General features: G+C 42.2%; 3 protein-coding genes and 1 long non-coding RNA gene across 4 annotated transcripts; 3 read left to right on the top strand and 1 right to left on the bottom strand.

The window, feature by feature from the left end:
• Positions 1 to 9,830: 9,830 nt before the first annotated feature.
• LOC308292436 lies at positions 9,831 to 13,822 on the top strand. Its single transcript, XR_013962398.1, has 6 exons — positions 9,831 to 10,024; positions 10,394 to 10,468; positions 11,187 to 11,254; positions 12,178 to 12,231; positions 12,766 to 12,840; positions 13,777 to 13,822. It is a non-coding gene; the product is annotated as an uncharacterized lncRNA (long non-coding RNA).
• Positions 13,823 to 17,016: 3,194 nt separating this feature from the next.
• rbm43 (RNA binding motif protein 43) lies at positions 17,017 to 19,840 on the top strand (the record flags this gene model as incomplete). The annotated part of the gene is made up of 5 exons (XM_080735374.1): positions 17,017 to 17,277; positions 17,385 to 17,476; positions 17,607 to 18,293; positions 18,576 to 18,747; positions 19,806 to 19,840. The coding sequence occupies exons 1-5, from the start codon at positions 17,094 to 17,096 to the stop codon at positions 19,838 to 19,840; spliced, it is 1,170 nt and encodes a 389-aa protein (XP_080591500.1). The 5' UTR covers positions 17,017 to 17,093.
• A 10,791-nt stretch (positions 19,841 to 30,631) lies between these two features.
• myo1g (myosin IG) lies at positions 30,632 to 86,739 on the top strand. The gene is made up of 21 exons (XM_080735803.1): positions 30,632 to 30,702; positions 33,957 to 34,050; positions 34,458 to 34,623; positions 38,699 to 38,752; positions 41,000 to 41,089; positions 41,227 to 41,343; positions 41,854 to 42,060; positions 42,296 to 42,441; positions 43,920 to 44,034; positions 45,411 to 45,581; positions 46,235 to 46,305; positions 53,557 to 53,631; positions 54,030 to 54,162; positions 55,797 to 55,963; positions 57,372 to 57,579; positions 60,240 to 60,463; positions 61,085 to 61,229; positions 63,166 to 63,270; positions 64,051 to 64,173; positions 68,204 to 68,361; positions 86,323 to 86,739. The coding sequence occupies exons 1-21, from the start codon at positions 30,663 to 30,665 to the stop codon at positions 86,483 to 86,485; spliced, it is 2,772 nt and encodes a 923-aa protein (XP_080591929.1). The 5' UTR covers positions 30,632 to 30,662; the 3' UTR covers positions 86,486 to 86,739.
• Positions 86,740 to 102,511: 15,772 nt separating this feature from the next.
• LOC308292420 (cyclin-dependent kinase 5 activator 1) lies at positions 102,512 to 103,513 on the bottom strand (the record flags this gene model as incomplete). The annotated part of the gene is made up of 1 exon (XM_080734748.1): positions 102,512 to 103,513. One exon carries the CDS (start codon positions 103,511 to 103,513, stop codon positions 102,512 to 102,514), a length of 1,002 nt encoding a protein of 333 aa, XP_080590874.1.
• Positions 103,514 to 121,896: the final 18,383 nt, after the last annotated feature.

The raw sequence follows: 121,896 nt of genomic DNA, 5'->3' as shown, positions 1-121,896 counted from the left end.
CTTTCCTATGCAAAAGTCCCCTGTACCCAGAGATGGATAGATAGATAGATGCTTTATTTGTCCTTGCGGAAATTCTTTTTGCACCAAGCAGTCATCAGGACACAAAATCACAACACATAATACACAATACATGAATGACAAGACAAAACTCATAATTCACTGACAACATGGTACACACCACAATACATGAATAACAAGACAAACTCACAGTTCACTAACAACATGATACAAAACAGGCTACCAGTCATAACACTTTATGCACGGAACTGAGCTGGGATACAGTCCAGTGGGCAGCTAAGCAATACAAATTTAGGATAGCTCAACATTAAAGTTATACCATGTAACTTTTTTTATAAAACAAATCTTAAAATTGTCCTAACTGTTAAATCGCTAAAGTTTTAGAACCCCCACTCCGTTAATTTCAGCTTCTAAAGCCTTCTCTTTTTATGTTTTCTATGAGCAGTGAGGGGGGGAGAATTTCGTGGAAAAATTACGTCATCTGCATCATGTATACGTTGGCCAATCATATCGCCGATCATAAACACATGGTACACTACCGGCCAATCACAGGCGCATCTTGCTGACTTCTCAGGAAGTAGCTTGCCTCAACATAACAACAACATACTCGGGTGAAGGAGTCAGTTTCTCCGGAATGCACAGGAACCAGGGACCCCTCTAAAGATAGATCTCGGCGAGGTGGAGGCAGACGCGGAGGTGTGAGGCCCGGTCCGCGGCGAAAAACGGCCGAAAGACGCGGACGCGACCGCGGTTTGCCATACAGCTCTGACCACTAGTTGAGCAACTTACACAGTATAGCTTTAAATATGCAGTTTTTTCCAAAATGCAAAATAGTGTAAATGGCAATCCATCCATCCATCCACATCCATCCATCCATCCATCCACATCCATCCATCCACATCCATCCATCCACATCCATCCATCCATCCATCCATCCACATCCATCCATCCACATCCATCCACATCCATCCATCCACATCCATCCATTCATCCATCCATCCATCCATCCATCCATCCATCCATCCATCCATCCACATCCATCCAACCACATCCATCCATCCACATCCATCCATCCACATCCATCCATTCATCCATCCATCCACATCCATCCACATCCATCCATCCATCCATCCATCCATCCACATCCATCCATCCACATCCATCCACATCCATCCATCCATCCACATCCATCCATCCACATCCATCCACATCCATCCACATCCATCCATCCATCCACATCCATCCATCCACATCCATCCACATCCATCCATCCACATCCATCCATCCACATCCATCAATCCATCCACATCCATCCACATCCATCCATCCACATCCATCCACATCCATCCATCCACATCCATCAATCCATCCACATCCATCCATCCATCCACATCCATCCACATCCATCCATCCACATCCATCCATCCATCCACATCCATCCATCCATCCATCCATCCATCCATCCATCCATCCATCCACATCCATCCATCCACATCCATCCACATCCATCCATCCATCCACATCCATCCATCCATCCATCCATCCATCCACATCCATCCATCCATCCATCCATACTCTACTGTACCTTACTGTACTTTACTCTACTGTAATCTACTTTACCTTACTGTACTGTACTTTTCTGTACTCTACTGTACCTTGCTGTACTGTATCTAAAGCCCCGTTTTCACTGAGTCAAACTTCTGGAAGTTTTTTCCAAAATGACGGCAATTTTGAAATTCACGCCATGTGAAAACGGCCACTAATTTTGTCTTCCGTGAGTTTTGGTGTCCCAAACGTGACGGGAAAATACCTAGTAATTTTTGCCTAAAGTGCTGGGAGATTAGACATTTCCCCACAGTGAAAACGGCATACCGTGATTTTTACTTTTTTCGGACAAGCAGGTGCATGCAAGGAGCCAATATTAACAGTTAAAGCATTGTAATTGGGATGGGTTTTGATACAAGTCCGGTCTGAAGAACGGGACACGTGATGCGCTCGTAATGTGATGAAAGCTGGAATCTTTACCAACTCTTTTTACGGTGCTCTTTACGGTGCTATAGCCTATTTTTTGTCTGATTGGGACGCAATGCGCTCATGTGATGTGATGAAAGTTGGAAGCTACCAACTCAACGAGCTGCATCTGCATCAAATAGTTTCTCATCGTAAAGTGTTTTACTGAGCAGCGAGCGACGAGGAATACATGCAGTCTGGTCATCCATCATCCATCGGTGACGCATAAAAAGAAAAAAAGAAAAAACAACACGTTGCATAAGCGATCCTTTCTGAACCTTATGTGACACATAAGGTTCACATGTGTTGTTTCATGAAGAATATTTCTTGTAACTTGTTAAATCCATTGGTGAGAGAGAAAAAGAGACGAACAGAAGTGAGTCGCTGCTGCTTTAGCAAGCGTCCAGACAGTGTGGTGCGTGCTGCAGGTTCCGTTGCCATGTCTGCTAATTATAAGTGACTATGGTCTTGATTTCCGTAAAGTTGCTTGTATATATTGATCGTTTCTGGCTGCGTTTTATTTGTTGTGATCTTTTAGATCGGCAATTGTCAAGTAGCTGATGTGGCGATGCTTATAGTTTTAAATTGCTTGTGTGACCTAGATAATATCACTTTTTGGGGCTTATTTTCGTACACCTGGTTGCTTATTTCTCTCGCAAAGTCTGGCAACACGGACTTTCATACCGCCACGGTTTAGTAGTGAAAACGATGTATTTTATTGCTATGCCAGCATTTTTGCTCATGTGAAAACACCCAAAAAACAAAACTCCCGGCAAGTTGAAAATGATTATGCTAATTATTTTGCAGGAAAAATTACGGAACTGTAGTGAAAACATGCCTTTACTGTACTGTACTGTACTTTACTGTACCCCCCCCTCCCCCTCTCTCTCTCTCTCTCTCTCTCTCTCTCTCTCTCTCTCTCTCTCTCTCTCTCTCTGTGTGTGCATCTGACCCCCCCCCCTTCCCTCTTGTAACCTGAGACTATGGTGATGATAATGACACTCAGCTCCCAACTATGGATTGCGCAATATATGCCGCCTAGAGGCCAAAATGTGGGAAAAAATGTAAATATTTTGGGATTATGAGAAGTAGAGACACATCTGAAGGTGATAAAGTTGATGTTGGGCAAGGTACATGCGTTATTGATTTTTGTATTATGTTTTTTAGACAATTGAACAACTGCTGAACGTGGAGTTACAGATGGACAAACAAACAAACACACTATTTGTTGGTGCAATTCTGATTATGTAGTGGGATATATATATATATTGAGAGAGAGAGAGAAATAATAATGCCAGCCATTCTTTTTTTTTTACAATATACAGTACCTTACCACATGATTTAGGATAAGATAATAGAACAGATTCAACCGACTCTGCACAACAGCTTTTTAAAAGTATCTATTATTTTGCTTTTGATAAACACTACCATTGCCATGTCAGCAGTAGTATCTTAAAGTCAAACTCAGCAATGACGTGAATCATAATATCCTTATTATATTTAAGAACATGTTCCACTGAGTTGGCTAAACTCCAGTGATTATATTTGGCCAGCATGCAAAAGAACCTAATGTTCCCAATTGGATCACAACCAGATCTGCACAGTACTTTGCTAATGTCTAGCCTCCCACCCGATGTTCTTGATTAAATTTCAGTTGAAGGCTTTGAATCATAATGAGAAAGAAAACGTAATTGTGATTAACACAATAACATCACAGACCTAGATCCTCACAAACTGATGTCCAGCTGTGTCTAAAGGCCTGATAATCAAGTTGTCTATTCTTACTGGAAGGGTGTGTGTGTGTGTGTGTGTGTGCGTGCGTGCGTGCTTGCGTGCGTGCGTGCGTGTGCGCGTGCGTGCGTGTGTTGGGAAGGAGCTCTGGTGGTCACAGAATGGACATTATGTACGTTCCCATGGTTACAGCCCACTCACCTGGCCTTTGCAGTAACCCTCTGGTTGAGGACAGAGCACTAAGCAATCAGATCCCCACTTAACCTGAATCTCCTTCACTCTTTGATGGCACAGCAGGTCAAGTACAATATAACCTGGTAGGGCTATGAATGACTTCAAATCAATATCACAATTATTTCAAACGTTTGCCTTGATTACAATTCACGATTAATGAAAGATTATTAAAAGATTGAGATTTTTAAAAAAGAGAGAGAAAGATGTACATACAGTAAAGACTGAAAAAACAAACACAACAAAAAGAAAACCTATCCACAACTTTCCAACATCCCATCGTGCATTGCGCAGAAGTTGCACGGAGCTTCTGGCGCCGCAGCCGAGTGTGATCTACAAGCTCACAACGGCTGCATCTGCGACGCGACGTGAGCTTGTCTGCTGTTAACCGGAAGTGTGGTGCAAAACATTCTCCAGTAAATTCCCGCGGAATAGGATTCCAGCTGGATAGGATTCAGTTATATTTCATGGAAACATCGGCGTAGATGAAAACCCTAATCCATAAGCCTCCCTCCACCCTTCCACGCCATGTCCTTAAATTCCATCTAAAAGGATTAAAACCCACCACAGGAAAGAAACCCCTGTTCCCATTAGCCATGCTTAATTTATTTTGTGTTTGCTCCCCTATGTCCTGTAGATTAAAAAAAAAAAGTTTCATGTTCACTCATATGGGTTGTGTCTGAATGGCTTGTTTCCTCGTAGGAGGTAGAAGACCTTCCTGCCCTGCCTTCAGTTTGAACATCACCCACAGGTATACACCAATCACCTTCCAGAGCATGAGAGCAGTATGTTCTGTACTTGCCCACCTCGCACAGCCCCCCGCCTCGACGTGCCTCATCACATCTATGTCACAATTAGCGCATGTCTGGTGGAGTGTTCACGACCACAACAGTCAAATCAGACATGAGAGCTGGTCCAGCCTCCTGCGTTGCTGTGTTCCAATGTGCGGCTGGAACATGTGAGTCAATTCTTGAAAAGATCCAAAAGGAAATGGCTCTGCTCTTTCACCATGGCTGTTCTCTCTAATATACTAATGACAAATGTATACTCACCAATAAAACATGCAAGGTCACTGTCAGAGGACAAAGTATACTACTAGTAAGATGCCTCAGGGCGACAGGCGAGGTCATGCCATGTCTTGGCTATCTGGCCAGTTTTGTATATCAGACCAGTTACCCATATATGGAGACTCCTGGTACCCATATATGGACTGTATATGGAGATATGCTGTGAGACCCCAAACATGCTTACTCAGTTATTCGTTATGTGAAAATCCTATGACGTCTATCACATCTGACATCATACATACAATCCCTTTTATGCCCAATTGCCCATACATGGAGATCCCTGTCTGAACCAGCCACAAAGATATGGGCTGTCTTCCTCCATATATGTGCATTCCCATATGAAGTCCTGTTAGATATGGGCTTAATATTGATGACAATGGGATCTCCATGTATGGGCATAAAAGGGATTCTGTTAGAGTGGTTCCCATGACATCAGAGTGATGTCAAAGCGTGATGTCAGAGCGGCAAACCGGTAAAAAAGTGTACACGTCCAGACAGACAGACAGACAGACAGACAGACAGACAGACAGACAGACAGAGTCAGCATTTGCCGTTTCACATACTAAACTGCGACTTTTGGTCGCAATTAGCCTTTACTTTCTTTTTACATTATAAGGGCCGCAATGGACACTACTTGGTGGTAATACTATAACAAACAGTGTGTCCTGTTGATAAAACTCTGCATGGCTGAGTTTGTTATAGCATTGTGTGTGTATGCGTGCGTACTCGTGTGTGCAAGAGACAGAGAGAAAGAGAGAGAGACACACATTACAGATTGGCAGCTTAAGAGAGGGACAATTTAGCACAGAAGTCTTTGATTGCATCTTTGTGGCTCCCATTATGCCTATGCAAGAGGACACTGGAGGCATCAGATTAAGTGTGAATGGCATACGGATGAAACCTCACGCCCTAATCTCAAGATATACTGTGAGGATCGACTCTGGCATAATCATCACGTGCCAGAAAACAACCACATAAATCTTACTTACTGTACGGTTACTGTACAGCCTCGAAACGCTCTCCTTTATCCACAAACACGTGCTTCGCTCATAAAAAGGTAATATAAGCTATTCAGGGAAGTTGATCCATCATTGTGTTCTTTGACTTTTTTAATGGCCTGCAGTTTGTTCAGTGTTTTATGAACCGTTTATGGGACGCTATACAAATACTGTACAGTTGTACAGTAAACAAGTGCAGAGCACGAGTAGTTCTACTGTATAGTGATCGGCATATGGAAACAGGAAATGTTTTTATGGCTTGTTACCATTTCGGACAAAAGCGTCTTTTTTTATGGCGTAAGAGACCAGGAGCAATACGCTTAGATGTGGTAACACAGCTTGCAGGTCGTAAAAATAATCTTATCCTGAGTAATTTTGTTGAATCACATGTACAGTACAGTAGGTTGCAAAGAATGTTGCAATTCAGAAATTTCACGTTGTAATTTTATCAAAACAAAAACAGGACCATTCTGTTCTAACTGCATTATAAACACCGACAAAGGACATTTCATAATACGAGATTCAGCTCCAGCCTTGCAAATCAGTTATGGGACAGTACACACAATTGTGGCATGAACATCCTGGGTCAACCCTGAAGCCGAACAAGGGCAGCGACGCAACGTTATGCTGAGTAATGTTGCTGATGACAGAGGTGAACCATACAGTCATGGTTGCAGGTACCGCTTTAACTCTGTGTACTGTGTAGTGATAAGGCTATTATGGAGCTATTAGAAACGGATGTGCTCGACTGAATAAGCTCTGGCTGGTATCGTGTCACTCTCTCATGCCATTGAGAGGATGATGCCTGATGAACTGCATGGCAGGGTGAGGAGAGGATACAACTGCTCTTAAAATGGAGAGGCGATTAGAGGTTTTCTCCATTCTAGGACGGCACTGTGCTCAGAGACTGACTCATATCAACTCATATCATCGATGCAATATCTAGATTCGTAAAAACACACGCATCCACTATTGCTTAATTGCACGGCATTCTATGAAGGCTATATACTGTATCCTCTCCCTGTGATGAAATAAGGGCCCACTGACATGAGCATGACATTATGCACATTGATTAACAATGGGATTACTTTTCACATGTTAAATGTTTCTAAAGCCCACACAGACTTTGGGCATATATCATAGGTGAAAATTGTTGAAAATATACAACAGTGTTTTAAAAAATAGCAAAGACAATAGCTGATCTACAAGCTTACAACGCATCTCACCATGATGCATTGCGAGGTTTTAGTTTGGCTATTTTAGCCACTTTTGTATACTATAGAATAGGGCATGAATTGAATGAAATCTATAGATAAAAGGTTCCTGTCGGCAGACAGCAATGAGTTGCATTCTCCTGGTCAGCTGACAGGACGGTGCCCCACACACACAGGCTACATTACACAAAGACATAATTCATGCGCCGTCTCTGTCCAGTCTACTGCCTGTTGAAATTACATTCACAAAAGGCTAAAGCTTTTATTTTAGGCAGCAATTAGTCCCACAACCCCTTCTATGTATTATGGCCTTCAGGCTGGAATGGGTAGCATGGTACGGCTACAAAGTACTTCCAAGAAATGAAAGATGCTCCACGTGAAATTCTCAGCTGATGATTCTGAGAATTGACAATCACAAGTGCACGATCACATTCATTCAGCAGCATTCACTGTCATAACCCTAACCCTGAACAGTTCTCTGAGCAGATTACATATATTTTTTTTTCTTTCTTTTTTGTTGTTGATATCTTTGGGTCTTTTTCTGCATTTATTGATATGTGTACAGTATAGGCTGACAGGAAACAGGGAGAGAGATGGGAGGGGGGGGGGTGACATACAGCAAAGGTCGTCAGGATCGGAACTCGAACCTGCGACGCTGCAAGGGCTGGATTACCAGCCTAAATTCCTGGACCACTACCCTGTGGCCCAGGCCGCAGATTACATCTCTTAATCTCTTCAGGTTTGATTAACTAGCCAAACCTCCTCTCTGCCATCGTTCCAATTAGATGTCAGTGAGCCCCAATTTCCCTTTGGCATAGTCACTAATAGAGTGCTATGGGAAATAGGTATTTTTGTAGGTCAGACCAGATGTTACCGTACCTCTGCCATCCATGGGTTCCCATCACAGATTTCCAATGGAAATTATGCATAGGTTTTGGATAAATAAATAAAAGCTCTGCAACAAACAACGGCTTATATGTTTTGTTCAACAAGATAATCTTCACATATCAGTTTGAATCACACACATTTATATAACTTTTAAAAAGAACATAAGGGCTTAAAAATTCACAGTTGAGATATTAATGGGTAAATTATGAACTAAATGTGAAAGACTCTTAGGCTTGTGTTGACCACTGACATTATTTTCTGCAAAATCTAAAATCCTATGGTACAAAGCACTGGAAATGAAGCAAAGGAACACATTGCAAAACTCAACATTTCAGGACTCTATACTTGCCTTGTACTTAATTTAAAACATACTATGTCATACCAGATACCAATCATTACACACAAATGTCTGTTACACCCAAGATTCTAAAAGGTATTATTTATAGTTTGGATTATGAAAGCATAAAAACATGACTTGGTTTTCTAGCCTATGTGGACACACATTAAGCCAAGTGTCAGGGAATGGTTTTGGTTTTAAATTGAATTATTTGAAGAAGAAATAAATCCAATTATGATACGTTATGTTCACAGGGCACTGTCTGGCAGAGATACAATTCATCTGATATTGAAAACAAAGCATAATCCAATCTACAAGACACAGACAGACACATCCCAACAGATCAGTCTGAGATACACAGTGTCCCTTATTTAAGTCTGTCCCCAGCCCAGTGTTTACTAAACAAAGGAAGTTCCTTAAATCGCCAAAATCTGCAGTGACGAAGAGAGACACATAGCTAAAGCATCCACTGTTTTCTAGCAAACACAGATGCAGACTTGCAGGCTGGGTTATCAATCTGTATATGCAAAACATGGCAGCTGGTGAGACAGTCAGCATCACACAGCGGGCAAACAAAGCTAAAATTCATACAGGCTGTCTGGTGATGGTGCCGACCATCATAGATGCCAAGGAGAGCTTTTCTATGGGTTGCATTGTTGTGCCGAGATTTATTCTGAGTCAACAGCCACGAGTGTACTCCCCCTGCATGGCACAATGCCCCCCCACCTCTACTAAATTGCCCCACCCATCAGCAGTTACTGGTTTGTGACCTTCCTTCAGCAAAATAATTGAATAGGGTGTAGGCTGATATTTAAATTACTGATTTGAAATAACTTGCAGTTTCTGCACACAACAGAACATAATAGGTTTTTGAGGGAAAAGATAATTATTTTCTCGTACTTGATTTACTTATTTTGAGACATTTTGAAAAATACTGTGACAAAATGATTTCTGACATTAAACAAAAACCTCTATTGAATATTTTTTTTTAAGTTACTTGCATTCTTTACTTACAAAAGATTTGTAGACGATGCAGTCATCTGTGTTAGAGCCCTGTGCTGTGAAATGAATGTTTTCCAAAATGGATAAGCAGTAGTTTGAAATAAAATCCAAACATCATAATTAGGCCTACACAGATGCCCAACAAGTGTCCACTGACATAGTAGGTGATTGGAGAACTTGATGAGCTGTACTTTGCTGCCCCCTACTGTACCATGCAAGTGAAACATTTGATGTAATATCCGGTATAACCAACCAGCCAGGATATAGAACACGTTTGTGGCTCGAGCAGTCTGTTTCTTCGAGGACTAGGACTAGAAGCGGTAACGTCCTCTTATCTAATGCCATCTGCGTTAAATTTGTAATAAGATGAGATTGGCCTTTGACAATTAGTTAAAGTAACTTCTGATAGTTGACAAATTTGTAATATTGTCCCTTTTAGTTTGATAAAATGTTGTAGGCAGGCATCGAACTGTTAAAAGTAAAAGGTTCCCTTGACCAAACGTGTGATCCCAGGATCAAAATGGAAAGGTAAGATATTTGTTAATAATCAGTATAACATTTAGTATTTTTGTCTAATTTCAATAAGTCTCTCTAGTCAACCTTATTTTCTGCATTGGTGTATTTAGCATTTGGCTACTACATATTTGCATGCTGCAGTGCTGATGATTTGAATCACAAGTTGCCATGCAAGCCGTCCAGCAAGGCTGAGCCAGTGGTGGCTCTGTCCTCTCCTGTAGTGCTTGCTAGAGAGAACTGAGGCTGTTTGAGGCCTTGCTGTGTCTCTGTCATGGCAGGGTTATAGGTAAACCTCAGACACTTTTTGTTGTTTATGAAGTGAAACCTCTGTCAGAATTGCTTAATACAATATTTAAGAATTATGGCGAATTCCCTTTCCAGAATCCAGGTGGTGATAATGCCAGTGGCTGCCCTACTCAGGCCTCCAGACTGACACCGGCTTCTGAACACTTGCTGGTATGTACTGTAGGCATTGGTATGTACTGTAGGCATTTAAACACCAGAATAACAGAAAATTCTAGTCATTTACAATGCCAGTAGGTAGGAAAAAGTAATTGGACACTGGCTGCCACTGGCAAGCAGGCACATGAAGGCCCCTGCACACCGGAAGTTAGTCCAAACTGACTGACCTCTCTTCTGAATGCTTTATGTAGGCATTTTAAACACCTGGTAACAATAAAGTAGGATTTAACCAAATGGGGCAATTGTTCTACTTTTTGATATTAGTGTCTATTCTCTTGCATTCCATCTTATTAGTAGTGACAGTAACACTTTGATGGTATAGTGTTCTGTTTTGTAACTTATGTAAAACACTATTTTCCCCCAACAACAAAGCTTTGATATTAGAATGAAGGCATGAGGTGCTGGAGCATCACAGACCTATTGAGCGCCTTTTTAATTTAGGTACAATATCATGACAGAGGACTATGTTTCGATGCATCACAAGTTGCCATGCAAGCCGTCCAGCAAGGCTGAGCCAGTGGTGGCTCTGTCCTCTCCTGTAGTGCTTGCTAGAGAGAACTGAGGCTGTTTGAGGCCTTGCTGTGTCTCTGTCATGGCAGGGTTATAGGTAAACCTCAGACAGTTTTTGTTGTTTATGAAGTGAAACCTCTGACAGAATTGCCTTGTACAATGTCTCAGAAGAATAATGGTGAATTCCCTTTCCAAAACCCAGGTGGTGATTATTATGCCAGTGGCAGCCCCTTTCTGGCCTCCAGACTGACTTCTTCGGAACACTTACTGGTATGTAGTTGATAGTCATGCATGTTTTTTTTCCTTCTTTTTTTTATGTTTTATTGTGTTTTTTCGAGTAAACAACGACAGGAAGACAAACAGAGAAAAGGAAAGCCAAATCTGCCACTACTCATTCACACATTAGTTACTCTCCATACATACAGCACATTAATTTCAAAATACAAGGTCCACTATGGGGCAAACTCAACCCACATAAAGAAACGTCAAATAACAGAATATTTAATTCAAATAAAAGCAGGCCCTTATATTAGCAACATGAGTTAGCCATTCAAACCAGTTGTCCATGAAAATTTCCCCTTGACACCTAATGTGATTCTCTCCATAATAAATATATTATAGATTAAATCAATCCATTTATTGTTGGTATAAGACTCGTGAGCCATTCTTTTTTTTTGGTTATGGCCTTTTTGGATGCTGCTACTAATACCCTTAATAAATATTGATCCTGCTTTGTAGAGTTAAGTTCTTCTATATCAGCTTGGTACATGGTTTTGAAATCAAATTGAATTGTAACTCTGAAAATATAGGCATGCATGTTCAACGTGGACATCCTGTGAGGTTACTCTCTCACATGGCTCTGTCCTTGTGGCCTTATGGGAGCGTAGCATTATGCTGTGATGTACAGTCCCGTTCCACGACGTTGTACAACAAGCTCTGTCCCCGGCTCTCGGGCCGGTGAGGACGGGTGTCCTGTATATTCCTACATCTTCCCAGAGTCCTTTGGACCGTTACTGGGGAGCTAAACCATGCAGGACACAAATTTACATAATTAATTTCTGTATTCTTGGACTGTGAGCTGATAATCATTGTGTATTTGTGTTGATGTTGCTCTGAGGTTGTCAACTGAAAGATGTTTTAATCTTTGTGGAATCCCTTTAATTAAAATATAAATCAATATTCTGTCCTTGCAGAGGAGAATTCTGCCTAAACCCATCAGGAAAAGTCTGAAAGAAAGGGCCCTGGAGGTGAGTTAGAGTTCTGTATCACAAGACAACTTTTGGTTGCTGTTAAATATGTATTCTAATCATTGAACATTTGAACAAATGTTTACCAATAGACTACTACAGTGACTACTCTGAGTCTTTGGTGGTTCTGTCCTTCCCTGTAGTGCTTGCTAGAGAGAACGGAGGCTTTTGGAGGCCTTGGTGTGTCTGTGTCTAATGGCAGGGTTTTGCGTAAACCTGAGATAGTTTTGAAGTACATCCTCTGTCAGAAATGGCAGAGGACTAGCTATGGATATATACTGTATCACAACAAGTTGAATCACAAGTTGCCATGCAAGCCGTCCAGCAAGGCTGAGCCAGTGGTGGCTCTGTCCTCTCCTGTAGTGCTTGCTAGAGAGAACTGAGGCTGTTTGAGGCCTTGCTGTGTCTCTGTCATGGCAGGGTTATAGGTAAACCTCAGACAGTTTTTGTTGTTTATGAAGTGAAACCTGAAACCTCTGTCAGAATTGCCTTGTACAATATCTCAGATGAATAATGGTGAATTTCCCTTTCCAGAACCCAGGTGGTGATTATTATGCCAGTGGCAGCCCCTTTCAGGCCTCCAGACTGACTTCTTCGGAACACTTACTGGTATGTAGTTAATAGTCATGCATGTTTATTTTTATTTTTATGTTTTATTGTGTTTTTTCGAGTAAACGACAGGAAGACAAACAGAGAAAAAGAAAGCCAAATCTGCCACTACTCATTCACACATTAGTTACTCTCCATACATACAGCACATACATTTCAAAATACAAGGTCCACTATGGGGCAAACTCAACCCACATCTCTTAGCAATAAAGCAAACATAAAATAAATGTCAAATAACAGAATATTTAATTCAAATAAAATCAGGCCCTTATATTAGCAACATGAGTAAGCCATTTAAACCAGTTGTCCATGAAAATTTCCCCTTGACACCTAATGTGATTCTCTCCATAATAAATATATTCTAGATTAAATCAATCCATTTATTGTTGGTATAAGACTCGTGAGCCATTCTTTTTTTGTTATGACCTTTTTGGATGCTACTAGTAATACCCTTAATAAATATGGATCCTGCTTTGTACAGTGAAGTTCTTCTATATCAGCTTGGTACATGGTTTTGAAATCAAATTGAATTGTAACTCCGAAAATATAGGCATGCATGTTCAACGTGGACATCCTGTGAGGTTACTCTCTCACATGGCTCTGTCCTTGTGGCCTTATGGGAGCGTAGCATTATGCTGTGACGTACAGTCCCGTTCCACGACGTTGTACAACAAGCTCTGTCCCTGGCTCTCGGGCCGGTGAGGACGGGTGTCCTGTATATTCCTACATCTTCCCAGAGTCCTTTGGACCGTTACTGGGGAGCTAAACCATGCAGGACACAAATATATAATTAATTTCTGTATTCTTGGACTGTGAGCTGATAATCCTGGTATATTTGTGTTGATGTTGCTCTGAGGCTGTGTCAACTGAAAGATGTTTAATCTTTGTGGAATCTCTTTGTTAATTAAAATATAAATCAATATTCTGTCCTTGCAGAGGAGAATTCTGCCTAAACCCATCAGGAAAAGTCTGCAAGAAAGGGACCTGGAGGTGAGTTAGAGTTCTGTATCACAAGACAACTTTTGTTTGCTGTTAAATATGTATTCTAATCATTGAACATTTGAACAAATGTTTACCAATAGACTACTACAGTGACTACTCTGAGTCTTTGGTGGTTCTGTCCTTCCCTGTAGTGCTTGCTAGAGAGAACGGAGGCTTTTGGAGGCCTTGGTGTGTCTGTGTCTAATGGCAGGGTTTTGCGTAAACCTGAGATAGTTTTGAAGTACACCCTCTGTCAGAAATGACAGAGGACTAGCTATGGATATCACAACAAGTTGAATCACAAGTTGCCATGCAAGCCGTCCAGCAAGGCTGAGCCAGTGGTGGCTCTGTCCTCTCCTGTAGTGCTTGCTAGAGAGAACTGAGGCTGTTTGAGGCCTTGCTGTGTCTCTGTCATGGCAGGGTTATAGGTAAACCTCAGACAGTGTTTGTTTTATCAAGTAAACCTCCATCAGAATTGCCTCATACAATGTCTCAGATGAATAATGGTGAATTCCCTCTCCAGAACCCAGGTGGTGATTATGCCATTGGCAGCCCTATTCAGGCCTCCAGACTGACACCTTCTGAACAACACTGAACTGGTATGTAGGCATTTATCGATTAAATATTTTAATCGATTCTAGTCCTCTTAGATGAGGACGAACTGTGTAAAAATGTGTAGGCTATTGTACTGTTACCCCGTTGATAAATGGCCACCCTGTGCATACATAGCCAGTAATGGCTATACTGTTGCAAGCCTTCCAGCAAGGCTTTGCCCATAATGGCTCTGTCCTTTCCTGTAGTGTTTGCTAGAGAGAGATGGGGTTGTTTGAGGCCCTGCTGCGACTGATTCTTGGCAGGGTTATAGGTAAACCCCAGACAAATGATGACAATCTCTGACATTGTTTGAAACGCTTCTCAATTTCCAGAAAAACTGTTCATAATTTCCTAACACCTTGCTTTTTTCTTCCTGTCTGTAGGTATCGATTGGGCTTGGGTGATTTGCCGCACTGTGCAGAGAATGGCACTCTTGATTTGGAATAGCCAAATATTTGGGCTACAGTTTTGTACAAATTATGTATTATATTACTGTTGAAGTAGTTATTAATCAAAAGTGTAACCCAGCTGTGATTTTAGTTGGTTTCTGTCATTCATTATAGACCGATTTCCTGAGCGCTCCCCTGTAGAGCGCCGCCGCCATTAACTGTGGTGTAAATAGTTGCATAAAGTAACTTGCAGCCTACATTTACCTATTACAGTACTTAAGTACAATTTTGAGTATTTGTACTTTACTTGAATATTTCCCATTTTCAATAATTTTACTTCTACTCCACCACTGGCTGCTGTTTGCACCTCAGGGTTGAATTCTTTCCCCTGCTATGCTGCAAAAATGTGGAATGCCCTACTGACGGCCCTAAAGGGGTGTAAATCCCTAATCTCCTTCAAAACTGCTCTGAAAACGAGCAGCACCTGGCTGCAGACACTAGGGTCCTGTTGATGTCCACGGGAGACAGGAACATCAACAAGTGGCAGGAAGTGACCTCAGTGTCAAGTGACTTCATGCCGCTTGTGGAGGTCACGTGACGTCTCTGCCTTGCAGTCCAAGGCACTACAGTCCCTTTGAGCCGCATTGTCGCTATGTGTACATGTTATCTTTTATCTTTTAGACAACCCAACTCTACCCCCTAACCCTAAACAGAACCTCCATGGGGTAGAGCAAGAAAGAGGTGTGAGGTCACTTCCTGCCACTTGTTGATGTTCCTGTCTCCCGTGGACATCAACAGGACCCTAGTGTCTGCAGCCAGTCTTGCTGAAAACTCACAGGTGGCTGTAACTCGAAACTGGCAAAGCCAAAGCCTACCCATACCCCGCCCTGACCTGTTTGCTGTAAATATTTTGTATTTTTTATTTCTTACTGTTAAATGATTTTGTTATGCATAGTTATGTGTATATTTGTCTGTCATTTGTCTCTATGAATTGAGTACAAAAGGACCCTAATGTAAACAAGCCATTGCGCTTTCTTGGGTTTAAATCGTATTGGTTGACTTTTTATCTGAATTGTACTGTCCTGTGCTTTTCCTATGTGAATTATAATAAAGTATTCAATCAATCAGGATTCCCCATAAAAACAAATCTGAGCCTTTATCGGTAATAAGCGGCTACTAGAGCCCAAATAAATGAAACAGTTTGGAACATGTTCTCGTGTGTTAATTATGGTAAACTGCAGCAGTGGTTACAAAAATCAAGCTGGTGCTACTTGCCTTTAAATAATCAGAACTGATGGCAATTAAGGCAGTATTTCCAAGCCTTTTCCACACTGGCTGTACTTGTTTTTCCTTACATTAACACATTGCATATACTCAACTGTGCCATCAGAATAAATGACTAATCTGGGATTACAAGAATTTGAGACGTTCCAGGCAAAGAATGGGGTCATTCCTAATAAAGTAATCTTACAATGCAATTTTATCACAGTATTTTGTATTTTGTGTCACTACTTGTTTTGCACATTGTTTGGCACTAGATGGCGGTATTGTTTTAAATTGAGTGTTTTACAAAGCAAGAGCAGTAAATGATACAATTCTTAAGGCTCTTCTCTTGAATTCTATATAATATAAGCCTACCAGTATACTACACAAATAATATGAATCCGAAACACCTGTGTGGGTGAGGTAAGGTTGTCAGTGTCAAACATTCTGTATGTGGTATGTGGAAAACCCCGTTTAGTCAGTGCATGAACGCACTTGAGCCTTTACTTTCACTTTCCTTTCTGACCAAACTTTGCACTGACTGTCTGGGTGACGTGACGTGAGTGAATTTGATCTCTAGATCTTGGTGAAGTAGACTAACTAACAGAAGTAGTAGGCGGCCATCATTTAACTTATGAGTAATTTGTTAACGAATGCTACCAGCATGGCTCAGATGGCTGCTTTATTGATTGTTCCTGTAGATAAGTATGATCGCCTAGATCTAGATGCAAGCAGTTTTCGAAACTATAGCTTACTGTGGATACTAGGCTACTAAGTAGGCTAATACGTTTTTTTATCGATTTAATCATCCACATTGAACGGTCACAGTTATAACCCCCTATAGTCGAAATATTTTAAAAGCGTGGACTTAACTTTAGTTTCCAAACAAAGTGTATCAGGGAGAGGCTATCAGTAGCCTAACTGGTCCACCTGGTTACACAAGTTTCACTTTAGACATAAGTAGACAGCTAGTAGGCACCTGTTCAACGCACCTGCCAGACCATTACACATTAGCCTACTGTGACTATGGAGAGGCGAGGGATTGCTGTGGAGGTTCTCGGGGTCCCAAATATTCTCACGGCTGACAGAATCAACGACAAGCTCACTATCCATTTCCTGCGAGCACGTCATGGAGGAGGGGAGGTGCAGAGAGTGCTGTACCCGTCCTACTGCCCGGGGCAGGCCTTGGTCATATTTGAGGAGCCAGAAGGTAAGTACTGTTGATTAAAAGACTTAACATGATGGTGAATGATTGATGCCTCATGTCACGATGCAGACCCTAAATATTGTGTACTTCTTCTACCCCTCACCACCCAGTCGCTGCCCGTGTTTTGAAACATGGCTCTCATGTGTTGGAGGTTGATAATCGACGATTTCCATTAACAGTAAAACCTGTTGACATGCCAGAGGTAGGCTATTCATTCACTGACATACAGTATGTAGCAGATTAACTGAATGATCATTAAAGTGCTGCTCATTCGAATTATTTATGTTTGTTTATTAATTACCGTAACCTTTTTTCATTCATTCATTATGCAGGTAGATATTCCAGTAGAGGCCACCCTGGATATTAGCATCTTCCCTGATAAGACAGAAGTGATGCAACTCCTCGACTTGCATGGTTTAGAGGTAACTCGCAAGTCCAGAGAACAGGTGCGTGTCAAGGGCACATTTATGATGCTGACCGCCGTGAAGGCTCGCTTGGAGAAGCTTCTTAACTCCCAAACCCACTCCCAGAACACCGCATCCTCACCATCACCTATCCTCAATGGCCACAATCACTCCTCAGGGTCGATAAACAAAACCCGCACTGATGGTAACTCGATGTATGCTGCTGGTAGCAGAGGCACTGCAATCTCTTCAACCCTGTCCAAGTATGCTCTTCCATCTCATCCCACCAACTCTTCCCCTCTGGCACATCAAGCAGACCAGTCTTCAATACAGAATCACCAGCACTACCCCCAGGCAAGAAGTGAAGCCTTTGTCACTGATGAGGATGTGTTGCGTTATGCTCAGTCTTTCAAGACAAAAGACATTGCTTCGATACTAAACAGCCATCGCGTTAAAATGGACGTGTCTACTGGGGATCCTGGCTTAAGTAATGTCACCTTATCAGGGAGCAGTGCGAACGCTGCCAAAGGGAAACTGCAAAACCTTCTGGAGGATCTTACCAAAACACTACGCACCCAGCAGATCTGTCTGTCAGACCTTGACACCGTAACCCAGGTAAACCTCAATAAACAAGTAAAGGTTTACAAAGATATTTTTCCATCCGTGCTCATCAGTCAAACGAGGGACACAATCTACGTGGTTGGGCCATCTCGAGATAGCTATGAGGTAACCCAGAAGCTTTTGGGAAAGCCCACCACGCAGTTACCACCAGTACGACATGGGAGGACGTTAGACCGTGGGTCAAAGGGGAGGAGCAGCTCACTGTCCAGAGTGAAACTGAATGAGGACAGAGCGAGAGCTCGTGATGTGCGCTCTAATGAAACTCCCGACACACAGGGTTACTACCCATCTAAGTACCAGGATGATAGAAGAGCAGCCGTTGCCGAGCCAGACCCTCCTCTGGAAAGCAGCGCAGTCCGTAGAGCAAGAAGAAGCCACTCTGAATCCCGTGAAAAGGTCAGGGAAGAGAGGCCCACTGCTGATCACAGCCACAACAATGCAAACCAAGGTGATACTTCAAGAACCCAGAAAGTGATGAAGGCATTTTTAAAAAATATTTCTCCAAAAGACTTCAGGATAAAGAAAATGAGCTGGAAATGACTGAAAACTGCTGCCACGCCTGCCAGTGCATGAAAATCCTTATGGTCCTGTTTTTTTTTTCTTCGGGGGATTTTTTTTTCTCTAATGTGATCAGTGAATGAGCTTATTGCAATATTCTTCTCGCTTAGATTGTGCTACTACCATGTATGGAAATACAGTATAACAGATAATCTGAATTATAGCCTACCCTGCCATTAATGTTTACCATAAAAAGTTGGCAAACAAGTATTAAAGCACAGTTGAGCCACACCATGTAGAGTCTAAAAACTGTTCAAAATCACTTGCCTTTTATTCAAAAGCTCAGTGCATTTTCAACATTCAAATACATTCATATAGATTATTCATATTAAATACAACACTACACATGAAGGGGGTAATAAAGCTGATGATTATGTAAATCAGTACAGAATAAATATTGTGATAGCAAAATAGCATACTAGATATATTTGAGCATTAAACAAAATATATAAAATACTGCCTCTTGTGAAGAAAAAAAAAAGCTATCTAGACAAGTGCTTTTTCTGCTAAAAAGAAAAGAGCGTTAGTCAGGGTCACTCACACCATTGACTGAAACAAATTTCTTTATAACTTGAAAACAGTTTTAAACTAGTAGGTGTAGATGTAGAGCTAATGCAGATTGAGCAACTGTATGGCATATTTAAAACTGGAGCTGTTGCATATCCTCTGAGCCATGGATGCTCAGCTGGCTAACAGAACATAAGCGAAGAAACGTGCACCAATGTGGAAAGAAGAAAGCAGCACTCCAAATAAAAAGTTGAAGAACTTTTTCTCAGTTAAATAATTTTCTTTTAATCTCATTCAGAGATTAAAATCTTTCACTTTGTAAGTGATTTGCAAGTGTAATCACTTGTGTATGGCACATTTATCAACTAAAATGTCGGTCTTGTGCGGACCAGCTGCCAGAGATGAGCACGCGGTCTGTGTTTCTCCTCCCCCGCCTGTTAGCTCTGCTGCTGGGTTGGAACCGGAAACACACATGACACCTTCACATGTGTTTCCACTTAACAGTTCAAATCTGCTGCTGAGCCAATCAAATGAAGCTATGGTAAAATTAACAGGAACTGGTATTCTGAAAACCGGTACTACAGTGATGCACAGAGCCTGATATATTAGGTAGTAATAGATTTAATATACTTTTTTGTTAGGCAGGAGAGTAGGGCTGGTGGTAGTCTGGTGCAGGGGTCTTCAACAGGGGGTCGGGGAACCCTAGGGGGTCCTCAGAGTTACTACAGGGGGTCCTCCAAATCTTTGTGTGATAAGAACTTTCTTTTTTCGACACTAACTTGAACCCTAGTATCCCTATTCTGTGTGGAACATTTGCAAGTCTAAGCTGTCTCAGGAATCTATGAAAATGTTTAATCTGCAACACAATTTTATACAATATGTAGTGGGGGTCCCTGCTTTATCTTTCTCTCAGCTAAGGGGTCCTTGGCCCGAAAACGTTGAAGACACCTGGTCTGGTGTGTGCCGTGGGTGCCTCGTGGCTGACGAGGAACTGCTCTGCGTTTGTGTACAGTCGTGATTGGACAGCTGATTAACTTGTGTCCACACCATACCCCATCTCTGAACAAATTAAATTATTTTCAACTTTTAAAAGTGCACCAGAGATTGCGTTCTTACGTTATTTTTCTTGCCTTCTGTCAATTAGTCTGTATCTTTAAGGTGTCATGCTGCTGGCACAATTAATGTTGTTAGTGTAATTTATTACTCTTGAGTCCAGCATAGATGAAGAAGAAAAAAAAACATTCCCCTCAGAGGAAACAATGCTTTTTGGTCAGGAAGTTGCCTTTTTGCTGAGAGAAGAAATATGATCATAATGTTATTTCCAGGTAGAAAGTCTATGGACGTGTTATTTCCAGGTAGAAAGTCTATGGACGTTTTCACAATATAAAATAAAAGTGTCAAGAGCATTAGCTATGTCTAGTTTGTCAACCTGTGTATATTTAGAACACAATAATATATTTCTATTAATAGTCGATAATATCAGAAGTGTCCTGTTCTTCCAGAAATGATTGGATTGGAAATACAATGCAACACAATAGCAAACAACACAGTGAGCAGCACTGGGCACAGTGTTAATTGTTCCCTGTCGTGTGTCAAATGCCAGTTAGACCATATCGAAAAACCTATACAGTGATGAAACAACATCATGAAAAGAAGAAGAAGGAACATTACTGTAATTTTTGGGCTTAGTTGGGTTAGTTGTGACATGCCCATGGGTTACCTAAATATGTTGGGGCAATGTCCATTGAAACGTGATGTGACGTCATCTGACTCATACTACTTTCCAGTCGATACTTGCATGACATTTCTGTTGTTTGAAGACCATCTTGTTCCATTCTGATTACTTCAGCCACAAATCCGATCAAAGTTTTGGTTTCAATAGCAAAACGTGTTTAACTTCAGAGATATTTGTTCTAACAACAAATGTTACTAAATGTATATACTACATATAGAACAGATGTTACTAAATATATGATATATATAGAACAAACATGCTTGTCATGGAACAAGAACAGCATCTGGTGAGTCATATTTTGAGTTGGACTGCTCTGCCTGTTTTGGGAAAGATAAGCCCTCACTGTTGGAGGACCATGCCCCAGCATGTGGTGATAGGGCTAAAAACATATCCTCCGGGTGATTTGTCTAGCTCTTCATTTTAAAAGAAGAAATCAGATGTATGGAGATGTAGAGGCAAAAGTAACAATAGTAATGTGTTGTGGAATTGAAACCAGCACCACGTGGTGTTGTGCCATTGAATCCTTTTACTCTCAACTGTTAGTCTATTGAGCTCCAGCATACTGTTAGTTTAAACCTTGAATTGAGGTTAAATGCTAAGCAAAATTATGTATGCCCGATGCTGACTGTTAGACAGGATGGATATGCCATGATCCTTTTGGGGTAAGGGCGATTTATTGCCCACAATTACAAGATTAATCTTTCAAGGCTGTCACAAATGTCTCACAGTTATACCATTGGGAAATCAAATTCAAAATGAAGGAGGAAAGACGCAGAATGTGCACACAAAGAAAGATACTGACAGAGAGAGGGCAGGACAAATTTGATATAGTGATCGGTTTCTCAGCATGATAAGTTCAGTTCAGCAACGGTTCTGAAACACAGGCCCTCAGCTGTGTGGCAGGAAGAGAGTCAGAGAGGAGGATGCAGAAGTGGTGTATGGGTTTAATGATAGCTCTTACTGTATATATAGAAGAGCACGAGCACGGATGTATGTGCACGAAAACACACACACACACACACACACACACACACACACACACAGACTGACTGACAGGATGACGTGCTGTAGCATGTAGACCACAGCCCTCAGTGACTCGATGAAGCACACCCTACAATCCACAAAAAGAACACGGTTACGCCACACCCACACAGCCAGACATGCACACATAAACTGTGTGCCTTCAACTACCGGGCCCCAGAAGGCTACACTTCTCTTTCTTCTCTTGTCAGTTGCTTTCCTTCCTCTCTCTCTCTCTGTCTGCCTGTGGGTGTTGAGCGGACGGGTCTGTCTTCAGGGATGGCGGAGCTGGAGGACCTCGAGTTTGGGAAGTCCGACTTTGTCCTCCTGGATGAAGTGACAATGGAACAGTTTATGGAAAACCTGAAGTTGAGGTAAGGCCTCAGATACCCAGAGGGAGGGAGGGAGGGATGGATGGATTAGCAGCTGGATGGCAAAGATGAAAAGGGTAACATTCCATACTGAAGTACAAGGGAAGGAAGGTCCTGAACCGTCCCCAGCTAAAATGGAAATTTGATTAGATGTTCTGCAGTGAAGGAAGTCACATTATGCAGTTGATATACAGTATAAGTGTAAAACACGTTTTCATGGTTTTATTCTGAAGGCAGTTAGTTGGAAAGTGCTAACCATTTTCCTGAAACTGTTAAACATCATAACTTGAATCACGTCACGTGGTGAAATGTTCTTGACCATTTAAGCACTTCCTCCAAGATAGTAATTGAGGAAGTGAGGGCACTGAGTGAGGTATGGGAAACAACACAAACCTATGTACGAGTCATTTCCATGTTGACTGTCTTTACCGCTTTTTTGTGTTGCTATGATACAAAACAGTGTTTGCTTTGGCCACCATAGAATCAGAACTCATTAGTAGTCCTCTGGAAATCTGTTAGTTTGCCCCCTTTCTTCAGTTTTGTTATTACTATGTTTCGGTGTGCGTTATAACTGAATCAAGTGACCTTTGCCTCATATCCTCACTGTTGAATTAATCTGAGGGCAAAATTAAAGTTTTCATATTAGAAGCAAGGAGAAGACTAAGACACATATACCCATCCTCTCAATATTATTGAGAGGATGTCAAAATAGCATTAATAACTATTGACAGTAAATACTTACAAGTAAAAACATGTTTTATGTTATTTACAGTTGTGGTTTGATATTACCGTGGTTTATGGTTTGGAAAAGCATGTAGGAGTTCTTTTTGACTGTTCTAGTTTGTTTTCCTCCTGATCAGGCTTGTCTGATGGCAAAGTGTAAACAGGTTATATTTATAGGAGTGGCATAGAATAATGTACTTCCATACTTCCCAATGTCTCTTTGCCTCTGGTACATTTCTGGATTTGTCACTTCTACGTGTGTGTGTGTGTGTGTGTGTGTGTGTGTGTGTGTGTGTGTGTGTGTGTGTGTGTGTGTGCGTGCGTGCGTGCGTGCGTGCGTGCGTGCGTGCGTGTGTGTTTTCTTTTGTTTGTTTTTTCATTGTAAATCAATTTGAAAGCCCTTTTGCCCTTTTGGCCTCTGTGAAATAGTAGGCTACTGAATATAACTTTGAGTTTGACCAGTTCCTAAACCCTGTATCTTTCACAAGATTTACAAGGTTGAGGAAGAAGCAACCACATCAAATCTACTTCCTGCCTTCCATACTCTCTTGCATCACTTCCTGTCATGGTCTGCATGTTCTCTAAAATGTGTTACATTTACTGTAGCTCCAGGGTGTTTTGGTGGGTGTTGTCATTTTGATGGGTGTTCACTTCAGTGGGACGTTTTACACTGAGGTGTGTGTAGTGGTTAAAGTCTTTCTGTGTAGAAATTCTCTGTATAGCCTCTGACTGACAATACATCAACCACTGGGCATGCATGAAAGACATGATCTATGTACTTAATCTAACCTTAACCTCAGCAACCCCTTGCCTAATCTTATTCTTATACTGACAGTGCTTAACTTTAATTTACAATTAATTGGTCCATGTATTTCCTGATTGATGCAGTATGAAGAATCAAATCTTTGTTCAATGTCATATATATCAAATGTAATAATCAAATATAGCTGCAAGCAGCGATAAAGTGTCCAAGGCATAAAAAGCAGGAAAGCAATAAGGCATCAAGGGAAAGCAAAGAAGAATATCAAAGAAAAACAGGACCGAACAGGACTCTGGCAGGTCAGGTAGGTTTTTTTTTTGGCCTAGTGGTGACTCTAATAGGCCAAAGTGAAAAGGGTGCCACGTGTTCTTGGGCCTTTCACGGCAATCGGACGCTGCATGCAGGATTTGAAGCATTTTGTTCCAAAAATGTGTTTTGCAAAAATTGACCCGCTGGTGGCGCTATAACAGGCCAATGTGGGAAGGGTGGCATCTGTTCAGTGTAAATACTGAATAAAAGTACAAATATATTGGCATCAACTTGACATTTTTTGAAAATAGCAGATCTACAAGCTCACAATGCAATGCATGAGCATTTACTGGAGTAGCCTAGAAGTAAGACTATACAAGTGAAGTATAAAATACCTCAAAATTATACTAAGGATAGTATTTGAGTAAATGTACTCAGTTACTTTTACACCACTGGCATTGTAGACCCAGATGCTTGTGAAACATGATAAAGAAATAGTCATGCAATAGTATGAATTTCAGTTTATTTACACAAAGGATTTGCAATTGCAAAATATTATAGCAGCATTATTTTCTAGCAGGCTAGCAGAGTCAGACTTAACTAAAGTTAAATTGTTTTTATTGAAAAACGTTGAGGGGAAGGCGGCTGGGGGTCAAAACTTGGAACTTTAGGGGCTCACATGGGGCTGCCGTCCTGTGGGCAGAGCAGACTATGGATTCCAATTGGGGGGTGTTGGAACCCAGCCAGCCTAGGTGGGGGAGGGAGAGAGAAATGAGGTGAGCTTCAGAATAATTACAGTTGAGCCACAAGGTAGAGAAGAGGTGTTCAATCTGCCCGTTCCACACAGTTCAGAATAATGAACCCACTTACACTGCCTTTCTTTGGCTCCAATGAAGCAATCTGGGAGCTGGTACTGATTGTCAGATGGGCTTCAGGTGTGAGGCTGAGCTTCCCCTGCATGGTTTGAAACAATGAATAAATGAATGCACTCAAACATCATTACTTTATAAAGAAACTCAAAGTCATTACTTCAAAATCAAAATAGGAATGCGTGTCACTGCGGCTGCTTTTTCCTACCCATAGGTCAGACAGGATTGTGTCAGTCTTTCTGCAGGCTCGCCATCTTTCAGATTCAGTTCTAGGGAATAAACCTGGCCTGGATCAAAGAAAAAGGCCAAATGAATAGAAAAACAACAAATTCAAATAATCTGCTGCACTACAGGCTTGAAACAAAATAATTCCATTAATCTGCCCAACTAGGCATTGGCATTAAACTCAAAATACATCAATTCAATAATCAACATTGCATTACATTCCAAAAGAAATTGTTTAACATTTAGATCCCAAAAACAACATAACATTACAGAGCACATGGTCACTCACCAAGTCACAATGTTCCTCATTCACACAGCCAGTGTAGCGAGTGGATCAGGTAGGTATGGCATCTAAAAGTCAAATTATTGCATGGGTAAGTATAAATAATTAATGAATTAAACTGTCAGAAATTGGAATAGTTGTTGAAATAAATAAAGAGTACATACCTGCTGCCTGTAACACCTCCAGTGTTGTGGACCACACTGAGCAAGTTACTGCAGAAAGTCTGGCTTTATACTGGGTGTGGTTTGATTGCAAATTGCTGGGCAGCTGTGTTTGGGTCTATTCTGCATTAGAGGTGGGATTTATGGCTCTTTGAAGTGAGACAGTACCATCGATCTGGCTCACTAAAAAGAGCCGTTCAAAAGACTGGCTCATTTGGCTCCTTGTATATTTATATATTTTTAAGAAGAATTTGTTTAAATATGAATCCACAAGGTGGCACCACATTCCTCTGCTGACAGTTGAGATCACAATTTAGTATTTACCCTTTTCATAAAATGTGTGTGTAAATTAAGCTACCTTGACTTTTGTTATTCATAAAACACCTAAAAAAAACAAGCAGGCAACAATGAACTCGCTCCTCCACTTGTTCTCTCTCTCTCACTCACTCACTGTACTCAGTCAGTACTCAGTGGAGTAGCAAGGAGATGTTGAATTGGGGGGAGGGGGTCTCCCCCCCAAATGAACGGCTCTCTACTGCGCAAACCGGATCCCATCGTTCACTTCAAAGAGCCGTTCAAAAGATTCGATTCGTTCGCGAACGTCCCAGCTCTATTCTGCATCTAGCCTAAGGCCCAGATCATGGGAAACCCCTACTCACGTCAGGGTGGGGGGTCCCCAGTTCAAATATGATTCTTTTTGGTTTCAGTGATATTTGGACTTACCCTCTACAGTATTTCATCATGAAAATGTGACTTTGCATCTATGTTTTAGAGGCAGAAGAATAATTTGCATAAAACTTGCAATGTTGATTGAATTATTAAAAAAGCATGTTTCAATTTAAAAAAAATCCGATCTGACAGATCTTTAGATATTGGTCCAAAGTTCATGTAAAAAAAGTTCCGTGCACGTGACGCGAAAGTTCCGGAATAAAAGCGGGTTTAAGTGTTTTACAAACTGCTCAAAATGGCGGAAAATCTAAGGGCGGAGCTTACTTAACAAAGACACAGATGTCTTCCGCTTGAGTCAAGGCACGCGTGTAAGCAAGTTGCATGTCTTCAAACGAAACGAGGCATGACTTATGCCCCTTTAAAGTTTGAGTTTTCAAACGCTTCGTATAGCGCCCCCCTTTGGCCAATTGGAGTAAGATTGCTTTCAGTGATATTTGGACTAACCCTCGACATATTTGCCAAATGCCATGAACGTGTCACTTTGCATGTATGATTTAGAGGCAGAAGAATAATTTGCATAAAACTGCATTATACAGTGAATTATTAAAAAATAATGTTTCGCTTTAAAGAAAATCCGGCCGCTGTGCGATGACCGCATTGGTCCAAAGTTCATGTAAAAAAAAGTTTTGCGCACGTTACGCGAAAATCCCAGGAGGAGATAGATTTTGACTGTTTTTCATATAATTCAAAATTGTGGGAGAAGTAAAGGTCAGAGGTCAAAAGTCAGAGCGTAAAAGTTGTTCGGCATGAGGAGACGCATAAGTGTATACAGGTTTCATTGCTGTACCTGAAACAGGGCATGAGCTACACCAGTTCAAAGTTGGCATTTTTCAAAGGCTTCCTACAGCGCCACCCTTTGGCCGATTGTTGCGAGCTTCGCGTTTTAGCCGTTTGGCATAGTCCTCTGCCATACTGCCGAGTTTCGTAAAAAGCGACTGCACGGTCTAGCCGCTAGAGAAAAAGTGGCGGAATAATAATAATAATAGTGATGAAGTCCAATAACAATGAGTGGCCACACTCCGGCAGGTCAGGTAGGTTTTTTTTTGGCCTACTATAATAGGCCAAAGTGAAAAGGGTGCCACGTGTTCTTGGGCCTTTCACAGCAATCGGACGCTGCATGCGGGATTTGAAGCATTTTGCTAGTATGTCGCAGGGAGTTACTCCCAATCCAACCCTTGATGCTGAGTTTCAAGCAGGGAGGCACTGGGTCCCATTTTTTAGAATCTTTGGTATGACGCAACCCAGGTTTGAACCCGGATCTCCCAGTCTTAGGGCCGACACTCAAACCACTAGGCCACTGAGCTGGTACATGATATCATTGCAATCCTTGGAAATCACAACATAGGTGTAGACATGACAGTTTGTATTATAATGCTTGTTTCAGGATTTATGATGCATTATACATTATTTAGTAATGGCGGATATTCAAATACGCATCAAGGGGGGTTGGGGGACATTTTTAGGAAGGCTCCATATCAGACATTGTTCAAGGAACCAAACTGTAAAGCCTACCAAATGTCATGGTTTTATGCTTTTATAAACCCCAGGCGAGATTCGATCCAACGACCTTCTGCATGAAAGGCATATGCCCTGACCACTACACTAGGCAGCCACAGTATCTGTTAACCATGTTTGTTTAAAAAAGAAAGTCTATGTAGGCTGAGTGCCTTGATTTTATTGATTTCTTTTTTATATTTTGGAGGCTTGGGGTGAAATCAATCTGAGTAAATGTAATCAGAGTATTTCTGACATTTTCGAGTGATCATATTTTCTTTTACTCAGAACAGAAAAAAAACGGACGATAGAGAAGGGCTCATTTTAAACATGAACGTGATCTGGAGTTAGATCGTGATCTGGAGTTAGATCAGACGTGTCAACATTAAAGAGTTTGACATATGCACATGCCATGGGCATCCAGGATGTTAACATCAACTCAACCCGACGTGGAGTTTGAACTGACAACCATCCGTATACCAGGCACAGGCACTGACCACTACACTGACCACTACACTACGGCAGTCACACATAATGGACCTGCCATTTTTCTAAAAAAAGAAAAGAAAAAAGAAAAGGTTTCATGTAAATCTACAGTAGTTGTGGGGCTCATTTTAAACATGAACGTGATCTGGAGTTAGATGAGACGTGTCAACATTAAAGAGTTTGACATATGCACATGCCATGGGCATCCAGGATGTTAACATCAACTCAACCCGATGTGGGGTTTGAACTGACAACCATCCGTGTACCAGGCACAGGCACTGACCACTACACTACGGCAGTCACACATAATGGACCTGTCATTTTTCTAAAAAAAGAAAAGAAAAAAGAAAAAGTTTCATGTAAATCTACAGTAGTTGTGGGGCTCAATAAAAAGTTTCATGTAAATCTACAGTAGTTGTGGGGCTCATTTTAAACATGAACGTGATCTGGAGTTAGATCAGACGTGTCAACATTAAAGAGTTTGACATATGCACATGCCATGGGCATCCAGGATGTTAACATCAACTCAACCCGATGTGGGGTTTGAACCGACAACCATCCGTGTACCAGGCACAGGCACTGACCACTACACTACGGCAGTCACACTTAATGGACCTGTCATTTTTGAAAAAAAAGAAAAGGAAAAAAGAAAAAGTTTCATGTAATGTACTTGACGCCTTCTTTCAAAATGATATAGCGCCCCCCTTTGGCCAATTGGGGTAAGATTGGTTTCAGTGATATTTGGACTAACCCTCTACAGTAGTTCATCATGAAAATTTTACTTTGCATGTATGTTTTAGAGGCAGAAGAATAATTTGCATAAAACTTGCAATATTCATTGAATTATTAAAAAAGCATGTTTACATTTTTAAAAAATCCGATCTGACAGATCTTTAGATATTGGTCCAAAGTTCATGTAAAAAAAGTTCCGTGCACGTGACGCGAAAGTTCCGGAATAAAAGCGGGTTTAAGTGTTTTACAAACTGCTCCAAATGGCGGAAAATCTAAGGGCGGAGCTTACTTAACAAAGACACAGATGTCTTCAGCTTGAGTCAAGGCACGCGTGTAAGCAAGTTGCATGTCTTCAAACGAAACGAGGCATGACTTATGCCCCTTTAAAGTTTGAGTTTTCAAACGCTTCGTATAGCGCCCCCCTTTGGCCAATTGGAGTAAGATTGCTTTCAGTGATATTTGGACTAACCCTCGACATATTTGCCAAATGCCATGAACGTGTCACTTTGCATGTATGATTTAGAGGCAGAAGAATAATTTGCATAAAACTGCAACATTGAGTGAATTATTACAAAAATAATGTTTCGCTTTAAAAGAAATCCGGCCGCTGTGCGATGACCGCATTGGTCCAAAGTTCATGTAAAAAAAAGTTTCGCGCACGTTACGCGAAAATCCCAGGAGGAGATAGATTTTGACTGTTTTTCATATAATTCAAAATTGTGGGAGAAGTAAAGGTCAGAGGTCAAAAGTCAGAGCGTAAAAGTTGTTCGGCATGAGGAGACGCATAAGTGTATACAGGTTTCATTGCTGTACCTGAAACAGGGCATGAGCTACACCAGTTCAAAGTTGGCATTTTTCAAAGGCTTCCTACAGCGCCACCCTTTGGCCGATTGTTGCGAGCTTCGCGTTTTAGCCGTTTGGCATAGTCCTCTGCCATACTGCCGAGTTTCATAAAAAGCGACTGCACGGTCTAGCCGCTAGAGAAAAAGTGGCGGAATAATAATAATAATAGTGATGAAGTCCAATAACAATGAGTGGCCAAGGCATTGCCACTTCGTGGCCTTGGCCACTAATTAGTCCATATCTGAAAACACAAATTGACATGAACCAAAATACACTGATGATTGTGCTGTCAAACGATGAAACTATGGAATCTATGAAAAGGTTGTGGGGGTCCCTGCTTCTCTCAGCTAAGGGGTCCTTGGTCTAAAAACGTTGAAGGCCCCTGAATTAGTCCATTTTACATGCTTGCCTGTGTAAAATATATATATATTTTTTTAATCTTTGGTCAGGTTTGAGAAAGGCCGTATCTACACCTTCATTGGAGAAGTGGTGGTCTCGGTCAACCCATACAGAGACCTGGAAATCTATGGACGAAATGCCATCGATGCGTACCGTGGACGGGAGCTGTATGAGAACCCACCACACCTCTACGCAGTTGCTGATGCCGCTTACAAGGCCATGAAGAGACGAGCCAAAGACACCTGCATTGTAATTTCAGGTAAGTCTCAGTCATTCTCTTTTGTTTTAACCCATTAAGATCTGAAAAATACCTCAAAATGTCTTCTGAATCCGCGAACCCCCATCTGACAATATTTTGTTCCAGGGATCCCCCAGAAGCAAAGTTTGAGTTAAAAATGTTCGATTTAAAAGAATTATATATTGAAAGATTTGCACACATTTTCGCACAGAGTGCCGCGCTATGAGCTTCTATATCTGCTATTTTTTATTAGCCAAAGTACATCACTGTGATGTCAGGGGAACCAAATCCCTTTTATGCCCATACATGGAGATAAGGAGATCCCTGATATTAAGCCCATACTGTATCTGTGAATATCTATGGGTACTAGGGGTCTCCATATATGGGTAACTGGTCCAATATACTGTACATCACTGGCCAGATGACCCTTTGGCATACAGCAGTCAGACAGTCACTTCTCCACATTCAGCCCCACTCAATCTCCCTTCATTCTCATTCGCTACCGCGCTAACACACATGTCTCAATCCTAATTGTTCATTCTAGTCTATTAAAGCAGAACACTGTTCACTCTTCATACTACTGTACATACATGCTCAGAATTTGCTTACAGAACCATCCTTGCAGCCTGTCAGTGATCAAACTCCCTCCACCTCCCCGACCTCCTCCATGTGGCGTTATTTCTTCACGATGTTAAATGTTTGATTCTGTGGATTGTAGGATGTTACGTCTGTATATCTTAACTTATGCCCTTGAAGGGTTACATTTTATGTTCATGCAATAACTCAGGGGCTGATTTCAGATTCAGTGTAACGCTTGCAATAGCATTGCAATAAATGTTTAATTCTGATGAAAGCGTCTGACTGAACTCTCAAAAGAAAAAGGGAGGGGATCAAAAATCCTTGACTCTATGACTTGGGAGTGAAAATATGTTTTTTTTTATGTCATTCTTGTCAGATGTTTAGGAGCGTCTTGCCTGCAATTTAAGCATCCAACGGCATTTCAGCTTTTAATGATGGAGCCAGTCTGCATGGCGTTGTTAGTTAACCACATGAGCCCTAGCGTCCCTGTTCTGGCATGGAGATTCATAAAACAGCAGATCTTCAAGCTCACAACACATTGCAAAGCATTGTTGTTAGCTTGTAGATTGGCTATTTTTGGTGAAGAAATCTGGTGCAGAAAAAGGAGATGGCCTAGGATAGACCCCTAGGGGACTCCTCCAGTCAATAAGTGGTTAATATATAGTTATAATCAGAAGCCTAATCTAATGGTCTATAAATGTATTGAAACTTTCAAAACAGTCTAACTCTAATAACAAGCACACCTGCTACAGTACCATAATAAAACATTAAGTGTGTGTACACCCAGAGGCATGCTGGGAAGACCTTCTCAGCCACATTGGCACTCGGGTAGCTCTGGTCCATAGCGTTAGACTCGGGTAGCTCTGGTCCATAGCGTTAGACTCGGGTAGCTCTGGTCCATAGCGTTAGACTCGGGGAGCTCTGGTCCATAGAGTTAGACTCGGGTAGCTCTGGTCCATAGCGTTAGACTCGGGTAGCTCTGGTCCATAGCGTTAGACTCGGGGAGCTCTGGTCCATAGAGTTAGACTCGGGTAGCTCTGGTCCATAGCGTTAGACTCGGGTAGCTCTGGTCCATAGCGTTAGACTCGGGTAGCTCTGGTCCATAGCGTTAGACTCGGGTAGCTCTGGTCCATAGCGCTAGACTCGGGTAGCTCTGGTCCATAGCGTTAGACTCGGGTAGCTCTGGTCCATAGCGTTAGACTCGGGTAGCTCTGGTCCATAGCGTTAGACTCGGGTAGCTCTGGTCCATAACGTTATGGACCAGAGCTAGCACTCGGGATGCTACAATTCATCATGGCAACACTTTGTTGCCAAATCATACAGTAAATCAAGCTTTACTCTTGGCCTACAATGAGAACATATCAAACCAAATATGCAGGCTGGAGGTATAGTAGAGCCTACTTTAACCCCATCCTGCATATCTGGTTTAAAAAGTCCTAAGTGGTATGCGCCTGGACCAGTAGGCCAGCGGGCGCCCTAGATCTTGTATTTCTACTTATGTTGTTCCCTGGTCTAGTTTCTCTGGTCTAGTTTTCTTGGTTCTGTTTGTTTGCACCAGTTGTATCTCATTTGTAATCACCCCTCATGTGTATATAAGTCTTGTTCCCCAGTCAGTCTTTGTAGTTATGTCACAAGTTTTAGTTTGTCTGAGGTGTTCTTGTTCACCTGTCTTCCGTATTAAATGATGGGTTTTGAACTCTGTGCACTGGAATGCTACGCACACCAGGTCCTTGTGGTGGTGCAGGCTCACGACATTGTAATCTCAGAAGATGTCTTAAAAAGACAGAAAGGCACCCACCGTAGGGTTTTGAACTCTACCTTGCCTGGCTGTCCTACGTTTGGGTTCTCACGTGACACTCTGTGAATGTTTGCCTCCACCCAAATATCTACTTGAGATAGAGATATGACTCCTCATTTTCATGGCTCTTTCAGACAGTGTTTATTATACTTACTCCAATTAATTAACTCATTGCAAAGTAATTATACTGTCATACTGTAGCACTTGATTGTTGTTAAATGCAATAAAAAGAAATGCATTCAAGGAAATGAGCAAAAATGCAGTGCACAATGCATGACAAACATGAAGTAAATCTTAAGCAGATGTAAAGTATGTGCCAAGGAAAAAGGGTGTGTCTTAGATGGGATTTAAAGGTGTTGATAGAAGGGCAAGACCTAAGGGATAAACTGTTCTAAAGTCATTTGCTCTTGACTGTTATGAATTTGAGACTTTGTATCTTTGTTTCTGTACTGTTTCTTTAATAGATTTTCTGTGTCTCAGGAGGACTCCCTGGAAAATGATAACAATTGTTGCTTACACTATCTTGGAATCAACAAAAATACAATTAAGTGAATTGTAGCATCGGGAACTCATGAACTCTATTGGGCTGGAGAGGTTAACCTATATAGTTAGGGGTAGACAGAACGACTTTGTCCAACTCTGGGAAATGTATATGAATGCCATGGAAACAAGTACCTAATGTAATAATAATATAAAAAAAGTGAAATGTACAGTAGCATGAAAAAACTTGTGAAAAAGTGAATTATATACATTCCTCAAAGTTAAGTAAGTAGAGCCACCGCATTATTGTGTATTAGCAGTACGTTTTCAATGTGTTATGAATAGGAGATTGAGACTATCGTTGTGTGTTTTACCATTGCCATTATTTACCATGCCTATCTGTGTTGATTTGTTCAAGGTGAGAGTGGAGCAGGAAAGACAGAGGCCAGCAAGTACATCATGCAGTACATAGCAGCCATCACCAACCCCAACCAGAGGGCAGAGGTAGAGAGGTAAGTAATGCTGAGGATTAGGAAGCTATGATGTTTGGGTGGCGAGAGATAAGACAAGTTCAGTTTGTCTATGACTCAATGGGTGCCAGCGGCTAATGAGTTAGAACGGCCACCTGGGAATCCGAGGGTTCCCCGGTTCAATCCCGGCCCCTCCCAGCCAGCCACACCTCAAAGTGTCCTTGAGAAATTCACTGAACCTGTGCAACAACAGCCTCAAAAGATATTAAATGCTGACATTTTCTATTCTCGAGTTCAATTCACATCGCATCAATCATTGGACTGTTTGATGAGAGTTTGTTGGAGGCTTTGACATTACCATCCATCATTTCACCATGCTCTATCTTTCGCTCCCCCTGTGGACGTGGCCCACATCTTTCCATCACGGTCACCGCGCTGTCATAAATCAGTGTGAAGAACGTGCTGCTGAAGTCCAACTGTGTGCTGGAGGCGTTTGGGAATGCCAAGACGAACAGAAATGACAACTCCAGCCGCTTCGGCAAGTACATGGACATCAACTTCAACTTCAACGGTGACCCCACTGGTGGACACATCAACAACTACCTGCTGGAGAAGGTGAGGGCTCAGGGGGGTGGGTGTCACACATAGACAAAAAATATGGACGGTGGGAACCCATTGGTTTCTATGCTGCGAAAATGAAGCTTTTTTTGCCCTTGTATGGGTGACGCCACCATTGTTTTAATGAGTACCATTAAATGCTATTGGCTGCCAACGGTCACGTGCAACCACAGGGATACTTGGGTAAATGTGTTGAGCCTGCTGAAAATAAAGCACACAAAGAAGAATCATCACAAGCCTATGATCATAAGCCCCTCCTACAGCATGCCCTGCTTTAACATCAATTATAAAATAAATTTGACCATATTTTCACAAAACGCATATCATGGTGATTGAAACAAGGCTTTAAACTAGCGACAGGAACCATAAAGTATTTATGACAATGTTTATGAAGTTAAGAAAATCAAATGTAAAAGTTTGGGGGAAATTAATGGAATCCTATGGAGAATACAAAAGAAAAAAGTCCGCACACCAAATTTGCAGTTCCCAATATAGAGCTTTACTGTGGTAACGTTTCGAGCTGTATGCTCTTCCTCAGGTGGTCTGAGGAAGAGCATACAGCTCGAAACGTTACCACAGTAAAGCTCTATATTGGGAACTGCAAATTTGGTGTGCGGACTTTTTTCTTTTGTATTGTTGATTACTTTTAGTCCAGCACCCAGCCTATATGGCTTTGGATGTGCATGTTTTTTAGGCTGTTTGTCAGCTTTTTTCTCCATGGAATCCTATGGAGAACATGTTGCTTCTGGTACCAGAACAGCGCAACTAGTGGCCAATCATAGGAACTTTTAGTTATGTGTTTGCTTCATTTTAAATCCGGACAACGGGCCCACTGGTGTCACATAGATAGACCATTGTTTCCCATCCTGGCGTATATGGACCCTCCTTGGGGGGCGCCAAAGAACACAGGGTCATGTGAGGCCATGTCTGTTTAGAGGTAGTGCAACATTTTAACCCACCTGAGGCCGATTATACAAAATGCATTCTAAACCAGCTAGTTCAGTCAAGTTTTGTCAAACGTTTTCCAAAATAGCAGATGTACAAGCTCGCAGCACAGCATGAAGTGACGCTCTGTGAGCCTGCATATCTGCTGTGTTTTAATAGCCAACGCAAACATATAAAACTAGAAAGATGCAAGGAAATTGTAAGTGTGGTTGCCGTGATGCAATTTATAATTAATTTCGCCTTACCATTTGAATTTTCCCCATTCAAGTCAATGGGGAAAATGTATTCACTAATACATTAATTGCCATACAGTATATGGAGATCTCTGTGTCAGTCCTTGTCCCTTTTATGCCCATATATGGAGATCCCTGATGTCATCATTATATGATGCCCATGTCTTGGAAAGCCCATACATGGACATACTGTGTCAGTCTCATGTGGTTTATGATGTCAGACATCTATGATGTCAGCCATCTCCATATTTGGAAAAAGTTAATTTTTTAAAATTAAAGTCAATGGAGAAAATTAAATTAAACTATAATATTCAACGCATGCGTGTCCCGATGAAGCTGGTCGATTTGGCATATGGCCCGAGTGCGTGGCACAAAGGAGGGAGGAGTAGTGCCGAGTGCGGTAAAAATAAGTTTACTTAGGAGGAGATGGAAGATGGAATAAAGTCGGCACAAGTACTATAGTCTGATACATTTACATTTACATTTATTTGGTTTGGAGATGAAAGGATCTGCTAGCCATAGTACTGTACAAGCAGCGGTGGTGGATGGTGAGCAGAAATTCCTTGAAAGGCACCAGCAACAAATAAATGAAATTGAACACTCTCATAGTGAAGTGTGAATCAGATTGGTTGAGAATAGAAACATGAATCTGAGGCCAAACCATGGTTGACCGCGTGCAACTGCAAAGAGTTTCCTGACTGAACTTGTCTGTTTTTTTTAACAATATATTTATTAGATTTTCTTTTTTCACAGATATTTCAACATTTGTTACATTTGTAACAAATGTTGAAATTCTTTATACAAAAGACAAAAACAAAGGAAACAATGACATGACAAAATACAAAACCACACAAAGAAAAAACAACAACAACAACAACAGCACTTCTCCCCCCCCCCCCCCCCCCCCCACCACCCTGTTCTGACATTAAGTTAAGTTACAGTCTTTAATATATTGAATGAAACGTTCCCTTATCTCCTGAAACACCACCTCTTGTTTGTCCTTCAGAATATATGTGATCTTTTTCCAGAGGCAGACAACAGACAAAGAGACAATTCTCTGAACCATTGAGAAATACTTGGTTTGCCCAGACTTTTCCAGGATAATGCGATTATTCTTTTGTCTACCTGCTATTCTAGTTGCTTTGTAGCACTATATTTACAGTGGTCAATTGTTTGACTAGACTGTTTGATTTTGCATGTTGTAAGTTGCTATGTACCAAAATTCTCTATTTTAAGCCCACAACAATCAGGCTTCAGACCAAATCACAGCACTATTTCAGCAGTCACCTTAGTGAAAAATGATATTGCCACAGCATTAGATAATAAACAGCACTGTGCTGCTATATTTGTTGACCTTTCTAAGGCATTCGACACTGTGGATCATGGACTTCTTATGGAGAAATTGAAAAATATTGGCCTCGATATTAATGCCCATCGTTGGTTTAGTGATTACTTGACAGGGAGGCGCCAATGTGTTAGAGGAGGGGATTCCCAATCTGAATTTTTGCAAGTCACTAAAGGTGTGCCCCAAGGTTCAGTCTTGGGTCCAGTCCTTTTTACTATTTATATAAATAATATAGTATCCAAATTAAAAGATTGTAAATCCCATTTATATGCAGATGATACTGTTATTTACTGTATAGCCAATTCGGTTGAAGTAGCAATGGAAAAATTACAAAATGCTTTTAACGCCCTGCAAGATGCTCTCATTTCACTTAAACTAGTTCTAAACTCAAGCAAGACAAAATTTATGCTATTTTCAAGAGCCAAAAATATAAATACCGACTGTCTTCATATTGATACTCTAAGTAGATCCTCCATTGATAGAGTTGCAGAATATAAATATCTGGGTATTTGGCTAGATGATAAACTTACATTTAATCATCACATTTCAGAACTTTCAACCAAACTAAGACAGAAAATTGGATTTCTATATAGAAATAAAGTAAACTTCCCAATGATCTGCAGGAAAAGGGTTGTGGAAGCTGTCTTTATGTCAGTATTAGATTATGGGGATGTTATCTATAGAAATGCTGCCCCTACTACCCTTTTACCCCTTGACACAGTATACCATTCAGCACTTAGATTTATCACTGGTGAAGGCTACTATACCCATCACTGTACCCTCTATGAGAGAGTAGGCTGGCCATCCCTTGCTGAGAGAAGAACAAGGCACTGGCACCAGTTTATTTTTAAAGCTATTGATGGGAAGTTACCACCTTATATCACTTTACTACTTGACTGGAAAACAATAACTTACCGGACTCGCTCAAGTGACTGGCTTTCACTTAAGGTTCCACCTGTTCAGTCAGAACTAGGGAAAACAGCTTTTTGTGTTGATGCTCCTGTTTCATGGAACAATCTACAATGCATGCTAAAAATTAATGCTCCAATATCGTATGGTCAATTTAATAACATGCTTTTAAATCTCCCTACCTCAGTATGCAATTGTTTTTAACCTACTATTTCCTTATGATGTTTTATTTTATTTTTTGTTGTCGTTGTGTATTTGTATGTCTTAATTGTTGATTTTTGTATTGTAATCTCGTCAGCATTGCAAATGAGGGTGAACCTCAATGCTCTTTTCGAGAATAAATAAAGGTTTCAATCAATCAATCAATCAATGTATAAGACCGTCATGGGTAGTTAATATATAGGCCTGAAAAGTTGGGAAGACTGCAAGGGCCTCAACTAACAGGGGCCCTAAAATGCCATGGGTTAATGTTTTAACAACTGGGTTCTTGAGGCCCAGTTACCTGAACTTTCTTGAATTAGCTGTACAAAAGCACAGGTTCTGACAAGATTGTCTCCAAAAACAATATGCCTCACTTTCATTCCAATGGTCAATTATGGTTTATTGCTCACAATAATAATGATCTGTTTTCCCTTGCTAGTCTAGGGTGATCCACCAGCAAGATGGGGAGAGGAACTTCCATTCATTCTATCAGGTAAACACTAAGTTTAAACATGATCAAACGCTTTCTTGTGTTAATAACTGCTTGAACCTCAGTATTTCCATTCTGGGAGAACATTTGCTATCAGCTATTTTCTCACAAGCATTGTGAGAAAATAGGTTGACTTGGGCAGATCGCCCCCCACCCCGCCTCCCCGTTTCTCTCTCTGTCTCAACACTCGCTGGCAGGAGAACGATTTCGCCAATTCAAGTCTAATTTCTTCAAAGATAGATAGAAATCGACTGGCGAATATTAGAGACAATAAAACCCTAGCGCAATTTTGCTTTTTGGAGCGGTGAAAGCGCTCCCAATAGACAGGTATGTCCGTGGGTATGTGGCTGGGTGGCTGGCTGGCTGGCCGTGTCCGTAGCCTGGCAATACCTTGAGTGGCCACACACAACACACTAGTTAAAGGAGGGGCGCTGTTTTGTGCAGGCCAGGCACACTCAACACTCACTCACACGCGCACACAACACACACACACACACACACACACGCACACACGCACACACACGCACCTAGAACACAGAATCAAAAACATAGATCTAGAACACATAGAATCAAAAACATAGATCTAGAACACATAGAATCAAAAACATAGATCTAGAACAGAATCAAAAACATAGATCTAGAACACATAGAATCAAAAACATAGATCTAGAACATATAGAATCACAAACATAGATCTAGAACACAGAATGTAAAAACATAGACCTAGAACACACATTCAAAAACAGATCTAGAACATATAGAATCAAAAACATAGATCTAGAACACATAGAATCAAAAACATAGATCTAGAACACATAGAATCAAAAACATAGATCTAGAACACATAGAATCAAAAACATAGATCTAGAACACAGAATCAAAAACATAGATCTAGAACATATAGAATCAAAAACATAGATCTAGAACATATAGAATCAAAAACACCATATAGAATCAAAAACATAGATCTAGAACACATAGAATCAAAAACATAGATCTAGAACACAGAATCAAAAACATAGATATAGAACATATAGAATCAAAAACATAGATCTAGAACACATATAATCAAAAACATAGATCTAGACCATATAGAATCAAAACACCATATAGAATCAAAAACATAGATCTAGAACACAGAATCAAAAACATAGATATAGAACATATATAATCAAAAACATAGATCTAGAACACATAGAATCAAAAACATAGATCTAGAACACAGAATCAAAAACATAGATCTAGAACATATAGAATCAAAAACATAGATCTAGAACATATAGAATCAAAAACACCATATAGAATCAAAAACATAGATCTAGAACACATAGAATCAAAAACATAGATCTAGAACACATAGAATCAAAAACATAGATCTAGAACACATAGAATCAAAAACATAGAACAGAATCAAAAACATAGATATAGAACATATAGAATCAAAAACATAGATATAGAACACATAGAATCAAAAATACACACACACACACACACACACACACACACACACACACACACACACACACACACACACAGTACACACACACACACACACACACACACACACACACACACACACACACACACACACACACACACACACACACAGTACACACACACACACACACACACACACACACACACACACACACACACACACAGGGTATAGCTGCTCAGATTCACCGCTCCACTTCGAACCGAGGTTTGATTTTTTTTATGCAATTAGGCTACAGAGCGCATTTGTGCATGATGTCTATTGTGCTAGATTGTCTTAGGGCTAGGCTCTACTCTGACTGATATTCGCTACAGAGTAGGCTAGTCTATATTTCACATTATACAGAGCGCATTTGTGCATGTTGTCTATTGCGCTAGGGTTATATGGTCTCTAATATTCGCCAGTATATTTCTATCTATCTTTGACGAAAATAGACTGGCGAAATCGTTCTCCTGCCAGTGAATGTTGAGACCATCGAGGCGGGGCGGGGGGCGATCTGCCTCAAGTCAACCTGTAAACAGCTACACGCATATCTCATGTAAAGAGATATGGAGTAGAGAGAAAATGAGGAAGAAGGCTTTACTGACTATGTAAATACAAGACAATGGACCTGACAGTGCTGTCCTTCTCATTTGAAGAGAAACTGACATAAGTGGGACAACAGAAATGTTATATGCCGTAGTTACAGTTTACTAAGTCAATTTTGACCATATGAGATGTAGTTATTCTCATTGCAAACTTTTGTGTTTTGACAGTTGTTGCGTGGAGGCGAAATGCTGGAGTCCTTTCACCTACAGAATGACCCTGCTGTTTATGTTTATACCAAAGAGGGAGCTGACACCACTGTAAGTCTGTGATTTATAGCCTAAATGTACCTTTTACGTCAATAATATTCATCTTTTATCCTTTGGGATTATATATTTGCCTCTTCATCGAATGATTCCCTTCAACCCATGTGTTCAAACACCTCTCTGTCCTGTAGACATCCAGCAATGATCGCTCCAGTCACAAAGCGGTGATGAGCGCTCTGAAGGTGATCGGTTTCTCAGAAGCAGAGATTGATTCCATCTACAAGATCCTGGCCACCATTCTTCTTCTGGTAAGTTATAGCGCTGTTGATTAAAGTCTATCTCTGTGTATTTGGTTTCTGCTATTTTCAAGGAATGTTTACCTAATGTTGCATGCCCATAGGCCTAGGATTCATGTGGTTTGAAAACCATTAAAACAACAAAACAAATGCAAATTAATGTTTCAGTGATTAAATTATTACAAATGATATGACACACTGTCACAGTATGGGGCTGTCAAGTATGACATCATTTTGTAGGCAGAGGAGAATTTCTGCCCCCAGTTTCCGTGAATCTTTTTACTATTTTTACTATTTACACATTTTTCTTCTCTTTGTTGTTGAAAGGAAAGTGTTAGAATTATACTTTAGTCGTTATTTTTGTCTCGGATCTGTTGAAATAGCGAGGGACAGAAAATGCTCTGGGGGCAGAGTTCTCCTCTGCCTACAAAATGATGTCACGGCTTAAAAGCCTATAATGATTTGGTTAGTAAAAGTGTATAATTAGTGATCTTGTGTCTAATGATGCTTCTACTTTTTCAGGGTAATATTCAGTTTGAGTGTGATGGTGAGAGTGTCCAGGTGGTGGGGCTAGAGGCTTTGACCCACATCGCTGAGCTGACCACCACAGAGCCAGATACTGTCAGTAAGAGCCTGCTGTACCGCACTGTGGCCACCGGGGGTGGCGAGATTATAGAGAAGGGACACACGCAACAGGAGGCCTGCTCTGGGAGGGATGCTTTTGCCAAGGTGTTATTCTCTCATCAGATAAGATCATGTTATTTCACATCACAACCTATGGCTAATACACAGCTTGTTTACCGAACCTGTTAGCTGGTGAATTGATTGTTTTTAAATTAAGCTCCCTGCCTGAGATAAACCGTGTTAACACCACAATTCTCCCACACTTTGCTTGTATCTAATTTTCTCTCTTGTCACTTTCACTTAATATCCCCTCCCTCCCCCCTTTCTTTCGGCACTGCAGGCTCTCTACGAGAGACTTTTTGCCTGGATTGTGGGTCGTATCAACAGTGTTATTGAAGTTAAAGACTACAACCCACTGCTTGATGGGAAAAACACTGTCATCGGGGTCCTGGATATCTATGGCTTTGAGATCTTTGATAACAACAGGTTGGTCCCTCATAATTTCACCTAAATGGATGTACAGTATGTAACATCTATCAGTCGTTCTCAGTTCCAGTCCTTGGACCCAGAGTAGAGTAGGCTACTGTTGGCTTTGGTCCGTGCCATTTTAGGACACTAAGGACATGCAACTGGGTCAAGTTCAGAATAGCTAGAATTATATATTTTCAATATTTGTGACCCAGATGTCTATCTAATCATCAACATTGTTCATTGTTTGTGTTTTTTGGCCCAAGCAAGTCTTTTCCTCTCTTCCTCAAGGCTTGATACAGTATACGTGCATCTGAACAGTTGATGTTGAGACGTGTCTGTTACTTGGAATCTGAACGCATTTATTTGCGCTGTAATCTGAGGTCCAGTTATTAATTGGCAATTTCTGTAGCTAGTAACTCAAATAAACTGGCAGCAGAGGTAACTCTGGGTCTTCCTTACCTATGGTAATACTCACAAGAGACACTTTCTCCATAGTGCTTGATGGGTTTTGCGACCACACGAAGAAGAAACTTTAAAAGTTATTGAAATTTTCCAAATTGACTGACCTTCATTTGCAATGATAGACTGTCATTCCTCTTTGTTTTGTTAATTTAGTTTAGTCTTTTACCAAATAGGGCTGTGTCAACCCTAACATCAAAACAGAATGTCACAAATTTAAATTATTTAAATACTTTGCAAAGCTGTCATCAATACAAATGGTGGCCACTTAAAAGAATATCAAACATGTTGATTTGTTTAACACGTTTCTGTTTACTCTTTTATTATAATAATAATAATAATACATCAGATTTATATAGCGCTTTTCAATGTAGCCAAAGTCTCTTTACAAAACTATACTAAATAAAAATAAAATAAAAACAACTTTATTAAGAGAACAATTTAAAAGGCTAAAAGTTAAGAAGAAAATGAGCAGGGACACAGAACAGATTAAAAGTGTGGGGTTTTGAGGGAGGCTTTGAACACGGCAAGGGTGGGGGCAGCTTTTATGTGAGGTGGGAGTGGGTTCCAGAGGTTGGCCTGTCACCCCAGGTGCGTTTTTTTGCTTTATGGGTGAATTCCAGGAGGTTGGCATTGCCAGACCTGAGGGGGCGGGAGGGAACATGAGGTTTGACAAGGTCAGAGAGATAGCAAGGAGCCTGGTTGTTGAGGGCCTTGTACTGTAGGTGGTGATCAGTATTTTGAAATCAATTCTGTATTTTACTGGGAGCCAATGGAGGTCGAGGAGGGGAACTGGGGTGATTTGGTCTCCTGATCGGGTTTTGGTGAGGAGGGCGGGCTGCAGAGTTTTGCACATATTGTAGTTTTTTCACTACTTTGGAGGTGGCACCGTAAAGAATATTGCTGTAGTCAAGTCTGGATGTGACGAAGGCACGGATGAGTGTCTCTGCAGCATTTATGTATTAGTTAGTTATGTATAAAGAGAACGGGATGATGTTGCTCGCTAATGGCTTTGTTCCCGTGTTGTCTGCCAGTTTCGAACAGTTCTGCATCAACTACTGTAATGAGAAGCTCCAGCAGCTCTTCATAGAGCTGATCCTCTGTCAGGAGCAGAGTGAATACCAGAGAGAGGGCATCACCTGGCAACATGTGGGTACACACGCACGCACGCACGCACGCACACGTACACGCACACACACACACACACACACACACACACACACACACACACACACACACACACACACACACACACACATACAGACTTAAACACAGTCAGACATATTAGAGACACATAAAGTACAGTATAATCCCAATCACATGCATGCAAAACATGTATGTAAATAATCAAGCACAGTGCAACTGGTATCAATTTCCTCATTAAACAATGGGATAGAAAGCAGCCCATTCCCAAGCATACCATTTGAAACCTATCTTCCTATAATTGGTTCTCAGTAACGCTCATTATGCTCAAGATGGCACCATTTCAGTCTACTCACTCTTTGTTTCAGAAGTGCACTGTGGACAGTTCAGAAACCTGCTTACCAGTGGCATCACCGTAGCATTTTTATTAATGAAAGAACAATCAATGGCTTCTATTTCAGCACACAGTTTTCAGGAAAAGAAAGGTTGTAGTTCCTATTAGTTTGCAATCCCAATTGATGATATCATTGGTAGGCGTGTTTCTGAACTGTCACCCACAAATGAGACGAAGAGGGACTTTTTTGTGCTTTTTACTTTTTTTCTCTCCAATGTAGTCGCTGTGCCTATTATTTCTTCCCCACACACGTGTTGTCACTGCTGTTGTATCCTACTGACTCACCGGCCAGTGAGGAGCCCCCACCGAGAGGACATAGAGCTTTCGTCCTATTCCTTCCTACCCAGCCCGTAGGAATACGTACAACAGTGGTCCCCACATTATTTTGGGGGGTCACTATATGATTAACTTAATGTGCAACATTGTTTTCTCACTCAACAGTAAACAAACCAACATAAAGTTAAGTTTAAGTGTATAGAGGGTATCTGCACATTTCTAAAGTGACAATTTAAGGACTTTTTAATACCTCTAAAATGACAAATTAAACATTGGCCAAATTGTCAAATATTAGAGGCAGAAATTGTGAAAATAGCCGATTTACATGCTCACAGTTCGGCTATTTTCACAATATAACTGTGTTATACAAAATGTAATGCTTCAACTCTTAGTGCTAGTCATGCTCCCCAGTTGAAATATGATTATTTTGGGGGTCGCGGCCTGAAAAGGTTGAGAACCACTGACGTACAATGACAAATATCATCCTCACTGCCTGGCTTACATCCCACAAACACGGTCCTATTGTTTACACTGTAGATACCCGACAAAGCCAGATGCACCACGTGGATTTGAACCCACAACCTCCGTGTTAGTGGGCAGGCACTTTACCACTGCGCCACCCGAGCATCCTATTGAACAATAGTGAGGACCAATTATATAAAGATGTTGTTTAAAATAGGCTCCTTTAATGTTTTTGACTGTGTGTGTCCAGATCGACTACTTCAACAACCAGATCATTGTGGATCTTGTGGAGCAGCCACACAAAGGCATCATCTCCATCCTGGACGAGGCTTGCCTCGGCGTCGGCAACGTTACAGACACCGTCTGTCTGGAGAGCATGAACGACAAACTGGCACAGCACCCCCATTACACCTCCCGCAAGGTCAGCGCAAGAGCAGCCTCTGTCGTCTCTCTTCCGTCACATCCCCTTCTCCTTCCCCAATGAACTCCTGTAGCAGTGTTGATTTTGACAGCAACTTTTGATTTAGTTTTATTCATAGTCTTTTGAATGAAATGCCATTACGTTTAGTCATATTTTAGTCTAGTTTTAGTCAAATAAATATCTTAAGATTTTAGTCGACTAAATCTAGAATTGATTTTGTTGACAAAAAACGTATTCTGGCGGGCCTTGATGGCGTCGTAATGCCTGATTTTAAACTTGGTTGCATGCTGAAAATATCCGATCTACAAGCTCACAACGCGTCTTTTAGTTCTACTGGATCTCTTCTCCTCTAGTCCCTCTCTAACATTTTAGTCTAGTTTTTATTTGTTGATGAAATTGTCAATATATTCAGGCTTAGTTTTAGTCATCATAGCTACAGTATTTAGTTTTAATCAGTTTTCGTCGACGAACATTTTTCGTCATAGTTTTAGTTGACGAAATCAACATTACAGCAAGGTCAGACCAAGAACAGCCTCTGTCATCTCTTTTCCTTCACAATGAACTCCAACAGTAGCTCAGCCATGTAGCCTATATTCATTCTATTTTGTGCTGTTCTTTTTTCAATTATCAATTCTGCATATATTCCCATCCAGCTCAGCCCCACTGACAAAACCATGGAGTTTCAGAGGCATTTCCGTGTCCGGCACTACGCTGGAGATGTCACGTGAGTTGTTTTTTTGTACATTATGTTTTGCTGACTTGCCATCATTATGTCATCATGCCTCAGCTTGGAGGAGAGTTTATGGCAGAACACGTGACATGCTGCTTTGTTACTGTTTGCTGACAAGCAGATGTCGTATAATCCAATTTTCAAGAGGGCAGTTTATGGCATTGGCTGTGGACGTGTTTGAAATGATCATCAACGTTAGTATTGGGGGTTGAAAATGACTCCAAGTCTCTATATAAACATGTTAATTCACATGCTGTGCTCAGTTGTGATTATTCCATTTGAAGTATTCAACAACTGTGTATGGGTCTAGTAATGATCATGGAAGCCACAGCTGAAAGTCATTGTCCTCGATACACCTAATGGCCACCCAAGGAATGTATTGTGTTGGAAAGTATGGGCAGTGAATAGGCTATGAGTATAATCTAATATGGAGAAGATTGCAAGGATTGAACTGACCACTGATATGTTGTACTTTTGTGACAGAAGTTCACAAGAGTTCCACAATTGCTATCAATACACACACACGCACGCACACGCTGTGGTAGAAATATTTATAGTATTTGTGATCTCACAAGCCAAAGTACTAATTTAGATGAACCTGCTGCAGTCAATCTAACAGCTGACAACCATGACTTGTGACTTCTACTCCTACTCTGTGTCAGCATAAAACCTGTACTAAGTGAACCTATACATGGATACTGTATGGTACTTAGGGGGTCATTACATGAGGTCGATTTTTTTGTAGACGATAGTTTTTACTATTGATTCGGCCATTTTGACACACGGGGACGCGGTTTCATGACCCTAACCGATACTTTTCCGAATTCGGCTCTGAAAGTGCATTTCTGCGGTTTCGCATCAGTTTCGCAACGGTGTAATATCGGAATTCGGCCGTGAGGGAGAGTGCGATGATGTCATAGCACCCCCTCCTCTGCTCCCCTTCCCCTGCTGCATATAAGTGTCAGTCTGTCAGACTAACCGAAAATGTATTATTATTATTTGTGTTGTTGTAGGCCTAATTAAAACCCAGAAAATAGCCCAGTGATCTATTAGCACAAACCTCATTTGAAAAATGTCAGGAGTAGTCTATATGAAAGCCTTTTAAAAATGTCTAATTACGCACAAGTCGTCGCACCTGGGCTGGTACCCTAGCTGGCCTGTCGGAGTTGCAACAGCTCTCCTCTCCGCAAAGTTAAATTAAACCATTAGGCTATGGTATTCCATTCTAAGCAAAGCTATGATTAATGACTATTTTGCGTCCCCCTTTTTCAACTTCTCACCAAAAAATACTGGATTAATTCTTCATGCACCGTGCCACATCACAGACGCAGCGGACTTCAGGTAATGAGTGAGTTATTGTAATATGCTGAGACTTGCTGACAGACAGACAGACAGACAGACAGACAGACAGACAGACAGACAGACAGACAGAATAAACATAACTGTCCAGTCAGTCAGAGACCATCACAAAAACTTCCTCCATATCCTCGCTCCCTCTCCTCCAGTCAAAGAAATCATGTCGCTTTTTCTCTCCAGTGCGTCTAGCCTCCTCTTAAGGCACGCATGTTGCTTCCAAACTAGGCAATTTACTTAAAGCCATAACGGAAGGCTATGATTGTGACTTCCAGTGAAATAACAGACTGCCAGTGGCGTATGGCGTCAGTTCATTAATTTATTCCGTTAGTTTATTTTGCAACGGCGACGGCACATCATCCTCCATTGCGCCGCATCCCAGTGCAGTGCGTCAGTTCAGTAAGAGCTAAGGTATGGCAACATGACTGTTGTCTGGTCTTGCACGTGCAAGGCACGCATGCAAGACAGTCATGTTGCCAATACTTAGCAACAGGCATGATGAATTTATTTTAAGAAGTACATTTTATTATTTTCCCTTGTAATCAAGGTATGGTAGACTACCATACCCATATGTGCCTCTGTAGGCTAGCCTACTCCGTTAGTTGCCTCGCATGGTGCGTTATACTTCTGTGTTGCAGCTAGAAGACAGAACTCACTTAATATAGCCCATCCCCGTAGATAATGTCCAGAAATATGCTCCATAGGCTATAAATGTTCCGAACTTCATCTTCCAGGTGACTTTTGTTGGTGTTTCACTTCACCTCGCTAAAAACCTCCTTTTGCGGGACTCATTGAATATGCGAACAGATGATAATAATATGGATTTGGGAGCATAGCCTAATTACAAAGCATGTCTCATTAAAAACAATATAGGCCTATATTTTATAGTTGAAGGGTAAATACACAGTATAGGCCTATGTAGGCTGGGAACATGACACATTTTGCTTGAATTCATGCGTTGTCAACTTGTAGTATAAACACAGAAAAACGAACCAACAACAAGGTGTAAACGCGACGTTTTTTGGGTAATAAATCCAAAACGAGACCGGCAGCGTTTCCAATCGTCCTGGTAGAAAGACCCCCTTAGTATAGCTGTTTAGATTCTCTCTCCATCTAGGGAGAGCACCTTGGTGTATAAGAGGTGTCCCATATGACACTTCAGGAAGTCTTCTGCCCGACAGGGCAAAGCTCTGGCCGGGAGGCCAGAGCTCTCTGATGCTGTGTATGCTGTTTCTCTGATGCTGAAATCTTCAATAAATGTTTGACTTCACCCTGACTGGATATTAATATTTTTCTATTACAAATTGGCGAGCCAGCCAGGAGCAATATTTCATCTTTCACCATAGATGAATACTTGCTCAAAAGAACTCTGGGATGAAGGAACTTTTTGGAAAGAAGATTTTTGAAAGCAGACCTAAAGCAGGTCCACCACCATGGAGAACAAAGAGGAGACCACTACAGAAGAAACTTGCAAGCTATGCAAACTCAACAAGAACTGACTTTCAAGCAGATCTACAAGGTCGAGACCTCACAGATTAACAATAATCTTGTGATGACTGCAGGCTGTGATGACATCTTGGACAGAGAGAAGCTTGCTGTTCATTTACAAGGAAAGCAAGCCTGCCACCAAATCACACAGATTGACAGCGGAGGTGACGAAATCGACACCACGTCGAACACCAACAGACTTTTGCCACAGTAGGAGGGGACCAAGCCAAGGTGACACATGCTGGCACGTCAGAGAGCCACTGAACTGGACGCCACCAGCCCAGTGGAGATCGCTGAAGCAAAGACATTAACCGCCACATGCCATAAGCCAAATGAAGATGGGAGGAACGGAGAGACGCCATGAAGACTACAACAACTATGTGTTTGATATTAAGCTGAGTAATTTATATAGGAATAATATTAGCTAAAAGTTGATATCTAAAATATGAGTCAACAAGGCATTTGCCACTAATGTGAGAATATTTGGTTTTATGGTCTACATTCTGATATTCCAACATAAGAGTTGTCGCAGCTCTGCATGGTGACTAAGGGTCAAGGAATGACTGAGTCAGATGAGAGTGGACATGCGGGCTCTTGATTTTGGAAAACAGAATTTCAAAGTACAAACAAATATGGATTCACATTTACTAAATTCTAGCATGAAAAAGTTGTAAAGTGATTATTGCGTAGCCAGACGATCTTAATCCACGTAAAAGTAATGCACAAGTATGAATTAATTAATTATTTAAATTGCTATATCAACATGTAATTGTCTGAAAGGTCTATTGATTTGGCACTCTATAAATATCCTGTTGTATGTAAATGAATAGTTTATTCATTCACAAAAAAAAGGATGGAATGTGGTAGAAATATTTATAGTATTTGTGATCTCACAAGCCAAAGTACTAATTTAGATGAACCTGCTGCAGTCAATCTAACAGCTGACAACCATGACTTGTGACTTCTACTCCTACTCTGTGTCAGCATAAAACCTGTACTAAGTGAACCTATACATGGATACTGTATGGTACTTAGTATAGCTGTTTAGATTCTCTCTCCATCTAGGGAGAGCACCTTGGTGTATAAGAGGTGTCCCATATGACACTTCAGGAAGTCTTCTGCCCGACAGGGCAAAGCTCTGGCCGGGAGGCCAGAGCTCTCTGATGCTGTGTATGCTGTTTCTCTGATGCTGAAATCTTCAATAAATGTTTGACTTCACCCTGACTGGATATTAATATTTTTCTATTACAACGCACACGCACACACACACACACACACACACACACACACACACACACACACACACACACACACACACACACACACACACACACACACACACACACACACAGTGTCACTGTCTGTATTGCACTGTGAGGAATACATACATTAGCCCAGATTTCAAGGTCACAGTGGCAAGATGAGGCCCACTGTGCAACCATTTGTCCATTACTGATTGGCTTTCACAAAATTCATACTGATCATGTTGTGTACAGTCCTCAATCTAGACAGGGAAGGACATTGTAATGTCAAGGGAGCAAGATGTGCAGATAATGCGGGGGGGGGGGGGGGGGGGGGGGGGGGGTGGAGGAAGGGAGCTGATGAGACTCTTTTCTCCACTGCAAGACGTGGTCACTTAAGCCTGTAGTGGCAGCAGTAATCAGGGAGAACTGAAGTAGGCTTTGGTGAGGCTGAGGGGCAGGCCCTTGAATCTGAAAATCCATGTTAACATTATGTAGAACACAACTTAATCAAACAGAGTAGTTTTGGTTTCATTTCTGAAACCCGAGCAAGTTGTCATACACATTTCTGCACCACAAAGTCACTCAGCAGAGATTACCTTTTGTGAATAACAGAGATCAGATCACGACTATGATTTCATCATAAATCTGAATACTGAATATTATACCATCCATTTCTGTGCATATCATGTTTTTGTGAGGAGCAGTTGAAAAAATTGAAAGCCATTTTGAAGCAGTTCCTGCTCGAGAGCAGATTTATTTTGTTATTAAATGTTTGCTCGCTCAAGCTTTGGTTTGCGCTGGATTAGAACTTATACACCGGTGTGGCAAAAAAAACATTGGCTGTATGACAGATGGCCTTCCCTGTCGCAGAGCGTCTACGTCAAGCAGTCTCCCCAGTTATCCCACAGCCCAGTCTCTGCTCAGCATGTTCACTGAGCTGTCGCCCCCTGTAAGGTCCCCACACCTCAATGTTGACAGTGTACCCCACCCCACGTCCCATCAGATCTGATTCTGTTCTATTCTCTCCTTCTTAGTTAGGCTAAATATACCGTTGCCCTGACCACCCTCTCTCTCTCTCTCTCTCTCTCTCTCTCTCTCTCTCTCTCTCTCTCTCTCTCTCCTCTTCCCCTCCCTCCCTTCCTTCATCCTCGACACAGCCTCTATCACCGGCTTTGACCTACTTTGTGCACTCCTCCATTTCTCCTTTCATCCTTATTTATTGCGACTCCCTCCTGGATCTCGTTGTCATACAGTTTAAATCCCTGCAGTGCTTCAACCTGCACATATAGCACTTTGCACAGCCGTGTGCTTTGCTCCTCTGTACTAGTACAATGCATTGAATTCCCTCACTGTATCACTTCATATACTGCAGGAAAATGACCGTGTATACCTGTCGCCTTCTACTTCGGAGGCTGCCAGTGCTAGCTACCATTCACCCTGCGTAATACATCACTACCCTTGCACCACCCGTGACCTTCATACTGAAATACACAGTGCTCTAAATCATCTGCCGCCCTGTGGGGAGCCTCTGACTTTATCTTTGCGTGTCCTCTCCTGCCATGCACTGTCCTGTCCTCTCCTGTATGTCCTTCCCTCAGCTCTCCTGTCTGTTATGTCCTGTCCTATCTTGTCCCATTCTGTCCTATCCTACCTGCACTGTCCTGTCCTGCCCCTGCCCTCTCCTCTCCTGTCTGTCCTGTGCTGCCCTCTCCGGTCTTGCAAACCATACAGTGCTGTTCTCTCCTTGTGTGCCTTTCTTTCCATCTCATGGTCTGTCTCCTTGCTTTTGTCGCGATATATTGTTAGCCTCTGTCTCCTTCTTGTTTGCTCTCTCTTCCACATCCATCCATTTCTCTCTCTCTCTCTCTCTTTCCCCCGCTAGCCCCCCTCCCCAGAATCGGTTCAGGTGGTGTTGTCACTCCTGAGCTCCAGGGGCACATCTGTCCCTCGCAGCCTTGTCGTCCTGGCCTTCAGATGTGACTGCTGAGGACACTCTCAGTCACAGGGCCATGCAGATGACACGTGGCACGCAATGCGTTTCTGAGCATGGAGGGTGCTTGCTGTTTGTATGTACATGTGTGTGTATACGTATGAGTGTGCATGCATGCGTCATGCGTGCACATTTGTAAATGATTGTGTGTGTGTAAGTGTGAAAGAAGGGAGAGAAATGCTAATGCCTGCAAAACATTGGGCATGATTCTGTGCATTCTATAAAAAGAGTGCACACGTGTTGGCGTGTGTACAGTATGGCCTGTACCTTCAAAGAGAGGTGAATGTGTATATTACTGTATGTGTGAGAGAGTGAGCAAGAGTGGGAAGGAGAAGAAGACAAAGGGAGAGAGAGGGAAGGAAAGATTGGATGGAAGAGAGGTTTGAGGCACCACTCGTTCAGGAGCATCCTTTCCAAAATGTTCTTACGTCATGTACCCTCCTTCAACCCAAAGGCTTGGACGGCTTACATAACCTCACTACATGTGCCACAACTGTTCTGCTGATGCTTCTCTAAATATTCCAAATGCCCAATGCGCTGCCTGCCTTCAAGGAATGTCTCTGTGAATTTAGTCCAGCTCACTCCATCAGGCAATGCCCCCCGCACCCATTTAAAATAAATATGTACAGTAAGCTCTGGGGAATATATCCATGGGCATCATTTTGTAAATTGACTAAAGTAGTGTAACTATTATTCTAAGCCTTTGCTTACGGATTTTGTGACCTGTTCTGTGTGGAGAGGAATGAGGTAGGAGGTGTCGAAGGTCGTTATTTAGAAACCATCTGGCCAATAGTGTGTGAGATTTCCAAGCCAAGTTTGGTAACCATAAATGTTATTGTTTCTGAGACCCAGATACGGCTTTATGTCACTAGAATAACCCTGACCGTTTCCAACAGCTTTGCTGCTTGGTCCACTAAAAATGTGCACTTGTCCACTTAGCATTATGTAGCAATACTAATGGAAGAAAAAAGGGGTCAGCTGACCCGATTCATTGAATGTACCTTATGATTACTGTACATGAGCTATGGTGTTATTTTACGACCCTGTCTCTATTTTGTGGCGCACCACTTCAGTTGACTGCTCTTCAGCCTGGAATCTCCTAGCCGTAGCCAAATGTAACGCTCTCACTGTCACATGTATTGACTTTTATCTCATTTATGTCCATTTCAGGTATTCTGTCGAGGGCTTTTTGGACAAGAACAAGGACCTGCTTTTCCAAGATTTCAAGCGTCTCATGTATAACAGGTAATAATATACAATATGTATAACAGGTGCCAAATGCATCCACAACATCATTTCTGTCTCCCAACAGGCCAACAACACGAGGTTTCACGCCAGTTTCAGAAACTGGGATGAGTGAAAATGACTTTCCATCACTTTATTCAACACCTCCTCATCTCTTGCTCCCCTGCTACACAGAGGAATCCTGAGTGTTAATTGGACTCATTATAGCGTACAAATGGAACCAGATTCTTTGGGACAAATTAACGCTCAGGATTTTACTCTGTAGTCTGTACCCCCATTCATTATTCAATGATGTCCTTTCTGCACTCTTTGGCCTCCTTTTAAAATGTTCTCTATTCCATCTCTCTCTCTCTCTCTCTCTCTCCCTCTCTCTCTCGCTCTCTCTCTCTCTCTCTCAGTTCCAATCCAGCCCTGAAGGAGATGTGGCCAGATGGCCAGCTTGGCATCACAGAGGTGACCAAGCGACCCCAGACTGCAGGCACCCTCTTTAAGAACTCCATCGTGGCCCTGGTGGATAAACTGGCTTGCAAGGTCAGTGATGCTTGATGTCACATCCTGAATTCCCTGCTGCCCACATGCAGGTGTGGCATGCAGCGGATGTAATGGGTCTTGTCTGCGCACATGTCTGTGTTTCTGTGAGCAAAATAACTTGAGAACAGACGAGCTGATTTTCACGAAACTTGGTCATAATCAAAGATCAAAGGTTAAGATCATAATCAAGGTCAAGACTACATAATAGACATAATTTCAAGGAATGGAGAGACGTTGGTATGGGGGGCAGTATTTGCACCCTGAGGTGCAATTTTTACTTACCGGTATATGAAAACACCAAGAAAAACAGTACTGTAGATGCAATTTAACAAAGTGATAATTGCTTTTGCCATGATTTACACACTGTAAAACTCCAAGAAAAAAACGTACAGGCCCATTTTTACACTTTGTTAGATTAACGTTGTTCTTCCATCTTTACATTCAAGTATGATGCTTTTGCAGGACATAATGCACACACCAAAAGGTGTGTGCATTACCATAGTGCTAGGTAGTTGATTTGTTGCTTTCTCTACTACTATCACTCTGAATCCTGTTGCTTTGCAACAGTTGGCAAATCAGTGGCACCAGCCTTTTTTCTTGTTGTTGTTTGTTTTGTTGTTGATTTCAGTGTTTAACATTGACCCAGATCTGCCTTTTGGTTTACTTTACTGTTACTCGCCTGAGGCCGGTGCACGCGTAGAAAGAGTTGGGCTTTCTAGTGCTTATCTGAATCTCTTCTTGCTCTTCTTGGAACACAGCCAAGTGGAAGTACCGTATGTGATTTGTATATACTGATGTGCTCCTCTGGGTCAGAGAGCAACAGATTTGTAGGTCACTAATTCCCATCCTGTCTGGTTGTTTGTTTATGGAGAAGGAAAGGAATGCACAGCATGGCGCTCACGTCGCTCTCAGCTCCATTGACGGAGGTCTGACATTTCCTGCTGTTGTTCTGGGATGACCTACTGTCGCCGCGCGCTGCTGAAACATCTCCATGTGGCGGAGGAAAAATGAGGGGGGAGACTCCCCTGGCAACATTTTTATAGATCACGCTGAATGAGAGCATGGGTGCTTTCTCCCACAGTCTCTGTGTGGGAGTAACTGTGACCAATCTCTTCATCTGACTAGCTTTACCATTTTTGTTGAGCCTCCACTGAATCGAGCTGAGGTTAGGGGTGTGCTTACACGTGTATCATTGAAACTGCCAAGCGGCATTGACAGGGGTCATACCAGGCATATCGTTCAGATTGTGTCTTGGGTGAAAGTGAACGAAACATGGACACAGTCTCCTTTCTTTGGGTGTCCCAAGACTCCCAAAGTGATTTTTGCCAAGTGAGAAAATGTGTCCCTGTTGGAATCCAGCTGCAAAACAACACATAGACTGTGATCTTCTAAAAATGAATATGCTGTTTAATGTGCTGTTAAATGTTGTCAGGAAACATGGCTTCTTACTGTAGCTGGTGCGTAATTATTTTGTCTGATTATAAAGGTCATTGCAGTCAGTTTATGTGTAATGGTCTCTCTCTCTCTTTCTCTTTCTGTCTGAAATGTTTCAGTTCTCTCAGTGTGAAGGAGTCTGAACTACATTCTAACCACAAAGACATTACAAAGACATGTTCTTTTGTCCTGTGTTTCAGGAGCCCTACTATGTGCGCTGTGTGAAGCCTAATGAGAATAAGTCTCCGGTGCTATTTGACGACGCTCGTTGCCAGCACCAGGTGGCCTACCTGGGCCTGCTGGAGAACGTCAGGGTACGCAGGGCAGGCTTCGCCTACCGACAACTATATGCACGCTTTCTGCAGAGGTGAGGAATGAGGTCACTAGCACTAGCCATCTTCTTGGCCATTTACTATAGCAGTGGTTCTCCGTCCCCAAATTATTTTGGGGGGTCCCCAGGTGATTAACTTAATGTGCAATATTGTTTCCTCACTCAAACAGTAAACAAACCAACATAACGTTTAATTGTATAGAGCAGTGTTTCTCAAATGGGGGTACGTGTACCCCTAGGGGTACGCAGAGGTACTGCAGGGGGTACTCGGGAAAATGCCCCCAAAAAAGATATTATTCATAGTTAAAGAATTAAAAAACATTGAATTAGGAGGGGGAAAAATATGTTATGTTTAATGATGATACATGGAGACATTGGTGTGAGCCTGAGAGTTGCTACCCCATATTAAATAGTACCAGGCACCTGGGATGTGCTTGAACGTTTTATAGTTATTGATATGAAAACTGGACTGAAATGTTTTGGCCACAGTGTTGAAAATAAATCTGCTCAGTGCTCAGGAAACACTGTTTGAAACTTTTGCAATTTTGCAGTTTTATGAGCAAAATGTTGTTGGGTAAAGGGGATACTTGGATTCAGAAATCAGGGAAAGGGGGTACTCAAGCCAAAAAAGATTGAGAAACACTGGTATAGAGGGTATCTGCACATTTCTAAAGTGACAATTTAATACCTCTAAAATGACAAATTAAACATTGGCCAAATTGTCAAATATTAGAGGCAGACATTTTCACAATAGAACTGTGTTATACAAAATGTAATGCCTCAACTCTTAGTGCTCGTCAGGGTGCGGGGTCCCCAGTTCAAATATGATTATTTTGGAGGTTGCAGCCTGAAAAGGTTGAGAACCTCTGTACTATAGTACACAAGACTATGACTATGCTATAACTGTTCACATGAGCCCGACATATAGACACTGACAGTAACAATGCTGGAACTGGAAGGCTTTCATAACACTTAAAGGATCACTTCACCAATTTTCAAACTTATGCTCATATATTTGGTCATTACTAATGCTCATTATAAGATGGCATAATATTCGCCAACTCACTCTGCGTCTCCTTAGTGGGCTACGGTATATGGAGAAGATCAGAAACCTGTCTACCAATGACATCATCGATGGGGATTCCAAACTAATAGAAACTACAGCCTTTCTCTTCCTGGGAATTTAGAAAGCTGAAATAGAAGCCATGGGTCTTGCATTCATTTTTTTGAAAAAGATGGCAAAAGTAGAAAAAGTTAGAAATGTTATTTGAAATGACCAAAACATTCCTAACGATGATGTCACTGGTAGGTAGGTTTCTGAACCCACAGCCCTCCTCTTGGAAGAATTGGTACCATTTTATATGAGCATTAGTTGGACGAATGATATGAATATGAATAGACTACAATTTGATTCTTGACTCCTTCTTTCCTTTGTACCCTGTAGGTATAAAATGACATGTGAATACACATGGCCGAACCACTTGATGGCCACAGACAGGGAGGCCGTGGAAGCTATCGTCACCCAGCATGGTTTCCAAGACGATGTGGCCTACGGACACACTAAGCTGTTTGTCCGAACGCCACGGTCGCTCTTTTCGCTGGAGCAGGAGAGGACTGCTCTCATCCCAATCCTTGTGCTCTTCATACAGAAGGTGACAAAAAGTCAAAGGGCCGTAAGCTAACAATGACGGTCCTATTTTGGACGTTTAGACAATGATTTTGTAACACAATACATGTCTAAAAATGTAGGAAACACACAGAAAACAGCCACATTTCCATCTAAGGCCAAACCTCATTGAACAAAAAGATTGTCATGGAATGATCAATGAAATTATGAAGTTTCTTCTTTTGGAACAAACAAAATAGCAAAAAAAAGGTATTGTATAAAATAAGACATAAAATTGTTTCCTAGTGGTTTTGGAGAGAAACAGAAATGATTTGTGAACACTGAAAGTATACAAAATATATTTTTATTGGTATGACCATGATGGGCCGCACAGACATGCTGCGTAGGGGCCGCATGCGGCCCACGGGCCGCAGGTTGACTAGCGCTGCTCTAGTATGTTAGTTCATGATTATTTTACTTAACTTATTTCGATGCCTTTAGTAAAACAAACATATTTTTAAGCATCATTCAAATGAAGACATTAATAGCCCAAAATAAAATATTGGAAATATCAATTATTATCTATATCACATCGACAAACAAATCATTTTTGGAGCTGTGTGCAGCTCCCTATACGTGGCTGTGTGGGTCTGTCTGTGTGTCTGTCTGTCTGTGTGTCTGTCTGTGTGTGTGTATGTAGCCTGAACTTCCTAAACTTCGGCACGCCACTAGTCCCACAGTTTTGCCACCAAACACTCGCGCCATATGTCAAATCGACCGGCTTACTCGGGAATCGTGGGCTATTACTTTTATAAGAGAAAGGTTCTATAGTTTAATTGATATTAATTTATTAGTGAATTAATTTTCCCCATTGACTTAGAATGGGAATCGCAAAAACTCACATTCAATTATTTGTCTCTCGCAAACCACAGGGGCTACAGTTTCAAGACTTGGAGAGGAGGTTCATAATGATTTCAAGGATTAAATAAAAAATAATTGTGTCATTTGGCCTCATGGTGGCGCTATAACACCCCACTTTACGTTTTGGCCTGTAACTCTTGAACCGTAGGTCGGAAAATTAAAAATATTTTTTCCCTGGATTCCTTGGGTCATGACGCATCTCCCCATATAGGCCACGCCCATTTGCGCCATGATAGATTTTCCGCCATCTTGAATTTTCTCCAAAACACACTTTTTGCTCCTTTTCCTACATATTTTCTTCAAATGTCACAAAAATCGGTACACATGATCCACACACACACACACACACACACACACACACACACACACACACACACACACACACACACACACACACACACACACACACACACACACACACACACACAGCTCCACTTCACACGGGTGTGATTTTTGGAGCTGTGTGAAGCACAGGCTCCCTATACGTGGCTGTGTGGGTCTGTGTGTCTGTCTGTCTGTCTGTCTGTCTGTCTGTGTGTGTGTCTGTATGTAGCCTGAACTTCCTAAACTTCGGCACGCCACTAGTCCCACAGTTTTGCCACCACACACTCGCGCCATATGTCAAATCGACCGGCTTACTCGGGAATCGTGGGCTATTACTTTTCTAAGAGAAAGGTTCTATAGTTTCATTGATATTAATTTATTAGTGAATTAATTTTCCCCATTGACTTATAATGGGAATCGCAAAAACTCACATTCAATTATTTGTCTCTCGCAAACCATAGGGGCTAGAGTTTCAAGACTTGGAGAGGAGGTTCATAATGATTTCAAGGATTAAATAAAAAATAATTGTGTCATTTGGCTGCATGGTGGCGCCATAACACCCCACTTTACGTTTTGGCCTGTAACTCTTGAACCGTAGGTCGGAAAATTAAAAATATTTTTTCCCTGGATTCCTTGGGTCATGACGCATCTCCCCATATAGGCCATGGGATTTGCGCCACGATAGATTTTCCGCCATCTTGAATTTTCTCCAAAACACACTTTTTGCTCCTTTTCCTACATATTTTCTTCAAATGTCACAAAAATCGGTACACATGATCCACACACACACACACACACACACACACACACACACACACACACACACACACACACACACACACACACAGCTCCACTTCACACGGGTGTGATTTTTATTAGATGAAGACAAGATGAGTATCAGTTCTCACTTCATCACATCAGCATCACTGTTATCCTCATCCACATCTTAGTCAGACTGCTGGAGGAAGAAAAAAGAAAGAAATTGTACTCTGTCTGATTAATAAGGCTGTCAGTTACGTTTGACTGTAATTCGTCTGCCAAATGAAATCAGAGACAGCAAATCACAGTAACAATAATTGAGATAATTAATGCAATCAGAGGATATATATATATATATATATATATAGTTATATGTAAAATTAATTATTTCTTGTGCATCGTGAAACGCCCTACAGTAGCTGTTTTTCGACTTTCCCATGACCTACTTTGGATTAATCTAAAATTAGGTCTGCTCCTTCAATGAAGTATATGTTTGTATCCAATGCAGCAGGAGTGTCTACTGGTCTTGTGCCAGGGCATGTGAATGTTTAATGCGATGCAAGCTTCACTGAAACCTCTCTCTCCCCTCTCACGCCACTGCTTTCATTACATTTTTCACTTATCCCCTCATGTTTACTGTCTGTTTTTCCGTTGCTTCCCTTGCCTTTCCTGCCTCTCTCTCTCTCAAACCCCATCGTCTAGGTTTGGCGTGGGGCTCTGGCCCGCATGAGGTGCCGGCGCATGAGAGCCATTTACCACATCATGGGCTGCTATAAGCGCTACAAGGTCAAGGCCCACTTCTGGGAGGTGGAGAGCAGATTTGCTAACGTGCGCACGATGGCCGACTACGGAAAGAGTGTGGAGTGGCCCTCCCCTCCCGCTTCACTGGCTCAGTTCCACAGCATCACAGCTATGCTGCATCGTAGGTCAGAACTTATTCAATATTTAATGCATGTAAGGAGATTGGACATCTATATGCAAATTCTGTTTAATAATAGCAACTGCAGAAATGTCATTTAGGTTTGGGTGGAGTGTGTGTTTGTGCGTGCGTGTGTGAGTGCGTGCGTGTGTGTGTGTGTGTGTGTGTGCATGTACACGCTGTTTGTCCGTCCACTCCTGCATGAGTACATGCGTGCGTGTTTGTATTTGAGGCTGGGATTGGGTATGTTTGTCATTGCAGCTAAAGTTTATTTTGGGCCGTTAAGTTGTATCAGTAGTACACCTACGGTGTTTCCTTGATGCATCTTTGATGTTACTCCACTTCTAGCCTGATTTCAGACTCAGCTGAAGCTTGAGTCTGACATTGTGCCCTGTTTGAGCGGTTTCTGGAGGGGAGGGACTTTGACGGCACGGATTGGTTATTTGTTAAACCCACCCCCACCCCCTGCGCTAATTGGAGGAGCCGTCACTTCGGCTCCAGAAATCACTTATTATGAACACAATTCCAGACCAGAGAAACAGTCCACTCTGAGAGTGGGCGGGTCTATGGGCTGGAACCAGGCTAACTCCACTCCACTTCCCTTTTTTTTTTTTACTCCCGTTGTCAGGTGGTGGGCGAGGCAGATCGTGAAGAACATCCCTCCATCTGACATGGCAGAGGTGCGGGCCAAGGTGGCAGCCATGGGCGCTCTGGCTGGAGAGAGGAAGGACTGGGGCATTGGGCGAGCCTGGGAACGAGACTACCTTTCCAATGTAATATGTGACACAAGCACACAACTCGACACAAGACAGACCAAAGCAATCCTGTCATTAACATGCTTTGCATTTTGCTCCACAATTCAGCATGTTGATGCATAGCAAGCGTTACTTTGTTGCAATATATTTCCCATATACAACTTTTTTAGGAATTTTGTAGAGTTGCAGGGAAATCAGAGCAGTGGTTCTAAATGTGGATTTCAGGAACTCTCTAGGTTCCTTTATGGGGGTCTAAATTGACCCTTACAAGTCTGTAACTGTAACTTTGACAGTGTAGAAATGGACCGTGACAGGGTTCCATTTGTACACTGTCAACGTTAAGGGGAGAACTTCAAATTTCAAAGTTTGAGAACCACTGATCTTGAGGGCACAATAGTGATATACAGCAGATCTGTCCGTTCTGACACAGTAAACGTAGTTTCCGAATAGGATGACATCAGTCACAGTCACAGAATCCCATTCAAATGAATGCATCATTTATACATGTGATGAGCTCGAGAGTAAACAGCAGCAGTATGACTGATGATAAGGTCAGGCTGACGGCACTTATGAACACGGCCCCGCTCTAATGGGTTTCATGCTGGGCTCATTCCGGGGGTTAATGTGGGGTTGGTGGCATGAGAGATGCCTTGAGGTGCCGTGAACATGACTGCTGGAAGCCACGCGTCATTCCTTCAGTCTGCCCGTCAGGGGCGTCACAAGGGGTAGGAAAGTGGGACTGAGTTACTAGGGCCCAAGGTGGTTACTAGGGCCCAAGGGGCCTTAATTATTTTATACTTTAGCTATTGAAAAATAGCAGATATACAAGCTTACAGCGCGGCACAGAGTGCAGCGCTGCGAGCTTGTGGATCTGCTATTTTTGAAAAGTCGTGGAAAATGTGTGCAAATCTTTGAATATATGTATTTTGTAACTCAAATTTTGCTTCTGGGGAGTCCCTGGAACTCAATATTTGGAGATGGGGGTCCGTGGCGAAATACATACCATTTTGGGGGTCCTTCACATGAAAAGGTTTGAGCTCCACTGACATCGAAACATAGGTTTTTTAAAAAAAAAACCTTAGAAGGATTTGAATTATTTAAAGATTTTCATGATTTTTCAAAAATAGCAGATCTACAAGCTAGTGCCGCGCTGCGAGCTTGTATATCTGCTATTTTTCAATAGTTAAAGCACAGGGGCGCCACAGTGAATCATTGTACTCAGGGCCCAGAATGTGGTGCGACACCCCTGCTGCCCGTGACTTTGAGGCGGCTCATCTTCACTGCCTCCAGCTCACCATGCAAAGCATTAGTCAACAAAGACAAAGCCTGGTTTATTATTTACGGGCAAGTCTAAATTAATAAATAAAATGCATTTATTTATTTCCAAATGCTTTAAAAGACTTTGTTTGTGCATTTAATGCACAAACAAAGTCTTTAGTATTTGGACCTCTGTCAGGACAGATTATCTATAGTGAATTGCCCGATGAATTAACATCAAAGCATATTTATTTTAGACTTTGATACAGTGAGACAGTTCGCCATAATTGTGGGCCTACTTTTCACACTGATTAACTGTACTACCACTCAAATAATCTGACCTGAGCGACCCTTTGCTTTTACGCAGTCGTCCGTTTTATCGGAGCATCGTTTGACACAGTGTCAGGTTTCACTCTTTCATTGCTCCCACTGTACTTGTCATAAAGGGGCTCTAGTATCAGCACAACCACGTTCCTGCTTCCAAAGGCCCGTCAGAGGCGGTGTCTGGTAACGGCAGCCCCGAGGCCCGCAGCTTTGATCTGCTCCCTTATAGAATCAGAGCGTTATATGGCTTGAAAGAGTCTGTGGGAGGTTATGGAGAGTTTTATGACTAACGAGGAGATGCAATCCTATCCCATCAGAAGTTGGTGGCAGCAGTCTGCTTCATGTAATACGGCGGTCTTTGGTTTCCATGCAGGCGAGGGACTGCCCTCAGACCAGCCACAACTTCATCAGGGCGTCCAAGGATCTGAGGAACAAAGACCAGTACAGCCAGGTCCTCTTCTCTGGCTTCTGTAGGAAAGTACGTATTGAATTTGTGCACACATTGCAGTGTCTGCTTGTTGCCACGAGGAGTTTCAGTCTTTTGTGTCTTCAATTTAGCCTTTTGGGTTGTTTTTTTCACACCGACATTTAGCCCCCTGCCTCCGGCTGCTCACAACGCCCATTATAAAGCTGTTGCGCATTATGAGTCTGTCTTCCGACATTACTTGCCCAAATAAAGATCACAGCAGGGGGAGTGAGAACGGAGTTGTTAATCATCCAGGCTTAATTACAAGTCATATGATTTTAAACTAATTTCAGCCTTAGCCCAAGTTTTTAATACCCCAAGTTTTAGATTGGAAAATAACGTCATAAATCAGTTGGAGTTAAGTCATAGATTTGTACGTTATTATACCTTGTGCGGAAAGTATGCTTATCAGTTCACTGCAGCAGTGGGTAATAATGAACATATTTTTTCCTTATCCGAAAAAGGGCCTCCACCAAAATGCTAGGGACCACTTAAAACAAAGCCTATTAGACCATATGAGGACACTGATACTGTAGATGGATGAAAAAGAATAAGAACTAAAAACAAGGAAAGAAATACAGCTTTAATAGATTCAATAGAACATTCTCTCTTGGTATTCATAGTCTTTGTATGAAGTCTCTTTTTTGCTGTCAGTAAAGAAAATGTTGGCAAGCCAAAAACTTACTTGTTAGAAGTACTCTGAAAATATGGGTATTGGTAAGATGAGCCTGAATAAATGTGATTCTGTTTCATTTCATCCTCTCTCTCTCTCCCCTACTCCTCCAATCTTAGGTAATCTGTGGTCTTGTTTTCAACAAAACTACAGACCGTGTATTGCTTCTCACGGACAAGAACATCTACGAACTGGGGCCAAAGAAGCAGTACAAAGTTCTGAAAAGGATTCCCTTAGACGTCGTAAGTACGCTCATGTACGACGGACTCATAAAGACACAGACAATGACGCAGACCCACCAACACACCGGCTCAGCCACCCAGCTTCTTGTCACACTTGCTTAATGATGCAAATATCAGTTAATATTGCGGGCGGCCGTAGCTAAGGGACTGTCTCGTAATCAGAATGTTCACCGGATCGCTCAGCGATATTAACAAAGGTCTACATTTCTATATAGGCTACATGGGACTTATGGGTCACACGTAAGCATTTTGTATACGTAGGCCCATTCAATTACGCTCACTGCAGTGGCATTACATTAAAGCATTCAGGTGAATGTTGGTAACACAGCTGTTGTGGGAGGGAGAGGTCAATGGAGAGACGGTTGGTTTCGTCTGACCTACATTCCTCAGTAGCGGTTAGGGAGTGAGATGGTCCGGCGACGCTACTCTCTGTGGCCACGTACTGTGTGTATGCGTTAGTGTCTGTGGTCACACTGTGGTTGCAGCAGCATCATGCACTGATCTGAGAAATTGGATCAGGTATCTGACAGGGGCCTGGGCTTTGAAGGACAAGGGGACTCATGGGAGCAGAGGAGAAATATCTAATATCTAATATCTAAGAAGGGGTTGGGGGGTTAAGTTAAAGAGAGAGAGAGTTAGGCACAGAGAGCCTGGGCAAATGCAATCTGGCTAACCATAGTCAAATAAAAGGAAACGCCCACTTCGTTTGTTCCTCTTCATCTGCGTAGCTATCAGAGTCTGTCTCGAGAGATTAGGACAAATGTGACTGGGCGATTCTGCAGAGAGCAGAATTAGCGCAGTACAAAAAATCACACCCGTGTGAACTGAGCGGTGGTTTACCCCCCCCCCCCTTCCCCCCCCTTCCCCCCTGTGTGTGTGTGTGTGTGTGTGTGCCTGGTCTGGCCTGGCCTGAACAACAGCGCCCCTCCCTTAACATGTGTGGTCATAAAAGGTACTGCAGGCCTGCAGGCTACATACAGACACACACACACGGACGGACGGACGGACGGACGCATACACACACGGCCACGTATAGGAGACGGTGTAACCACCGCTCAAAAAGGAAACCTACAAAGAAAACGAAGAAGCCTATCTGCTTATTTAGAATAATTTCCCTGATGGAAGAGATCATGCATGTTATGACATGCATGTTCAATAAGCACAGTACAAAATCATTTGAGCTAAAAACATGAAACCTGCATAACATAACGAGACAGCATTGACTTTCCAAGAACAATTCTAGAGAGACAAAGCAACAATGCCAGAGGGTTAAAAACAGTCATTATGCACGGCAGTAGAAAGGCTAAAGATAGCCTATACCATTAAGCGCCGAAGCTCAAAATGGAGTTGATATTAGGTCAGAGTGAGACTTGAGATTTTGAAATAGTTCAGCTCTTGCCTCACATCGTCCCTCGTGACTCAATGGAGTGTGACATAACATAGGGGTGCCCGGCACTTTTTTATCTTGGTGTTGGAAAGGTAACCTTGTTGAGAAAATGCTATGGAAGAATGGGACAAATTGATAATGGCCTCTTAAGTGTGTTATTGATTTGTTGTTACTGATGTGTGTTAGTAATTAGGGATGGAGCTCGAAACAAGGGCCTGCTACAAACTCGATAACACATGTATTGAGTACCCAGTATCAATAAGCTTTGGGCTTATCACGCTTGTTATCGAGCATTGCGGCCCATGACATCATGTTTAAACAATCAAGACAAGAGGCGATCAAGAAATTATTACAGTACCATTCATAATATAAATCCATTTGCCTTACTGCACACTAATGAATGATTGTTTTAATGATATTTGATGATAATATTTGTTACGTTTGTCAATTGTCATCTTCATAGATGGTGGTCAGCCACAAACTCACAGTCACAACCAGGGCAGGAATTTCATGGAGGCCATGAAGGCCATGGCCACCGTTGCCCCTCAGTTTGGCCTTGTGCCCCTCAAAGAAATGGCATGACCTGAGGCCACAGTGGCCTTAATGCCCCTCTGTACCACATATTACATAACCCTTAAATTCAACAAATTCTTTCAATGGACTAAAATCTTGTTTTATTTGATGGCCTTCAAGCCCTGGTATTTGGCCTTTGTGCCCTCAAAAAATAGACAACTCCAAAGGCCAAGTGGCCTTGCCCCTAAAATGATGAAATTCCAGGCCTGGTCACAACAACTGGCAAATAAAAAAAGATACCAGTTCTGTTTAGAAAAAACGCTCAATAGTGGGCTCGATAAAAGCCCGGCTCAATAAGTATGATCGATAAGGTGCTCGTTATCAATAAAGATTAACAAGCTCCATCCCTATTAGTAATACACATTTTAAATGGAATGTATTATCATTCTATGGAATTTCTGGATAATCACAGGTTTTGTGGCGACTCAAAATCGGGACAGGCACAAGTTGTCCAAACCTGTTGTAGCATAACATTGTACTTAAACAGGGACGTGCTGGCTATTGGGAAAAGCGGGACAACTCCCGAACGGCCGGTTCATTCCAGGCCGGTCCAGGCCGGCCATTAGGAAAAAATTTAAAATAAAATTACGGCCTTCGTTCCATTTTGGGGGCTGGGCGGCCAACAAAGTAAATTGTCACTGTCGGGCAGAAACCTCGTAAGTTTCAAATTTGTAATTTTTTTCGCAAAGCAAAGCCCTGCTTCATCATACAAGGCCGTCGCACAAAAGTAGTGAAAACAGCAGATCTACAAGCACACAACGCCTCGCACCGCGAGGCGTTGTGTGCTTGTAGATCGGCTGTTTTCACTAGTTTAATACAAAACAAACGGTTTTGGACATACAAGGTTTCCACAACGACGAGTAGCAGCAGCGCTATAGAGAGAGATCTCTCTATAGCGCGCAATGAGGGCCTCTCCAACTCTTTTTCTCGGGCTGAATCAGGGGCCCAGCACGTCCCTGTACTTAAACCAGCGAGAGCTGATTATCCCTGCTTTGATGAGTATGACACTGTCATATCCGGTATATATTATGCTCCCACCTAACCTCAGCAGTGTTCCGTATAGCGTTGAAGGACAGGTTGTCCCAGAACCACTGTCCTGACAACACAAGGAAGGACAGCCCCGTGGGCCCCTCTGGAGTGGATTAACCTGTGTTTGTAGTGGGCTCATCCCAGCCAGCTATAAGAGGCTTAGTGCCATGCGCTTTCTTCCTTTCTCCCTTCTATCTCTTTCTACAATCTATTGTGTACCGGTAGCTTCACCTTCTTTTGTCTTTCACCCTCCCGCTCTATCTCTGGCTGTCTTTCTCTTCTCCATACTCCGACTCTCTCTTGGTCTCCCCCCTTCCCTCTCTCTTCTCCATCCTCCAACTATCTCTTGTTCTCTCTGTCTGCCACCCCCCCCTTACCTCTCTCTTTTCCATCCTCCAACTATCTCTCTCTTGGTCTCTCTGTCCGCCTCCCCCCTCCCCTCTCTCTTCGTCTTGCTCTGCTTGCCCTTCTAAGTCTGTGCATGCATAGTTCCAACTGGGCCACAACTCATGACCCCCTTTCCCTACACACGTGCGCGGTGGGAAGAATTACACCACCCCACTTAAATTAGACCAAACTAATCTGTTTGACATCATTCCTATTCCTAACCTGCTTTTGGTCCAGGATAATCCTTGTTGTATTGTGTTATGCCGAACTAATATTGACCTATGTACTGGATATTATGCAGGTTCTGTATGTAGATTATATGTAAGTAAATTACCAGCCAGACAGACACCTGTCACTGTCAAGTCAAATTTGTATTTGTACAGCACATATTTCAGCACATATTACAGTTCATATGCAGGAGAAAAAGTGTTTCGCAGGAATACAAAGATGCATACAAAAATGAACTACACACATATTAGTCCAACTGTTCACACGACAAGCTCACAACGCGGCGTGAAGCGTTTTGAGCTTGTAGATCTGCTATTTTCACTAATTTGGGTCCAAGGCAAACATCTAATTTCTCTTTCGGGTCTTGAGCTAAAAAAATATTTTGGGAACCATTGCTCTTATGTTCTTGGTTTGTCCCCTGTGTAGTTAACGGGATTGAGCGTGACCAGCGGGGCTGACCAGATGGTGGCGCTGCACACAACCTCCCAGGATGACATGGTGCTGTGCCTACAGCGAGGGGAGCTGTGCCCCAACCTGGACCGCGTGGGCGAGCTGGTGGGCACGCTGGTCGACCACTTCACACGGTGAGCGGTGCCCTGTTCTCACAATGAAACCTCTCCATAGACAAGCTGTTCTTCAGGGGTCCTTCAGGGGGTCCCAGGGCGTCCCCCCAGCAGATGGCTTCAAAATTAGTTTAACCTGTTTAACCCTATTTTATACTTCGGATAATCAAAAATAGAAGGGCTATTCAAAAATAGAGAAATCTTGAATACAAATTTAAAAGATTTTAATATTTCTGAAACATTTATGTTTGAGGGGTCCCTGGAACAGTCCCTGGAATCAATGGGGCTACATTTATTATAATCAAATTATTGTCATAGGAATGCGAAATGAAAAAAAGAAAAAGAATATATATATATATATATATATATATAATATATATTATTGAACTCAAGTCTCCATGGGATGAGTAATCGATAAGAAAAAAAAAGTCATTTTGGGGGTGATATACAGATTATACAAACACACACACACACACACACACACACTCTCTCACACACACACACACACACACACACACACACACACACACACACACACACATGGGTGGGTGCGTGCATGCACTCGGTGTGAACACTCGAGGGTTGTGCCATCCAAATTTGTCTGACTGTGATGCATGTGAAACAGATTTATAAACATTGTTGATAGATCAGATTCACACATGACCAAATGTCACCGCCGCCAATTCATTTCACGCCAGTTATTCACTGCAGGAAACAGACGCAGACAACTATGACAGTGATAAATGCCAGGAATATCATTTACTTCATTGTCATGCTAGGTTAATGGGCTTAGGCTTTGATGACACATGATGTGGTAGAAACACAACCCCCAAGTATGAATATATTGTTGCTTAACTTGCTGTCGGGCAGAAACCTCTCATCTCCATATTCTAACCACGTTTTTTCGTGAATTAACGTCCTACTTGATCATACTACGCCAGCGTCGCACAAAAGCATCAAAAGTAGCAAATCCACAAGCTCGAAATGCTGCACATATCTTTTTGTGTGTCCACCTCATTTTGCATGTGTGTGTGAATGCATGTGTGCATGTGTGCCCGCGTGGCTGTGCACACGTGTCGTCATAAGCCTACTGAAATAGTTCTCTGTCTAAATTGATTGGTTCCCTAAGTCTTTTAATCCCCCCCAAATCCATTCAGGATCATACGGACTCAATACAACACAAACACAGACACACACGTACTAGACCATATCTCCCATGCAGGTTTCATCATGGTGCCCATTCCAAAAACCTAACACAACATAAAAAGGTTGTCTGTGGAATCGTCCACATTATCAATGCAGCTGTCGTGTTTCTTTCACCCAATTAAATCCTCCGCGTTGATTTAACTCTGAGAGCTACAAATGTGGACACGTTAACACTGCAGATTTTATTGTGTGTGGGGTCTCACTTTTATGACTCTTGTCTATAAGGGGGTGTTTTTGCATGGCCGGTCCTGGGGTTTTGCGGGGAAGCTTTTGTGAGTTTTATGACAGCGTTCCCCATGTGTGAGTATATGTCTTAGACTTTTGCTCTGTGTTTGGTTTGGGGGGAGGGAATCAGTGTCATTTGGGACCCTGTGGCAGCTGCCTGGCTCTGGCAGGTTGGGAGCAGTGGCGCAAAGTAACTAAGTACTAAAGTACTGCACTTGAGTACAATTTTGAGTACCTATTTTCAAATAGTGTACTTTTACTCCACTACAATTATGTGAAAACCTTAGATACTAGTTACTTTGTAGATTCTGATTATTATTATTACAAAACATTAACCGATTCAACCCTTGTACATTTAGGCCATTTTAAATAGATTTATATACATTTTGAAAACTTGAAATGGGACATTTTGCATAATGAGTACTTTTACTTTGGGTACTTTAAGTATATTTTGATGCCAACATTTTTGTACTTTCACTCAAGGAAACTTTTTCTACATTGCGGTATTGAAACTTTTGCTCTAGTAAACATTTTTAGTTCTTTTTCCACCACTGGGGGGAGGGAATTGGTGTCATTTGGGACCCCTGTGGCAGCTGCCTGGCTCTGGCAGGGTGGGAGGCGGGCAGGCGGAGCGGGCGTCATGGAGCTGAGGCCGAGCGGCGTGCTGCTGTGTTGCCTCCGCCTGTCTTTGTGCCACCATCTGGGGGTGAATGCCGGGGTCTTGACCCCTACGGGCTCCTAGTCAAAAGGAGATATCGAGACAAAGTCAGACGTGAGCTCCGTTAAGCGTGGTGTGGGAAGCGTGTGTGTGTGTGTGTGTGTGTGTGTGTGTGTGTGTGTGTGTGTGTGTGTGTGTGTGTGTGTGTGTGTGTGTGTGTGTGTGTGTGTGTGTGTGTGTGTGTTTTTTTGAGGAGAGGGGTGTATGACAATGTGTGCAACAGACACACTTACGCACACAAACGCAAGGCAAAGTGTATGGGTATTGGGGTACACATTATTTCATCAACAAGGCAAAGTGCCTCACACAAAACATGAAACATTGAGACATCCCAAAAGGACATTTGAATGTGAGAAATTCAAATAAAACCGAAAACTACGAAAATTAAGTTACAGCGCAGAAGACAAACTAGAAGCAGTGCTCTTCCGAGCACAGGTCTCCACCAGGCCGTGCGTCCTGGTGGTGCTACTGTATAATAGGCCAATGTAAAAAGGGTGGCATATGTTCTTCACCTTAGATCTTTCATGGCAATCGGACGCTGCATGCATGATTTCAAGCATTGTGTTCCAAAAATGTGTTTTGCTAAAGTCTACCTGCTGGTGGCGCTATAACAGGACAATGTTAAAAAGGTAGCATTTGTTCCTTGACCTAGTGGGAATATGTGTGGCAAATGTCACGGTAATCGCAAGCTGCGTTGATGATTTGAGGCATTTTGTTCAAAAACGGAGCAATCCTGCAAACTTTGGAAGCTAATATTAGCCAATCAGGATGGAATATGAAATATCAGACGGATCGGACTTGATCACATGACTATAGAGATACTGTGTACCGATTTGCATGATTTTTGGATAAAATCTCAAGGAGTAATATCCAAAAATGTGTTTTACATAAGTCGGCCCAAAGGTGGCGCTATAAAAGGCTGATGTGAAAAATGCAGGGCAAAGGTTTATCCTTAGCCTCTAGGGAGTGCGCTTACAAAGTTTGAAACTGATCGGTGGAGTTATAGGTAAAACCACAAATCGGGCTGTTATAGCGCCACCATGAGGCTGATTAAAAAAAAATTAAGTGGCATTTCTTCCTCTGCCTAGTGGGAACGTGTGTGCGCGATTTCATGATAATTGCACTTTGCGTTTGTGATTTGAGGCATTTTGTTCAAAACGGCTCAATCCCACAAACTTTGGAAGCCAATCTTAGCCAATCAGGGTGGAATATGCAAAATCAGACAGATCCGTGTCGATCACATGACTGTCGAGATATTGCCTACCGATTTGTAGGATTTTTGGACAAAATCTGTAAGAGTAGTGCACCGAAATGTGTTTAGCAAACATCGGCCACTAGTTGGCGCTAGAAAAGGCCCATTTGAAAAATTTAGGGCAGAGGTTCTAGATTGGCATCCAGGGAGTGTGTGTGCTCACTTTGGCAGCGTCCGGGCCAACGGCGACTGAGATTAGGCTCTCACAAACTGCGAGGACGCACGGACGGACGGACGGACGCACGCACGCACGGACGGACGGAAGGGAAAACATACTCTCCCCCATGCCTTCGGCTGGTGGAGACAAAAAAGAAATTCTCAGAAAAAGGCAGCGGCAAACAGAAAGTTCTTTAACTTTGCTTTAAAAGAATTGAGAACACACACACACACACACACACACACACACACACACACACACACACACTCACGTGCTCCTCTACTTTCCCTCTGCCTGGAAGCTGATCATCAGGGCCGTGGGAGTCACGTACAAGTCTTTTCAGTTTACACGTGTAGGATGTTGGTCAGGGGAGGAAACAGTCAGTGGAGCAGTACTGTATTAGCCTGTGCGTGCCACATTTTGCAGCCTCTCATTCTGACCCTTTTCAGTGTGTGGGTGGCCACACACCAGTAAGACTACTTAATAAACTTGACCTTTCACTCTGTACTTAGCCTGCTGTTTTTCCCCTCTACACCAAACCTCTTCTTTAGGGTTCAAATGGTTGATATAAAAAAGGAGAAAAAACTTTTCTATCACACAAGGATTTGGAGGAGGACCCACTGTAGTAACTCTGAGGACCCCCTGTTGAAGACCCTTGAGCTAGAGACGGGGAAATCCCTCTAAGTCAAACGCTGATAAGGCAAACGCTGATAAGGCAAACGCAAATGTACTGCCCGGGTCTCCTACCGTAGTGATCTTCTGCCGTCTCGTTAAGGAAACAGAGTAGCCTCCTTATTTTTAGCAATACAATGGTTATATGTCACAGTTATTGTCCACGACATTGCAAGCGAAGGCCAGCGGACCTTGGTCCTGCTCTTCACGCCCGAGCGCCGCAGGCGCGAGTGCCCGCAACTCGCCTACGTAACTCGCGCGGCGCTCCGCCGGCCGCGCGAGTTACGTAGCCGTGGTGAATGCAATCGTTATATTTATGCCCAGGACGTAAGGCCTGGGCAAGCGCACGATAAACACATGAATGGAATGAAACGCGATGCAGGTGAGCTCACATTTCACCATAACAAAAGGAGGTTTAAAAAAAAAGGAGTTTGGCTTATCAGCGTTTGCCTTATCGGCGTTTGGCTTATCAGGACGTGCAGAGACGAGGGTTGTACAAAATTGGGTCATCGGTGAAAGCAGTATTAGCAGTTCAATTTAAAAGCAGACTTCAATACTACAGTAGCTCTCTGTTGTTTGGCACACACAGGCTCGTGGTCCCTCGGCAGACTAGACCCCTCTGTTCTCCTTTATTCATGTGTCTAGCTTTCTCCATGTTCTCCTATTTCCCTCCTCCTCTCATCCCTCTCTTTCTAGCTTTCTCTCTCCTTGTCACCAGGGTCTTAGCTGTCAACATGTCCGAGTCAGCTTTGTTTATGTGCTTGTGCACATATCTCTCTGTCTGTCGGTCTATCTCTCCCTGTCTGTGTCTGTGAGTGTGCATGTGAATGTCTTTGCATGTGTGTATGTGAATGTCTAAAGTCCAGAGAGAAAGACATGGATGGGGGGCAGGGGATGTGGGGGTTTAGTCTCTCAGGGGCCATCTGCTCGGACAGCTGGATGGATATGACTGGGCTATGACAAGATTTAGGATACGGTTCGCCATACCTTTAGAACAGGGGTTCTCAAACCTTTTTAGGCTATGACCCCCAAAATAAACATACAGTATTTGAACTGGGGACCCCCAGCCTGACAAGCACTTGGAATTGTAGGTATTACATTTAATGTGACTCTGTTCCACAGATAAATATTGTGAAAATAGCAGAGCTACATGCTCACAACGCCTCGCAACGCGAGGCACATGCTCACAACGCCTCGCAACGCGAGGCGTTGTGAGCATGTAGATCGCCTATTTTCACAATGTTCGCCTCTTGCTTACTTAATATTTGACACTTTGGCAAGTTTAAATTGTTTTGTGCAGATACCCTGTATACACTTATACTCTGTGTTGGTTTGTTTACCGTTGAGTGAGGAAAAAAATTACATTAAGCTAATCATCTGGGGACCCCTCAAAATAATTCGGGGACCCCACTTGGGGTCCTGACCCCATGTTTGAGAACCACTGCTTCAGAAGATGGGACGAATATAATACACACTGATGGTGGTTTTCGGATTTCTAGAATCTCATTGAGTGCCAACTAGGGTTTTTATTGTCCCACATTGAAGCTGCAATCCGGAACTTATTGTATGATGAATCAAAGGTTATTTTAACCAGTCTGTATGGTAGAGTATGTTTATACAATATAACTAATACATCTGCAGTGGTCTCACTCTCCCTGCTGTTCTCATAAGAAATGTCGACCCTGTGTTCAGGTAGGGACGCAGAGTGGCAAACTAGTGTTGGTACTTGTACAGTAGTAACGCAATATCTAGCGCAATATCTCCTCTGCTGAGCATTCTGTTTTAGCTCAATGGTAGAAATGTGGACTCCTGAGCTGGGTTCAAATTGCAGGAAAGATATAAATATTATGGATTGCAGCTTTAAATATATATTTTTATGCCAGTGTGTAATGCAGCCTGAATTAGCAGTAGATTCTTCTTGTTAATAATTCCGAGCACTGCCGGCATACATGCAACAGCACAATGCACTTTCTAAGTTCCTCCAATTATTTCTATTCTTACCATTACTTTGTTTATGTTGCTATTTCTTTCTTTCTTTTTATTAAAGATATTTTTGGGGCTTTTTTCCTTTATTGATAGTACAGTAGGTACTAGTAGGTAGACCGGAAACAGTGAGAAAGACAGGGAGAGACACCGTCTGACACGCAGCACAGGCCATCGGGATCGGGACCCAAACCCTCAACGCGCTGTCAGACATCAGAGCCTACAGTATGTGGTATGCGACTGGACCGCTAGGCCCCTGTTGCTATTTCTGAAATTTCCCCAAATCATTAAAAAAGGGAAACACTGGCTTGTGAAGGGAGTTTGCAAATGAATAGGCCCAATAATGACTTCTCTCAGGTGTTTTTCACCCTCTTCATAATTTGTTATTTTTTTCCCCTTTTCCTCTCCTCTCTTTTTTCCCCATAGTCTTTCTTTCTCCATGTTGTTCTTCTTCCTCATTCTTCCCCTGCTCATTATTCTGTGTTCTCTGTGCTCCCCCCCCCCCCCCCCCCCGTGATGGTGTTGCTTTAATTGCAGTCTTCTGGGTCACCCTTCGCTTTCCGGTCTCCGGAGTGGTTAAATCATATGACTGCATTAACCACAAAGCATGAATATGTGAGTGGTCTGGAGAGCCGGCTTTCGCCCTAAAATCACGCAAATCGGTACACAGTATGTCTACACTCATCCCATCAACATGAATCTGTCCCATATAGCGCCACCTCCAGCCCGATTTTTAAAAACACATTTTTGGACACTGCTCCTACAGATTTTGCCCTAAAATCACGAAAATCACTACACAGTATGTCTACACTCATGTCATCAACATGGATCAGGAAGATTTTGGCAAAACACATTTTTGCCCTATTTGTGGAGATAAGTGCCCTACGGTCGCTTATCTCCCGATTAGGGAGCCTTACTGGTTAGCTAATACAGGACATTTGTGGCCACCACAATGCTAATGTGTATTTAGCTAATTACAATACATGTTAGCACTTTATCTCTTGAGAAAAAATGCAATGAAATAAATATTTGGGACTGCTGCTTGAGAAAAGATTGTTTATCCAGAGTGAATTTATGACAGAGAAATTGGCTAACTGCCGGCATCTAATAAAAAGCCATTTTACTGCTCTTCAAGCAGTAAACCTCATCGGTGCGTCAATTTATTATTTCATTATTTAGGTGTTGACTGTTTTATTGAAGGACAAGTGATGCTGCAGCGTTCGCGGCGTATTGATTGCTGTGGTGACTAATGTGTTTGGCATGTTGGTAAATATTCATTGTTTGTCTGCTTTAAAATCTGGGCTGGCATTTTCTGTTGGAATGCAGTGTCTCTCCCTCACTGGCGATGTTTGAGTAAAATACTAGATACTGTACACAGTCATAATATCTTAATGGCATTAGTAAATCTTACTGTAATGTGTGATTGGAGGTTAAGGTTTGTACTAAATCAGCTTGCTCATTTGTACTGAAAGATACGTTTTATAAACTCATTATTGTGTCACCCACCAGTGTGTAGCACAGGGGTCTTCAACAGGGGGTCCGGGACCCCTAGAGCAGGGGTTTTCAAAGTGGGTGACGGGGCACCCTGGGGTGCCGTGATGCCAGTCCAGGGGTGCCGCGAGATAATTTGATAATATTTGGAATTCATCAATATCACTTCACAATGCTTAGTAAAATTGACCTGATTTGCTCTGTACTTGATGAGTTATTTTCCATCTACGACAAGTTGACAACTCTCTTCACCAAAAATAGCAGATCTACAAGCTCACAACGCGTCACGTTGTGACGCGTTGTGAGCTTGTAGATCGACTAGAATAGGCATGCTGGGTAATAGGCATGCTGGGGTTCAAGTGGTTAAACGTCAAGTATAACGTTATTTTCAGTCAGTTCTGATGGAAACGGATATTTCTCCAATAGGATGTAAGATTCTAAAAATGAACAGTGTAATTCAAGGGTGCCGTGGATGAAAAGGTTATTTACAGGGGTGCCCGAGTCAAAAAACTTTGAAAACCCCTGCCCTAGAGGATCCTCAGAGTTACTACAGGGGGTCCTTCAAGTCTTTGTGTGATAGAAACATTTTTTCTCCTTTTTTATATTAACCATTTGAACCCTAACGTCCATATTCTGAGAACTTTAGCCAAAAATAGCTGATCTACAAGCTCACAACGCCTCGTTCTCGGCAAAGAGGTTTGGTGTAAAGGGGGAAAAAAGAGCAGACTAAGTACAGAGTGAAAGGTCAAGTTTATTAAGTATTGACGGTTCAAGTGCATGGTTAAATATCTGAAAACACAAATTGACATGGATCCAAAACTGATGATTGTTGCTGTCAAACGATGAAACTATACGGAATCTGGGGGTCCCTGCTTCATCTCTCTCTCAGCTAAGGGGTCCTTGGCCTGAAAACGTTGAAGAGCCCTGGTGTAGCACATTCTGAGTTCCATAATTAAACATTAGACACACCAGTATAGAAAGACCTCCTTAGGTTCATACAAACACTTTTGTTTGGTAGAACCCCACCCAATCCTAGGCATCTGTTCCTCTTCCTGTCCATCGGTTCTCATATGAATGTTGTTTTTGCAAATTGAGGTCCTGGTAGAAATACAGACACACACACACACACACACACACGCACGCACGCACGCACTCGCACGCACTCGCACACACACACACACACACACACACACACACACACACACACACACACACACACACACACACACACACAGAATCTGTGACAGTTAGAGTACTGGCTGGCCCTCTGCCTGACCCTTCTTGGATGTGAGTGTCACTGATTACAGACGTGGAATCTGTCCAAATGGCTCCTGTCTTTCTGAAACTCAACTAGCTTTTTAGGTCATGAAAGGCGTCATCTTTGCCTGAAATAGTCTCAACCCCCCCCCCTCTCTCTCACTCCCTCTGTGGCTGTCCTTAATGTTCTTGTTTCTCAGATGGCAAGGTAACATGACTGAAGACTAAAACAAATGGTGTGCTCAACTCGCTAATATGGAAGTATTTTTGAGCACAAGGGTGCCATGGCCCTATGATGAGTGAGTCCGATACAAATGAAAAACATCCAGCACACCTAACCGCAATACAATGTTTTGCAAAAAACATTATTATTATAGTATTATTAACCAGTATGGTAATGCTCATTATTCGCATGGGTAAACCAACCAATCAGATTTCTTCGTTAGAACTACCTGTTGTATTGCATTTATAAGCCTACAGCTATATTTCGGTCTGACCACATTGGGTTTTTACCTCCACTGTGCAGACGGTGATTTTTCTCCAGTGTGGGTACAGTACGCTGGTGACTCTTCAGGTGATCTAACCGACTAAAAGCCTTCTCACACTGTTTACAATAGAAAGGTTTTTCTCCAGTGTGGATACGCAGGTGACTCTTCAAGCGATCTAACCGACTGAAATTCTTGTCACATTCTTTACAGTGAAAAGGTTTTTCTCCTGTGTGGATACACTGGTGAATCTTCAGTTCATGTAACCGACTAAAAGCCTTGTAACACCCTTTACAATAGAATGTTTTTTCTCCAGATAGATAGTGGGAGTCCCTACTTCATCTCTCATCTGTATAATATGTAGTGGGGGTCCCTGCTTCATCTCTCTCTCATCTATACAATATGCAGTGGGGGTCCTTGCTTCATCTCTCATCAATACAATAATATAGTGAGGGTCCCTGCTTCATATCTCTCTCATCTATACAACTACCGTTTATTATGCCTTACCCGTATATTGATTGTCTGGATGGCCAAAGTGTCATGTGAAGCTCACCAATCCACCAATCCTCAAACTATGTTGGACATATCCACATGTATGCCCTTGTAGAGGATTATTGTCAGACACACAGACAGATATAGATTTGTCTAATTTATATATTTATAGATTGTTCAATTTTCCTCTCTCCCAATCAGAGCTGTTACCTTAAAACTAGCCTTCATGTAGACACCACCAGTGTTCACAAATGTAACCAAAGCCCAGTCTGTGAAGACTCTCTGCTACTGTAGTTCTCTCTAGTGTCATTATGAAAGTAGAAAGGGTTTGCTCTGTGTGGCGTGATTAAGGGGATTAACACTTCCTGATCAATGAGCTAATGACCATTGTCCACAAAATGGATTTAATATCCTTGGTGATGTAGGGCTGTCAATAACATTGTAGGATGCTCAGATTTCAGGATGAGTGATGCAGAGTTGATCAAACATTGCAGAAGGAATAAAGGGGTCGATTTGATTGGATTGTGAGATAGTGAAACACATAAAATGTGTTGTGAAAGTGTTATGTGTTGTGCAAGTCGCTGACACGAGTTTCTAGAGAGAGAGAGAGAGAGAGAGAGAGAGAGAGAGAGAGAGAGAGAGAGAGAGAGAGAGAGAGAGGAGTTGTAAGAGGAGTTGGGCTGCCCAACTTGAATAAAATACCTTGTAGCAGTCAAATATCTTTTGGGGAAAATGTAAAAAACACAGCCCCTCACGTATTAGGGTGGCAGTATGAGTAACCAGAACCAAAAACGGTTGTTCTCGATGAATTTATCATGGAGTTTGAAGTTACAATGGGTTTGTATAGGAAGGGGGCGTGTCTGGTAAAATGAATATCAAATATCTGAATATTGACTCAAGCAACTTAAACACTGTCTGGGGAGCTCACTAAAGCCTGAGTAGGCGATAAAAAGACCCAAAACATTTATGAAAGTGGAATATCCCTTAAATGTTCGCACAAGCATTGATAATAACTTTCAAGATTTTTTAATGTGAATATATAATATGAATTGCTCAGCACTGAAACAGTGAAGATTTTCCATCACCATACCAAACTGACCTGTATTTTAAATAGGCTAATTGAAGAGCGTCTATCTATATGTCAGTGCATTGAAAGACACTTGATCACGCGTATGCAGGCTTTTTATATGATCCTACTGCGTTCTTCAATAACATCCACCAAGTGTGCTACCCTCCGATGTAGGCAATGTTCCACGCGGCAAAAACTCTTGATAGTGGTACACTGTCTTTCCCTGTCGACAATCAATTTGTTGCAACATTCCGTGCTACCTCAGCGATTGACTCGGTGTGCTGCGTTAAACCGCTTTGCTCTTATCTCAGAAATCTGTGGAGGGGCTTTAGAATAAATCAATGTCAAGGAAAGTGATTGAAGCTAATGCTGTTACATTAAACTTTATGCTCCTCAATTGTGCTTCAGTGCAAAGCATTGTTTAAGAACCACAGTATAGGTAATAGTGTGCTGTACTATAGTACTGTGGCTGTGCTCAGTGGTGTAAAAAAAAAGTATACTTGAATAAAAGTATGAAAGTGTTGGCATCAAAATGTACTTGTAGATTGGCTATTTTCAAATAGCCAAGGAATAAAATAGGGCTAAAGTGGTTTAGGTATGTTTTATAATATTATCATTTATATCTGCAAAGTAACTACAGTAGTAACTCAAGTTTTCAAATAAATGTAGTGGAGTAAAATTACAATATTTGGATCCGAGGTGTAGTGGAGTAGAAGTAAAAGTACTGGGAACTGGAAATACTCAAGTACAAATACAAATACCTTTACATAAGTAAATGTACTTACTGTAGTTACTTTACACCACTGAGAATCTCAGTAGGTAAAATATACTGTACTGTCCACTGTGTCCAGTATAGTACGGGTGGCTGTGCTGTAGTTCCAATATTTTCTCAATGTTTCCTGGGGAGGCTCAGGGGGAAGCTGGTGGCTTCTGTTTTTAATGCATGTTGATGATGATAATTATGACATATAAGTCTTGGCGTTGGTCACTGGCGCTGACGCCAGTGCTAACTCTGTGTGAAGCGACGGACAGCTTCATCGTGATGCAGAGTTGCACTTCCCACTTCCCAGCAGCAGCCTTAGCAGTTGGCACCCGATGACTCAAATAGCCTCTGCCCACGATATACCCCACCATCACCATCCCCACTCCCACCCCTCACCCAACTGTCAACCCTACACTCAGTTGGGAGGCAGATTCTGCCGTTGCCCCAGTGACGGTTGTCAGGCAGCTGAGGAAAATTGCTATATACATACATTTGATTTCAGGGGGAAAATAGAAGGTGTTTATGATGTGATGAGTGGAAGTAAGGACTACTAATGGCTGTACAGTGTTGTCCACAAGAAAAGCTATAGTCAAGATGGTTATCCGGAGTTTTTGTGGGAGGCAGAGTTCATCCATTTATACTCAAAACAATAACTTTTGTGAGCTTGTAAAAAAACTAAAGACGCAAATTGTGTTGTGATAATTGCAGCTTGTAGATCGGCATACAATGAATGAAGTTTAAAGTAGGGCCAAAGAGGCAATTACTCCATTAACGCTCCCCTGCATGTAGTCATGTTTTCTGGCCTGATGACGTTGCTGTTGATGACTGTATCCAACTTTGAACCAGAATTAACAGTTTGGTCCAAATGAAATTCACAAAACAAATAGAGTAAAATTCTTTCTCAGCAAAGGTGGCTAACAATTATTGATACAGTGTCCTGTCTTGGCTATAACGTGCTGCATTAAACCCTGATATATCACTCATTCGTAATTTATGTCACACAACGCTGTCTGTCGCAGCACAACAAGCATCTACAGTACAAACTCACAACATGCACCATGTCCAAGTATAAATCAGGCTTAGGTTGACTGCTGTAATGTATAACACAACTCAACTACCACTGACAGTATATCCTATATTAATACTGACACACTCTTGTTCAACAACCATTTATGGAGTTCCTCCTCATCTCTCTTGTCCATCACTCTTTCTCCTGGGACTTTGGTCTGTGCAGAGATACCCATCTTTCTCTGTTTTGGCTCTGCTCTGTCAATCTTCTGGCCCCTCTCCTGTTTGAGCTCCTCTTGAGGACCAATCATAACCCAACCTGAAACCAGTGATGGAAGAGAGAGTCCAGACAGCAATGGGGATGGATGAGAGAGAGCAGGAATTGAAGTGAGATGCTGGGATTCGGTTTATGAATTCATATGAATGATGGGAGGGGAATAACGAAGATGACACAGTGATTTAGTGAACAACTGAGCCTTCACAGGGATTTGGAAGTCGTTTGACAGAAATACAATTTGGCTTTTGAAGTCGATTGACTTTCTTTCACTTCTCTGACCTTTTTTTTACATGGCGGTGAGCTCTAAGCCAAGCTATGATAACATTTACAGCAGACTTTACTCTACTTTTCTCTCATTAATGCAGTTTCTCAAAGTGCTAATACTGTGTTTTTTTTATTGGTTTTTTCGTTTTACATTCAATACATAAAGACATAGACACTCACATTCACACACATTCACACACATACCACCTGCACATGCCTATTTAAAGTAGTAATATTAATAATACATAGTTCCCATACATTATTTACAAAGATTTTCTTTAACCATATATTGTTATTACATTAGGTAGTTATTTCCATGAATTCATATACATACATCTCCCACAACTGTTCAAAATCACACTTTCTACCCCAAACTTTATATGTCAACCTCTCCAGCCCGATAGAGTTCATGAGCTCCCTATGCCACATCCTCAATGTTGGGGCTTCAACACTTTTCCAGCATAATGCCACAGCTCTTCTAGCTTGGAGAAGTCCAAAGTCAAAGATTTTAGTTTGCTTTGCTGAATGTATAAAGTTCCTTGGGTGAATTCCAAGTATACAGAGCTTAGCACTTAGTGGAACGGTAATTTTAAAGATTCCTGGCTTACACTTTATGACTTTTATGACCAAAATATTTGCATCTTAGGACACTCCCACATACAGTGAAATAAGGTGCCTTTCTCAATTGAACACTTGGTACAGATATCTGGAATACTAATACTGTTAGTTGCAAAGCTGTTTCTTTGTCCAGTTGTCTCTGCTCATAGCCATGTGGAGAGAGAGAGAGAGAGAGAGAGAGAGAGAGAGAGAGAGAGAGAGAGAGAGGGAAAGCGAAGCTTTGGTTGTGTACAACACACATGGTCATAATGTACAGTACACATGCTGCATGTGTACATTATGTCCATGTGTGTGGAAAGAATGGAAAAAAATCCCCAGACATCCCTTGATCCCCCAATGTGATGATCTGGGAGTGTGATCCTTCCAACGCCAGTCTGGGGGTCTTCTGTGGTATTATTAGAAGCATCATCATCACACCTGAGGCCCTGTGTCTGTCAGATGATCTGACACCCAGCTATTTACAGCTCGGAATTAATAGTTACCACAAAACATTGATTGTTTTCGCCCTTCATGCTCTCTTACTGAAACAAGAATTACTTTGCTTGCGGGTGAGTGGGTTTTATTGAAGTTCATCGAGAAGAGGTTTTCCCCCCATTGGCAGAGTTCTGGTAAACAGCTATTGGCAGTGTGCATAAGGGGCACTCTATTCGGTACACATTATCATGGGTTAGAAAATGCCTCATGGTCTTTGTGATGTATGCTAATAATAGGTCACCTCGTAATTTAAGAAGCATTAGGTTACTAAACTGCCTGGCAGAGTGACCCTTGTTGATCCTGATGATTGGACTTTAAACCTTCCGCCAGATGAAATGATGTGGCATTGACTGTTGAGCAAAAGGCCTTGGTTGATAATTTCCTAAAATAGACAGAGGGATGTGGGTAGCCATTGTGTGCAAACACACAAACGCATGTGCATTCACGCACGCACGCACGCACGCACACGCACGCACACACACGTGTCATGCACATGCACACAAACAAAAGGCACTGTATCAGGGCAATGGTACATTATTCCCTGGGACCAGTGCTGCACAGGGTCGCTGTTGATTTGATTCCCCATGCAGTGGTGGAATCCATTTTTGCGTAAGTAAGAAATAGCAAAACCACAATGTGGTTGTAATACTGTGTAATACAGTGCAACTAAGCAACATTCCTGCATTCATACACTTAAGTACAAAAGTACTCATTATGCAGAATAGCCTCTTTTACAATAATATTGGACTGGAAATTAAAGCTATACTGTGTAAGTTGCTCAACTTGTGGTCAGTAGCTCTATAGCAAACCTCGGTCGCGTCCGCGTCTTTCGGCCGTTTTTCGGTTCTCACACCCCCGCGTCTGCCTCCACCTCGCCGAGATCTATCTTTTGAGGGGTCCCTGGTTCCTGTGCGTTCAGCCATTCCGGAGATACACTCCTTCACCCATGCATATCACCGTGCACCCGAGTATAGACACACGGGAGACTACAAATATGGCCGCCCTAGCGACCCCACTCCAAGATGCGCTGTGATTGGCCGGCAGTGTATAACCCTCGCTGTGATTGGCCGGTAGTATGATGACGTCATTTTGCCGGGAAATTCTCCCCCCCTCACGGCTCATAGAAAACATATAAAGAGAAGGCTTTTGAAGCTGAAAATAACGGAGTGGGGGTTCTAAAACTTTAGCGATTTAACAGTTAGGACCATTTTAAGATTTGTTTTATAAAAAAAGTTACATGGTATAACTTTAATGTGAACGTTAATGTTGCAGCTGGTAAAAGAGGTAGGCTACATCATCAATTATCAGTTAATCGAGCAAGCATAAAACGAGGAGTAAAGTAAAAGTGCCTTACTTGAGTAAATGTACTTGGTTAGTTTCCACCACTGCACAATCCACCACTGCACAAAGGGACTGTGCACAGAGGGCCAAGCAGCATCAGTAACTAACAACACATCTTGCCACGCATTCAGCTCACACATGAAATGGCCCATAATTCTCCACAACGGAGACACCAGAGGCATATGTTCACATTGGATTAGCACAATCCAGCAATGCAGAGGAAATGATGGGGGGAAACAGGAGAGAGAGAGAGAAAGAGAAAGAGAGAGAGAGGGGGGGGGGTCTTCAGCATGAACTGCTGTTGGTTGTGCCCCAATTCTGTCTGTGATGTTGTCTCTCCACACGCGGCAGTGAATTATTTGACTGTGGCTTGAGGCCCCCCATTGACAAACAGCAGACTGCTGGGTTTATCATGTTTATATTCAACATCTCCCCCCCCCCCACCCCCGCCCCCTCTCTGCACAGAAGATGATGGAAAGATGGGAAGAAAGTAAGAGCACAAGTCGTTAAACAGCAAGTCTGTGCGTTAGTAATAGTCAGGCATTGTGGACCGCCTCCGTCCTCATTTAGCATGTAGCTTTACATACACAGCTCTGTTGGAACACAGCTCTGCTCTCAGACTATCATCCACAGGCAGCCCTCACGCTGGTCCAATTGGTTCCATTTGTGCACTCGCAGATGTACAGTAGATGAACGCAGGACTTTACTATGCACACACAGGCATAGCTTGTGGCTTTTAGTCTGAAGTTCAGGGCGTCTTAGCCCGGTGTCAACTTTCACCGGACCCTTCCTATTTATTATCCGCTCGAATCTCAGATGACAGCAGGGTCACACGCGAATCAAAACCCGGGCAAGGTCAGTGGGTTTCTGGGCCGGATGTTTCAACAGCCCCGGAGGGGGGGGGACAGCTGGTTGTTGGGGGTTTTTGAGCAAGGAGATGGATGGATGGGGGGAGGGGTGTACTCGCGACCAAGGCTACACCTGTTGGGAGTAGCTTAGCACAGATGCCGACATTCGCTTTGTGCATTTAGGGGTGGTTGTTTAAAAGTCCAGCTGTTGGGCTCTCTTTACTGAGTGCACATTGTTTTAATTTGCTGGATACAGTAACATTAAAATGTATTTATTTATCCCAGTGTTTTTAAAAACATCGCTATGGTTCCAAAATAAAGTTCTGTTGCAGCGCTGACAGAAGAAAATAGTGAAATTAGCAGATCTATAAGCTTGTAGATCGCTATTTTCACTAAAGTAGTGGTGGGTATGTTGGTGCTGAGTGAACGTCAGTGCAGAGCATGGAGCATGGCCTTCATCACAGGCCATCATCTTCAGCTGACAGTGCAGCCGGGAGGCAGAAAAAGTCCTCTTCCCAGCTGTCTGCCACCAAAGAGATTTGATATGCCACAGCACCCTCACCTCCACCCTCTATGAAAATAGAGGATCCATTTTGTTGTCATGGACTGCTCAGCTTCAAAACAGTAATAATTAGCCTAGTACAGTCGTCTTCAACCCTTTTCATATCAAGGTCCATTATTTATTCAGCATTTGAGCCACGGACCACCATTTGACGATGTAGCCTCTCAGACCCAAGACTTGGAGTATAATATACTTAGAATATTTTGTTGTTGTTGGATACGATTTTTTCCTCCCCACAATTACATGTGTTGGTATCATAGGAGAGATACAGGCCAACGTTGATCAAAATAACAATTCTTGGGGCGCCCGCTGGCCTGGTGGTCTAGGCGCATACCACATACTAGGCTATGATGCCTGCTGGCGTCGCCGGTTCGATTCCCGATCTGGACGACCTTTGCCACATGTCATTCCCCATCTCTCTCCCCATTTCCTGCCAGTCTACTGTATCCTATCAAATAAAGGCATAAAAGCCAAAAATAAATAAATCTAAAAAAAAAGAAAATCTTCTCTACATTCTCTAATTGTGTAGACTTCTTTTAAATTAAGCAGATGTTTAACAATAATTTAACTCTTGAGAGTTAAATAAAGGGTCCATTTGCTTACCAACTCTCCATCACTTATCTGGGTACCACCTGCAATCTGTCCAAGGACCACTGGTGGTCCCGAATCACTTGTTTAAAACCACTGACCTAGTACGTTGCATTGTGCATGGTGTGTGCTTGTACATGTACAGTATGTGTGTACACTGTTAGACTTTAAGTACTATGGATTTTCCTGTATGGTTTGTAAGTATCCTAATACTAATCTATCTCTGTTTCAGAGTGAGGAAAGTCCCCTTACCGGTGAAGGTTTGCAGTCCAGTCGTCCAGGTGCACATGCGTGGTAAGCCTAAGACCGTTGCTGTGGAGACTAAGGCCGGCCAGACCAACGTGGACTTCAAGAAGAGCCGAGATGGCTTTGTCTTGCTGTTGCCCTCAAACTGATGCAGGCTGTCCTATACCATAAACACCCAGTTACCTCTCAACGTCGCTGGACGTTTCCCACACAGTATAATCCTTAGTGTTGGTGTAAATCTGAGAACGTATAAATGGACTCAGAATTAAACAAGCACAGGATTGTACCGTACAGGAGGGCTTGGTTCCTCAGTGGTACGTCCCATGACTCCCATCACACCATCATCATCAGCCTGGTAACCCAAGACGTTCTGATGAAGGCCTCCTTAAATCGTCACAGTCAATGTCCCAGCTATACTTAAAGCTGCGATCCCTAAGCTTTAAATGTCCTACTCTGGATTCGATCCGTGTGGGAGACCAAACTTCTGCCGATCTTCCAAGATGGAATCCCCGCTTGGCCAGGGGAGATATTTTGCTTGCCTCAGGCAGGGCTACTTGTCAACCAGTAGGTAGAGGTGTCCATCCTGGCACCAGTCTACATTTCTCAATGGAACAATAAGGACACCTCCAAACACTGCATATATTTATAGTGCATGAACATACAGATTGTTAAAATAATGTTATATTCATTCATTTAAGTTCTGGATTGCAGCTTTAAAAAATCACACTCGTGTGAACTGAGCGGTGGTGTGTGTGTGTGTGTGTGTGTGTGTGTGTGTGTGTGTGTGTGTGTGTGTGTGTGTGTGTGTGTGTGTGTGTGTGTTGTGTGTGTGTGCAACAGCGCCCCTCCCTTAACATGTGTGGTCAGAAAAGGTTACTGCAGGCTACAGACAGACAGACACGGAGACAGACAGACAGACAGACAGACCCACACACACGGCCACGTATAGGAGCGTTGTGACCACCGCTCAAAAAAGAAGAAAAAAGGGGATGCATGATAAACTCTACAAAGCCATAAAACGTGTTGGTCAGAGCAGGGATGGACAGGTATTTCTTACACATCCACAATCCATTTTTCAAATTGATTGTGAGTTCAATAGAGGGTGAATTTATTTTCCAAAGAGGGCTGGGTTGCATTATTAGCTTTTTTCTTTTTTTTACTCTTGGCACTGGGAGGTCTTTTCTATCGCCACTGTTGGGCAGAAAGCCCGTATCTCCAAATTTCAAATTTGGAAGTTTTTTCATAAAGTAAAGCCCTGCTTCATCACACAATACTGTCACACAAAACTAGTGAAAATAGATCTACAAGCAGATCTACAAGCACACAACGCCTCGCGGTGTGCTTGTAGATCGGCTATTTTCACTATTTTAAATCATTTTTAAAATACAAAAAAAAAAATGAGTTTTGGACATACAAGGTTGCTACCCGACAACGACAATAAAACAATCTAAAGATCTGGGAGGAATTGGCAGCTTCTGCTAAAACAGGGACTTATCCACCTCAGAATGCAGTATTAAAAGTCAAGTTAAACTTGTTCTTGCCGCTTTTACATTTGCAGATGTTTTATATCGGTACATAGCATTTTTTATACAAAATGAACAATGAATGCACTTTTCGCTAATGAAATATTGTAAAACATAATTACAACAAAGACATTTCAAATATATTTTTTCAAACTGAATTATTTCAATGCCTTTGCTAAATGAGCTTTACTTGTGCATTGTCTATTGCTGCTGTCTAGAAAAGTAAGACATTTTTTTATCAGAAGTAATAAAGAAGGGAAAGTAAAATAAATTATTAAAAATGATATTTTTTTTTGTGCCGTGGGTGTTTTAATTTCTGCAATGTTCTTCCTTTGTGAATAAAGTAGAATCTGCTGAGTTTACTGAAATAGTCAAAAAAGAAGAAAAAAGGGGATGCATGATAAACTCTACAAAGCCATAAAACGTGTTGGTCAGAGCAGGGATGGACAGGTATTTCTTACACATCCACAATCCATTTTTCAAATTGATTGTGAGTTCAATAGAGGGTGAATTTATTTTCCAAAGAGGGCTGGGTTGCATTATTAGCTTTTTTCTTTTTTTTACTCTTGGCACTGGGAGGTCTTTTCTATCGCCACTGTTGGGCAGAAAGCCCGTATCTCCAAATTTCAAATTTGGAAGTTTTTTCATAAAGTAAAGCCCTGCTTCATCACACAATACTGTCACACAAAACTAGTGAAAATAGATCTACAAGCAGATCTACAAGCACACAACGCCTCGCGGTGTGCTTGTAGATCGGCTATTTTCACTATTTTAAATCATTTTTAAAATACAAAAAAAAAAAATGAGTTTTGGACATACAAGGTTGCTACCCGACAACGACAATAAAACAATCTAAAGATCTGGGAGGAATTGGCAGCTTCTGCTAAAACAGGGACTTATCCACCTCAGAATGCAGTATTAAAAGTCAAGTTAAACTTGTTCTTGCCGCTTTTACATTTGCAGATGTTTTATATCGGTACATAGCATTTTTTATACAAAATGAACAATGAATGCACTTTTCGCTAATGAAATATTGTAAAACATAATTACAACAAAGACATTTCAAATATATTTTTTCAAACTGAATTATTTCAATGCCTTTGCTAAATGAGCTTTACTTGTGCATTGTCTATTGCTGCTGTCTAGAAAAGTAAGACATTTTTTTATCAGAAGTAATAAAGAAGGGAAAGTAAAATAAATTATTAAAAATGATATTTTTTTTTGTGCCGTGGGTGTTTTAATTTCTGCAATGTTCTTCCTTTGTGAATAAAGTAGAATCTGCTGAGTTTACTGAAATAGTCAGGTCCATGATGAACCTACTGTAACATTCTTGCCCCATGATCCTTGCTTGATTGTTTTTTTTTTCCTTCTTTTTTTATATATAATTTCACCAAACTTGTACTAGTCAAAGTCATACACACTGTAACATACTCTATAACACTGTAATAACAGTATTCAATGTTGAGTTCTTAAACATAGTAGGGTCACACTTTTCAAAGACAACATTTGACTGTGGAATGATCAAATTCTTCCCATAATCATCAATGCTTAAAACTCTGTCTCCGCTGTCAATACATCTCTTTTAGTAGGCTTCCTGACAGCCTGCCCCCCCCCCCCCCCCCTATCCTTTCACCATGCTCTGACACCCTCTCTGCTGTGATACCCCCCACAAAATAAACTCATCTCTATTAACCACATTAACCCTAGTGTACCTATGTACAGGGGTGGCATAGCTGAATGGTTAGGGAGCCTGCCTGGGGAACCATAGGTCTCTGGTTGTCCCAGGTTTGAATCCAGGTCAGGGTAGCAAAGTCCATGTGTGTCCCTGACTCCCTGAGCAAGACTCTTAACCCCTAATTGCTCACGCGCTCCTTGTGGGCAGTGAATCAGCTGGGTTGGGCTGAAAATACTTAATTTCCCCCTCGGGATAAAGTAGGTAACTATTATTAGTATTCTGGGGCGAACGTTCGTGAACTTGTAGATTGTCTATTTTCGGTCTACAAGGCGATTTGGAGGGTAAAAAACTAGCAGGCCTAATATAGATCCATGGGGGACTTCAGTCAAGTCGTTCATTTAACTCAGAGAGTACAGAGTACAAATATAAAAAGAAAGATTTGCGTTTTAAAATGAAGAATGCATTGTGTATGAACTATTAGTGCAAATGTGAATGTGGTGTTCCCCATCATGTTCTGAACCTTTTATTTCCTATGCACGGAATAATTCCTCTAACTTTAAAATGAATACTTAATTGTATACTTTTCATACATACAGTACATTCATCTCCATCATATACAGTACTGTTGCTCTAAGGATGGAAATAACTAAGGATAGCAACAGGACTGTACTCGCCATTAGACAATGCTCCATGCCTTCCAAGTTCTATTAACTAGGTGACCTAAGTCAGCAGCTGTGCAGAAGTGCATCTATTTTTCATCTTCCTGCTTTCTAGTTTCGCCTTGCTTGGTTATTTTGAGACCATATTAGTCAAAGTAAAGGGCAAAAAAACATCTGATAGGAATAACTCTTCTATCTCCTTTGTCCTAATTTGACACCATGTAGAGTTTATTGGCAAACAGACTTGAATGTGAATCTCATTTAAACTCTGACTTGGCCAGCAACCAAAGATCTTTGGGGCACAAATCAACAGAGCCAGCTTATGGAGCCAGCTTCTTGCAGTTTTCCAACGTGTTCATTGTTCATTATACATGAAACTGAAAGGAAATGGCACATAGAATGAGATGATGTACACACAGCTATCTGAAATGGACCAGGCACAATAGTCTGCAGTAATTAATTCACAAAAAATAGATAGTTGTTATTGACTCGCGAGTCAATGACTGACGCCGGTCACAGACAGTCTCTAACAGTCACTGACTGTCATTGATTAGCTACTGGCAGTTAGACACACAGACAGACAGACCGACAGACAGGGTGAAAACTTGAATCTCCCGGTGGATGTTAAGTAAGGATATTTATACATGTATTCACTTGGCCGAGGAGAATTTTACCAACTGAAGAATATTTTTTTGCAACCATTGGATAAAACATTCGCAACTGCCTAGTTGTCATAGTCACTACATCTGTCCTGTCCATTAGATTTGTTCAGTCTGACAGGTCTGCTCTCTAGGACAGGTCTATGTCCTAGTGTAACTCTGAATAATAGCAGACTTCCTGATAGGGCTGCGAATCTTTGGGTATCCCACGATTCGATTCAGAATCGATTCTTGGGGTCACGATTCACGATTTTCAAATCCAAACAATTCGAATTCTGAAACGATTATTTTCCCATTTAAAAACGCTTGTCTATTCAAAACGATTCTCGATTCAAAACGATTCTCTATTCAATTCATTTATCAGGATCTACTCTAGTCTGCTGGCATGAAAGCAGAGTACATTTACGTAGCTTTTATAATTGTAAAGGTTTTATCAACTTATTGCAATAATGTAAACACACAAAGGTAAATCCAAGACAAGATGTCTGATTTATTCATACTTGCACACATTCTTTTAACTTGTACAAACACAACATAATATCTAATACATTATTGTAATGAAAAATCATAATCTAATTTAAAAAATAGATTTTTGGAAAATGAGAATCGATTCTGAATCTTACCATGTTGGAAACACGATTCAAATTCGAATCGATTTTTTCCTGCACCCCTACTTCCTGATGCATTTGTTAAATGACAAGCAAACACAAACAGAGCTGTGCATCTTAATGCCACTTATGCAGAACAGGCCCAGGAGTGGTTACAGTGTTGACACATGGAAATCAATTCCAATTGGTTTTTCAGCCAGTGTGTTTTATGTGATGATGAAATGCAGACTATTTGGCTGATGTTCCAGCAGTGTATTGCTAATAGGATTCCTCTAATTCTAATCTAATTTATCTGAACTGACAATTGTTGATGCAATCACTTAAAGGGACGCTGCAATTTCATTACAGAAAGACTGGCACCTGGTCTATCTATATATCTTTGGAGATTAGAGACCCAATAGAGAGGATTTGGTAATGAGTTGGAGAGGATTTAGCGATTGGTATATAATATGTGTTTCTCTCTCTAAATCCTCTGGCTGCTGGTTCGGGAAAGCAACGCAGGTTTTTCAGCATTTTCCCCTTCGCCATGGAGGTCACATGCAGCAGATTACAGTAACATACCATGTGAGGAGGAGATTGGTTTTTAGCTTGGGTTGCTCTGAATCAACATGCTATCAGTTTAACTGCCTACTAATCAGCAAATGTTACAAGGTCTTGTGATTGATATTTGTTTTTACCGAGATTAAATATGGGTTTTACTGGATGTAGCCCCTTATGGAGGTTTAGTGAGTCTGTTTTCTTTTCTGGCAGCCCTTGCAGAGATTTTCCACATCCCTCGTCATCTCCCTTCTCCACTTCTAGAGTACCCGCTTATAGGAAACTCATGGCCCTCTACTTTTGTGTAGTAGTGGAAAGTAACCAAGTACATTTACCAAGTGCTGTACTTATGTAAAATATTGAGGTATTTGTAATTTACTTGAGCATCTCCAATTTCCAATACTTTTACTTTTCTACTCCACTACATTACATCTCAGAGGCAAATATTGCACTTTTACTCAACAGCAATTATTTGAAAACTTGACTTGACTAGTTATTTTGTATATTTTGATTATTATAACAAAACATACATAAACACTTCAACCCTATATACATTTTGGCCATTTGAAAATAGCCGATCTACAAGGCTATTTTCAAAAGATTTTTTATACAATATACACATTTGAAAACTAGTGAAATGGGACATTCTGCAATCTGCATTATGAGTACTTTCTACTTTTAGTTCGTAAAGTTTTTTTTTTTTTTACCAATTCTTTTGTACTTTTATACAAGTACATTTTTAATTCCTTTTACTTCTACAGTACAGTATTGATACCTCTACTTAAAGTTATACCATGTAACTTTTTTTATAAAACAAATTTTAAAATTGTCCTAACTGTTAAATCGCTAAAGTTTTAGAACACCCACTCTGTTATTTTCAGCTTCTGAAGCCTTCTCTTTATATGTTTTCTATGAGTTGTGAGGGGGGGAGAATTTCCCGGCAAAATGATGTCATCTCCCACATGATACACTACCGGCCAATCACAGCGAGTCTTGCTGTCTTCCCTCAGCAACTGTGTTTACATTGGTGAAGGAATATTGCTTGCTACTCCCTCAATCCTGCGGACCCCCGTTCCGGTGGTCCGCGGCGACTCCGGCCGAAAAAAGCAATACTGCTACTGACCACTAGTTGAGCAGCTTCCACAGTACAGCTTTAAGTAAGAAGTATGAATCACACTTGGGGTGAATGACCGTTTTGAAGTGTGCTGGAGTTTAAATGGCTTATTTCTGCAATTAAGACACACACATCACATTTCAATTCGCTGCTGTTGTTGCTGGCTACTGGTCCAGGCCCTAGATTCTGATCAAGAATGTTTCGTCGTTGTTTCGACCACAGAATTTAGATTCTCTCAGTTGCATAAAACTCTCACATTACTCTGGTAACAATTACTCATTCTAGGTTACTGTATTATTCTACGATATATTCATCCAGCGTGCAACATAATGTTTAAACATTTTGACCTTATCGTTGTGCATCTGCAATTACCAGACAAACAATGAATGTCAATAGCTGCCTTCATTGCTATAGCAACTGATCCTATGCTGATCAAGAGCCTTTGAGCTGGCCATCAGGTGCCGTGCCTGACACAATGCTCATCAATCAGAATCATTGATCCTACTGTTTCACAGAACAACGTCATTGTTTTGTGTATATGTTTGGACAACAGTGCTTTATCCTCAAAATGAGATAAGATCAAAATCTATGGGTCACACACATTGTGGGGCATAAAGAGCCAGCAGACTCCTGTACTATGTTTGTGTGTGTGTGTGTGTGTGTGTGTGCGTGCGTGCGTGCGTGCGTGCGTGCGTGCGTGCGTGCGTGCGTACGTGCGTGCGTGCGTGCGTGTGTGCGTTTGCATGTAATGTCATTTCTCAATATTGAAAAGTAAACTAACATGAATACTGTAGATGTTTCAGGAGAAATATATATAATAGAAAGATGAGAAATGTATATTGCCCATGGATGGACCCCACCCCATTAGCAATGGCGTGATTCTTATTTGCGTCCCAGGGGACGTTTTTTAAGAGCTGGACAACAGCAGTAGAGAGGCTTTCATTGCACCATTGAGCTCACCGAACTGTGCACAATAGGAGCTCAACAGTGGGAAGCAGAGGGCATGGTGATTTGTGTAGACAGGAGAGCGTGAGGGAGGACTCGCCCAGGCCCCTGCAGCCATCTGCAGCACCACCTCCTGACTCTCTCTCTCTCTCTCTCTCTCCTCTCCTCTTTCCATCTCTGCAGGGGCGTCACAAGGGGGGAAAGGTGGGACTGAGTTACTAGGGCCAAAGATGGAGGGGCCTTCATTATTTTATACTTTAGCTATTGGAAACATATATACCGGTATATATTTTTTGAAAGTCATGAGAATGTGTATTTTTTAGGTGAACATTTATTGTAACTCAAATTTTGCTTCTGGGGGGTCTCTGGAACTAAATATTTTGAGATGGGGGTCCGTGGCCCCCATCTCAAAGACTTGCCCAAATTTTCACGATTTAAAAAAAATAACAGATCTACAAGCTTGCAGTGCTGTGAGCTTGTATATCTGCTATTTCTCAATAGTTAAAGCACAAAATAATGCGTTCCCAGTCTAAATGGGTTAAATCCCCCCTCCCCCTATGAAGAACATTCATGGGCGGCCCGCTTGAATCCTTGTACCCAGGGCCCAGAATGTGGTGCGACACCCCTGCCTCCTGACTCTCTCTCCTCTCCTCTTTCCATCTTTTCCTCTCTTCATCTGGTGTGTCCTGCCCTCACCTCTGTGCCCTCAGAAATGTCCTTAGCCTTGGCCAGTGACCCAGCCTCGGACCAGTCAGTGCCATAGGTTTTTATTTGTCCTCTTGTTGCTGTTAAGTTGAGCATTGTGAGAAGATAACGAATGGCTTTTTTATTTTATGTTATAACACAGCTACATACCAGACAGGCACAGTGGACGTAATTAAGTAAGCTGCTTTGGCTGCAACATAATTTTTATTCTTAGTTTTATGGCTGACATTTGTTACTTTGACAACAGAGAGATGTGACATAAAATAAAAGTACCATAAATCCCCATATTTATATTAAAATTCTTTAAGGGAATTTATACTCCAAACCCAGGCAGTTTGTGTTTAGGATGTTAGCTGTTCTAACGGAAATCCGTTGAGATTATGGTACCTCGGGATTCAGGGAAATCAGCAGCTGCTACAGTACATCTGCATTTGTGTGGGCATAGGCAACATTTTATGTACATGTTTATTTAGGAGGTCTGGTTATCTGAGGGGGTTAGTTTCATGTAGGATATTGGCAGTTCTGTGAACAATGATACTGAGAGATAGATATCTCTGGATTCTGGGGAACCAAGTTCATGTTTATTGCTTATGTTTGTGTGTGTGTGTGTGTGTGTGTGTGTGTGTGTGTGTGTGTGTGTGTGTGTGTGTGTGTGTGTGTGTGTGTGTGTGTGTGCGTGCGTGCGTGTGCGTGCGTGTGCGTGTGTGTGCTGTCTGTCTGTGTGTTTCTTAGCATTTACTGGCCTCAGTAATAAGGGGTGACATATTATTCTAGGACTAAAATAATGTTCTCCTCCACTTATAGACACACACATTGAAAGCAAAACCCTCTTCTAACCTCACATGATTCTCACATGCTCTGTAGAACAGAGAGACTTCGTGTTCTCACACATCCAGTATAGATAGATATAGAGCTTTATTAATCCCACAAGGGAAATCCAGTTGTCGTGGCGCCACCGCAGTATAAGAAACAGAGGACAGATACAGAAAAATATTCAACTAAGAATAACATTTTACTCCAGACGTAAATAGTAAACGTACAGGGATACCAAAACACATGCATCGTGAATCTGAGGACAAGGCCGAACGCCTGGTAGCGGAAGGTCCAGTGGTTTCATTGTATAGCTTCATGGCTACTGGCACAAACGACTGACAGGGTCGGTTCGAATCTGCCCCAGGAATTCAACTGCTCCACTATTTCCTTCTACTCTTTAAAGTTATGGCATATAATATATACTGTACATGCATAACATGTTTTGCCAAATTGATGCTCCATCATATTGCGTGCCTAAAATAGTCAATATAGAGGGTATGCGCGTGACATCATCATCATACCCGGAAGTTATTCAGGAACGCCTACTGAGTGGCAAAAAAAATACTTTCTGGCCTTGACAGCCCATACATCCAAACAGAAAAGTCCTATCCGATTACATTAAGCAACATTAAACAACGTGAAACTCACTTTGAAACTCACTTTTTGCCATTCGATATCCCCTTCACTTTATGCATGCGCATCTACATTCCAAGCTCACAACGCTTCGCATCCGCGTCGCGTTTGGAGTGCTGAAGATCTGCTGTTTTTCAGTCCGCAACACCATTGTATGACGTGGTAACTAAGTAGGCTGTGGGGGTTTTCAAACTTTTTTGACTTAGGGCACCTTAACGTTTTCATCCACGGCACCCCTGAATTACACTGTTAAGTTTTAACATCTTACATCATATTACTCAACGTAAATATGCACATCTTTCCACCTGAGATACGGTAGGCTATATCATGGAGAAATATCAGTTTCCATCAGAACTGGCTGAAAATAGCTTTATACTTAACCACTGGAACCCCAGCATTCCTATTCTGGGGGGTGGGTTCACCAAAAATAGCCGATCTACAAGCGTTGTGAGCATGTTGGTCTGCAATCTTTGGTGAAGAGAGTTGGCAGTAACGCAGATGGAAAAAGAACAGTACAGTGCAAATCAGGCCTTTTTTAGCATAGTGAAGTTATATTGATGTAGTGATATCGATGAATTCCAAATATTATCAAATGATTCTGCGGCACCCCTGGACTGGTATCGGTGCCACGGCACCCACTTTGGGAAACCCTGGGCTATAAATCTGCACCTGTTGACAAGTGATAATGAGATGGCACTCGTTTGCCACTCTTCAAAGCACATATGGCAGCAGCACCACTACAACACCCCCGCCCGGGGCCCGGGGCCATGCACACCACAGCGGCACACCAAACAGTGGGCGGTGATTGACTGACTGCAGGGAGACGTTCTCAGATGGAGGGCAGTGCCCCCGACAGAAGCCCCAAAGGCCATCTGCGCTGTCAGGCTATTGTAAGACGCGTGCATTAAGCTATTTTATGTCCCGCATGGATTTACTGCCAGATATGGCATGCCTTGCCTTGCAGACAAGGGAAGTACCGGTATATGGTGCTCAGGGAACACAACAATGGTAGTTTCAGTAAGTATGAGAGCTTTGTGTGGCTACTAAGCTGTGGCTTGCAATAGTGTGTACTGACTGTTTCAGTGTTTGTGTGTGTCTGTGTGTGTGTGTGTGTGTGTGTGTGTGTGTGTGTGTGTGTGTGTGTGTGTGTGTGTGTGTGTGTGTGTGTGTGTGTGTGTGAGTGTGAGAGAGAGAGCATAAGAGGATTCCAACTTGCAAACTCGGTCAAATTACATTCATATACTGGATTTGGATTTCACCTCAATAGTTTATTAAATAGTCAACATAGTCAACATAGTCATCATGAAAAAGAAAGAAAGAAAACAAAATGTCATGTTTCTTCATATTCAAGTTTTCCTTAACAATAATATCATACATTTTGACAGGTACATTTGTACACTTCCGGGGATAAATTAACACTTGCTGCGTGCATACTTATGAAGTGGCTTTATAAAAGTCACTCATGGGTAGGTTCACTGCTTAACTTTGTTTCCCTGCCAAGTAATTGGCAACTGAAGAAAGGAACTAGGAAACTCAAGAGGGCCAGGAAACACATCATGGTAATGGAGCAGGCAGGTATGAAAGGTTCACGGGCAGGTGTGTTTTTACTGTATGTCTTTATTAACACTGTCACAACATAGAGCAGATGTTGTAAGACAAATTCCCTCTGATGACAGTGAGGCTGTGTAGACTAGCCTTGTGAAGGAAAGGCTGCGATCACTAAGGATGCAGTGTGGGCTGAGCCTGGAGCCACCTGTGACAAAGCCAGTCCAGAACAATAGCCTCCTTTGTGGAACCATATGGCCTATTGATCAATGAAAACATCCATTGACTTCCACAGATGTGTACGTTTCCTATACATAAACAGAGCCTTTACAGAGTGTGGCTGTGATGCTGGGAAGGCCATGAGATGTACAGTAATCTTACCCTCCTGCCTGACATGCTGCTCTAAAAACAGGCAAAACACACTTGCTACTAAAGGTTGGTAATTCAGCCCTCAAACCTGCAAACCACAGAGCCCAAAATATCACGATGATATTCTGATCACATCTAACATTGAGGGGTGATGTTGACATTGAGATGGTTGTCAGACAGCCATGGTCGTTTCATTTTATAATTCTGTCACTCACACTGTACATATGACCTCACATGCTTTGATATTTCAAGAGGATAAGAAAACACAAATGACAGATTTTTGTATATCTGTTGTTTCATAAAAAAAAAAAACAATGGCCATGATAGCTGCAGTCATAACAATGACATTTAAGTAATACTTCATCAGCAGATTTCCAATATCGATAATCCATTCCTAACAATCCAGTGGGCTCTTTTTATGTAACAAGGAAATTAAATGTCACAGAAAATATTATCACATAGAAAAAAGCAATTTGAACAAAAGTAAAAAAAAAAAGGAAATTAAATAAATACAGTTGAAGGAAAATAAAGAACATTACCTAGACTACCTGGCTGGCATGCACACTACCACACAGCATGACATGTTCTTTTTGTTTGTTTTTGGTTCATTTCTTACATATAGCAATGTATTTACACAGTACAGTAGTATCTGCCTTTTTTTATGTCTGAACTTCAAGGTCCAAGGTGTGCCATTGTCAATGTCAGTACACACCAACGTACAACAGCAGCAATAACATACGTTGAGAATAAGGTAGCACAACTCACAGAGCTGTCCACAATGTTCACCCCAAACTCAAAAAGTCTCCTATACCAGCCAAATTAAGGCCTGGGCCTATTCTGTATAGCAAAGATGTTAATGTCCTTGCCAGTGTCCTGTCCACTGAATAGTCTCCTTTTTTTCTTCTTAAGTAGACCACGTTCATTTCTGATTAAGAATTCATTTTATAGATAACGGTCATGACTTATTCACAGAGTTGCCAAAGTGTGTCTGCTGCAGATACCGGTAAGTACATTATGTCCATTCAATGAGCCAGGCAGAGATCACGCCTCCTGCTGTGGGTTTGATTGGATGAGTTGAATTAGAGTTCCGGTTGAGAAGCATGTTGATTGGCTTAGAGACCACATCATTTTATGGCTATATGATTGGATGAACAGTAATATGATCCAGCTGGAAGACTGATTAGACAGCAGTACAGAAAGAAAGAGTAGTCAGTTTGAGGTCAGTTGGGATACACACCAGTTGTCACATTTGTCAAATTGCACTTGTATTGAATTACTCGTGCACATGGGCCTCTCCTACACATGATTATAGAGGATTAGCGTGAAGTGAACAATGTTTTTTCATCAAGGGAATGGTCACGTTGTGCTTTTTGAGCTATGACACCAAATATAAAACAAAATTCTCTCACTTACTGTGAGTCAGTGATGTTACTGCACATCAGTAGTATAGTGTTATCCATTATACAATGGATAACACTATATCGGAACGTGTCACTTAGTGCATCTCTTAGCCTTGGCAATACTGTACAGTCCCAAAGAACGACACGTGATGGTGGGAGCAGATTTAACTGAGAACCATGACCCACATTCACTCCCAAGAAGTACACAACACCCCCAATCACTACACCTGTGACACCACCAAACAACCTCATTCTGTCCTGTCTGGCCCTTGGGTGCTTATGGGTGCTCGCAGCAGAGAGATTTAAAGGCAGAGCTGAAGAGCGAAATGAAAAGGAAAGTGGGACACCAACTCTCACTGGATTCATTCATTCAACATACTTATTTCTCCTCATGTTTCGCTTCCACGTTTGATTCGACAGGGGGCTTAGAACTAGATTACCCAAGGGTGTATGTATATGAGAGTACGTGTGCATGAGTGCGTGCGTGCATAGTTCTATCCTGTCGTGGACGAGTAGTAGTACTTGTTTATCAATGCACGGTTCTTCCAGTCCAGTGTATCATCAGAGCAGAAGAATGCAAGCCTCTAGGTCCCCAACCACTATAAGATTAAGCGCTGCCTGCTTTGCCACATGCTATTGTGGGCCAGACGTCTTGGCAGAAATTGAGCATCAGCCTCTGTGGCCCTGAAACAGCTTGATGGAGCTACCGTATCTATGAGTCAAAGTGGGGTTAACCTTTAGCAGCCAGTCAGGTTTAAGATATCCTTGGAAATACCCACACATACAGTAACATTCTCTGTGGCAGTTTCCTGTACATCTCTTCAACAGTGGAGGTAAGAGAAGCAATGCTTTTGTTGAAGTTGAATGTTATTTTAGAATGCACTTGAAATGCCATGCTAGGACCGCGGTGTCTCTAGTGCTGTTTATTTAATGTTTGTACAAACAAATGGTGTTTTTATGCTGCATCCGCAACGGACTGTTCTCTGTGCACATCCTGCACACATACCGTATCCCAGTGGGCAAGGAGAGAGAGAGAGAGAGAGAGAGAGAGAGAGAGAGAGAGAGAGAGAGAGAGAGAGAGAGAGAGACATTATGATAGATACAGTATGGAGGGACAGAGAGAGCAGTGGCGTCCTGGTCTACGGGCATATTCCTGACTGACATGAGCACACACACTCAACATAAAAACAGGACTTAATTCAGAACGCCTAAAGCATAAACGCCATGGTTTCATTCAAAAGAAGAGTTCAGGGTGAGAGGGGTCTCTCAATGACACAGAAAGGAGCAGATAAGGATACACAGGTGACTGAGAAACTGGGACACATTCAGCCGCAGTGCAAAACCAACAACAAACAACTGCCTTTAACCACAAGCATAATCCATCTTTCATTTCAGCCCTGTGCTGAGGGCCACTTACGGCTACGTCTGTCTCTGATGGTGCAACGCACGCACCAACACGTGTGTGTGTGTGTGTGCGCGAGTAGTAGTGCTCAGTGCTCACACACAGGCACATTGTTTTAAGGAGGAAACGTTGCACGAGACAAGGTTTTTAACAGTGTAGTGTGTGTGTGTGTGTGTGTGTGTGTGTGTGTGTGTGTGTGTGTGTGTGTGTGTGTGTGTGTGTGTGTGTGTGTGTGTGTGTGTGTGTGTGTGTGTGTGTGTGTGTGTGTGTACAGGCTGACTGGCCCCTGCTCTGCCAGGATTAGCTGCTGAAGCTCTCTCCCATTAAAATCCTGTGGTCATTTCAACTCAGAGAATGTATAAAATGTAACCAAAAGGGTCCATTTGGGTCCACTTTCTGAGTTAAATTAACACTCTGGATTGTATATGTATGACGTGGACAATCTGGGGGCACAGGTTGAGAGGTGTGTGTGTGTGTGAGGGGGGGGGGAGGAGTTTCAGTAATCTGTTAATCTCATTAATACCACGAATGTGGATGCCCACAAGTAGTTAACAACGGATGGGGATAAACAGCTGATGGCCTTCACTACTGCCCACGGCACCAACAGGCACAAACACACACAAACACATGCACACACGCGCGCTCACACACGCGCGCGCTCGCACACGCACACTTAAAACTTTAAACTAGTTCCATTCCACTGCCACCAGGAAACCCTATGATGAGATAAGGTAGCCGGAGACATTTGAAGTCCCTGTCAGCTGAGGAAAATGACTATAATGAGGTTAACTGGCAACTGTCCCCTAAGGCCAGATGACCTTCAAAAGGCTCTGCTAAACACTAGCTGTTCTGTCGTATTGATATCAAAGCACAGAGGACCTAGTATAGTCTTAAACCACCTTTCATTTCACATAGCTTACAAGTCTCATTGGATATTCCAGCAGGAATATAATGCAAATATACAGTTACATGATAAGAGCGTCATTGATGAAGATGCCGTTCTATCTGATTGATCATAGTACAACCATCCTCTTCATGGAATATTCCTCCATATTAAGTGATGTTGGCGTTGGCATAATTCCATTCCTCTGTGGCCTAGGATGGAAATGGCTCAGTCATTTTCAGGTGGTCTAGTGGGAAAGCACTCGACTGTTGGTTGTGTGTAGAGGGGTTTTGAAGGCTCTTTTATGAGGTCACTAATGAGAGAACCGCCCCCCTAAATGAGATTCATGAGGTAAGAGTTGGATCAATGGGTTGGTGACTTGGATCAAATGGCTCTATGAGTCATGCAGAATTAAGTGAGCATAAAACACCTTGTGTCAATGAAATGTTGCAATATCACTTTTTACTCCTAAGGATCTGTCTGTGGATTGTAAGGGCAAGGGCATCAGGCATCCGATGAAATGATTTAAAAACAATACAGATAGACCTTTAAGGTCTTAACACCATCATCTGAACAGGAGAAGGGCAAAGTGTGAGAAAAAAAAAAACAAGAGGAATTTTGTGTGTGCAAGAGTGCACATGTCTGTATCAAAAAGGCAGAGGTGTGCAGGAGAGGAGTGCTGGCTGGGTTTGATCAGCCCCCCTCTCACCGATCAAGCACCCGGCTGTAGTCCTGGGGGCCACAGCCCCCCTCGCTCTTGAGTTCAGCAAAGATCTGTGTGAAAAAGTGCGGATCCGCGTTAATGCGCAGCATCTTGGAGCTGGTAGCATCAATAATGGCCAGGCAGCGGTCCCAGAAGGCCTCCTTACCAGCCTCCACCAGGAAGGGCTTGAGGGGATACGAGATTTCATTTCCCATGTAGGAGTAGGACAAGTAGAGGCAGGTGAGTAGCGTAGCCTGGAGCTCATGCTCCGAGGCCACCAGGTCCCCGTCCACGACGTCCCGACACAGCATGTAGACGAAGACCACGTTGGCCGGCGTGACGAAGGCCTGGTCCTGCCAGCCCTGCAGGAGCAGCGAGCGGTCCACGGCGCGAAGCCACAGCACCGGGTCGGCCGGGGACAGGTGCTTCAGCCGGTAACAGCGGGTGCACAGGAACTCCCCCAGACAGCGGAGGAGCTCACTCGTCGAGGCTTGGACGATGACGCGCTTAGGCGATGAGCTCACCGTACCCAGGGGGACCTGTTTGACGGGATAGGGCAGTGGCTGGGGTTTGCTGTAGCCGTAGCCATAGCCGTGGCCGTGGCCCAGGCCCAGCCCGTAGCCCAGCCCCAGGCCCAGTCCCACCGGACAATCGTAGCTGGACAAGTTGGCACACGACACAGACTTCTTCACATTCTCGCGGTTGAGGTGCAGCACGGCGTCTTTCTGGTATATGTTGATGTTGTTGTTGTTGTTGAGGGGGTCACATAGGACACCCGGACCCCCGGAGCTTTTCTTGGTGCCGCCTTTCTTCTTGGTGGAGGCCACCAGCCGCTTCCAGGTCAGCGCAGGGAGGAAGATGGACTGACCCCGTTTCAGGCCACGGTCCTTCTGGGTGTTGAGAGAGTGGCTGCTGAAGCTCGGGTAATGGTTGAGAGAGCCTGCCCGGTTATCATAGTAGCTTGATTTCCGAGAGCCAGGCGACAGTGATAATACCGTGCCCATGGTGAGTCAGTGCTTCAGAGATTAAACTGACTTAATGGGGGTTGGACAGAGGTGAGGACAGTTGATGCACAGCTCTCTCTATCTGCTCTTTTAATTATTTGACTCTGGGTTGAGATGGCCGCTGAACAGAGCAGTCAGGTGGAAAGATGTCCAAGGCAGACATGACAGCTGAACCTGGACTGTCTGTTTTAACAGAGATTTAACAGCATGTCAAATCTAAATGTCCATGATAACAGAGGCAATGTCTGCAACATAAAACAAACAAAACAGGATTGTAAGTAAAGAAACACTACTGGCATCAATTAATATGAAAAAACAGTTGTCTAGGCCTACTTGCATTATTATTTTATATAGCCTACAATCCATTTTAATTGAAATTATGGGATCTTTCATTTGATGATCAAGTTGAAAAATGTATTTGCCTATAAGGGTGAATTTATAGTAATGTAGATCACTGCTCAATAGAAAACATGTTTTTGACAATAGCCTACTGTATTCTATGCATCCTAAATTGCAGTAGCCTACAAATAGCACAGGTTTCGAAGTTTGAAACCCCCTTTCCGTACACACAACACAACTAGAACGGAACTATTACAACAGAGTATAGCCTACATTTTATGTGCAAATATTAGGATGTTTCTTTTTGTTTCATATGGATATTCATACTCACATGTTTATTATCTGATGTGATGTAGAGACCACACTGTCCAATGTTGTTTATTTTGTCGCAGTCTGTGATGCTGATTCAAGGACAGCAGATACGCATCAAAGCGCAACAAATGTTGCGTTCATGATGAGCTGCATTGTAGCCTGTGCAGCGCGCACTGACAGCTGTCCAGACGGTAAATGAGAGGTCAGTTGGCGTTCGTGCAAAATTAGAAGCAAAAAAAGTCCACTCCCGTCCAGTGTGAGCAATAATAACCTTACTCTTATAAGTCCAGCAACGCCAGTAGGTCTCGGTGTGCAGGTGTCATCCTTTGCTGCACAAAGGCAGCTCCCTTTTAGTGAATATAGCCTATTTACAATCTGATCCTCCCTTCATTCCGGTCTCCATCTCCCGGTGCTGAAAATAACGCAAACTTTCACAGCAACATCTGCGTCCTTTTAATGCATCCCATGTCTCTTGTCTAATCATGCAGCCTACTTCCATGTGACAAGTGGATTATTTGTTTTGTCCAGGTTTTTTTTTTTTTTTATATATAGCCTATGATACAGGGACACAGCAATCTTCACTCTTCAGTTGTAGATGCAGCTCTGAAGGGACTTGACATCAGACTTCTCTTTCACCAGTGATCGGAGCGGACAGAGCGCCCAGCGCGCGGCAGCTAATCAAATCATCTCCCTGACAGACTCCTCCTAGTGGGGGGCGCGTGAGCTCAGCTGCTGCCGAGTCCGACGGACCAGGGCCGGGACGCGCGCACACGTGCATGCAGATGCAGTCACCTATGGCAAGCAAGCGCACAACACAAAAACACAAACACTACTACTACACACAACACGTTGTTGTTGTTGAAACTTCACTGTATGCTTCAAGCCAAACGACCATTAATGAATATGCATTTTCACAGATGTGTAAATGGACAACAACAGTCTGAGTTATTTTGTATTATGATTTATGAGGCATTATTGTTATTGTTAGCATATTGTTATTGTTATGATGATAATGATGCTGATGATGATTAGGTATTATAGGCTAGGTTTGGCACTAGTGTAAGTCAAAAGTAGCCTACTCTTTTGACTTACAAGTTAACTATACCACAATGTAGAAATACTCTCTTATATTCAAAAGGTAATATGAACAAAGGTAAAAGACAGGAGACAAAGCTAGATGTGGCAGAATTGAAGAGGGACAAGATTGAAATGACATTCGAGGGTCAGCCAAGAAGGTTTGGGCCAAGACAGACAGGCAAGGTTGAGATGGTTTGGATATGTGCAGAGGAGGGGTGAGGGGTACTATAGCCTACATTAAGATGCCGAAGATGGAGCTGCCAGGCAAGAGGAAAAGAGGAATACAAAAGAGGAGGTTTATGGATGCTGTGAGAGAGAGGACATGCAGGTGGCTGGAGTGGCCGAGGAAGATGCTATGTCCCAATAGAATCCTTCACCTTTATCATATTATTGAAATAGTATTGAAAAACATCTTCCCTGATGGAAATGTTACTGATGACAGCTATAGTACTAAAAAGCTCTTCCGGTCCTTTGCTGCTTGTCACTCCCCATGTCTCTCTCCATTTCCTGTCAGTCTACTGTGCTATCGATAAAGGCATAAAAGCCCCCCCCCCCCCAAAATAAAAAGAAATATAGATCAGTTATTTTCAAATAGATATATTCATTTTGCTGGCCTACCTCCTGAAACCCCCCAATTGGACCTGGGTGAGTAACTAAAACCCCTATAGGATTCCAATAGCAAACCTATAGGATTTGTTCCAAAATCCAATAGGATTTGTTCTAAAATCTTATGGGATTTTTTTATTTTATTTCCTTTTTTCCCCCATTGGAATCCTCTGGGATCTTTTTACTAAGTAACACTACATTACAAGCATCACAAACTAATATGTTACTTTTACAAATTGCGTAATACAATACAGTTATGTCAAGTAATATATTACTTTCAGGAACATGGACATAATTATATTTAGTTATTTAAGGTTCGAACAAGTTCATGCGCAATGCAGTTTGTCTTCCATTAATAGCATAGTCCTTTTTAAGTATCTTCTCACTGCTTGCCACAGTAGTCAGTAGGTGGTCTTCTAACAAATGCTCTGCCCTACATAAACTTTAGGCCACATATGGTGCAGCATTTGTGACTTGAATGTTATATTGTTGTTGCTCACAAACCAGTTTGGAACAACACTTTATGAGAGCCAAATTAAGAAACAAAGACAGTTTAATTGTTAATTTGTATTGCTTTGTGCATGTTGAATTGTACACCTATTTTGCTGAACTGTCGTTGAGACGGTTGAGATGACAATAAGTGAGTTGTAGCCAGGGCATGAGGATGTGTACAGTAGGATCACTAATGTTCCACGACACAAAATATATCTTCAGTCCAAGAAAAAGCAACAATATACGTGGCCTTCTGTACTACTAAATTGACTAAAATCAAACACAACAGTGGCGTGAACATAAGCTGATATTAATGTAGGTGCAGAATACATTATTGCAGGCAGTTAGGAGCTAGTATTAAAATGTTTATGGTGGGCACTGCAGTATTTCAAGCTGGATCATCATCACTAGCATTTCTTGCGCTGTCCATTTGCATTGCATTTGAGGTCCTGTTTGACTTAATTATGATGTGTGCAATACAATTAATGCATGGTCAACGTTTTTCGGTGTTATACATTTAATTTGATTCTGGTTGCTGCTCAGTGCCCAGTGTTGAGATTAAAAACAAGACAGACAGTAGTGTACAAAGAAGGAATAAGCTTGAAGAACACGTGTAATGAAAGTGGTTCCTTATAAATCGAATGCATGCATAATTTAAGAAAACCAACTAGCCCGAATCTCTGTTATTGGCTTAGACCAAGCCTACAAAACAGACACTGCTGTCCATCACATTCATTATTGAGTGAAACCTTACGTTTAACTACAAAGTGTCCCTAATGAGTCCTTAAGTGAGTCTCTGTGAAAGATCTTTCATCATATCATATCAACGCTGTCGGGCAGACTACGATGCTTTTTGTATGTTTGTTAATGCCCTTCGTTGTAGCTGTGTCTCTCAAAAGTGTCAAATCAAGCTCACAATGCATCACATTGTGATTGAGAACTTTTAGATCAGCCATCAAAGTAATTAGGTCTGTTTGTTGGTTTTATAAATATTGAGTAGAGATAGAGGCTGAAAAACAGCCAAAAATTGGAAATATAAAAGGTTTCCCGACAGCCAGAATATTCATCATAATATGATGAATATAACCTATATATATATTATATGGAATACCCCATATTTTCCTCCAAAGCAAACCATTCCATGACAAGTCCTGGACTCCTGGAATTAACAGAAATGCTGAAGCAGACAAACAACGTCGCATCCCTGGAGCAGACTCTCTCCCCCTGGCACAGACCCATCTTTGTTCCACCATCCAGTTGTATCTGAATGGCCAGCAATGGCTCTATAGTGGAGATCTCCCCATTCACCAGACCCCACCCCTTTCTTCTCTTCTCTTTCCTCCTCTTCTCTCCTCTCGCCCCCAACCCCACCCTGCCTTCACCCCTGAGCAGGCAGCTGTAGGACTCACAGCTATTACTGCACAGCTGACCCGGCCGCTGACAGCTATGAAAGGAGCTGTTGTGCCCCACAACCCCTACCCCTACCACCACCACCAATATCACCCAGAAACATGTACTGTAGAGAGTGTAAAGAGTGTACAAATAATGTCCCAAAGGGACCGGTAACGGTCCATTTGGTTCCACTGTCACACTCTCTGAGTTATCACTGAGGATTTTACATTGTATAGGTATATAGAAAAATAGATGTTTGGTGTAGCCGCATGACAAAAATGTTAAACAGGCCTATGCATCCTCTCATTGACTTTCCAAATCCGCTGCTATCAGAGTGAGACATTTTATTCCGAATCTCTGCTACACTTTGTTTTTGTCTTTAGTTGAGAATCTATTTTGTGTACGTGGCTTGACATTGTATGTTAATTGTTAATCCTAGCATGTTGTACCGATGACTGCAATCAGCTGATATTACAGATATCTATTCGGTCAGGACTCAGTTGCTCTGATTGCACTGTTTGACACAGTTTCCTTGTGTTAACACTGTCATGTCTGACAGCATAAACCGCTGGTGCAGTCAATGAAATCAATTGGTCTGTGGGTTCTTTCCCCCTGTTTGTCAGTGTGATGTTTGACAGCCGGGAGGCTGGGGAATGTGGAATTTGGTCACGTATTCTCATCCCGTTCCAAACAAAATGTGCATGACTCTCGTCTATTTGCTGCACATCCAATTTTGTCTTAAGTGAATGGTATGTCATCGTTGTAAATGGTACGTCATCACTGCCCACAGCACAGGGGCTATATTGTGTCTTTGCACTATTTACAGCCAATGGTGTATTTCACTGAGCAATAGTTCCCTGTTTGACTGTTTTCTTATCTTTCCATGTATAAACCTTTAATCATTACTGTATGTTTATTGTAAAAGGCCACAAACACAAATTGCTGTATCTTTACCGTTTCTCTCATTTGCTGAATACTTGGCTGCCCAGAAGCTCAGACGGATACAGCTAGACTGTGTACTATTGTCTTGACTGGTATCCCATTGTCTTGGTTGGCATGGCATTGTTTTGATTGGAATGGCATTGTCTATTTCTGTGGCTTCTCCTTTGTCCTTAGACAGTATCATATATACTGTAGGTTCCCAAATGTATTTATTTTTTGGAACCCCCTTCTTAAAGTACACATGACAAAAGCTTAGACCCCCACATGATGTGTATGTACGTCACACACACGCACACGCAAACACTATAAAGTTCTTCTCATATGATGAATAGCGAAAATAGCTGATCTACAAGCTCACAACACACCACATACATCCCAATATGTTGTGAGCTTGTAGATCTGCTATTTTTGCTATTCAAAAAATGTTTGCTTATGTTTCATATTTTTTACTATTTAGGGATGCCAGGTTGAAAGTAGATGAAAGCAAGCCATGATTTTGTGCAGCATTTTTAAAAGGACTGGGGGTTTCAATTTGAACCAACGAGGTATTCAGGGAAGAAAAGAATCATAAGCCCAGACAAGTGAACTTAAACCATGGTGAAGCAGAGTCACAATACCAGAAAGGAAGAGAGTGAATATGGGAAGAAAAACATGAAAAAGGAAAAGAAAAAGGACAGGCCAATCAGAAGAGAAAGAAAGCTGGGCCATTAGAAACTAGGAATAGGTGAAAGATGGAATTATAGAACAAAACTGAAAATGGAGAGAGAAAGAAGGGTACATTTCGGATGAAAAAAACGAGGACACGAACAGAAATGTAAAGAGTAGAAGAGATGGAAAGAGGTCACAGACAGGTGGTGATGCACCACTAACGCGGCTGCAATCACTAAGGTCAGACAAGCAGACTGACACACGCACGCACGCACACACGCACGCACGCACGCACGCACGCACGCACGCACGCACGCACGCACGCACGCACGCACGCACGCACGCACACACACACACACACACACACACACACACACACACACACACACACACACACACACACACACACACACACACACACACACACACACACACACAGGCTTGGACAACTGGTTCACATGCTGCGAGAAACAGCTGTCTGTCTGTCTGTCTGTCTGTCTGTCTGTCTGTCTGTCTGTCTGTCTTTCTGTCTGTCTGTCTGTCTGTCTGTCTGTCTGTCTGTCTGTCTGTCTGTCTGTCTGAAATTTGATGACATTTATACTTCAGGATAAGAAAGTGTCACTAACTGGCAATCAGTTATTTTCAGCGGTGAAGCATACATGTAACAACATACCCCTATGGTCTGTTGATAAGGTAACACTTCTGCAAGGTCTTGGTTTTGTCACTGCCTCTTATTATATTATGGTTATTTTATTTTGAAGGATTCTGTAAGCTTTCTTTTCTTCAGGTCTGTTTTCTTTATAGCAATACTTTTATTTTGAAGCCATGGAAGGAAGTGAATGTTGCAGCGTGACTTACCTGGTGGGAATTCAGATGGAAGGAATTGAAAGACAACACGATAAGTTGCTCTGAAATGCAGAAGGTTCAATGATTTACGGCTCATTTAGCACCCAAAGAACGGGAACAAGGTAATCTGTTCATATTGGTTTCATGATTCTGTGCACTTCATTTGGGTGTGTTCATATTAACAGAGAGAAAGTGTTTGCTGTCATGTAAACATTGACACTTGCAGTATGTTTCAATGAATGGCTGTAACATGATGATAATGATGAAAATGAAATTCTGGGTTTCATATTGGGATGCCAAAGGTTATATATCGGTAATTTTTTAAGGCTGTGTTTTGTTTGTATGTATGACATCTTTTTAATGTTTTGTATGTTGTAAGAACTCATTTTATGTCCTTTATCTGTCTTGTAGTTCTTACGGTGTCTGTCCAGAAAAAGGGTGTTTCTACAACTAAAGGAAAACTACTTTATGTTCAAACAAGGTCTAAGGCTGAGCATAAATAAAAACTTCTGGAAACATCAGTAGGCCTACGCTTCACCATTCTCTGGCTGGGGTTCGCTACAATACAGCCCTACTGGGAAAGTGTCCTATGATGAAGTAATGTTTTTGGCTGTAATGTCACACTTACATGTGTGGTACTACTGCACTCTAGTGGACAATATTGGTCTGTGCTTCCCAGATCAATTACCAGTCAATGTTTCATTTCTTAACACAACATATTGGAAATGTACTCTAAAAGAAGCTATCATGTTTGAAGCTAGGCTATTCACTAGTTTCACATGAACTAAACAGGACATTACTAAAGAGTCCTCTTTGGGCCTGACCAGCGTGTGAAACGACTCACTGGAAGTGAGTATGCAGTTATCTTCAATATTTAACTCTGAAAACAAACACACACACACACACACACACACACACACACACACACACACACACACACACACACACACACACACACACACACACACACACACACACACACACACACACACACAGCCATGTGGAACTTTGCAATTGGGCAAGACTGATGTGTAGGTCTCCATATCTGGGCAAGACTGATGTCATCAGACTGGTGCCTGGCGGATCGAGCTATGTGCTCCACTGAGCCGCGAGTCCAATTTATAGTTTGAATTCAAACTTGCTATGCTGCAGGCCTATGTTGATGTGCTGTTAGTTTCCCTGACCTACTGACTGATTGACTCCCCATTGTTGAAGCATGCATGCATGGCAATCAAACAGCCAGTGATGTACCAGTTCCAGTTCATCAGTGCCCTGCCCTCATATTTCCCTTGACAAACACATGCATCTCCATTATCCCACAGCCAGCAACGTGCAGGCATTTCATAATATAGTGGGCAATTTCATTCAAATCAAATGGCCCATCAAGTTAACTGGACAGGATGTTGCTAGGTTTTTATAACAAACAAAACAGAGACAGACAGGGTTCTGGAATGTTCCAATTTGGTCCAATTTGGGGATTTGTTTTCCAATTGTGTTGATAAAATGTTTAACCCTTTAATGCCCAATGTGACATATTTAAACACAATCCTGTAACCAAAAAAATATCATAAGGGGCTATCCTGTTGGTGAGGAAAAATGCAAGATGTATAAATCAGACTTAAGAATGTCTCATGTGTTATCCTATTAGCCCAAGTGTTTTACTGTAGGCCAACTTATGTATTGTTTAAATAAAGTATTCCATCAATCAATCAAAGATGATTTCACACTCACACAATACATTTTACTCCAGATTTGACATGCTATTTTAAACAATATAATAAACTATCTAATAGTTTATATAGATTTTACTTAGATTTATATCTAGATTTCAATTGAAATGAATCTAATCCAATGACAAAAGACTGATTTGGCTAACCCTAAAGAGTTAGTGCACAGTCCACCCTCAATAGTTACGTCTTTGAGTCACGCAGTAGGACAACTGAGAGGAGACGTATAGAAGCAGATGAACTGGCTCTTTGTGGGCCAGCAGAGGTACAGTACATCAGTGTTTCTCAACCTGTGGGCCCCCAAATTATTTTGGGGGGTCCGCAGATGATTAGATTAATGTAAAACATTGTTTTCTCAACTCAACAGTAAACAAACCAACAAAGTTTAATTGTATAGAGGGTATATGCACATTTCTAAAGTGACAATGTTTGCACTTTTTAATACCTCTATATTAGAATCAGAAATTGTGAAAATAGCGGCGTTGTGAGCATGTAGATCTGCTATTTTCACAATAGAAACGTGTTTTACAAAATGTAATGCATCAACTCTTAGTGCTCGTCAGGGTGGGTGGGGGGGTCCCCACTCCCCAGTTAAAATATGATTATTTTGGGGTCCCCAGTTAAAATATGATTATTTTGGGGGTCGCGGCCTGAAAAGGTTGAGAACCACTGCAGTACATTACATTTACAGCTCCAGGGACATGATGCCTGCCAGCTCTTTTACAGTCACTGGGAGCTGGTGTTTTTTTTTTTTCTTTTAATCATTTTCTTCAAGGACATGTTATGAATATTCTCTCAGTTGTGATAAAGAAATACGTGGTTGGGTAATTATGAGCATATACACAACATTATGGGCAAGTGTGGTGAGGACATTGCTTTCTTTTACAGACCCTTTTAAATTTAGAATTATAGGTAATGGGCACGCCTTTTATAGAATTGAAGTACCTTTTGTCTTTATTGTCGGTTGCTGGGCGTTTTAATTGTGGTTATATTATATTGTATTGTCTTGTCTTGAATGTATAGGTCTATGCATTGCCCTGAGCAAAACGATTTCCCCTTGTGAATAATAAAGTACATCTAATCTAATGAGATGGGGAAAATCTAATTTAGTAGTGCTGAAGTTCACCACTGGAGGGTGCTAAATACCTTTCATGTGATGTACAAGTTTACAGCAGATGTAGCTAATGTGGGATAGTTTTTGAGCGGTGGTCACACCGTCTCCATAGCGTGGCCGTGTGTGTAGGTATGTTTGTATGTATGTATGTGGGTGGGTGGGTGGGTCTGTATGTAGCCTCAAGCCTGTGGTGTAGTACCTTTTATGACCACACATGTTAAGGGAGGGGCGCTGTTTTCAGGCCAGGCCAGGCACACACACACGCGCGCGCACACACACACACACACACACACACACACACACACACACACACACACACACACACACACACACACACACACACACACACACACACACACACACACACACACAGGGGGGAAGGGGGGAGGGGTTGGTGGGTAAACCACCGCTCAGTTCACACGGGTGTGATTTTTATTTAGCTGGTTGTGTGCCATTACCATTTGTAATCCTGTGCCAACGCATTAAACCCATATTAGCACTGAGCAAAGTAGAAAATAAAACTCATTATGTTGCCGACAGGGGTAACATCAGTTTATCAACATGAAGTGTTTTTGTCTTCAAAATATACATAGGTAATATATATGGCATAATAAATACTATTCCCAAAGAAATACACTTTTTTCATTGACATATGAAATAGTAGGGCACATATAGCTGTTGTGATACTATTTCATGTTCTGTTATATTGAGTGTAGCAGAACCTCAGCCTTTCCACGTGCACAATTGCAACACCCTGGCTCAGTTTGGCCTAAATGGAATGCAACCTTAATTAGTATCATTGGTAACACCTGTGTTTACTCTACTATTTTGTGTCAAAATGGCTGCTGTGAGTGTGAATAAGCAAAGTGGGGGACCCTCAGGGTTCCTCGAGGGGGTTCTAAATGGACCCTAACTTTCCAAGTTACTCGGCTCTTTAAAATGAAAAAGTTTGAGAACCGCTGTATTAGGATATACTTTTGACATCAGGTTAACATAACCATATTTTAGAATATTTACTTTCATTTTTGAAATGTCTGAAAATGTTTTTTTCTTTCCTTTACTTTTCTTTTTTTTTGTGTGTGAAAGCAATTCCACATTTCAAAATGAGGACGACAGGTAAAAAAAATGGTTTAACTCCTTGATATCAAATCAAATATCTAATGAGGCCATCATTAGTGTTGCCCGATCACGTGATCGGATCGGCCGCCGATATGGCCGTTTTTATAAGATCGGAGATCGGGGGAAAAAAAATCGAAAAAAAGATTTTTTTTTTTTTTTTTTTTTTTTTCCAAAAAAATATTTTCTGGGAGTACTGAAAGTTACAGGTAAGGTGAATGCGATATGAAATGTAAGCTTACCATAATCACAGTAATCCTTAATCATTTTCAATCATATTCAAGGGCTTTTGGAGAAATGAGACAGACGGAGCACTGCAGAGGGAAGGTGATTGTGTCAGACTCTGTGTACAGCTGGCAGCTGATGCCAATAAGTAGTAATTGGCCCCTTGCTAATGGATCAAAGGAAGGCAATTATGTCTCTCTGCACCGTCAACTAGCTCAGTGGTTCTCAACCTGTGGGTCGGGACCCCCAGGGGGGTCCTCAAATTATTTTGGGGGGGTCCCCAGATGATTAACTTAATGTGCAACATTGTTTTCTCTCTCAACAGTAAACAAATCAACATAAAGTTTAAGTGTATAGAGGGTATCTGCACATTTCGAAAGTGAAAAATTAAGGACTTTTTAATACCTCTAAAATGACAAATTAAACATTGGCCAAATTGTCAAATATTAAAGTCAGAAATTGTGAAAATAGCCGATCTACATGCTCACAACTCCTCGCGTTGCGAGGCGTTGTGAGCATGTAGATCTGCTATTTTCACAATAGAACCGTGTTATACAAAATATACTTCCTCAACTCTTCAGGGTCGGGGGTCCCCAGTTAAAATATGATTATTTTGGGGGTCACGGCCTGAAAAGGTTGAGAACCAAGTGATAGAATGAATAGAATTTTTTTTCTTCTTAATGCCTTGCCAAAAGATCGGATCGGGAAAGATCGGGATCGAATCGGAAGCAATAATATTTGATCGGTATCGGATCGGGAGCAAAAAAACCCTGATCGGGGCATCCCTAGCCATCATGCTTCATAGCTTCCTGTCTGCCTTCTCCCACTCAGTCTTGTCTATATTATTGGGGCCAGTAGGGAACCAAGGAGTCAAACCTGTTAACCTTTCTATTGAACAGCACATCATCAGGAGTGAGCCGACGTGCAACTAGCTACACCTAAGGCATACAAACAGACACCCCAATTCCACAGGCAGAACATACCTTTCAGCACTGAACAAACATTTGATCTACCAGGGGATCAACCCCTAACCCCCATCCCCCATTAACATACTCCCCTGTATGTTTTTTTGGCACACAGGGTGAATAGCAGCGATGAACCTGACGTTAACATAGAATAGACCAAATACATAACTGCCTAAGTTAAACATACATTAATATAGCCCATTTCTGAGAACCTAGACAGGAAGCAGGGCGCGAAGATATTTCTCCAAAGCAGTAATGGATACGAGGTTGTGGCTGTATATGTTTTGGGTGTGAGAGGATTTATGGCACCCAGTGTTGGTGGAACGGAGAGCCAGGTATTGGTGGGTTTTTTGGATTCGAAACAAATTTTGTTTGTTGTTGGAGAGCTGCCTGTGGTGTTAACCCATGACCCCGGTGACCCCTGACCCTCAGGACGACAGCTCTATCCACGCGTCAGGGAGAAGGGCTGTCACACAGAACAATCCAGAACACGGGCTGGTCTGAAGGCGGTGGGGGAGACGGGGCCAGGGGCGTCACAAGGGGGGGAAAGTGGGACTGAGTTACCAGGGCGCAACGTGGAGGGGCCTTCATTATTTTATACTTTAGCTATTTTTTAAAAAGTCGTGAAAATGGGTGCAAATCTTTGAATATATGTACTTTTTTAAGCGAACATTTGTAACTCAAATTTTGCTTCTGTGGGGTCCCTGGAACTAAATATTTTGAGATGGGGGTCCGTGGCCAAATACGTATCATTCTGGGGGTCCTTCACAATTCACACGGAAAAGTTTGAGCACCACTGACATAGAAACATGGGTTTTTCAAAAAACCTTGGAAGGATTTGAAATATTCAAAGTCTTGCAGAAATGTGATTGATGATTTTTCAAAAATAGCAGATGTGCCGTGCTGCGAGCTTGTAGATCTGCTATTTTTCAACATTTAAAGCACAAAACAATGCAGTGAATCCTTGTACCCAGGGCCCAGAATTTGGTGCGACACCCCTGGAGATGGGGCCAATTAGAGAGGTGTAGCTCACACAAGATCAAATGGGCCGCGCGAGAGAAGAATGCAAGCTACTGGATACATGATCTGTCTAGAGGAAAAGTGCGAGTGAATACCTTTGGTTAAGAGACGATCCCTGTGGATTAGGAAACTGAGCTATTGTTTATGTTTTTTGCCTGTTGAGCCTCCTTTTTTCCACCTATTGGATTTATTGCATTCAGTGCAATGCCAGTACAACGGTTCAGATATGATGCAAAACTATCTGTGAAATGATGCAAAGCTGGCTTCAAGATGATGCAAAGCTAGCTTGTACCATTCATCAAACATGCAATGCACAAGTGTATCCATTCCATACATACTGGACTCAACTCAATCTATAATCATATAGCACAAGGTGATTTATCAGGGACACAAAAGATTAATTTCACTTGTTCAATGTCTTGCAGAAGGCGTCTTCGACACAGAGCCACTTTCGAACCAGCAACCCTGCGCTTGCCTACCTCCTCCTGAGCCCTTGTTGCACCTAGAAAACGGCGAGGAGAATGGAGAGGTGGGTGACCACAAACATTGTCCTGCCACACTTTCACCAAACAAGGGCACGTTATCATCAAAGACTGTCGCCTCAGACATGTGATATGGCCAGCAGGGCCCAAGAAAATGGCAGACATCTTGCATTCCTCAGGCCATTCCACAAAGTACAATAACTTCCTGGAATTCTTAGACCCTTGACGGCGGAGCCAGCGCACATCCTGTTGTCCGTGCAGAACTTCCTGCTCACAGAGCTCAATCAGTCTTCCATGTTGCCATGGTCACTGGAAAACACTAGCCCTGTGGTCCAGAGGCACACTACAATGGATGTTGAGCCAGGCCAAGTGATGCCGTTGGTGCAAGGAGTCTTTGCAGTGACAACAAGTCGTAGGATACAGAAAAATGGCCCCTGGAACCCCTTCAAGGACCTCTGGGGGTCCCCGAACCCCATCTTGAAAACCAGTATCTCTTTTCACTGCTTAATTATTGATAGCTAAGAACCAAATGGTCCCTTAAGGGTACAAATGGAACTAAAAATTAATGAACACTGAGGGTTTACTGTTCAAATTGGGCCTTGGAGATAAAGAATGTAATCAAACTAGACCTTACCCGTTCGAAGATATGTGCTCCAAAATATGTGCAGAGTGTGGTAGCCATAAATTATAACTACCAGGAGATGTCGCTAATATTCGGACGTTCGCGACCTCTGCTGGAAGTTATAATTTATGGCTAAGAGTGTGGGTTGTGGGGAAAGTTACTGTAACTGGTGCGTGCGTGAGAATATGTGGGAGCATCATAATGTAAGGAGCAGCTCATGGAGGAGTGTATATTTATGATGGATACAAATAAGTTAACAGCAAATTTAGGTGAATAGAAGAATGGGGATGAATGCGCTTGCTCGTTTTTTCATACCTGTTGGAAGATGAGACACACATCAAACGCACCTGGTGAAAGCGAAAGAGAGAGAGAGAGAGAGAATGCACATTCCTAACTGTGAGAGAGAGGGGTGTGTGTGTGTGGGGCTACAGATCCCATGGCCTGGAGGAACGGACCGTAACCCTGACAACAGGCTAAGAAAACGCTAATAAACAGCTTTAATTTGGGAGAAATGAAATTCGGGCTCCGTCACCGTTGGTATAATGCTAATGGCCAATACCATGTGAACTTTGGGATCAGTTGCTGAAGCGAGTGAATAGATAAACGTAGATAAGTGTGAGCGTTAGAGCGTTAGAGCGTGAGTGAGTGAGTGAGTTTGCTGGTTTAATAGATAGATAGGTGACCTAATCAGAGAATATCACACTGGAGGTCCTTGAAATTAAAAAGGTTCCCGGCGATCTCTCCCTGTTTCCTGTCTGTCTCTACTGAAAACTATAAATAAATGCCAAAAAGCAATATTAAAAAGCAATACAACATACTGTATAAGCTGCACATTTTCATGACAACTGCAAACCCGTAGTGACTCAAATGCATCTTGTTGTACACCATTTGACTGGGTGTGGAGCACATATGCAATGTTTTAATATCTTGTGTTCAGTAGGGCTGGAGAAATGGAGATCCTGCATTAATATATTAGAACTTTATTTTTGTGTGTGCACATTTGTTGGTAAATATGTGGGTGTGCATTTTGTGTGATATGGTGTCCTAGTTCTATGAAAACCTTTTTCCTTTTTACTGTTATTATGTTTCATAAGCACATTCTTGCTGGCATCCTAGCATTCCTTCAGCTCCAGGCATGGCAATCCTGGCAAAGCTTCAGTCTCTCCGAGAGAGAGAGAGAGAGAGAGAGAGAGAGAGAGAGACTGTGTTCTGTATATGCTAACTCTGAGGGGATGCATTCAATTCTGTTTCCTGTGCTGGCATGTCTTTCCAAGAGTCCACAAATCAGTGGGGAAACAATCTGGCAACCGCCCCATTTAGAAGGATGCTAAGCGGGTCAAAAATAATCGGCACTGTTTCAAAGGATGCTATGAGGCAATTTTCATCTCCTTAATAGAACTTATTTTTCAAGATTATTTGCTTTTTTTGGCTGGGCAGTTCAGAAGGAGCGAATACACTTCCCGGCAGCGGCACCTGCCGCGACGTCGTCGGACTTGCCGACAACAGCCGCGGCAATGATTCCTATGCCGTGGCAATTGATTCCTATGCCGTGGCAATTATATAATCCGTGGCAACGCCGGACAGACCGACAATCGAGCTGCGTCAGCCGCTGTTGCCGAGCCTATCCTCCCCACCCCCACCCACACACACACACACACACACACACGCAGGCACGCACGCACGCACACTCCCCCCCCCCCCCCCCCCCCCCCACACACACACACACACACACACACACACACACACGCAGGCACGCATGCACGCACACGCACGCACCATGATCAGCTAGTGGACCAACGTGCTCATATAGTCAATTATGTATAAATAAATGAATGAAGTAGACTGGTGGTCGCTTGCTGACCTTCCGGATCTGCTGGTGGACCACCGGGCCCGCCGGGCGTCACCGGCAGCCGCCGCCGTCACCTGCCGGCCTCACCGGCAGCCGCCGTAGCCGCCGCCGCTAGCCGCCGTCACCGGGCCTCATTGCCGCGGCTGTTGTCGGCAAGTCCGACGACGTCGCGGCAGGTGCCGCTGCCGGAAAATGCACTCGCTGTCCCTCGGGCAGTTTGTACCCGTCTATAGTTAATGTCATAGAGCACAAATCTGCTCAAACTTAATGTAGTACAGGCTTCGTAAATAGAGGAGGGATGTTACAAACCCTCATTCCCTGTGTTGGGACATGGATGAGTGGCCGTTTGGAATTGACCGAGAGGTGGCGGTCCATGACATCATGCATCAGGCAGGTGAAAAAAAAGAAGAAAAAACTCCCGCCGTTGGCTGGGTTCAACCCGTATGACAGGCTGCACATGCAGTCTCCTGCCAGTGAACAAGCTGGCCGTCGCTGTGCTCAAGTTCTCAGAGCTCAGAATCAGATTCATTACACCTCAAACTTCCACTTTTTCGCGGAACCATCTGTCCTTCTAGGATTTTTCTTGCAAATGTTGCTCAACAACCGTAGGCCAATCTGTCTCTGTCCTTCGTGCCTGGAAAATCAAGTGTCATTTTGTTCTCCTATTTTTTTTATCCCCAAAAATCCAGTTAATTGTTTAGTTCGTGTTACACGATATCAGATATTCAAAGGTGTGTTTTTGGAAAAACACTCGTTCCAGGTAACGTTATATGTCATGATGCTACACCTGAATGGGATTCTGGAAGCGTGCCCAGTCCAGAGGACAGTTGATGGACAAAACTGGAACTTAAAGCTGATGAGGGTATTCGTGACTGTACACTTTTTTAAAGACTCCATCCCGTATCATGTCACGCTAAGGAGATTTCACGCCTTTGGGCCTTGATGGTATCAGGTGGCATACCGGATGCATGTGTCTCAGCCTGGGTGTAGTTATCTTAGGATATAGTCGAGATTAGTTTGTTATCTAAAGGACCCCTATACAACCGATCCCATGCATGAAAAAAACATCCACAAACAGTATGTTAATCCTTTGCAGTTGAAGAAATATTTGCCAGTGTTTCATTGTTTTCATGTTTTGTTACTATGCTGTTTGGATCATATTTTATACTCCTCCTCTTGCCTGTTTCTTAATGGATTATCTATGTCAAATCTTCCCCTCTTATAAAACAGAAATATATGGAGGTTCATAATCACTTAGGTTGATCTCTTATCTTAGATGGTGCTGAAATCCTCTTGACATTTCCAATTGCGTCAGCTGAGGCTGTCTGTCTGTCTCCCAGCCAGCCTCCCTCTCTTGTCTATCTATCTATCTGTCTGTCTGTCTGTCTGTCTGTCTGCCTGTTTGTTGGTACTACTGTCTCCTGGTGCAGGACATTTCTGGCAAGCATGCATTGTGGTTAGCATCATTACTGCCTGTACATGTCTTTGGTTTTCAGCACTCAGACATGAGTCAAATGACTGTGAAATTAGATGAGAATGATTTAAATGCTATGATTCAATGTCTGGCTCCTAAATAGACATACTGTAGTATATACAGTATACAGTATATATATATTGCCTGCCACTTCAGCAGGCAGGCCGGCGGACCACGCCATCAGTCATGTCACTATGACTCAGCCATAACCATATAAGGAGTGTGTTGTCATGGCATCAGGCGCAAAAAAATCAGTTCACTCCATATACAGTATGGGCATAAAAGGGGGCGTGCCCATCTATGAGCATACAGTATACTGCTGACATCAGAGATCTCCATATTGGTCGGATCGGCGGTGCAACCTAGGTGTGTAGCTGCCTGAACTGTAGATGCGAGGGCTGCATAGCGGCCCCAACCTCTAGTATATACAGTATAGCCTGCACACATACATACATACTGTATACATACATACATACATACATACATACATACATACATACCGGTACATACGCATGTGTGTGTATTAATCCAATGCTTCAGCCTTCATGTGCCCAATGGTGCAAATTAAAGATAAATCACCAAATAGGTAAAAGTTTCTATATGATTTCACGTACAAAACCATGGCTTCAGTTCCACTGTCCTAAACGTAGGGACAACTAAGCACATTTAGGGCCGATGCATACTCCACTTTTAGAGCCGAATTTATTTCGGTTCGGTTCGGGAGTCACAAAATCGGCACCACCGAACAAATAACGTTACGAGGCCCGGCGGCAGGACTCAATGGCTTAGGGGGCTGTCCGTGAACATAAGGTTGCGACCATTATGCAAATGTGTGTTTCGCCTTTGTTTTCGAGTATTTGCCGGTTTCACGGATGCGCGGGGCTGGGGCCGGGGCGTCCGTGTGATGGGGCCCGGCCCCAGCAGTCCCTCTCGTGCCACCAGGGCTGAACGGTACCCACTACCCGCCCCCCCGAACCTCTGAATGACATCATATTGTAGTTAAGACATAGTTGAACCAAAATAAATTCGGCTCTAAAAGTGGAGTGTGCATCGGCCCTTACACTAACATCACATTGTTAAGTCTTCTTCTCAGCGCCACACATCAAACTTCACTCAAATATGTTATGATCTTCTA

Source organism: Nannobrachium achirus (genome assembly GCF_963921795.1).
Source record: "Nannobrachium achirus genome assembly, chromosome: 10".
Lineage (NCBI taxonomy): Eukaryota > Metazoa > Chordata > Actinopteri > Myctophiformes > Myctophidae > Nannobrachium > Nannobrachium achirus.
Note: the sequence above shows the minus strand (reverse complement) of the source record. Positions and strands in the feature narration are given on the sequence as shown.

What these genes read in the sequence shown, in the direction of transcription:
- myo1g (XM_080735803.1), top strand. Translation starts at nt 30,663, where the DNA reads ATGAAGAGACGAGCCAAAGACACCTGCATTGTAATTTCAG. An exon ending in AAGAGGGAGCTGACACCACT is followed by an intron (nt 41,090 to 41,226) that starts GTAAGTCTGTGA and finishes TCTGTCCTGTAG; the next exon opens with ACATCCAGCAATGATCGCTC. An exon ending in CCCATTACACCTCCCGCAAG is followed by an intron (nt 45,582 to 46,234) that starts GTCAGCGCAAGA and finishes ATTCCCATCCAG; the next exon opens with CTCAGCCCCACTGACAAAAC.